This window comes from Cryptomeria japonica, chromosome 1 (assembly GCF_030272615.1).
Source record: "Cryptomeria japonica chromosome 1, Sugi_1.0, whole genome shotgun sequence".
Lineage (NCBI taxonomy): Eukaryota > Viridiplantae > Streptophyta > Pinopsida > Cupressales > Cupressaceae > Cryptomeria > Cryptomeria japonica.
Window position 1 is genome coordinate 415,936,387 of NC_081405.1, and position 144,179 is coordinate 416,080,565.

Consider the following 144,179-nt stretch of genomic DNA (forward strand, 5'->3'; position numbering starts at 1 on the left):
TTGTACCCTGAAAAGCCATCCATAAGAGAAAGAATTGCATGACCCATTGTTAGATTGATGATCATGTCAATTTTTGGTAAGGGGAAGTCATTTTTAGGGCATGCCTTGTTCAAATATCTGAAGTTGGTACAGATATGGATGCCCCCATTAGGTTTGCCAATAGGTACGATATTGGAGATCCAATCTGCATAATCGATTGGTCGGATGAAAGTAACATCCAAGAGATTTTTGAGTTTTGCCTTGACAAGGATGGAAATCTATGGGTCCATCTTTCTGAGCTTTTGTTTAACAGGTTTAGCTCCTTCTGCCATGGTTAGGTGATGCATGACCAAATCAGGATCTAAGCTAGGCATGTCTGCATAAGACCATGCGAAGTTGATTTGATGCTTCTGGAAGAATTCCACAAATTTTGGCTATTCCTCTAGAGTTAGTAGAGATGCCAAATGTATTTGGTGAGGAGTCTTAAGGGTCCCCCCATTGAATTCTTTTGTTTCTTTGATTAGGATCATCAATCTCTCTTGATTTGTACTAAACGGGAGGATGTCAAACCTTTCATCCACAGGTGCCTTAGAGAGGTTTTAACCTTTGGATACACTCTTTATTTTTACTTTTTTCAAATCAACAAGTGCCACTGTGTGGTTTTCACTAGAAGATCCATGTTTTATTGTGATATTTTTGCAGCTAAAAGGTTTGGCATATGCCCCAAAGTATGTTATACTATTAAGGTTGATGGAAAATCCAACTTTATGATCCTCGCTTGGTATGCTATGCCATATTTCTAAAAAAGTCGATGAGTGCCTCATCGTTTTGGAAGTGATCAAGACATGGGGGATTTGGTTGGTTCCAGTCGATGGGTTTAGGATGGATGATGGGCATGACCTCATCAATGAAGTTGAGTTTAGAGGAGGCATCAGTGAGGATAAATATAGAGGAGTGAAGTTCGTTGATAGTACTCTCCTTGTCAGATTTTGGTGTAGGATTTGACGTAGGACTTGTGGAAGTTGCTTCTTTCTCAGGAAAACAAAAGGATTTAATCCATGCCTCTCCATAAACTAGGATATCTTTGCAAGGCAGTGGAGGTGATGTGTCTTCCTCATCTAAAGTATTTAGATTCACTGAATCCCATTCCCACTCATGCAAGTCGTGTTAGGATAACTGATGAACAACTAAGAGTGGGGGGTTGAATCAGTTGTTAACAAATTATAACTTTCAATCCACAATACAACCTTAAACAAATCAAGTACCAATAAAGCACATACAAATGTCGGTAGGAACAGACACTGGTAAATGATACAATTTAACAATTAACCAGATAATCAATACAAATAAACCATACCACATAGCACCATCATTTGTACATGAAAAACCCAGAAAGGGAAAAACCACGGTGGGAAGCCTACCCACAACTAGATGATACTTCTGCAGAAAGTATGTGTTACAATGAGGGGCCTGCACTTGTAGGAAGGAACACTACCTAGAGCATACTTCTCATTACAAAAGATTCTCACTGACTACAGAGAGGCTACAACCATCTCAAGATAAATGGAGAACAATCCAATAGAGTGAACTTCCAAAAATAGCATCTACTATACCTGATTATAGTCCTGGTTAAGCTCAGTGTCAGAGGACTAAATCCTCTTCTAAATCCAATTCGATCACCAATGATCGACCAACTCCTTTGCCTAAATGATATTACAATATTCGCACATTACATTCCTTGACCATGACCTTTTCCAATAACCATGATACACTACAAAGAGTTTCTACCTCTTATTTATACAAACCCTAAGGCCTAAACCAATTAGGTCAGCCACCTAAAAGAGATCATTACATAATTATTTATTACAATGATATGCCATGTCGGCTTAAGACCAAAACAACAATAAAAAATCCATAAATCCTCTCGAAACATCCTGGTAACATGTAGAGTACACGTTAGCATGATACTGGTCCATAACCTAGATAGGTACTAGACCTATTTTGGGTCCACCATGCCAAAGCAATGTCTTCAAGTAGTTGAAGCACGATCAAAGAACATCTTCAACATCTTGAAATCCATGAAGAATCTGCACCAATACCAATTATGCATCCTATCACAATTCCTTAATGAAAGCTATGTCGGTAAAGCCTTAAACCAATGTTGGTAAGGGTTTACAAGAGTGTATGATATAATCTGATTACCAAGACAATACCAACTAACCAAAACATTCTCATGGAGCATATAAAACATACTTCACTGAACCAAACATGCCAGAAGTGTCCAACAGATAGTCTCATCTACTGGTAACACTAGATCTTCTACCGGTAACCAAAACTTGTCTGTCGGTAACCAATCTTAATAGCTAGTGTTGACATCAATGACAAAACATAAATGTAACACATAATCAATTCATCCATAATGCCAGCAATCTCCCCCTTTGGCATTGATGGCAACACTAGATGTGAAAAACATCTAAGTACCAAGAAGTGCCAAACTAGTCTTCCCCTGTGGAAGACAACTAACAATATCCTGAATATCAATAGCTCTCCCCCTGTGAATGATATCTTTGTAAGGTCCTTAATGATTTTTCACATTACTATCACTCCCCATTTGACATCAATGCCAAAAAATATCAAAGCAATGATATAAACCTCTGAATCTCAAAGTTGGCTACTCCTCTTGAGTAGTAGCACCACTCATCAGTGCCAGAATGAATAATGTCTCTAATAATGCATGTTGGACTGATGAAAAACTTCATCAATCAAGTCTTTATCAAAGGGGCCGAAACCCCTAGCCTGTCTCTCAAATACTCAAATGATTCCTTAGACTAGTTTAGTGAATATGTCTACAATCTGTTCTTTAGTGTTCACATAAACCAATTTGACTTCCTTTGCTTCTACCTTGTCCTTTAGAAAGTTATACTTTATTGAAATATGCTTAGTCTTAGTCTTAGAGTTATCACATTAGATAACTACTAGTTCACTACAATTTACCTTGATATCCTTCAACATTTGCTTCATCCACAAGACTTGAGTGCAATTAGTTGTTGTTGCAACATACTCAGCTTCTGTAGTAGATAAAGAAATGCATGATTGTTTTCTTGCTGATCCATGAAACCAGTTTCTTTTCAAGAAAGAAAGCTCCACCAAAAGTGCTCTTCATTTCATCAATATCTCTTGCCCAATTTGAGTCAGTATATGCACATAAAGTGAAATCATCATTTTTAGAATACCATAAACCATATTTTGTTGTTCCTTGCAAATATCAGAATATCCTCTTTACTGCACATTCATGATTTTCCTTAGGATTACTTTTATATCTTAAAATAATACTTACTGCATTCATAATATCAGGTCTAGTCTGAGTCAGATATAACAGACCACCAATCATAGACTTATACCTTGTCGGATTTACTGGTGTAGAAGTATCCTTGATAGATAATTTATCACTTGTCGCCAAAGGAGTACTTACCAGTTTGGACTTATCCATACCGAACTTCTTCAACAATTCTCTTAGATACTTAGTTTGATAGATAAAAATGCCTTTGTTAGTTTGAGTAATCTACAAACCTAAGAAAAATTTTATCTCACCAATCATGGACATTTCAAATTCATTCTTCATGTTGTTAGCAAATTCCATGCACAATTTATCTTCTCCTCCAAAAATGATATCATCAACAAATACTTCAATAATTAGAATATCATTATCAATGATCTTATAATATAGATTACTATCAACACTGCCTTTAGTAAAACCAAGCTTCAAGAGATATTTATCCAACCTTGCATACCAAGCTCTAGGAGCCTGTTTCAAACCATATAAAGCTTTCTTCAATCTGCAAACCATATCTTTATCATCTGTCAGTGAAAATCCATCAAGTTGCTCGATGTAAACTTCTTCCTCAAGCTCACCATTCAAAAATGTACATTTAACATCCATTTGATAAACCTTATAGTTCTTGTAAGCTGCATAGGCAAGAAATAGTCTAATAGCTTAAATTCTAGCTACAGGTGCAAATGTCTCACCATAATCAATTCCTTCCATTTGAGAATATCCTTTACAAAACAATCTAGCTTTGTTCCTTACAAATTGACCATCCTCATTTAGTTTATTCCTAAAACCCATTTAGCTCCAATAACATTCTTATTTTTAGGCCGGGGAACTAAAGACCAAGTCTCATTTTTCCCTATCTGATCTAATTCATCTTCCGTAGCCTTTAACCAATGTTTATCCTTACAAGCTTCAATAAAAGTTGTCGCTTCAACTTGAGAAATAAGACATACCTCTTCATTTGCCAGTTTTCTTCTTGTCATAACTCCCTTGTTCCTATCTCCAATAATTTGATCTTCAGAATGATTTAATCTTACATACCTTGGTGTCTTTTGAACTTTAGGTTCACTACTCTGATCATTAGTCACAATTGAATTTTCTGATTGTGCAGTGTAACTATCTCAGCTTCCTGTACTAGTTGAGGCATTGTCGGTTCAGTTATGATCATTTCCACTGTTGGTTCCCTGTCGTATGATATAGAATGATTTATGTATTGTTCATCCACTTGCACATTAGCACTCTCTACAATTTTCTATAATCTTTTTTTATAACATCTATATTTTTTTCTCTAAATTGAATAACCAAGAAATATCCCTTCATCACATCTAGGATAAAACTTTCCAATTAAATCATCTCTTTTGATATAGCATTTACTTCCAAAAATTCTGAAATATTTAACAGTAGGTGTATGTCCAAACCATAGTTCATAAGGGGTCTTATCAGTTTCACCTTTGATGTGAACTCTGTTGAATGTGTACACTATTGTACTCACTGCTTCTCTCTAGTAGATATGAGGAAATTTGGCTTCCATCATCATAGATCTAGATACATCCAAAATGGTTATATTCTTTCTTTCCACTACTCCATTTTGTTGAGGAGTCCTAGGTGCAGATAGTTGTCTCCTAATTCCATTTATCTCACAATAACTGTTAAATTCATGAGAAGTGAACTCACCGCCATGATCTGATCTTAGACATTTGATTTTTGATCTAGTTTCTGTTTCAACCTTCACTTTAAAGATTTTGAATTTATCAAAAGCTTCAAACTTCTCCCTTAGAAAAGTTACCCACATCATTCTAGAATAGTCATCAATAATCAACATGAAATGCCTATCACCTTGAAAGCTTCTAGTCCTTGTTGGACCACATAAGTCAGTGTGAATCAAACCAAGTACATCATTAGATTTATCATGTATTCTCTTAAAAGAACTTCTAACTTGCTTACCCAATTGACATTCCTTACATACTAGATTATGAGGCTTCATAATCTTAGGTATATCTCTGACTACCTTAGTTTAACTGATCTTAACATTACAACCAAAATTATCATGATACAACCTCTTATGCCATAGCCAACTATCATCAATATGAGCAATTAAACATGTCTTATTACTAGTGTTTAAGTGAAAGATATTACTTCCTATCTAAATACCGGTTGCAATCTCCAAACCAGTCTTGTTAATGATTTTGCATTTTCTATCTTTAAACTGAAGTTGAAAACCCTTATCAACCAATTGACCAACACTCAAAAGATTATGCTTTAAACCTTCTACATAATAGATATTATCAGTATTATGCTTTCCATCCAAAGAAATAATACCTCTACCTTTTACCATACATGCCTTGTCATCTCCAAATCTAACTTGACCGCCATTGTATTCTTGTAGGGACGGAAATTTCCTTTTATCTCCAGTCATATGGTGTGAGAATCCACTATCAATAACCAATCCATCCTTATCTTCAACTTTTTCTACCAGGGCCTTTTCTTCATTTTTGATAACCGATTCCAGTTCATCTTCCTTCAAACAATAGAACACCCATTCCTTTCCATTGTTGGATCCACTAGTAGAGTCTTCTATCGGTTCATTTCCAGAGTCATCAGTTACTCCCTCCTCATCTACTATGTAGCATTGTTTACTTTTCTTGAATATTTATCTATTTTGGTTAGGCTTAAAATATTTCTTAACTCTTTCCTCAAACCTTGCATTCCTTTCAAGACATCTAGATACAAAATGACCAATCTTATTACATGCAAAACATTTAAAGGTGCTTTTCCTTCATACTTACTTCTAGTTGGTCCTTTAGGTACTCTTCTAGCAAATAAGGATTCAAGTTGCTCAAGTTCTTCATCTTCTTTCCTCAAGTCTTCTATTTCTTTTGCATATAGGGCTTTCCAATCACTTTTGCCAGCAGATGTTGATGATGATGATGCATGAAAAGTAGGTTCAGACTTTACAGCTCTAGAAGATCCAAATTCTTCAAGCTTGAAAGCAGATAACTTCCCAATTAGAATGTCTCTGTTAACTGAAGTGTTTGCCATTTTTCTTACTCATTAATTACAGGGTCCTTCATCTTGTAAGTTGGTGGAAGGGCTCTCAAGACTTTGGAAACTATTTCATATTCACTTAGAAATCCTCCACAACATTGAATTACCATAACAATATCATTTACTCTTTCCATAAACATAAAAATTCTTTCATTATCTTACATTTACAAGTTTTCATATCTCACATAGTAACCATCAAGTTTAGCAATTTTGATAGTAGGATCACCTTCATTCAAAGTTTTCATTTTGTCCCACATAACCATAGCCAATTATTTATCAGTCAATCCCATGATCTGTTGATCAGTAAGTGCACACAAGAGGGCTTCTCTAGCTCTACAATCATTTTCAATATTATTATCCAAGTCTGTAGGAGTAGGATTGTCAGATGTTGGATCATAAGGTGTGTATCCTTTCTCAGTGATCTCCCAAATATCCTTGCCAAGACATCTAAGATGAGTCTCCATTCGAATTTTCCATATCCAATAATTTGTTCCATCAAGCTTAGGGATTTCTCTTCTGAAAATAGTTGCTGGTGGATCAGAGGTGTTAGTTGCCATAGGATCTACCTTAAGTGGTTAAGCTTCTACAAAAGAGGACCAAAGCTCTGATACCAATTATTAGGATAACCGGTGAACAACTGAGAGGGGAGGTGAATCAGTTGTTAACATATTATAACCTTCAATCCACTATACAACCTTAAACAAATCAAGTATCGGTAAAGCACATACAAATGTCGGTAGGAACAGATTCAGTTAACTAGATAATTAATGCAAAGTAACCATACCACATAACACCATGATTTGTATGTGGAAAACCCGAAAAGGGAAAAACCACAGTGGGAAGCCTATGCATAGTCAGATGATACATCTATAGAAAGTATGGATTACAATGAGGGGCATGCACTTACAGGAAGGCACACTGCCTAGAGCATATTGCTCATTACAAAAGAGTCTCACTGACTATAGAGAGGCTACAACTATCTCAAGATAAATGGACAACAGTCCAATAGAGTGAACTGCCAGAAATAGTATCTACCATGCCTAATTATAGTCGCGGTTAAGTTCAGTGTCAGAGGACTAAATCCTCTTCTGAATCCAATTTGATCACCAATGATCAACCAACTCCTCTACCTTAATGATATTACAATATTCACACATTACATTCCTTGACCATGACCTCTTCCAATAACCATGATACACTAAAAAGAGTTTCTACCTCTTATTTATATAAACCCTAAGGCCTAAACTAATTAGGTCAGCCACTTAGAAGAGATCATTACATAATTCCTTATTACGATGATATGCCATGTCGCCTTAAGACCAAAACAACAATAACAAATCCATAAATCCTCTTGAAATATCTTGGTAGCGTGTAGAGTACACGTTAGTATGATACCGGTCCATAACCTAGATGAGTACCAGACCTATTCTAGGTCCACCATGCCAAAACAATGTCTTCAAGCAGTTGAAGCATGATCAAAGAACATCTTCAGCATCCTAAAATCCATGAAGAAGCTACACCAACACCAATTATGTGTCCTGTCATGATTCCTTAATGAAAGCTCTATTGGTAAAGCCTTAAACCAATGACGATAAGGGTTTACCAGAGTGTATGATAGCATCCAATTACCAAGCCAATACCAACTGACCAAAACATTCTCATGGAGCATATAAAACATACTTCACTGATCCAAACATGCTGGAAGTCTCCAACATATAGTCTCATCTGTCAGTAACACTAGATCTTTTACCGGTAACCAATCATAACAGCTTGTGTTGACATCAATGACAAAACATCAATGAAACACATAATCAATTCATCCATAATGCCAACAAGTCAGTCTCTGAATCACTCTCTAACATTTGATTACTATACCATGTTGGGATGTCTTTTGTATTGAAGAGTGTATTGGTCACGGGTTTGTGCACTTTTGGAGGTAGGATTGTTGGGGCTATTGGCAGGATTATCAGTGTGGTTGATACTGTTACTGGGAGTATTGGTGTTGTTGGTACAGTTGGTGCTACTACTTTTACTGATGGGATTATTGGTGTTGTTGGTGTTGATGATGGCTTTGATGCTATTGATGGGATTATCAGCTTTGTGGGTGCAGTTGGTGTTATTGACACTACTGATGGGATTATTGGTGTTGTTGGTGCTAATGATGGCTTTGATGCTATTGATGGGATTATCAGTTTTGTGGGTGTGGTTGGTGTTATTGATGCTACTGATGGGATTATTGGTGTTGGTGGTGTTGTTAGTGTCGCAGATATAATCTAGGATTGCCTTTTTGGAGTAACTAGTTGATACACAAGTTTGTTGGGTTTGCCTTTAAATATGAGCTTAGGAAGAGATTCCTTTTGAAAACCTACTCTAGTTTTATCTTTGGGTTTCAACTTAGGTTGCAAGGGCTCATATCATTCGTGTTTGCAATGTCCCAACACACTGTGGCCATCATAGCCCATTCTTTGCATGATAGTGAGGCCTTTGACATATTTATCAGTGGGAAGCTTAGCCTTTGGGCTTTCTGTGTTGATAGGGTCTTTGTAGATCCATTCTTCTAGGTCCTCATCTCTGGTTTCCTTTTCCTAACTTTTACTAGGGATGAACTACGCTAAAGTGCATTCTTGCTTGGCCAGTGGTGGTTGAAGCAACTTTTGAGGCTTGCCATGATTTCTAGGGGAGGTGGATATTTTCCCAATGCAAAAGAGTTGGCTAAGATTATATTCCTCAAGACCTTCCTTAGTCATTTTCATTTTCAAATTCTCTTGCTTTGGTATAGGGGTGATCGAACTAGAAAGAGAGGCTAGATTAACATATGATGTGGATGGGATAGCCTCTTTGTTGTTAGGTATGGTAATCTCTATTTGATGGTTAATATTATTACAATATATAAATGGATTTGCATCACCAAGGATTGTGATTTCTACACTGTTATGGGGAAAGTTGATATACTGATGATAGGTAGATGGAACAACTTGCATGGCATGTATCCAAGGTTTTCCTAACAAAATATTATATGGCAAAGGAAGGTCCAGAACTTGGTAGACAATATACTTCACCACTAGCCCCACTTTGATAGGTAATACAACAACTCCTTTGGAAGAATGCTCTGCATCATCATATGCCTTAATGGTTATCCTTTTATTGGCATCCACTGATTCTACCACATACCCCAATACTGTGACCAGCTGCAAGGTGCATATATTCAAGACAACTCCATTGTCAATCAAGACTCGCTTGATTCTGTGTTGGTTTAAAAATCCTTCAATGTGAAGGGATACGTTATGTGGTTGTTGGAATGAAGCGTTGTCAGTTTCAAAAAAAGTGAGGCATGGTGATGACCTTAGGCTTCCAACCATGTCTTGAAATTGATGTGTTTTGAGGTTGGCGGGGAATGTCACTTCTTGGAGAGCTTGATCCAATATTTTTTTGTGTGAAGGGGATAAGCACAAAATATCTAATATGGATATGAGTGCAAGCATTTTATCCAATTGTTCCACAAGATTATATTGCTTGGGCAGGATTGTCACTCCTTGTGGTGTTGCTCAAATGGTAATATTTCTACGACGTGTAACAACGTTGCATGCAGGATTTGGATCTTTGATGGTGAGAGTTGCAACTTGTTCATTAGTGTCATAGAGGTGATTCACGATATAATTATAGGCAGCTTGTGTATAATTAGTTGTAGTATCTGTTTTTCACCCTGAGGTGGGAGGACCCCTTTGATCATGTGATGGAAGTGGATTCTTGAACATTATATGATCGTCATTGGATGTTTTAGGGTCATGTCCTTCTATTTCAATTTCTCCTCTGTCAATAAGATCTTGAACAAGATCTTTCAATCGATGACAATTGCTCATCTTATGCCCTTTTCCCTGGTGGAATTCATAATGTTTATTATCTCTCCACCATGGAGGTTTGACCTGAGGTTCATAGTTAGATGTTTTTAGTAGGGTCACAAGATTGGAAGAGAACAATTGATGCAATATTATTTCGATAGGTTCCCCTAAGGGTGTGTACATTATTTTTGGTTTGTAGTTTTGTTGCCTCTGTTTTGGTTCCTCTTGTGGCACATTGCGACCTTGATTTTGTGCATGAGTGATGGTGTTGTTTTTAGGAGGGGGATTTTCTCCTACAAACCTGACCATAGGTTGTGCAATTTTTACTGTTCGTGCATCCACCATTCCATCATTGACAACGTTCTTGTTCTTGTTCTAAAAATTTGGTTTATCACTATCATAACGTGGACGAGGGCCATCTTTGAGTTCATTGAAGATTTTGATAAGGGCTCTTTCACATTTTAATCCTTGAGTGATCATCTCCTCAAAGGACTCTGTACCCTTCATGTCTAAATGGAATTCCATCTCATCGTTCAAGTTGGAAATGAATATTTCTACTAGTTCTTATTCAGGCAAATGAAGAGAACGTCTACTAGACAATTGCCTCCACCATTGTGATAGTTCTGATACTGAATATAAGTATAGATCCAATAGCCAACAAGATGAGAGGGGGGGGTGAATCATACAAACTTAATCTTCCATAAAAACATCAAATTCAACCTTAGTAACATTTATTTCAGTAATATATTTCTGCAACTTCACATCTAAAATGCTAAAGCATATTCTTATTTGTTCAATACAATCTATACATAGAACTAATCTTGTCTATCTGTTGGCCTTCTATACTCTTTTATTCAAATAGGTCTTCAAGCTTCTGTGCTCGGTACTCACTATGAAGCATCCCTGTGCATACACTTGCCTGCATACATTGTTTATCATCAATCTCCTATTTATAAACAATTAGGTAACCGCTTAATCTCCTTGATCACATTTCCCATGATCAATCATAGCCATTAGATCTTCAATCTTGTCCAGGTCCAATGCATCTTTTGATCTGAAAATGTTTTACCCTGCCTTGGAACTTGCATATTAGTCTTGGAACTTGTCCCAGGGTATTGCAGTTCAATCTGAGTTGTAGATCTTCATGTTGACTTTTCATTGCCTTAGATTCATTAACAAACTTTATTCACAGCTCACCAATCATTGATCAGTTCCATTTTATCAGCTTCCTTCATTAAATAATGCATGTAAACATTTAATGCATTCTGTTATAGCTTGGTTACAACTTGGTAACAACTCGGTGAATACTAAACTTCACTCGATAGACATTCTGCCTTCATTAACCGATAGCGATAACCTTAGGGTTTACCGACTAGGTTCCTTAGGATTTACCGACTAGGTTCTTTACTTGATAACATAGTATAGTATTAACCTTTACATTTACAACATATGTATGATGTTAAAACAATCTAAACATCATGATCTCATCATTGTCTGACTCGGTACTAGTTGCCCATTGAATACCTTATTCATCCCCTTATTCATCATATTCTTTCCTGTGTCTTTTACCGACATCTTTATAATCTTCATATCATACTTCTCAAGCTATGGCAACATCATACTGAATTAGAAAATCAATTTATTGACATCAATGACAAAATAATAATATCAAGATAGTAAACATCTTTAATCAGTTATATCCATAATCATCAACAACCTTCTCAATATCCTTATGAAATGCCAACAATCTTTCATTGTCTATTATAATGCAATATTGCTAACAATCTCCCCCTTTGGCATTGATGGCAAAACCAATTGATTTGACCTTAAAAGATTTGGATTGTTGTGATTCTGAAATGCTGAAATGCTCTCCCCCATACATTAGACTTCTCCTATTTTCAGTTTTCTTTCCAGTCTGTAGTCTGCTCAATTTTCTTTTAGTCTTCTCCCCTGATAGGTCTTCTTCCTCTTTATAGTAGTCTTCTCCCCCTTTGACAACAATGCCAAAAAGTAAAGAACTAAAACATAATGACTTTCTGTAAGAAGTTATTTCCTGCAATTGTGTATCAACTGAGTCTCGGTCAGAGAATTTGTCTTCAATTCCTATTCCCTATAATATTACCTGTATTATTTCCTGTAGACCTGTAGAAAACATCCTAAAGTGTATAAATCAACATCAACTCCCAAAAGATATTCATTAGGGTCATCAGATTGATGCTTTCACCGAACTCAGTCAGTGAGTAGAAGATAGGGCTAGGACCCCTAACTTACTTTTGAGATATTCAAAAGTGTCCCTTGGTAGTGGTTTGGTGAAGATATCTACTATTTGTTCCTTTGTGCTAACATAATCCAATACCACTTTCTTCTCTTGAGCTTCTTCCCTAAGATAATGATATTCGATAGATATGTGCTTTGTCTTAGAGTGCATAACATGATTCTTTGAAATATTAATGGCACTAGTATTGTCACAGAATATAGTTATTGGCTCGGTAACTTTCTCATTTATACCTTCCAACAGTTGTTTGATCCATGCAATGTTGGTACAATTCAATGTTGTAGCAATGTATTCAGCTTCTGCTATTGACTGTGAAACACATCCTTGTTTCTTGCTAAGCCAACTCACTAGTCTTTCTCCTAAAAAGAAAGCTCCTCCACTTGTGCTTTTTTTGTCATCAATGTTGCCTACCCAATCAGCATCAGTATAAAATTTTAAATCAAAATCATTTCCTTTCTTATATACTAAGCCATAATCCTCTATGCCTTTAAAGTATCTGAAAATTCTTTTGATTGTTGTCATGTGTGTTTCCTTAGAATCTGTAGATAATCTTGCAACTATACCTACTGCATGTGCTATATCTGGTCTACTGTGAACAACATATTGTAGCTTTCCAATCATGGATCAGTAAAGTGTCTCATCAACAGATGCAGATTCATCATTCTTTGATAATTTGCAGTTGGTAGTCATAGGAGTACTTACTGGTTTTGAATCCTCCATTCCAAATTTCTTCAAGATTTCCTTTATGTACTTGGATTGAGTAATGAAAATCTTATTTTTCATTTGCAGTATCTGTAAACCTATAAAATACTTTATCTCACCAATTAATGACATCTCAAATTCTTTGCTCATTTCATTTCCAAAGTTCTTGCATAAAGTGTCATTTCCACAAAATATAATATCATCAACAAATATGGCTGAGATCAGTATTCCATTTTCATCATTCTTCATGTACATGTTGTTGTTCTCACTTGTCCTTATAAAACCAATCTTAATCAAATAAGAGTGTAATCTTTCATACCATGCTCTTGGTGCTTGTTTCAAACCATATAAAGCTTTGTTCAATTTACATACCTGATCTTTATTCTTGTCTTCAACAAATCCTTCAGGTTGTTCAATGAAAACTTCCTCTTCTAATATTCCATTCAGAAATGCAGATTTGACATCCATTTGATATATCTTGAAATTTTTGAAAGCAGCATAGGCCAACAATGTTCTTACTCCTTCAAGTCTAGCAATAGGTGCAAAAGTTTCACCATAATCAATTCTTTCTTCTTGAGCATAACCTTTCCAAACTAGTCTTGCTTTGTTTCGAATGACCTCTCCTTTTTCATTTAGCTTGTTTCTAAAAATCCACTTTGTACTGATTACATTTTTGTCCTTCGGTCATGGGATTAGTGTCCATGTGTCATTCTTCTTGATTTGATCAATCTCTTCTATCATAGCATTTATCCAATCTTCACTGTTAAATGCCTCTATCACTATTCTTGGTTCAAATTCAGATATCAAACATGTGTTCTGTCTCAGTTTGTTCCTTGTCATCACTGGATCATTCTTATCTCCTTTAATCTAACTTGGTGCATGATGTCTTCTGATATACTTGGCTAATATAGGCTCGGTAGGCTCTGTAAGATCTTCTTCATCACTTGGTAACTGGATATTCTCTTCATTTTCTTCAACAGTGTTCTCAATAGGACTTCTCAGTTGAACATAGAAAAATTCATCATAGTCTTCTGGTTCCTTGGAATTTCCTTCATCATTTCTTTTTGCAAATTCATCAATTTTCACATTTGCACTTTCTACTATTTTGTTAGATGATTTGATCAAACATTTAAATGCTTTGCTTCTAGAAGAATAACCTAGAAATGTTCCTTCTTCACTTTTCTGATCAAATTTGCCATTTCTATCATCTTTATGAACAGAGCATCTACTTCCAAAGATTTTAAAATAACTTACATTAGGTTTCTTATCATACCAGATTTCATATGGTGTCTTCAAAGTACCTTTCTTCAATTGAACTCAGTTCAAGGTGTAAACTACTATTCTTATTGCTTCCCTCCAAAATGTTTGTGGCACCTTCTTTTCAATCATCACTATTCTAGCACAATCCATAATAGATCTATTTCAACTCTCAGCTATTCCATTCTACTGTGGAGTTCTCGGTGCAGAGACTTGTCTTTTAATACCATGATCATTGCAAAATAAGTTGAACTCATCAGATGTGAACTCTCCTCCTCTATTTGATCTAAGACATTTTAGTTGTCTTCCTGTTTCATTTTCAACTCTTTCCTTGTACCATTTAAACATTTGAAAAGCCTCTGATTTTTCTTTTAAAAACATTACTAACATCATCCTTGAATAGTCATCCACAAATAATATGAAATATTTATCACCATAATAACTTTGAACTTTCATAGGACCACAAAGATCAGTGTGCACTAGATCTAAAATTCATTTAGAAGTGTAAGACTTACTTGTAAAGCTTGATCTTGTCATCTTACCCATCTGGCATCCTCAATAGATAGCATTCTTAGGTTTTTCAAGACTCGGTAGACCTCTTACTCTGTTCTTCTTGCTTATTTTGATCAGATTATCAAAATTGACATGACAAAACCTTTTGTGCCATAACCAGGTATCATCTAACTTTGCATGCAAACACTTATTCCAGGTTGAATCAAGGTGAAATGTGTTACCTTTTGTTTGTGTCCCGGTAGCAGCTAACTTTCCATTTTTGTCATGAACTTTGACAATTCCTTTCTGAAATTCTATTCGGTAACCTATGTTGTTTAGTTGTGCTACACTCAACAAATTGTATTTCAAACCTTCAACCCAATAAACATCATTGCATCTTGCATTATCAAGAAGTGTTATAGATCCTTTACCTCTCACCGGACATGGTGCATCATTACCAAATCTAACATAGCCTCCATCATAATCTTCTAATATAACAAACTTGTGTTTATCTCCTATCATATGATGTGAGCATCCACTATCTATAATCCAAGAATCATTAGTGTTTATGTGAGATATTAGGGCTTTTTCTTCATACCTTTCTTCATCTGATCCATCCTTGATAGCCACATAAACTACTTCCCCTGTATCAGTCCCTTCTGATTTATCATCGTTGGATTCCTCATCAGCTATTAGGCATGTCTTTCTATCTCTTCTTCTGAAGTCTCGATGTCCTCTGTAATGATTATCTTTCTGTCTATCATCTCGGTAATCTCTCTTTTTGGTAGAATCTTTGTCAAGATAATTAGAAGCCATATATCCTATTTTATCACAATTGAAACATTTCAAAGGTAGTTTTCGTTTATACTTACCTTTGCCTCTCGGTAACCTTTTGGCTAATAGTGCTTCAAACTCTTCTTGTTTTTTGATTTCCTCATATAATTTGTATACTGCCTCCATGTTCTTATGAAATATTTCACTTGCTCCACTGTGATCTCCTTCAGAGTACTTATACTTTCTTTCATTGAAATCATTAGATTCATCAAGATGAAAAGAACTAAATGCAGATTCAACTTTATTTACTGAAGATCCACTGTTATCAAAATTACTTAACTCAAATGCATGTAGCTTACCAATAGTAGCATCTAAAGAAACTAGCATATTAGGTACAGACCTCAATTCATTGATTGCAGAGACTTGGATTGCATAAGCTAGTAGAAGGGTTCTTAACAACTTACTTGTTATATCCTTTTCTTCAATAGTTCCACCTGCTCCTTTGATTTGATTGACAATCTCCTTTAGTCTTGTACTATACTGAGTTATGTTCTCACCATCATTCATCCTCATAGATTCAAGTTGTCCTCTTAGACTATCTAATTTTGCTCTTTGAACATGTTCATCTCCTCCATATACTGATATGAGCTTATCCCACATTGCCTTTGCATCATTGCAGCCTTCTAGATCATTAAACTTTGAATCGGTCAATGCAGATGTTATTTCAATCATTGCTTGAATATGTTCTTGATTTGCCTTTATCTCTTCTATAGTCAATGGATAGGTGCTTGGTGTGACAAAATCATTCTCCAGATACTATACAGCATATTCTCCAACTCCTGATAGATGTACCTTCATCCTTTTCTGCCATGTGGAGAAACTTGACTTGTTCAGCTTCAGTGCATCCCTCTTATACATCTTTGGATCTTTAACTCAAGTGCCTTTAAACTTTCCTTCCAGAGTCCAAAGCTCTGATACCAATTGATAGTTCTGATACTTAATATAAGTATAGATCCAATAGCCAAAAAGATGAGAAGGGGGGGGTGAATCATACAAACTTAATCTTCCATAAAAACATCAGATTCAACCTCGGTAACATATATTTCAGTAATATAACCAAAACTGTTAAACATGCAAACTCAAAAGCATATGAACATCATAAATCTCATGACACCAGATTTATCATGGAAACCCAAATAGGGAAAAACCACTGTGGGATTTCGGACCCACTAAGAAATACTCTTCTAGAGTATGCTTGGTCAAAAGCAAATCCTGTTAAAGATTACATACACATTGCTAGATGTGACCCAGTTAAGGGATTTCCCTCAGATCTATTACGATCTTCACCTTGTTAGAAGTGACCTTGTTAAAGGATTTCAAACACTCAATCAGAATGTCACCTTGCTAGAGGGTTTTACAAATAAGACTATTAAGTCCACTCGGTTAAGAGATTTTCTGTCACTTTCACAAAATAACAGTAATAAAATCTATCTGCAACTTCACATCTAAAATGCTAAAGCATATTCTTATTTGTTCAATACAATCTAGACATAGAACTAATCTTGTCTATCTGCTGGGCTTCTATACTCTATTATTCAAACAAGTCTTCAAGCTTCTGTGCTCGGTAATCACTATGTAGCATCCCTGTGCATACACTTGCCCGCATACATTGTTTATCATCAGTCTCCTATTTATAAACAATTAGGTAACTGCTTAATCTCCTTGATCACATTTCCCATGATCAATCATAGCCATCAGATCTTCAATCTTGTCCAGGTTCAATGCATCTTTCAATCTGAAAATGTTTTACCTTACCTTGGAACTTGCATATTAGTCTTGGAACTTGTGCCAGGGTATTGCGGTTCAATATGAGCTATAGATCTTCATGTTGACTTTTCATTGCCTTAGATTCGTTAACAAACTTTATTCACGACTCACCAATCATTGATCAGTTCCAGCTTATCAGCTTCCTTCATTAAATAATACATGTAAACATTTAATGCATTCTGTTATAGCTCAGTTACAACTTGGTAACAACTCGGTGAATACTAAACTTCACTCGATAGACATTCCGCCTTCATTAACCGATAGCGATAACCTTAGGGTTTACCAGCTAGGTTCCTTAGGGTTTACCGACTAGGTTCTTTGCTTGATAACATAGTATAGTATTAACCTTTACATTTACAACATATGTATGATGTTAAAACAATCTAAACATCATGATCTCATTATTTTCTGACTCAGTACTAGTTACCCATTGAATACCTTATTCATCATATTCTTTCCTGTGTCTTTTACCGACATCTTTATAATCTTCATATCATACTTCTCAAGATATGGCAACATCATACTGAATTAGAAAATCAATTTCTTGACATCAATGACAAAATAATAATATCAAGATAGTAAACATCTTTAATCAGTTATATCCATAATCATCAACAACCTTCTCAATATCCTGATGAAATGCCAACAATCTTTCATTGTCTGTTATAGTGCAATATTGCTAACACATTGCAGGAAAGTTGAGAACAACTCACTTGGTTTTTTTTTGGTGTTGCATAAATCTGCCATGGTAACATCTTGTTCTATGTTATGTACGTAATGAGCAATAAATTTTTGAACTAACTCCTCAAATTTTCTAATGCCACCTAATAATCGGGAAAACCATTGCATGGTTGTGCCTTCCAAACTCTAAGGAAAAGGGCGTATTAGATAGGTGTCCTCATAGGCCACCTCTAAACAAGCTGAGTGAAATTATTGTACATGATCTCTAGGGTCTCCTTTGCCTCTGTACTTTTCAAACTTGGGTGTTTCAAACCCTCGTGGAAAAGGTGGCATGTGCATGTTCCTATCAAGAGGATAGGGACAAATATCGTTAAGTGAAAACTGAGTAGTCTTCACACCACTATTGAGTTGTTGAGCGATATTTCCTACTTGTTGTCTCGACATGTCTAATTTTGAAGGAGGAGGAGGTGGATGATTTCCTTGATGATTAAGGTCATAGGAAAAGTAATCTCTACCTCTTCCACCATCGTTACGGCTTTGTTTTTTAGATGTCTATTGTATATGTGCAGTATCAAAGTCAAAGGGTAGTTTGGCACCCTCTTGAGCAAGTCTCAGAAAATGAGCATCTGCATTGTTTCTAAGGATTTCATCAAAGAGTCTATTGAACTTGGGATTGTGTTGTGCTCTTTCTATATCTTCGGGAGTTGGAGTGCTAGGATCTTCATCATTTATGCCTCCTCCAACAGCCTCATGGAAATCGTTGAGGTTTTCTTCCTTGTCTTCAATCTTTGATTGTCGGTTTCTCATTAATCTTGTTTGAGCCATGTTGTTGAAAGTTTGAGTTTGGTGAAATCGATTATGAGATGGTGATGAAATGTTTGATGGAAGATAAGTGTTTTTGAAATGTTTAGAGATGGATCTCTAATACTGAAGGTTGGATGTTACCAAAGTTCTTTGTGAATTATTCTTTGTGTGTTCAACAGTTTTGATGCGATAAGGTATAGCAAGGTTTGAGATGTGTTACAAACCAAGCTACCTATCAATGAGAGAATGCACTCATAAACTAGCTTTAACCTATGTAGAAATGCCTCTTAGGATGATTGATCTAGATGTAGAGACACTCTAAAAGTGTTTTGTTGGTTTGATTTAAGCAATATTTAAAAGAACTTAGGACAAGACCTTTTTGTGTTTTGAGAGTTGAATGGATTTGTGATGTGTGAAAGTGAAAGTGGATAGAATATCGACCTCAATAAAAACTTTCTATCACAAAGGGGGTTTCTACTTCTCCATCTCTCTCTCTCTCTCAGGGGTTGGTGGTTCCCCTCGATATACATTGTAGGTGATACAAATTTTTGGAAATAAAGTAGGGTTGATCTTGCGGCCTTTATTTTTGTGATAATTCAAGGCTCTATACTGAGTAAAAGCCCTATTTTTCAAAGGCTCTTTATTGAATTCGTTGGATTTGCCTTGAAGATACAAGTGCATATGGCATAAGAAGGCTCTTTGTGACATAAATTTTTTTCTATTGATATAGAAAAACTTTCTTCTTTTGATAAGATATTTTCAACTCAATTGTCTCTTTTTCAATGTGGTCTTTTGATGAAGACTTCTTTTTCTCAAAATGTGAGTGATGGTCATACAAATTGATACTTTGTTTCACTTGTTGATGTCATTTTTGTTTACCAATGTTGGATGTAAATTTTCTAGATGAATACTTGGTTTTAAAATTGTTTTGAATTTATTTGACAAGAAAACACAACAAGCACACAAGCACAATAACCTTGCCCCTTTTCAACAAAAGCCAAAAATAGGTGTGGGTCTAAATCAACCCAATCATGAACTTTCTTGACCCTTTTTACAAATGTATTTTATGTTTCCCAAAGCCTAAAGTCAGCTCAAATTATTACTAGTCTGACACAAGATGAATACAACTCAAACACACTTTATCCCTAAGGTCAAATGGCTAGTTGCGATAATTTCAGCCCACATCTTGATATTTCTTCAACTTTGGTACTACATACCTTATGAATCCCATCGTGGCAGGTAAGGATGTGATATACTAATTCTTGCATGAGCATAACAGATAGAAGATACCTATGATGGGGAGTGACCACTTTTATCAAGCTACAAGTAGCCTTTCAAAAATCCCTGTTTCTACTCAAGGAAATATGTATGGTGAGTATCTTGGGAGCAAAACCATCTATGCTCTTGCACTGAACTTTTCACAAATATCCTCAATCAGTAGAATGGGTGGGCTTCTAAAATAAAACATGTTTAGTAATGTTTGATGTCTTTGGATGTAAGTTCATTCTACAGTGACTCACTTAAGAGCCTTGTAACTTGTGGTGGGGCCCATATGTCCTTTCAACAAGTTACACTGTAGGAACAGCTACACCCAAGGCTACAGCTTTCGCTCTCACCTAATTTTTATAACAGCTTGAAGGATTTACCGTGCAAGGTCATTCCCAAGAGTGATGTGTCTCTTGGTAGGATTGTCTTAAAAATAAAAATTTCAAGCTTTATTAACACTTTTCTCTTGCACCTAGGACCATGAGAGCCAAGGGAAACGATAGTGTGTGCTAGAAATGAGACCACTCTATAGATTTCACTAAAAACACTTGTTCTTTTTAACTGGTTTATTGCAATGTGATCTAAATGCAATTTGAAGATTTTGCTCCAACAACCATGGTGTTGTTTTTAACTTCACAAGGCAATTTGTTTCTAACTAGGAAATTAAAAATCTTGGTCAAGAAAATTGAAAGCACGTTGCTCAAAGTAAAAGTGAGTTTGTAACAAAAAGGGACAAATTGTTTGTTATTTTTAACTGGAAAAATAAAAAGTTGATTGTGAAGTTTTAACCTTGCAAGAAATGAAATTTGTTTTGTTTGTTTTAAGCACCAAAATGAAAAATTTGTTCCTAACTTGTAAAAGAAAGAAAATTTTGTTTGTTTGTTTTGTAGTTCTTTTTAACTTTGCAAAATGAAATTTATTTTAAGCCCCAAATTGAAAATTTTGTCTATTTTAGTCCAAAAGGAAAGATGAAGTTGATTTTAGTCCAAAAAGGGAAAGTGAATTCTTTTTAATCCAACTTTAAAAAGTAAAGCTTAGAAAAAAAGGAAATAAACTTTCTAAGTCCCTAACTCCTCGAATCCTGCAAAACAAAAAGTTAACAAAAACCTGCACACAAAAAATAAAACAATTAGTGAAAAAGAAAGTTTTTGGTGGGCTTCTACAAGCCTAAGATTTTGAGTTTTTGGTTACATGATAATTTTTTTCAACTCTCTGTTACAAAAGCGCTACTCTGTGTAAACATAGAAGTGCTACTTTAATACAAACGCGTTGAAAGACTAACAAATGTGATAATAGAACACCAACATCGCTACTATATGAACAAACACGTTAATTAAAATTGTCAAACAAAATGAAATCTCTGTCAGACAAAGAGCACAATAGCGCTAAAAGTGTTACAGTAGCACTATTTAACCAAAAATAGCGCTATAACTCAGACAAAAGCGCTACTTCTCTGACAGAAGTGCCAGAACTCTAACAAAAGCACTAAATAGTCAGCTATCAAAGGCGCTAAAATGTGTTCAATAGTGCTAAAGTGCAACCTATGTGTGGCAATTTGGCAATTTTATAAAAAAGTTCATTTGTTTTAATCAGAAGGTTGCGTTTTCAATTCATGTCAGGTTCACCAAATGATGTGCTGCAAAAAGGAATGTTAGGAACACACAACACAAGTCAAACTAAAATGTTAGTGTTAGTATTATCAATCATAAACGAAATACAAAAGAAACTACAATCCTAAGCATGCATATCAAGAGAGATATCAAACATATTATAGAAAGCATACAAAAATAGAGGAAAGACACTAAACCCTCCCAAATGCATACCAAAATGCTCATATCTACTCCTCCCTTGTTCCTCTCCTCTCCAAGTTCCACATGAGTGTAGCCCTCATCTTTTTTCACTACTATGGATGTCCTATAGAGGTTCAAGATTTATGAATAATGAAGATAAAAGACTATGCAAATACAAACAAACTAAATATGAGAAAATACCTAATTAATCTATATTGATTTTAGCCAAAATAACAAACTAGATATGATTTTGCTCCTAAATTCTCTCTCAATTTTACTATAGGTTATATTCATACTATTATAATTCTCAAAGATACTGAGAGGGGGGGGTGAATTAGTATCTAACCGGTATATCAAATTACTTGATTTAAAACATGAAAAGCATATTAAAACTGAGTACCGGTAAACCAAAAATAATGCAGTAAATAAGAATAATAACAACAACATGAGAAGCACACCATAACATAGTATTTTAATGAGGAAAACCAATGTGGGAAAAACCTCGGTGGGATTTGTGACCCACAATAATTGCTTACTGGCCAATAAGGGAATATTACTTCTTACAATAGGGGCTTGCACATGCAAGAAGGCCAAGTGCCTAGAGCTCACTGCTCAATTACAAAAGAAGTCTCACTGACTTACAAAAATGGATTATACTAATCCAATGTCTTGTACTACTTTAGATCAAAATCTGCTATGCCTGATTCAGTGTCGGTTTAAACTTTGCTACAACATAAACCCTTAACCAGTAATTCGCATATTAGGTCTGTATATTTCGCATCCTATATCCTTATCACTTAAATGATCTAAAATGATCTCATACATATATGAGTCATATTACAATTTGCCATGTCAGCTTACAAAAGATTTTATAATTAATTACAAAATATAAATACATAAAATTCCTATTGGTTAGGGTGTCGGTATTCTTCCTTTTCGCTACCAGTGTTCTGTGTGCCAGTGTAGAGTCTGTCAGTGTGAGTGCCTATGTCTGCCTACCAATATCACATGATTGCAAGGTTGCCATCAATGACAATACCTTCAATCACCTACAATTTCTCATTGGAGTGTGCATTTGCTAACAATCTCCCCCTTTGGCATTGATGGCAACACTCATGAGAAAAATTCAAGAGTGTATCCAAAAATTGAAGTCCAAAAAAAACTTGCCAAAAATGTATGTCCAAAAATATATGCTCCCCCTGAGCATATAATCTCTACTTCCTTTTGACCATTTTTCTCATTATACTACTCCCCCTTTGACATCAATGACAAAGGTTTTCATTCACTATCAGTGGAGTCCTGCCTAGATTCTTGTAATTGGTGGGTTACAATTTGAAAGATATCTATCAAAACCAAATTTATACCATTACTGAATGTTTTGCTATCTTTTATTGCCTCTTGAGTTCTCTGCATAGTACCAGTGAGTATGTGCATTTTCTCTTCCGATGTCTTCAGTCCAGGAACCAGAGCTTCAGATATTTCTTTTCTCAAAGAAGTGAGGTATTCTAGTCTTGGTCCAAGTCTGCATTTCAAGTCCTTTGCTTTATCCTTTATTCTTTATTTGTCATTTTCTAACTTCTTGATTTTCTCTTCTTTCTTTGTTATCTTCTTTTCTATCTCCAAAAATGAATCTGATGATACTATCAGATTGTCAGTAATATTGTTTATCTTATCTTGTGCTTTGTTGATTTCCTTGTCAAGGTCTTCTATTAAGACATTTGTTTTAAAAGTGTCCCTGTATAGTTTCTTGGAGTCAAGAATTATTTCTCCAAGTTCTGATAATAGGGTATCCATTTTCTCCTTGTTCTTCTTCACAATTTCCTCAAAGAATTTTTCTTTTTCTTTAATCATTCTTTCCTTAAATGAATCCTCATTTAATTGATCAACAATCAATATGTTACCAGTGATGAACTTAGACAATGTGTCTAGTTGACCTATAGAATCCTTACTATCAACTGTGCACATTAGTGCAATCAATTTAAGAATTGGAATTGTATCATCAATAGCCTGATAGGCTTGTGCATTGCATTCTGTGATCTTCTTTATTGAATCTAACAGGACCTTTGTTACATTTGTAGGTTTGAATTCTGCCATAGATATACCAAATGTTTGTCCAGTAGTCTTTACAATAGCCATGCTACCGGTTGTGGTAATTACTTTACTTGATTCGACCTCTGGTAGGTCAGTCTATGTTTGCATTTTCATAAATAAAGGTTTTTGCTTTTCAGTTTGAGCTGGTGGCACTGTCTTTGTCTGAACTTGTGCTTCAACCTGTACCTGTTTTGGTTTCTCTATCTGTGTCTCAGAGGGTTTCTCTGAGCTTTTAACTGCTTATTTCTCAGATGTAATCTCGGTTTATACCTCTGAACTCTCTTTTGTCAGTTCTTAAGATGGTTTTTCTGTTGTATCTACCTGTTTCTCAGTGGTATCCTCAGTCGATTGCTCTGCCTGTGTAGGTTTTTCTATGTTCATCTCAACCTCTGCAGCCAGTGACTCAGTAGTCACATTTTTTTCCTTATCCTCAGTGGTTTCTTTGTCAACCACAACATTTACTTCCTGTGTGTCTACATTTACCGTATACAAAATTTCAAACTCAGGATTTGTATCCTGTAGTGGAGTCTTCATACTCTCTATGGCCGATTGATTATCAGTAGTATCTACTGGTGGAGTACCTAAAAGAGGTGGGGGCACATTGTCAGTTATCTTCAAGCTTGGTGGTCCACCTACCTTACCTTTCCCCTTATCTCTGTCCTTTTGGTATACTTTAATAGTTTTTGGCCTAAGTAACTCTTCCTCTTTTTCTTTTTCCACAAAGAATATATCTCATGCATCTGTTGTTTCCTCAGATACTTCATTTACTCTATGAGCCATTAGTGCTACATGTCGGTGAGTAGTGGAGAATATTGTCTAGTTTGCTTCACCAATTAATTTGTCTATTTCATCAGATGAGTTAACTGGATGCACTGCAAGTAATTTTTCAATCTTAATTTTCTTATCCAACTCAACAATGGCTAATCTTCTAGCTTCAAGTCTCCTATACAGATTATTTGGAATTTCATCACCAATTTGCATCAAAAATTTCTTGTATATATCTAAGTGTATAATTACACTATTCTCTATGCTTTCCTTATCATCAACTGATAGTGTATTGTATATTTTGTTTATGTTCTTTAGCTTACCATCCTCTATAATTTCACTAAGAAGTTTGTCTATTGGAGCAATATCTTGTTTTACCTTCTTCTTCTTAGGAGTCATGTTCTTTGTTGGAGGCCTTACTGCCTATTGTTTTTGTCTGGTTCTTTTTCGTGTAGGAGAGGGTACCAGTGTGGGTTTTCTTTTCCTTTCTACTTTTTTAAATACTGTCGGTATATCACTCTCAGAAGAAGTTCCAACTGGTGAAAGATGAGTTTCTAGTTGAGGTGCTTCCAACTCACTTTCACTTATTCTAGTTTGTCTCAAAACATCTTCCTTGATTACCTTTGCCTGTCGGGTTCCTTTTCTTATAGTTGCTTCAACTTTCTTAACCCTTTTCCTAGATTGAATAGTACTCTCTATTGTTTCAACACGACCAAACACTTTCTCTTCTGGTTCCTTTGGAGCTTCAAGGAGGGCTTTTGCATAAGTTTCTATGATGTTGTCATCTGTTTCATAACCCATTTCAGTTACCCAAATAGTTCTAGGGATAACTGCCTCCATCCATATTTCATCTTTCTTGATCACAAAATAGATTTCTTTCTGATACTTATCCACAATAGCTTGTGACAATCTTACTCTAGTTTTTATTCGAGCCTTTAATGCTTGAAAATACTCATTTAGGTTTTTCTCCTGGTTCTCTCCCATATTTTTTAGTAAATCTAATAGTTGTTTTCCTACCAGTATGTCAAAGCCAAACTCTCTAGTACCAATACCAGGTACTTGTTTGGTTATGTACAACATCAAGCAAACAAGTAAGTTTCCAAATTTGAATGTTCCTTTCTTATCTCTTTTAATCTTTCCCAAATTGTCTATCAACTCATCTTTAAGCCATTCACATATATCTATTCTTGCATTATCATTGATCATATCATAGGCACTTTTGATACATAGGCTAGAAACTGAATTTAACCTATTTGCATGTGTAGCCTTGTAACCTAAGATCATACTGATAAATTTGACATTTATGTCTTTTACATCATTTACCCGTAGAGATATTTTAACAAATGTTGCACCAGTTAGGTTTGTCATTGTGTCATTTGAGACCTTTGTTTTGTCAGGTCTGTTACCGGTGGAGGGTAACCCTGTTACAACTTTTACCACTTCTTTTGTGATTTTATGGATTGAATCCAACCAGAAAAATTCACCATGTACTCTTGTTAACACAATCCTTATGATATCTTTGGGAAAATCCGGGACACTAAGGATTTCAGTGAAACCTAGGGTTTCCACTATTTTGTGTTCAGGCTTGACATTTCCAAACTCATTACAAATCATAGACTTATACATATTCTTAATCTCATCATCACCTAATTCCTCAATATGACAATGTATATACATCCTAGGGTCTTCATCATATATACTCCCTTCAGAATTTGAGAAAATGTACCTATGCTATCATCTTTCTTTGCAATTTCGGGAACTAGTTTGAAAATGAGTCTCGGGCACTTAATAACCTCAACAACAGTAGGGTTTGCAATAAATTTAGGAGTGGATGAAGATGCCATAGCCATAAATACCTCAATCTGCCTTAGGGATGAATGCTTTGGTGGATTGCTTCACTTCTTCGCTTAGAATTCCTTCACTCGGGAATTTTTGGGCTCTCGAAGATTTGAATGCTCGGTGAATGAAAAAGGAGCCAAAACATTTTCTTTATAATGTTATTTTCTCCAACTACCATATTTAATGCTTGTCGGTTAAGTCACAACTTAACTCATCTACCGGTATAGAAGTAATTTCAACTTCTCACCATCAACCAAGGGAATAATAGCATTTTTTCATTTTGTTGCTAAACCCCCAAAAGATTTTTCTTTAGTTAGATGAAGAGCCTCCTGCCGGTGGTGTGTTACTTTGTTCTACCAGTGGAGGAGTATTCCATCAACATTCAAATCTATCTTTCTAATCCATTGTTTTGAGAATTCTTGCTTTACCTCTTCAACCTTTTCTTTACCTTTCAAACTAGGACCTTTTGTATTTTCCGGTGATGCCTTCTACAAAATTTTGCAATATGTCCAATTTTGTTACAGGCATAACAAGTCACATTGTTCTTTTGAATAGATTTCCCATATCCTATGCCGATATGTGTTCTGCATTGATTAGATAAGTGTCCAAATCTTCCACAAATATAACATCTTACATTCATTCTGCAATTCTTTGAATTATGACCAACTTTGTTGCATTCAGAACATTGACTGGTGGGTGTATTAGTATTTTGATGATTTCTAGATCTACACTGATTTTCTCTATGACCATACTTGTTATAGTTAAAGCATTTGCCATTAAATTTGTAAGTAGTAGTTTGTCTTACTGGTTTGTTGTGATCATGATGGTTTGTAGTACTGGAGCTTTCACCAACTTCAAAGCCAAGGCGATTTGTATCACCATTAGGTTTTTGATTCTTCAGCATGTCACCAAGTTCTTTTGAACTTTTCTTGAATTTCTCCTTGTGTTGATTTGCAGCAACCAGTTCATTTTCCAAGATTCCTTTCTATCTCATGAGTTTAGTTCTATCATTTTGTGTGTGCATAAGATCTGTCTTCAACATATCATTTTCATGACTAAGTCTTGTGTTTTCATTTCCAGCATCATTTAGTCTTCTAACCAAGTCTTCTTCATTCTTCTTTTTATCTTCAATTTCTTTACAGAATCTCATAGTCATATCTTGCATCTCATTCTTTGTTGTATTGATTTCTTGTCTTAGCTTGTTTACCAAATCATTAAGAGTTTCCTTTTCATTTTCCTCATTCTGCATCTTTTCACAAAGTTCTCTCCTCTTGTTTCTTGCAATAGTAAAATTCTCTTGAAGTTCTTGAATAATATCCTGAGCAGCTTTCAGATCATCCTCAAGTTTGATATTCTTCACTTTTTCTGCATCATAGTCTGTAAGAATTGTTTCCAATTGCTTTCTCAAGTTTTTCATCTCTACCAATGACAAGATCTTCCTCAAGTTGTTAGGCTTTTGAAGATACCAATTGTTAAGATTCCCAAAGATACTGAGAGGGGAGGGGGTGAATTAGTATCTAACCAATATATCAAATTACTTGATTTAAAACATGAAAAGCATATTAAATCTGAGTACCGGTAAACCAGAAATAATGCAGTAAATAAGAATAATAACAACAACATGAGAAGCACACCATAACATAGTATTTTAATGAGGAAACCCAGTGTGGGAAAAACCTCGGTGGGATTTGTGACCCACAATATTCACTTACTGGCCAATAAGGGAATATTACTTCTTACAATAGGGGCCTGCACATGCAGGAAGGCCAAGTACCTAGAGCTCACTGCTCAATTACAAAAGAAGTCTCACTGACTTACAAAAATGGATTATACTAATCCAATGTATTGTACTGCTTTAGATCGGCATCTGCTATGCCAGATTTAGTACCAGTTTAGGCTCTGCTACAACATAAACCCTTAACCAATATCTCGCATATTAGGTCTGTATATTTCGCATCCTATATCCTTATCACTTAAATGATCTACAATGATCTCATACATATATGAGTCATATTACAATCCGCATTATTGGCTTACAAAAGATTTTATAATTAATTACAAAATATAAATACATAAAATTCCTATCAGCCAGGGTGTCGGTATTCTTCCTTTTCACTACCGGTGTTTTGTGTGTCAGTGTAGAGTTTGTTAGTGTCAGTGTTGTGTCTTCCTACCGGTATCACATGATTGCAAGGTTTCCATCAATGACAATACCTTCAATCACCTACAATTTCTCATTGGAGTGTGCATTTGCCAACACATACAAGGTTTCTGGATTTGGATATGAAGGAAATGGGCTCTATTTATACGAAAAATAGGGCAATGGATGGTTGAGATTGAGTAATCTCAACAAGGGTCAGGATTGATGGGTTTATGATCCATGTGAGAGCTTTCAACCCAATCTCAAGATGACAAATGTCATCATGAGATGTCTTGAGAGGAGAGGGAAGAAGCATTAAATGCTTGAGATGACATGAAGGTTAGCTTGGGAGGTAAGTTTAGGCTTGAGTTGAATGAATAAAGACTTTATCCAATTAATAATGCTTTTATCCAATGGACAAACTCTTGTGCAAGAGTTAGTGGGGATAACCATGGTCAAAGCAATGAATGCTTGAAGAGACCCATGAGTTAAATGGAGGTTGAGTTAGAGGGAAAGTCTCTAACCATGTGTGTGAGTTGAGTTAACCATTAATGGTTATGTAAGGGCCATAAATGGTCATGTAAGAACCATTAATGGTTTGGAAGACTTTAGGGGTTAACTTGGTGGAGACATAAAGCATTTAATGCTTTTTAAAGACTTTGGAGGCTTTGAGAAGTGACTTCAAGTTGCTTAGGAATGTGACAATAATTAGGGGATGGGTTTAGGCTAACTAGGAATGGTTTAGAAGAATCTAGAATGGGTTAGAAAAGTCTAGAATGGGTTAGAAGAGTCTATTAGGTTTGGTGGGTGAGAGAAAATAAGATTTTAATTAAAATAAAATTCATTATTTCAACAAAATAGGTGCAACTTGCATTTGTAGGATAATGCAAGTGGGGGGTAGTTTAGGGATTTAAAGGAATGTTTTATTATTTATTTAAAAGAGGAAAGGGGGTTAAATTAACTAAATGTGTTTTATTCATTTAATTGATTTAGAGTGTGGCTTAATGATTTAATTTAAATAAACTGAATAATTTATTTAGTTAATAGAAGAAGAGGTTGAGGATGAAATTAATTAAATATTAATTTAATTAACTGATTATTGATGGTTAAATAATCAAATAAATATTAAATATTCATTTAATTAACTGGACAGATTTATGTGACTACATTGTCTTTACAATATGAGAATATTAATAAACATAGAAAAACATGACTTTGGGCTCCAACTTAGACATTGGGTCTAGTCTCCTAGCATCTTGCCGCACTTCTGGATATGCTCAAAGTACTTCTTTGACTTATATGTGTCTGCATCATGGATGATATCCCTGACAATGACTTCCAACATGATAAAGTTTTCCATATGTTTCACAATCTCTTTCAATTCAATTCCATCAATTTGGGCAATATCAAGGGCGGCATTGAGAAGACTATGACATTCTACGATCCATACATCTTTATCCTTTATCTCACCCTTCTAATCAATAAACTTTGGGAAACCATGTTGAATAGTATCTTTGCATTCATCATATTCTAATTGTAATTCTTCATCAAATTTATTGTGTTTAGCCAGCAACCTCTTTATTTTTTTAATTTCTTATGTTTCCGCTTTGGCCATTGTTTTACCATGCAACCTTGTTCCCAATCTATTTGAAATTTTGTTGTGTGAAACTGCATTGTCTATGTTCTTTTGAAACACTATCCATAATTCTTTTTAAAAGCCTTGTAAAACCTCAAATCTTTTAGTTAGTAATACACGAACAATATATGCTCTCATACTTTGCATCTGTTTTAATATCCTTTTATTTTCTTGCTACAACTCCTCACATTTTTTCTTCCATTGAGAGCTATCCGAAGTAAGAACCATTGGCACCTGTTGCCCACTTCTCCTTAGCATTTATTCATACAACGCCTTGTACTAGTTCCTCTCCCTCACTACTCTGACCATCTGTGCTTTATTGAATTTTGAAATATCCACTCCGATATCAATAGAAATAATTGGATCAGTTTCACCAACTTTTAGTTTCATCATGTGGCCAAAGGCCTTGTCAACATCAATGATCTTTAGTCTCTTGTGGTGAGAGTACAGAGCCCATAACCTCAAAGATTCCTAATCCTGATCAAATCTTGAACCAATAAATATATCATTTACACCTTATCCAATTTGAATTCCTTGTTTTCTGAATGTAATAAACTGTCAAAGATAAAAGAAGCACTGAGGTCCCATCCAGGAAACAAAATCACCCAAGCCTCTATAAGCAGTTTCCTCCCCTTTTGAGGGGTCATTATGGTTATCTCTGCATCAATTTCCTCTTTTGATTTCTTTAACAACTTGGCCACATTATCAGGCGTTATGTTGGGAATAGAGTCCCTCAATTTCTTCCCTTTAAAATTGTACAAGAATGTTTTAAATTCTTTGGAATGAATAAAAACATCATCAACAACAAAAGTAAAAAGCTCCTCTAACCGAGAGTCAATGTGGACTTCTAATATTGTCTCTATTTGGCCCTACATGTCTGGCTCTTCTTCCTTCTCTAGCACATGGCATCTAGAGACAACTGCATTCTTATCGGATTCACTTTCTACCTCCTCGATTTCAATTTCCTCGAGTCTTTGTCTCTTTTCTGCCATTTCATTATTCTATTGATCAATTACCTCTTTGGCCTCTGCATCCTCCATGTTCCTGAAGATATCTTTAGCCTGAATACTAACATATAGATAACCTCCCGATTTCTGGCTCTTCTTGCAAGACTGAATGTATCATTCAGGATCATAGTTTTTCCTAGCATAATGTCCATACAAATTGTATTCTTCTATCAACTTCTTATCAATTATTTCATAAGCTCTGGTTAACACTATGGTGAAATCACCAAAACTCAGTGTCCCAAGTAGGAAGGCTTGCTTACGCATATCTACAAAATGTTTAGCATTGGACACACTCAATTGCCTCACAATCTCTAGATACACTTGTTAGGATTCCCAAAGATAGTGAGAGGAGGGGTGAATCAGTATCTGACCGGTATGTTAATTTTCTTAACTTATAATATGAAAAACATATCAAAATTGTGTACTGATAAACCAAGAATAATGCAGTAAATAAGAATAGCAACCACAACATAAGAGACACACCATAACACAATATTTTAACAAGGAAACCCAGTGTGGGAAAAACCTCGGTGGGATTTGTGACCCACAATATTCACTTACTGGCCAATAAGAGAATATTACTACATACAATAGGGGCTTGCAAATGCAGGAAGGCCAAGTGCCTAGAGCTCACTGCTCAATTACAAAGAAGTCACATTGACTTACAAAATGGATTATACTAATCCAATGTCTTGTACTTTTTCAGATCAACATCTACTATGCTAGATTCAGTACTGGTTTAAGCTCCAATATATACATAAACCTTTATCCCAATAATTCGCACATTAGGTCTTCTATATTCTTTTCATACTTCACATTCTAAATGATCTACAATGATCTCATACATATATAAGTCATATTACAATTTGCCAAGTCGACTACAAAATATTTTATAATTAATTATAAAATACATTTAAACAACATTCCTATTGGCCATGGTGTCGGTGATCAATCTTTTTGGTGTTGGTGTAGAGTCTATCGATGTCGGTGCCTATGTCTACGTACTGATATCACATGATTGTAATGTTGCCATCAATGACAATACCTTCAATCACCTACAATTTCTCATTGGAGTGTGCATTTTCCAACAATCTTCCCCTTTGGCATTAATGGCAACACTCATGAGAAAAATAAAAATGTGTCCAAAAAAAATCTACCAAAAACATCTTACCAAAACTATGTTGTCAAAAATGCATGCTCCCCCTAAGCTGATGATGTCCTGTTCTAATCATTTTTCTCATCTCACTACTCCCCCTTTGACATCAATGACAAAGATTGTCATTTGTTGTCAGTGGAGTGTGTTTCCTACCTGGATCCTTGTATCCTGTGGGTTACAATCTGAAAGAGTTCTGCTAATACCAAATTTAGACTCTCGGTGAACTTTTCACTGTCTTTCAGTGTAGCCTCTATCCTTTGAATAGTATTGGTGAGGTGATACATTTGTTCCTTAGGTGTCTTCAGTCCTTGAACAAGTGCCTCAGAGATCTCTTTACTCAAAGAGATGAGGTACTCCAATTTTGGGCTAAGTTTTCATTTAAGGTCTTTTGCCTTCCCTTTTATTTTGTCTTTTTCATTTTCAAATTTCTTAAGTTTTTGTTCAAGGCTATGTATCTTCTTCTTTGTAACTGATAATGGTTTAGATGAACCGATGAGGTTATCAGCTATATTGTCAATCTCCTTTTATACCTTACTTATTTCCTTGTCTATATCTGTTGTCAAAACATTTGTCTTGCATGTATCTCTATAGAGTTCCTTAAACTCCATTATTGTTTTGTTTAGTGTCGGTAAAGGTGCCAATGTGTCCCATGCACTTCTTTATTGTTTCATCAAAGAATTTCTCTTTCTCTTTATTCATTTTCTCCTTAACTGTGTCCTCATTTATTTGATCAATTGTCAAAATGTTGCCTATGATGTATTTAGACAATGTGTCTAGTTGACCTAAAGAATCTTTCTTATCAACAATGCACTTGGGTGCTATCAATTTAAGAATGGGGATTGTATCATCAATAGGCTTATAGGCTTGTGCACTACACTCTGTGATTTTCTTTATTGAGTCTAATAAGAACTTTGTTACATTTGTAGGCCAGAATTCTGCTATAGAAGTACCAGATGTCTGTCCAACTATTTTTACAATTTCCATGCTGCCGGTTGTAGTAATAACCTTGCTTTCCTCTTTCTCAGGATGATCTATTTGAGTATGCATTTCTATCAGCAAAGGTTTTGGTTTTTCAGTTTTTACCAGTGGCATTGTCTCAGTTTGAACTTGTATATCAACATGTTTCTATTCCAGTGCCTCAGATAGTTTCTCTGAGCTCTCAACTACCGGTTTCTCAGATGTAGTCTCTTAATGTACTTCCAGTTTCTGTGTATTTGCCTCTACACTATTCATTTCTTGTTTCTCTAATTGTTTCTCAATAGAGTCCTCTATCAGTTTCTCTGTCTCTGTGCTAACATTGATTTCCACATCTGTAGCCAGTGACTCAGTAGCCACATCTTTCTTCTTATCTTAAGTGTTTTCTTTATCTACCACAATGTTCACCTCTTGCGTATCAATATTCATGGTATACAAAACTTTAGACTCAGGATTTGTATCCTCTAGAGGAGTCTCCATACTCTCAGTAGTGGGTTGAGTGTCAACTGTTTCTAACGGTGGAGTATAAAAAGAAGGCGGTGCTAAGTTGTTAGTTATCTTAAGGTTTAGAGGTCCACCTTCCTTGCCTTTCCCCTTATCCCTATCTTTTTGATATATCTGATAGTCTTAGGTCTTTTGAGTTCTTCCTATTTCTCCTTTTCAACAAAGAATATGTCCCATTGGTCCCCAGTCTCTTCTGAAATTTCATTCCTTCTCCCTACCATCAGTGCTACATGTTGGTGACTAGTTGAGAATACAGTCTGGTTGGCCTCACTGATTAATTGATCAATTTCTTCTGGTGAGTTCACTGGGTGAACTGCAAGTAATTTTTCAATTTTTTATTTTCTTGTCTAGCTCAACAATAGCTATCCTTCTAGCTTCAAGTCTTATGTAAAGATCAGTGGGTATTTCATCAACAATTTCCATCAAAATTTTCTTGTAAATATCCAAGTGTAAAATTACACTATTTTCTATGCTCTCTTTGTCATCAGCGGAAAGTATATTGTATAGTTTGCTAATGTTCTTCAACTTTCCATCCTCTATTATTTCACTAAGGAGCTTATCTAGTGGAGAAATGTCTTGTTTTACCTTTTTCTTCTTAGGTGTCAACTTCCTTGCTGGAGGCCTCACTGCCTGTTGCTTTAGTCTGGTTCTCCTGGGTGTGGGTGAGGGTACCGGTGAGGGTTTTCTTTTCCTTTCTACCCTTTTGAATACTGTTGGTATATCACTCTCAGAAGAAGTTCCAACCGGTGAAAAATGAGCTTCTAGTTGAAGTCCTTCTAGCTCACTTTCCTTGATACCAGTTTGTTTAAAACATCTTCCTTAATTGCCTTTGCCTGTCAGGTTCCTTTCTTCATATTTGTTCAACTTTTTTAACCCTTTTCCTTGATTGAATTCTACTTTCAATTGTTTCTGCATTTCCAAAGACTTTTTGAGTAGGTTCCTTTGGTGCTTCAAGGAGGGCTTTTGCATAAGTTTGTATAATGTTATCATTTGTTTCATAGCCCATTTCAGTTACCCAGATAGTCCTAGGGACAACTACCTCCATCCAGATTTCATCTTTCTTAATTACAAAACATATTTCCTTTTGATATTTATCCACAATTGCCTATGACAGTCTTGGTTCTAGTCTTCATTCGAGCTTTTAGTGCCTGAAAATGTTCATTTACGTTTTTCTCCCTATTACCTCCCATGTTGTTTAGTGTATCCAAAAGTTGCTTTCCTACCGGTATGTCAAAACCAAAATCTCTCCTACCAATACCAGGTACATGTTTAGTAATATACAGCATTAAACATACAAGTAAATTTCCAAATCTAAAGGTTCCTTTCTTATCTCCCTTTATCTTCTTCAGATTGTCTATTAATTCATCTTTGAGCCATTCACACACATCTGTTCTAGCATTATTGTTAACCATATCATATGCACTTTTGATTATAGGCTTGATATTGAGTTTAACCCATTTGCATGTGTAGCCTTGTAGCCTATAATCATATTGACAAATCTAACATTGATATCCTTCACATCATTTACCCTTAGAGACCTTTTGTCGAATGTTGCGCCGGTTAGGTCTATTACTGTGTCATTGGAGACCTTTTTAGTTCTGTCAAGCCAGCTACTGGTGGAAGGTAACCATGTTATTGCCTTTACTGCTTCTTTGGTGATCTTATGGATTGAATCCAACCAAAATAATTTGCCATGCACTCTTCTTAGCACAATCCTTATAATATCCTTGGGAAAATCTGGGACACTAAGGATTTCAGCAAAACCTAGGGTTTCCACTATCTTATGTTCCGGTTTGATATTTCTAGATTCATCACAAATCATAATCTGATACATGTTCTTGATTTCATCATCTCCTAATTCCTCTATATGACAATGTATGTATATCCTAGGGTCTTTAGCATATACTACTCTCTTAGGAATTTGAGAAAATGCACCTATGGTATCATCTTTCTTTGCAATTTCGGGAACAATCTTGAATACAAGTCTAGGGTGCTTGATTACTTCAATCATAGTAGGGTTTACAATAAATTCAGGAGTGGATGAAGAAGCCATAGTTATAAATACCTCACTTCACCTTTAGGATGAGTGCTTGGATGAACTGCTTAACTTCTTCACTAAGGATGCCTTCACTTGGGAATTTTTGCTCTCTCAAAGATTTGAATGTTCGGTGAATGAAAAAGGAGCCAAAAAACTTGCTTTATAATGTTATTTTCTCCAACTACCACATTTAATGCTTGCTGATTATGTCACAACTTAACTCATCTACTAGTAAAGAAGTAATTTCAACTTCTCACCATCAACCAAGGGTATGTTAGCATGTTTTTTCAGTTTGGTGCTAAACCCCCAAAGTATTTTCTTTCAGTTAGATGAAGAGTCTCCTATCGGTGGAGTGATACTCTATTCTACCAGTGGAGGAGTATTTCCATCAACATTCTAATTTGACTTTCTGATCCATTGTTTTGAGAATTCTTGCTTTACCTCTTCAACTTTTTCTTTACCTTTCAAACTAGGACCTTTGTTATTTGCCAGTGGAGTCTTGCTTCTACAAAATTTTGCAATATGTCCAATCTTGTTACAAGCATAACAAGTCACATTGTTTTTCTGAATATCTTTCCCATATCCTATGTCGGTATGTGTTCTGCATTGATTAGATAGATGTCCAAATCTTTCACAAACATAACATTTTACATTCATTTTGCAGTTTTTTGAATTATGACCAGTTTTGTTGCATTTAGAACATTGACTGGTGGGTGTATTAGTGTTTTGATAATTTCTAGATCTACACTGATTTTCTCTATGACCATACTTGTTATAGTTAAAACAGTTCCCATTGAATTTGTAAGCATTAGGTTGTCTTACCGGTTTACTATGATCATGATTGTTTGTAGTACCGGGGCTTTCACCAACTTCAAAGCCAAGGCCATTTGTATCACCATTATGTTTCTGATTCTTCAGCATGTCAACAAGTTCTTCTTAACTTTTCTTGAATTTCTCCTTGTGTTGATTTGCAGCAGTCAGTTCATTCTCCAACCTTTCTTTCTGTCTCATGAGTTCAGTTCTGTCATTTTGTGTATGCATCAAATCTGTCTTCAACATATCATTCTCATGACTGAGTCTTGTGTTTCCATTTCTAGCATCATTTAATCTTCGAGCCAAATCATCTTCATTCTTCTTTCTATCTTCAATTTCTTTACAAAATCTCATAGTCATATCTTACATCTCATTCTTTGTTGTACAATTATCTTGTCTTAGTTGGTTCACTAGATCATTAAGAGTTTCCTTTTCATCTTCATCATTCTGCATCTTTTCACAAAGTTATCTTCTTTTATTCCTTTCTATAGTGAAATTTTCTTGAAGTCCTCGAATGATATCCCATGTAGCCTTCAGATCATCCTCAAGTTTGATATTCTTTACTTTTTCTGCATCATAGTCTGAAAGAGTTGTTTCCAATTGCTTTCTCAAATTTTCCATCTCTACCGGTGTCAAGATATTCCTCAAGCTATTAGGCTTTTGAAATAGAGGACTAGGCTCTCATACCAATTGTTAGGATTCCCAAAGATACTGAGAGGGGGGGTGAATCAGTATATGACCGGTATGTTAGTTTTCATAACTTATAACATGAAAAGCATATCAAAACTTGTACCAGTAAACCAAGAATAATGCAGTAAATAAGAATAGAAACCACAACATAAGAGACATGCCATAACATAATATTTTAATGAGGAAACCCGGTGTGGGAAAAACCTCGGTGGGATTTGTGACCCACAATATTCGCTTACTGGCCAATAAGAGAATATTACTGCTTACAATAGGGGCCTGCACATGCAGGAAGGCCAAGTGCCTAGAGCTCACTACTCAATTACAAAGAAGTCACACTGATTTACAAAATGGATAATACTAATCCAATGTCTTGTACTACTTCAGATCAGCATCTACTATGCTAGATTCAGTACCGGTTTAAGCTCTAGTATATACATAAACCCTTATCCCAATAATTCACACATTAGGTCTGCTATATTCTTTTCATACTTTGCATTCTAAATGATCTACAATGATCTCATACATATATGAGTCATGTTATAATTCACCAAGTTAGCTTACAAAATACTTTACAATTAATTATAAAATACATTTAAACAAAATTCTTGTCGGCCATGGTGTCGGTGATCAATCTTGTTGGTGTTAGTGATCTGTATGTTGGTGTAGAGCCTGTCGGTGCTAGTGCCTGTGTCTGCCTGCTGGTATCACATGATTGTAAGGTTGCCATCAATGACAATACCTTCAATCACCTACAATTTCTCATTGGAGTGTGCATTTGCCAACAAAGCTATTTTGTCTGGTACTAGTTTTGGTAGCATGTAGAGGCTCCCCTCAAATCCATATACTCTAAAACATGTAAAATCCTTATTCACAAACCAATTCCCCCAGTTATTATCAACAATGTGTCTTTCATAATAATCCCTAAGTCTTAGGAACCCTTGATCTCATCAGAGATAGACCCTTCACATGAAATCCCATACATTCGGTACAATGGCATCACAATAAGTTCTTCAAACTCAATATAGTTGGACCTCATATATCGAGAATCCCAAAGATATGTCCACAATGGTATGGGCTTCTCCTCACCTTCCCTGTTCTTCGTATTTAATTTTAGGCCCTCAGGCCAAAAACTCTTTACATATCCATAAAATAACACTAGATGCATCAATAATGAATAAAATTTGAAATTGGGATGAGTATCATCTCTAAGATTTAAAAAACCTTTGTGCAACCTCTCCACCAGATATGTTGCATAGTCAAAAGGCCTAGGTTTATACATTTGTATATCAGAGGCTAACACCAGCAGCTCAGTGCTTGCTAGATTAGGAACCTCCACCCTTCCTACTTTCCCACACAACATATATGTGTACTACGAGTAGTGTCTGAACAAATCAATGATGAATGGTGGCCCGTTTTCCTCTGTTAATTTTCCTGCCTGCCTCTTGTGAATGGAAAATTTCCAGCTGGTATATGTAGTGTCCATTCTGAGGTATTCTTCCTCCAACCCCCCAGAGGACAAAGGCTTATTAGGATTGGGGTCTAAATTGAAAACCTCGTTTATGTTACCCGTAGAAAATCTAATAAATGCTTCCCCATTTGGGAGCTGAATTCACCTCTTCACTGAATTATAATTCCTCACTAGAACCTCTATCAATCTTATGTTTACAAAAACATTGGGGACTATTAGCTTACCTAAATTTGTCATCCAAGGATTGCAAAGTGGCATCTCCTTGCTCCTTCTCAAATAGTGGAACATAAACAGTTCATGTCCCCTTACCTTGGTCCATACATCTTCGACCTCTTTGTACTTGTCTTCTAATTGGTCTCTCCCCGATAGGTGCTGCTTCAACCTTCTGAATTTTGGGCCGGGTGCCTGTATTTGGTCTATCATGTCTTGGTTTAACTTCTTGACTAGAGGCACCTCTTCATTTTTTCCTTTCTTTTCCTTAGAGTCAGGGCTCTTGGTCGCCCTCTTCTTTCATGTTGAACTCGAAGCTTCCATTTTTGCAATTACAATCCTCAGCTCTATTTTTCAAAGGCGCAATGTGTTCTATCTATGTATTCTTTTTTCACCAACGCATTATTCAAACAAGGCAATTTCTAGTTCTACCGTATTTTTTTGCAATAATGAACTTCTCATTAAATTTACCTCATGCAAACCATAGATGCATCTACTGCAAGTATTAAATAGAAGACATAAATTTCAGTTTTGAATTATGATATGACAACGGCTCATCGGCATATGTCTCCCTATTGATTATTTCCCTTTTGGCACTCTCTAAGCAGCCCTAAGTTGATGACTCCTTTTCCTCCTCATCAGTATATCTCAAACCAATATTCTCATCGGGCATCAGGTGAGCTCATTTAGTGTTATCACGATAGGCATTGTTTCCTCAATGGGCTTCACCATCAGCATAGATCTTCCTGATGCAACCGGCTTCATCACCATGAGTCTTCCCGATAGTGTATTTGCTCTGCTCAATTAGTCCACTCCTTCATGGGGTATCGAGGTAATCCGAATTGAAACATACTGATAAGAAAAGTCTTCCTGATAGAGTATGTTCCATCAGTATATGTTTCACCGATGATTTCTTCGGGTGTCGAGGTGGCTCAAAGTAACACATACCAATTGCTTTGGTTATACTAATGCAACCAGCTTCATCACCATGAGTCTTCTCAATAGTGTCTTCAATCCACTCAATCAGTCTGCTCCTTCATCGGGTATCGAGGTAATCTGAAATGAAACATACTGATAAGCAAAGTCTTCTCGATAGAGTATGTTCCATTGTTATATATTTCATCGATGATTTTTTTGGGCGTCAAGGTGGCTCAAAGTAACACATACCGATCGCTTTGGCTATACCGATGGACTCTTCATTTCACCACTCTTATCGGTATAAGTCTTACCGATACCCCCATCGACTCTCAGCAAGACAATTCTCCACTTCTCCCGCTAGTGTTTACTATGTCGATGGGTCATATCAGTATAGTTTTTGTTGATGCATCGATTCTCCTTAACTTTTCTCATTGATCATTATAACTTCTATCAATGAGTACAACTCTGGCTTACTACGCTCTCTCATCGGTATATGGTATCTCAATGCCTCCTCACCTCAATTGGGCAATCATGAACTTGCAGAGGAATTGCTGGTGTATTTTGTGGAACATGTATACAATTGGTAAAACATATAGTTGGTTGTTCTCTCTCACAGGATAAAGTATATTTTGAATTTTCATTTTGGATTGAGGTATTGAAATGAGGCTTACTTTTGCAATTTGGAACTACAAGGCAAGAAAGAATGTTTTTCTTCAAGCTTGTTCATATGCTATGACTTGATCAGACCAGATGTGGCTTTGGAACTTGCCTGGATGAATAATATGATTGACTTTGTGTTTCCATACCTACTTCAGGTTCTTGATATACTCTGACGATTTTGTGAATATTTTAAGTTTCTCTTTAATAAACATTTTAAATCTTCTGCACAATTAAATAGCTAATATTCAAAAAAATTCTTTTTCAAAGTTCATTCAAGAATACACAACAAAAGTTGATGAGCTTGTTAAGGACAAGGTAGAGGCTGTCCAAGAAGAGAAATCCAAGGAAAAAGAAGAGAAAGATCTTGTTGCTCAATAGGTATGCATTTTTCTTAATTGAGCCTCAAGGAGCACTTGTTCTACTCTACTGACGGTTTTTAAAAATTCAAATAAATATGTGCCTATTTTGTTTATAGAATATAGAATTTTAAGAGCATAATTAAGGAAATTATAGAAAATAGCATTTTTAAGAGCATAATTAAGGAAATTATAGAAAAATAGCATGTTTTAGGAAATTATAGAAAAATTATGTGCTAACATATTGCACTGTCTAAAAAGGATAATCTTTACAAGGATGCAATGGAAACTAGTTCTCAATCAAGTGATCATTAACTTGCAGAGGAATTGCTAGTGTATTTTGTGGAACGGGTATTTTGTGGAACAAGTTAGAGGCTGTCCAAGAAGAGAAATCCAAGGATAAAGAAGAGAAAGATCATGTTGCTCAACAGGTATGCATTTTGCTTAATTGAGCCTATGAGATTTTGCCAAGATCAAGAGGCAATGGAAAGCACAAATAAGAGAGAACAAAATAGATGATAGGAATAAACTGTAGTCTATCAAGATAGAAATACTGATCAACTAGATCATCAATCGATGTTACATACAATGAATATGAGCCTGCTTATATAGGCAAGGCTATATGGATATGTGAGCACATAAACATGACATGTGGCTCAATAAGAAACAAGGGTAGGTAGGAAATAGGTGTGGGTAGGTAGGAGAAACAATATAATATTCCACATGAGGTGGATCACCCACTGAATGTGGAGTGTAACAACAAGATCAACACTATAAAAGGTGGAAATTCTCCTACACACACTATCCCAATGTGGCACAAACACCCAAATGTCTCATACCCAAACTACTATGAAATGCATTTCCTAAGTAAACTTAAGTAAGGGTAGTAATATCCAAGATGAATAATTATTTACACCAACACCCCCCCTTAAGTGCAACTTAGGGGAATGCACTAATGTCTACAATGCAACTAAGCAATGCAAGATGGGTCCCGGCTACGAGGCCATATTAGATACCCATGTAAAAATGCAAATGCATGTAAAACAATGCAAGGAAATCTCTCACAAAGCGGGGAAAGAGAGAAAAACCCAATGGGAAAAAACCCTCCCCCAAAAGAGAGATGAAAACTATACAAGAGAACTCTAAAAGAAGAATGTGAGGAACAAAACCCCATGTGAGGAAAAAGTCCCCCCATATGAGAGAAGAAGAAGAGAGACTAGGAAGCCCCCTCTCAATCTGGAACCTGCACCAATGATAGAAGCTCAAAGATGAATGAAGAAACTACTCCACGAACGGCGAACAACATTCCTCCCCTTAGGAAGAAACAAAACCAAAGGTGTATCCATGAAGTCTCCCCAACCATGAAGGGAAGATGAAGCAAAAATACTCATGATGAAAGGAATCTCTAAAAACTGCTCAAGTGTCCCCATGTCGATGTTGAGAGGTACCCCCTCCAAAGGTGGTAAACTATGCCACACTGCTGAAAAAGGCACTCCAAGATCTAGTGGAGATGAATGTAGAACAATATCCAAAGACTCACATGTCTCCTCAAAAGATAAAGAGACCTCCTCCAAGTGTTGTACAAAAGTATCCACAATCATGTCAACCTCTAAAGATTGATCATGTAGAGAATGCACAAGAGGGTCAAAGTGATCCCTCACAACAATCAAAGAAGGATCATCTTCATCAAAGAGAAGATGAATGTCATCAATGGTGTCTCCCAAATCTGCAATGTAGGAGTCCACAAACAAACCTCCAATGTCTGTCAAGTAGGCATCCCAATCAACTCAAGCTGGAAGACATGAAATATCCTGTTGCACTGAATCATAAGAAGGCAAAATTGTCGCACTAGTTGCATCATCAGGTGCAATAGTTGGTGTGATATCAATAGAAGGAGATGAAATGCAAGGCTCAAGAATGAGATCACATGTGAGAATCCCCAAGTTCAAATGCCCAAAGTTCTCCTCAAAATCTGAATCATCAACATAGAAAGAATCAACATCATCAATAGAACCAAAATCTGAAAAAGAGTACAACTGAGATGCATGATCAAACACCCTAGTCGCAATGATAGCTCCACTCTCCAAGTCTCTAATGATAACTGAATCAGGTGTGAACTCCACAGTTTTCCTAGTTGCCCCATATGTGATTTGATAGATGGAAAGAAGATTATTTGTCAAGTGGGGTACACACAACACATCATTGAAGGAGTTATCCCCAATGGCAATAGATCCTTTCCCAATCACATCCATGTATGTATGATTGCCCATCAAAATCTGTGGCATGTGGCAAGGCTCAAATGTAGAAAACATAGACTACGAAGATGCCATATGATGAGAAGCCCCTGAATCTAGAAGCCATCTCCCTGAATCACAACTTGTAGTAACACAAAGAGCTTGTCCCTTTCCTTTATCTATCCCAAAAGAGTGATCCTTTCCTTTATCCTTGGAAGAAGAAGCTGACGTAGACATTCTAGAAGGTAGGTTGATTCTATTCTTCTCAAGAGATTCTTCAACTCATCAATATCCTTCTTATAACAATGATGTTCATCATGTCCTGACTTCTTGCAATATCCACAAAACAAATTGTCCTTATATGATTTCCTCTTAGGTGAGAATGGTAAATCACCTTGTTGTGGAGAGGAAGATTGTGCTCCATCTTGTTGTAGTTTTGACTTAGGTTGCTTTTGATTCTTGCCTTTTCCTTGATTACTTTGATTCCCTTTGTTAGCCACCAAAGCTTGTGACTTTGAAGATTTGAGAATCCCCATCATGGTCAGCTTAGATTGCTCAAGTATCAACATCTCCGTGAATGAATCAAATGGGAGAGAAGTGTATGAGGAACCTTGAGCTAACTTATGGGTGTGAAAGCTAGATACAAAGGCTACATACTCTGAAGGAAGCTTGTCCAACAAGTTATAAACCAATTGAGCATCCTTTTTGTCAATTCCACAATCCTTTATCTTTTCTCTTAGCTCAGTTGCTTTTGTGACATAATCTTGGATTGTATCAAAATCCTTGGGATCCAAAGTTTTGAGTTCACTATCAAGCTTGTAGCCCTTAATCTCATCAACCTGACCATACAATTTCTTATAAATATCCCAAGCCTCTTTAATTATTGTACACTTATCAATGTGAAAAATGAGGTCATCTAATACATACTTTCTAAGAGTTCCAAGTGCCATAGCATTCTTAGTAAGCCATTCAATTTGAGCATTAGGATCAAGTGGTGTTGTAATAGTTTCATTTACATAATGAATGAGTCCTTTTTCCATTAGTTTACTCCATGCCTTAATTTTCCATGATGCATAATTATGAGGAGTTAAAAGTGGAAATTTAGGAGAACCCATAGCACCAAAATGAAAAAACACAAGATAGAAAGAGACACAATCACATAAGACACCCCCCCAAAATACCCAATCAAGAAATCCCCCCAAAATGGTGATTTTGGTACTTTATACTTAGTGTGTATACAATGGGCCACTTACAAAACAAGGCAAAGTGGACTTCTGATTTCAATTTACAACTTCTCAAAATGAGATATAAGAGACTTCAACAAATACTGCTAGTGATCTAAACTGAGATCCAAGCAAAATGCAAGTACCAAATATGCCAAAAATGGCCAAATATAGAAAGTACAATTTCTACTTAAAATCACTACAAATAGATGGAAGATTATGAAAGTAGATGAAAAAATATGCACTTTCAAAAAAAATGGCACCTGAAAAGGAGTCCATATGAGCCCAAACGAAGCCTCCAAAGTGTTAAAAATCAGGATTTTGTGATTTCTGAAAAACCTGTATCTGCAAATCAGAAAAATTCTGCACCACTGTATAGATCACGAAATTGTACCCCAAAACAAAAAAAAATTCTCGAAAAAACAAGTCCGGATGAGTGAGATATCGCTATTTGAAAAATGCCTGCAAAATTATAATTTCTGGAAAATTTCCGCCGCAGTGTCAAACTTCAAATTCCTCTAGATTTGGCCTCTGAAGTCTGATTTTGATGAAACAAAAGGCAAAACTGAATTTCTTGGACCTCCTCAATCCAATGGTAACCTCAGATTTGACCTATCAAGCTTCAATAATAACCTACAATAGAAAACTCCAAAATGCAAACCCCAAATAACATCAAATTTCTCTCAATTAGCAAACCAATGACACTCTAATGGCTCTGATACCATGTGAGACATGGACCAACTCTGATACCATGTGAGATTTTGCTAAGATCAAGAGGCAATGGAAAGCACAAATAAGAGAGAACAAAATAAATTATAGGAATAAATTGTATTCTATCAAGATGAAAATACTAATCAACTGGATCATCAATCGATGTTACATACAATGAATATGAGCCTGCTTATATAGGCAAGGCTATATAGATATGTGAGCACACAAACATGACATGTGGCTCAATAAGAAACAAGGGTAGGTAGGAAATAGGTGTGGGTAGGTAGGAGAAACAATATAATATTCCACATGAGGTGGATCACCCACTGAATGTGGAGTGTAACAACAAGATCAACACCATAAAGGGTGGAAATTCTCCTACACACACTATCCCAATGTGGCACAAACACCCAAGTGTCTTGTACCCAAACTACTATGAAATGGATTTCCTAAGTAAACTTAAGTAAGGTGTAATAATATCCAAGATGAATAATTATTTACACCAACAGAGCCTCAAGGAGAACTTGTTCTACTCTACTAATGATTTTGAAAAATTCAAATAAATGTGCCTATTTTGTTTACAAAATATGTATGTTCAGCTTCTTGCCCTTGCTTTTCCAGCACCTCCAATAGCATTTTAAGAGTATAATTAAGGAAATTATAGAAAATAGCATTTTTAAGAGCATAATTAAGGAAATTATGGAAAAATAGCATTTTTCAGGAAATTATAGAAAAATTATGTGCTAACATATTGCACTGTCTAAAAAGGATAATCTTTACAAGGATGCAATGGAAACAAGTTATCAATCGGGTGATCATGAACTTGAAGAGGAATTGTTGGTGTATTTTGTGGAATTGGTAAAACATATAGTTGTTTTTTCTCTCTCATTGGCTAAAGTATATTTTGAATTTTCATTTTGGATTGGGGCATTGAAATGGGGCTTACTTTTGCATTTGGAAGTGTAGGGAAAGAAAGAATACTTTGCTTCATTCTTGTTCATATGCTATGACTTGATCAGACCAGATGTGGCTTTGGAACTTGCCTGGATGAATAATATGATTGAGTTTTTGTTTCCATACCTACTTCAGGCTCTTGATATACTCTAATGAATCTATGAATATTTTAAGTTTCTCTTTAGTAAACATTTTAAATCTTCTGCAGAAATAAATATGTGCCTATTTTGTTTATAGAATATGTATGCTCAGCTTCTTCCCCTTTGCTTTGCCAACACCTCCAATGCTTGGCATGGGAGTGAGCATGGAAGGTTGCTTTCAGGTAGGTATGAGTGGAATGGGAATGCCTTCCATGCCAGCTTATGGTATGCCACCTATGGGTGGCTATTTATGGGATTGAAGAACTTAACGTGGGACACAATTATTCAATCATACATGGTTTTTTGGGGCTGGTCTTTGAGTGGAAAGATTAGATTGTCAAATTTTTTTTATTCCCGTTTGGTTGGTTGATACAAAATAATAAATCTTTAGTATTATCGTATTGGTCAATCAGTTCAAATCTTTCCATCCACCAAGCATCCGATGCCCAAACCGTTGCATGATTAGATTGTCAAATTATTTTTATTGTCGTTTGGTTGGCTGATACAGAATAATGAATCTTTAGTATTATCGTATTAGTCAATAAATACAAACCTTTCCATCTACCAAGCATTTGACAAGGATGATGTATGTCCGACAACATCCCTGTTAGATAAGCAGTGAGGGGGCATCGTAATTCTGACGCCCACCTAATTTATTCCGACGACTTATTGAGTTTTACCAATGGCTAAGTAGTGAGGGGGCATCGTAATTCTGACGCCCACTCAATTTATTTTGATGACTATCAATTATTGCCAATGGCTAAGCAGTGAGGGGGCGTTGAAATTTTGATGCCCACCTAATTTATTCTGATGCCTAAACTGTTGCACATACAACATCCTCATCGGTACGGATGCCCTCGTTGCCATTGGAATTCCAAAAGCTAAATAGTGATGGGGCCATTTGAATTTACACACCCGAGCCGTTGCACATATAGCATCCTCATTGGTGCGGATTACCTAGGTGTCATTGGAATTTTGATGACTTATTGAGTTTTATCGACAACTAGGCAATGAGGGGGCCATCAAAATTCCAATTTATTCGGATGCCTAAACCATCAAAACATTACTTGGAAGCCATTGGAATTTTGATGCCTTATCGAGTTTTACCGATGGCTAAGAGTAGTCATGTTTGTCATTAGAAGAGTCTTCAATATTGTCGAAAGTCCAACGGTCTTGAGCACCATCAAAATATCTAGCTACAAGTTTTTGATGGTGTTTCTCGTCGGCAGTCTGACGAATTGTAGTCGGAATCCTGACGAACTGCTGTCAGAATTTAGGCCCAAATGTACTATTGTGTAAAGGTGGATGAGAACCTTGGGAAAGAGATCAGAGCATGTGGATATGATTATGGTCAACATATTATTCTTAATCCTATTCAGACTAAGGAAACAAAGTAGAATGATCTGGTAGAAACTGTTAATTCGGATGTTGATGTTGTCGATGGAGAGGTGTAGGAACTTGAAAATCAGAACAATCAAAAGACTCTGAGGTATGTAAGACTGAATCATTTAGAAAATGAGATTATTGGAGATAAAAATAAATGTGTGATGACTAGAAGAAGGTAGCTGATGAAGAGGTATGTTTGATTTCTAAAGTTGAACCTAAAGATGTTGCTAAAGCTTGCAAAGATGAAAATTGGATGAGAGCTATGGAATAAGAATTAGATCAAATTGAGAAGAATAACGCATGGGGGCTTGTGCCTAGACCTAAAGATAAGAATGTGATTGGTATTAAATGGGTATTCAGGAATAAATTGAATGAAGCTGGTGAAGTTGTCAAAAATAAAGCAAATATTGGTATGCAAAGGATATTCATAGAAAGAAGGAATTGATTATGAGGAGAATTTTGCTCCAGTGGACAAACTTGAAGCCGTTAGACTGTTACTTGCATATTTTGCCTATAAATATTTCAAGGTATATCAGATGGATGTCAAATCTGGCTTTCTGAACGGTGATCTTGAGGAAGAAGTCTACATTGAGCAACCTGGTGAATTTTCATTATCAAATGATGGAGACATGGTATGTAAGCTCAAGAAAGCTCTTTATGGATTGAAACAAGCCCCTAGAGCCTAGTATGCTAGATTGGATAAGTACTTATTGAAATTAGGATTTAATAAAGGGATTGTTGATTGTAATTTATTCTTTAAAATTAAAAACGATAACATCTTAATTGTTGAAGTCTTTGTTGATGATATTATCTTTGGAGGTGATGAAGACTTGACCATGAATTTTTTCAGTGATATGTAGAAGGAATTTGAGATGTCTATGATAGGTGAGATGAAATTTTTCTTAGGATTGCAGATTTCACAGACTAGAAAAGGTATCTTTATATCTCAAACTAAATATGAGAAGGAATTGCTGAAGAAGTTTGGGTTAAATGACTCCAAACCGATTGGAACTCCTATGGTGACTGGCTGGAAATTATCTAAGAATGATGAATATCTAAAAGCTAATCGGAGTTTGTACAGGTCTATGGTTGGTGGACTTCTATATCTTACTCAGACTAGGTCGGAAACTATGCATGTTGCATGCGTGGTTGCTAGATATCAAGCTGATCTGAAAGAGAGTCATGTCACTATTGTTAAGAGAATATTCGGATACTTGAAGGGAACTATGGATTATGGTTTGTGGTATCCAAGGAATGATGATTTCATGTTATGTGCTTACACTAATGCTGATTGGGTTGGTGATGTTGATGACCGAAAGATTACATCTGGTGGTGCTTCCTTTTTGGGTAAGAAATTGGTTTCATGGGCTAGTAAGAAACAAGATTCTATATCTTTATCTATTGTTGAAGTTGAGTACATTGTTGTTGCTCGTAGTTGCAATTAGGTGGTTTGGATGAAGAAAATGTTGAAGGATATCAATTATGTATGATGAGCCTATCATCATATACTGTGATAATTCTAGTGCTATTGACATGTCAAATAATCTAGTACAACATTCAAACACTAAACATGTGTCAATCAAATATCATTACTTGAGGGAGAAAGTCATTGAAGAGGAAGTGAAGTTGGAGTGTGTATCTACAAAGGAATAAATTGTTGATATTTTCACCAAGCCTTTGCCTAAAAATACATTTGTCTATTTGAGAAACAAGTTAGGGGTATCCACCCCTCTTGATGAGAACTAGATGCATTGAGTTGCATCAATCTGGTGGACTTCACAGTCTTATCCTCTGGTGGAGTAGTCTGCTTATGTGTTTATGGGGGAGAGATTCATGATTTTTTTTTTGTTTTAAGATCTTTGGCATTGTTGTCGAAGGGGGAGAGATGCATCTGAAAAATTGTTTTATTTTCTTGATCTTAGGGGGAGTTTGTTGGAGATGTTTCCTTCTTTGCATTGATTGTTTTTCACATTCATATGTTGTCATCAATGCCAAACGGGGAGATTATTGGACATTGTAGATATTGTTGGACATTGTTGCTGCTATGATATGTTGTTGTCATTGATGTCAACATATTCTTGCTCTGGTTATTACAGATTGGTTCACTGTGATTATGGTTTGGTGTATGGAGTATCTTTAGTATCATTTTATTCTTTTGTACTAGTGTTGGTGATCTGGGAAGCTTAATTGATCAGATCTTATGATCTGGTTTGCAATTTTGATTTAATGTGTTGGTGTTTTTGGTGCCTAAAACCATAGATTGGAAAACCAAAGACTTGCATAGTCCTTAGTTGATCCAATCAGCATGGCCAACAAACAGGGATGGTCAAAGACCAAATCCCTCTACACTTTAGGCTCCACTAAACCTAGGTGGGTATACCTTACACTCTCAAGCACAAAAGAGGTTTATTTTAAGTGAATTTGAACTATGGGAATTAACAATTGCAGGGAAGGCAAAAGGTTTTCCTGAAACCAAGCTAACATAAGTTCTTTTATTGAATACCCTTAGAACTGATGAAATAAGTGTGAATATAGTTGTGTTATGTAAAAGATTACTATTAGGACTTTAAGCCATTATGAAAAAGAGCAGTACTGATAGAAATTAGAAGATTTGTTTCTTTGATAAGGACCTAATGCATACAAACTTATTCAGTAAAGATTAATTATAGACCAGTGCCTTTATCGAACCATTAATGAATAACTTTGTGGACAAGAATCACTATCAACTCAAGAGACAATTATAATACGATCACTGTGAAAGTTTCATTATGTGTTGCATGAACAATATAAACCCAATTTAACATTCAATACAACATCATGTGATAGCACATCACAACAAATCTAAAAGATTTATCAAGAGGACACATGGTTCCATCAAACACAAAACTACACATAACAGTCTAAAGATGAAAGCATGAAATCTTGTATATTAACTTATGGAATAAGAATGTACACAAAAATACACTTACACATACTTCAATACATTAAGTTTGCACAAAATAAACTCCTCATTTCTATTAGACTTTTCTAAGACATAACACTTGTAGCCCAGCCAGTGGTAGAATATTGTCTCTCTCTTTATGATACAAAAATGACTCACTACATATATGTGAGCCAAAGGATTCAAGTGAAAGGACATACCCTTTCATCTTGTTAAACTAAACTTGACTAAAACCTAACCCCTAATTTCTTAACTACTAGATACAAAATATTAAAATTAGTTCTGGTCGTCCAGTATTGTATCACATTTTTATATGTGCTCCAAGTATTTGTTGTCCTGGTGAGTACTACTGTTGAATACAATATCCCTGACAGCGATCTCCATGGTAACCATTCTCTCCATCTGCTCACCTGTCTCCTTCATATCCAAAACATCTACCTGGGCAACATTAAGGGATGTGTTGAGTACATTCTGGCATTCTGCAATCCAAATCCCTTTGTCCTTTAGCTTCTCTACCTCATCCACAATATTTGGTACACCATATCTAACAATATCCTTACAATCAGTAAATTCTTACTTGATGTCCACACCAAATGCCTTATGCTTGTTCAACCTTCTTTGGATCTTCTCAACAATCTTCTCATCGAAACTCTTCTCTTTCAACAATGCCTTCAGTCTCTTCAAAGTTATTTCATGAGAAGCCATATTGTCTTGAGTCTTCTGACAGTTGGTCCAGAATTATTTGAGAACTTCCAAAAAATGCTCAAACCTATTGGTCAACAAAACACAAGCAACATTCACCCTGGTAGTTCTGATTTGCCTTCTTAGATTTATATTTTCTTTCATTTGGTCCTCATATTTCTTTTTCCACTACACATCAATATCAGCTATCTGTGGTACTTCATGATCATGACTTCTTAATAGGTCTTCATATAGATTTTTGTATTTTTGACCCTCCTTTAACACCCACTGCATTTGGGCCTTATTCAGTTTTGCAATATCAATCCCCAAATCTACAGTGACAATTGGATTAACCTCTCCCACTTTCAGCCTCATCATATGCCCAAATTCCTTATCTAAATCTATAATCTTGGGTCTTTTATTTGGGGGGTAAAGGGCCCAAAGCAACATTTCCTCCTCATTTGGATAATATCTTGATCTAATAAAAATGTCATCAACTCCTTGTATGTCTAACTTTACATCCTTTCTATCAAAAATGAAAGAAGCACTTAAATCCCATCCTAGGAACAAAACGATACCTGCCTCACTGAGAATTTGTCTCCCTCTCTGTGGTGTCATTGTGGCAACTTTTGCATCAATGTCTCCTTTCAATTTCTTAAGCATTTCTACTTCATTTTCTGGGGTAATATTTGGGATGCTTTCCCTCAACTTCTTCCCTTTGTAATGGTACAAGAATAATTTAAACTCTTTGAATTGTACAAAAACTTCATCTACAACAAAATTTGCATGCTCTTCCATTCTCACATTTGTGTTGGCATTTATTCTCACCATGGCTTGCTCCTGGCTCTCTTCCACTTCTTCTAGTTCAGGTGCACGGAGGGTAGATACAGCTACATTCTCATCAGACTCACTCTCAGAGTCTCCTTCTTTTAGTTCTTGAAACCTCTACTTTCACTCTTCCAATTTTTGGTTCAACTCCTCTAAGACTGCATCAGCCTCATCTCATTCCTTGTTTCTAAATAAATCCTCAGCATCCATGGGTATATGCAAATATTCTCCCAGGTTCTAGCTCTTCCTACAGTGGTTGATGTATCCCTCTGGATCATAGTTTTTCCAAGCTTGGTGTCCATACAAATTGTACTCCTCTACCAGCTTCTTTTCTATCATCTCATAAGCCTTGGTAGACACAATGGTGAAGTCTCCAAAATGCAAAGTGCCAGGCATAAATACCTGCTTGTGTGCACCACCTAAATGTTTTGCATTTGACATACTAAGTTGCCTAACAATTTCTAGATAAGCAATCCTATCAAGAACTAATGTAGGAAATATATATGGAACACCCTCAAAGCCATAAACCCTAAAAAAAGTCAAATTCTAGCATACAAACCAGTCACCCCAATTGTGGTTGACCCTAGTGTCTCCAAAAGCATGGGGTCTCAAGAATCTCTTAATCTCCTATGAGATAGACCCCTCACATTCTACCCCAAACAATCTATACAAGGGTTTCACAAAATATTCTTCAAATAACACATAGTGTGATTTGCCAAACCTTGAGTCCCATAGGGATACCCATAATTGAATTGGTTGGTTCTGTCCTTCTTTGTTCGTGGAAGTCGCCTTTAATTCTCTTGGCCACAAACCTTACATCTTAACATAAAACAAAACCATATGCATTAGCAATGAGTAAAATTTGAAAGTAGGGTTAGGCTCTATTTGCAAACTCAAAAACCCTTCATGCAGCTTCTCTGCCAAGTAAGTTGCATAATCAAATGGCATCAGCTCATGCATTTGAATGTCCGTAGCTAACACCAATGGGCCTATTCTTGTAACATCAGGAACTTCTTCCCCATAGACCTGGCCACATGCCCAATATGTATACTACAAGTATTGTCTGAATAGGGTAATCTCAAAAGGAGGACCATCCTACTCCATGAGTCATCCCTTCTCCTTTTTGTGAATTGCCAACTTCCACACTGTGTGGGTGGTCTCCATTTGGGTATATTCTCCTTCTAAGTCTGTGAAAGATAGGGGCATGTAAGGTTTATATGTCATGTCGAAAACCTCCTGAATAGACCTGGCATATATCCAGATGAATGGATCCCCATTGGGCAATTGGATGTATCTTTTTTCCTTGCTATATTTCTTGGTGAGCAATTCCAATAATCTGATATTCATAAAAACATTTGGGACCACCAATCTGCCCAAATTTGTCGTCCAAGTGTTTGACAATGGCATCTCCTTGTTTCGCCTGAGCTAGTGATATAAAAACAATTTGTGGCCCCTTATGGTTGTCCAGATATCTCCAACCACTTTGTACTTATCTTCCAATTGATCCTTGGGTAGAAAATTGGTTTTAGATCTCCTCGACTTAGCACCAGATGACTCCATCTAGTCAATGATGTCCTGGTTCAACTTTCACTTTTGCACACCCTCCACAGACTTTGTCTTTTTTGATTTAGTTGACCGTGTGTCTAAAATCTCTATGATCTTTCTTTTTCCTTGTGAACCAGAAGCCTCCATAATTAAAATGCTTAAATTCTTAAATTACCTGCGCTTCTTGTCTGCAACATAAATGTCGATGGCTGAAGAAATTGTGAATAATTCTGGCATGGAAACTCCTTTATGCTGGATATCCAATGACTAGAGTCTCTAACAATCAAAACTTATCAGATTTGCTTTGTGCGGATCCAACCCACCTGATCGTGAGCATTAAATAATGACTATTGTATCAAACATTCTAACAACTAATTGGCATAACTCCACCCGATAATTCAATTACTTGGTGCCATCTGTATTTTGCGTTCCTTCAATTACTTTTTTCTCTTTCTAATCAGTATAGGTCATTCTGATCAATCCATCTAATCCCACTCTGGTCATTTCACTTTTTCCCTCAAGGCTTGACTTATCCTGATGGATCTACCTTTCCTTTCTACTAGTCAGCTTTTCTTTATGTCACATCAGGGTATGTCTCTCCAATGAAACCTTCCTTTGTTTATTCATCTAGTTGCTCCATCAGCCTTCAAGATAAAGTCACTTAATACTTCATCTAATGGTCCCATAACATCTAACTTTCTCTTTGATAGGCATAACTTTCACCGATTACTTCATCGAGTGTTGGAGTAGCATATTTCCCTTACTTCCAATAGTTATAGTCTCCCCGATAGATCCACCCTCTGTGGAATTCTTCCCATTGGGCATCGGCACAACTTTAAAGATGTTTCTCCAGTAGTGTAAGCTATCCCGATGAGTATTTTGCACCTTCCTCTCCTTATTGGGCTACTTCGGTCTATCGGTCTAGGCTTTCTCGATGTAGTTAACTTCATTTGTGCTAAGCTCATCTTTGTCATTGGGCATCAGGATAACCCAAAATGAATCTCCTCGACAATGTATGTTATTCTGATGAGTCTGAATCCATTTTTTGCTTGGTATCACTTTATCAAAGAGTCTCTCTGATAGAGTCTCCTTCTCCATTTAATACATCAGGTATCGGGGTAACATAAATTGGGACCTCCCGATAACCTGATGTCACTGCTATGAAGACATCACTCCATCGGTTGTCAGAAAGAGCTCCACCAATAACCCCATCGGGTATCGGGATGACATTTTTTCCTTGTTTCCAATAATGTATGTTATCCCGATGACTCTAACCTCCTATCATATCATTGCCATAATTTGCCCCGATGGATTCCACTTAGTCGTACCTTTTCCAACTGCTCACACTTTAGGAAACATCATCTGCATGAGTTACTCTGATCAACATACTCGTTCCTCCTTAGGCAATCTCATAGGGATGACTTATGCCGATAGGCAAAATTTTGCAAGTTTTGCAAAAGAAATCCCTCTTTATGGATGCAACTTTTAATAATCATACTAAATGGTTTCTTCCACACCATTTACCTCTCTGAACATGCTCACAACCCTACTCTATGCTGATTTTCCAAAAAGTGCTCTTGCAATGAGACCAACAGTGAAGATGAGGATTGCCAGAATGCCATCATACTCAACACTTCCCTTGAATATGCCCAAGTGATGCCTTTTTATGAAGACACTGCAACACATCACTTGCACATACAATCCAACAATAAGTGCTCCTATGATAAAACTATATGCAAAAGCCTCCATATATAGCACAAAAATATTTTGTAAAAATATGTGCTAATAGGTGCTTTGCAAAGTTCAGTATTCCTCTGGTATATTCTAGTGTGATCAGATCTTGATCTGAGATTTTGGGATATTATTTGGGATAGTCTTGTGTATCTTTATTTTAGATGGTTCGTGATTTGGTGCTCCACAAGTTATCTTTCTTTGTGACAGTTGCTACTATTTGAGTGTTCTTGAGTTTCAGACATTGACAAATGAAGATTTGAAGTGGTATTGGTGCAACTGTTAGTGATGATTCTAACATTCTTGTTGGTATTTCCTAATTGTCTCCTATTTGTTTTGGCGATCTATATTGATCGTTGTGCAATTTTTTGGTGATTTTGATGAACCGATGATGTTCTTTATGTTATGCGATTTTCCTATTAGTGTAGCGTGTTGCAGTTGATCTTGGCGTGATTTCCGGTGGTGTTGCGCATTTGGAGACTTGAATTAGGTCCATGTTATGTCATGTAAATCATTATATTGGTCTAGTGGTCATTCTTTGTATCATGTGATGTAATTTTATAATTGTGAGTTGAGGGTTTAGTCGACCTTGTTGTCAAGATTGATGAAGTGTATAAATAGGTGAAATTGTCATGTAATTTGGGTATCAAGGTTGTGTATGTGCAAACAAGGATTCATCTTTTGGTGTAGTGTATTGAGGAGAGATTGGTGTTGTAGAGAAGACAATTGTGCTTAACCAGAATTGTCATCAGGCATTTGGAGATACTATTATTGCAATTCGTTTCTTCTGGATTGTAGTTTGAATCTTGTTGTAAGTCAGTGAGACTTCCCTAAGGGTTGTAGTCTTTCGGGTCATTATCTTTTAAGCAGTGAGCTCTAGGCAGTGTGCCTAAATGTATGTGCATTCCCCATTGTAATATTTTCACATACTACTACAAAGTATCATCTTATTGTGGGTAGGTTCCCACCATGGTTTTTCCCTTAACCTGGTTTTCCACGTCAAAATCTCGGTGTTGTGTGTTGTGCAATCAATTTTATTATCTTTGTTATTGTTGTGGTTTATCAGATCTATTTTTGTGGTTGAGTTTGTAGATTCAGCGAACACTGATTCACCCCCCCCCCCCCCGTCTCAATTTTCCTCCATTGTTACTACTAACAGGAATAAGTGTTGTTTGGGTACCAACAACAATCTCCTATTGAGTCTTAAAATGTTTTGGCTTCCTACCCTTCCTTGAAGGGGAAGTAAATGGAGATCCTAGAGAGAGAGGAGTCTGAATCAGAGGCAACCTGCCTTCAGTATCCAAAGGAGGCACAAAGACATGAGGAATCAAATTCTCCTTATCAACCTCCTTATCCAGGTAGAGCACGTCAAAGGGATTAGAAGGAGGAGGAATAGACAAATCCTTGTTCAATTTAACCAGTTCATTATCAATAGAATTAGTCACTTTATCTATCATCTCAGAATATAGGATAATATTATTCTTGTTAACTAAATTCTGAACCTGAACAATGAGATGTTCATCTAGAGAAATCAAAGTATTTTGCAAAGAAGGCTTTTTGAAAATAGGAGTTGAAGCATAAATGTTTTCCATGCAATTAGTTTCACCAAAATTAAATTTTGAAAGAATACAAGCTTGTATGGGTGACACTTTATCACTTGGGACAAAACATGGATTTTTTGAATTAGAATTATTGCAAGTAGGAACTAAGAATAGATTGTTTTCCACAAAGTTTGGAAAGGTACCAATCCCAGATGGCAGATCTTTACCAATATCAAAACCTACCCAACCCAAAATATTCCCATCCCCAATCGAGATATCCACACACAGAGGAGGTGAAAGGGGCACAAAACCCAAATTATTAGGCTTGGGGATGTTATTTCCCTTTAAAATATTTTGCATATCATGCCAAGAGAGAGATTCCAAATTTACGAAACCCTTATCCATATTGCCACAAGAAGATTCCCTCTCTAGAAATGGACTTATCAAATGAGATTCCTTTTAGATTTAAAAACAATGAAGAATTCATAATAATAGAAGATTTACCAAACCAATTGGAATCCTTGATAATGTTTTGTCACCAAAGGCTAGTAGAAAACCTAATATTGTAGGTTCAAGGAAGATTAATCTTTAGATCAATCAAAACATAGATTTTAACAAGGAACATATCATCCTCAAACACTGAATGAGATAATAAAAACTTGCCAAAAGAGTCCCCTATTTTCTTTAAAATTTCCCTAGGGTCTCTAAATTTGAAAGGCGAATTGGGAAACTTAAACCAGGTCAGGACATTCTTGTGAGGAATCCAAGAGGGCACTAAAAAGGGTTTCCAAACCTCAACAAAGATTAAATTTTTACCCAGCCAAAAGAAAGGAACCTCCAGAGCCTTATTCTTAGCATCCTTTGAATCAAAGACAACAATAAAAGAACTAGATGACAAAACCTGAAAAATATAAAGTGCCATACCATTTCTCATGGATTTTTTGATGTGATTTTGAAAGATTAACATTTTCACCCCAAACCTGGATAATAACTACAAGAGATTGAAGATTGTGAGCTTTCTTCTCTAAAGGATTATCTATTGCATCAATCAAGGGAACCGAAAGCTATACCTTATGCATCTCGCCAACCTCCAAACTAGGGTTGGCAAGAAAAGGATTACTAATATCACCTGAATTACCTCCAAAGATCTTCATCAATGACAATCGGGACTGATGATTCAACGAATGCTTCTTCCCACTAGAAGTCCACACAAGAGAGGACACCCTAGTTCTAATTGTCATATGCGAATGCAAACCCCCATTATATTCATTCTTAAAATTAGGGTTTGAAGTAGGAGGCACCTTTACATTTGTTGAGATCCCAAAAAACAAATTTTATTTTGAGACTGACAAAAATTTCCCCTAAGCTTGAAAAAGGAATCCTGAACACAGTTCAGATTATGGGATATTTAGAGATAATTTTTAGGGTTTCATTTGTCGCAACATCATTGTGACCACTATGTTGAGCCAATTCCATATCCACCCATTTACCACCATGGAAAACCCACTACGGAATATGATCCGCTTGTTTTCCAAAGGATCCACAGGTGGAGGAGGATCGTCAAATTCCTCATCACCCCAACCTTTTTTCTCCCGCATAGAGAAAAATTGCAAGTAAAAATCAACATCATTAGATAATTAAATAACTAAATAACTTAAATAATTAGATAATTAAATAACTTAAATAAATTATTTAATTATGGGAATATAAAAATTGATTTTAATTAAACAATAAAGATCGCTTAATTAAAGTGGAAAATTAAGATTATTTAATTAATTTAGAGGGAAAATGCTTAATTGATTAAATGATTAAGAGAAAAATTGAATAATTAAGATGAAAGAGAAGAAGAATATTAATTTAGAAGAATAAAGTTAGAATAATTAAATAAGTAAAATTATTTAATTAAGAAAGAGGAATAATTAGCAAAATTGACATTGTTGGATTATTGGAGGAGATTGTTGGATTTAGTTGATCATTTTTGCTGCTAGGATATGTTGTTGTCATTGATGTCAACATATTCATGTGATCTATTCTAGTGAGTTTGGGGATATTTTCTGATCTCATTTTATAGTTTGGTTTTGTTGATCACTGTTTTACAAAATCCGATATTTCCTCTGGTATATTCTGGTATGATCAGATCTTGTGTTGAGACTTTGGGATATTGTCTTGGATGATCTTGTGAGTCTTTATTTCAAATGGTTTGTGATTAGGTGCTCCGCAAGTTATCTTTCCTTGTGAAAGTTGTTGATTGGTTGATGATCGATGAATATTTGAAAAGCGATGTTGGTGCAATTGTGCTAGATGATTCTAATGTGTTTGTGTTCGCAAATGCACACTCCAATGAGAAATTGTAGGTGATTGAAGGTATTGTCATTGATGGAAACCTTACAATCATGTGTTACTGGTAGGCAAAATCAGGCACCGGTATTGGCAGACTCTACACCGACATATAGAACATCGACATCGAAAAGGAAGAATACTGACACCTTGGCCATCAGCAATTTTGTATAAACATATTTTGTGATTAATTGTAAAATCTTTTGTAAGCCGACATGGTGGATTGTAATATGACTCATATATGTATGAGATCATTGTAGATCATTTAAGCAATGAATGGATGCAAAATATGAATAGAAGGTAGCAGACCTAATGTGAAAATTATTAGGTTAAGGGTTTATGTATGTAGCATAGCAGATGCTGACCTAAAGTAGTACAAGACATTGGATTAGTATAATCCATTTTTGTAAGTCAGTGTGACTTCTTTTGTAACTGAGCAGTGAGCTCTAGGCACTTGGCCTTCCTACATGTCCAGACCCCTATTGTAAGCAGTAATATTCTCTTATTGGCCAGTAAGTGAATATTGTGGGTCACAAATCCCACCGAGGTTTTTCCCACACCAGGTTTCCTCATTAAAATATTGTGTTATGGTGTGATTTTCATGTTGTGGTTGTTATTCTTATTTGCTGCATTATTTATGGTTTACCGGTACATAGTTTTAATATGCTTTTCATGTTATAAGTTATGAAAAATTTTCCACTGGTCAGATACTGATTCACCCCCCCCTCTCAGTATCTTTGGGAATCCTAACAATTGGTATCAGAGCTTGGTCCTCTATTTTCAAAAACCTAACAACTTAAGGAAGATCTTGTCACCGGTAGAGATGGAAAACTTGAGAAAGCAATTGGAAATAGCTCTTTCAGACTATGATGCAGAAAAAGTGAAGAATATCAAACTTGAGGATGATCTGAAGGCTACTCAGGATATTATTCGAGGACTTCAATAAAATTCCACCATAGCAAGAAATAAAAGAAGAGAACATTGTGAGAAGATAAAGAATGAGGAAGATAAAAAAGAAACTCTTAATGATCTGGTGAACCAATTGAGACAAGATAACTATACAATGAAGAATGAGATGCAAGATATGACTATGAGATTCTATAAAGAAATTGAAGACAGAAAGAAGAATGAAGATGACTTGACTAGAAGACTAAATGATGTTGGAAATGAAAACACAAGACTCAATCATGAGAATGATATGTTGAAGACAGATCTGATTCATACACAAAATGACAGAACTGAACTCATGAGACATAAATGAATCTTGGAGAATGAACTGATTACTACAAATCAACACAAAGAGAAATTCAAGAAAAGTTCAGAAGAACTTGTTGACATGATGAAGAATCAGAAACCTAATGGTGATACAAATGTCCTTGGCTTTGAAACTGGTGAAAGCTCTGGTACTGCAAACAATCATGATCATAGCAAACTGGTAAGACAACCTAATGCTTACAAATTCGATTGGAAATTATTTAATTGTAACAAGTATGGTCATAGAGCAAATCAGTGTAGATCTAGAAATTATCAGAACACTAATACACCCACCAGTCAATGCCAGTCAATGTTCCAAATGCAACAAAATTGGTGATAACTCAGAAAATTACAGAATGAATGTAAGATGTTATGTTTATGGAAGATTTGGACACTTATCTAATCAATGCAGAACACATACTGGCATAGGATATGGGAAAGCTATTCAGAAAAACAATGTGACTTGTTATGCTTGTAACAAAATTGGACATATTGTAAAATTTTGTAGAAGCAAGTCCCCACCGGCAAATAACAAAGGTCCTAGCTTGAAAGGTAAAGAAAACATTGAAGAGGTAAAGCAAGAATTCTCAAAACAATGGATCAGAAAGTCAGATCAAAATGTTGATGGGAATACCCCTCCACCGGTAGAATAGAGTAACACTTCATTGGTGGGAGACTCCTCATCTAACTGAAGGAAAATCCTTTAGGGGTTTAGCAACAAATTGAAAACATGCTATTATACCCTCGGTTGATGGTAAGAAGTTGAAATTACTTCTATACCGGCAGATGAGTTAAGTTATGACTTAACTAGCAAGCATTAAATGTGGTAGTTGGAGAAAATAACATTATAAAGCAAGTGTTTTGGCTCCTTTTTCATTCACCGAGCATTCAAATCTTTGAGAGTATGAAAATTTCTGAGTGAAGACATCCTTAGCGAAAAAGTGAAGCATCTCATCCAAGCATTCATCCTTAAGGAAGATTGAGGTATTTATAATTATGTCTTCTTCATCCACTCCTGAATTTATTGCAAATCCTACTGTGATTGAGGTTAGTAAGTTCCCTAGACCCGTATTTAAACTGGTTCTCAAAATTGCAAAGAAAGATGATAACACAGGTGCATTATCTCAAATTCCTAAGGGAGTAGTATATGTTGAAGACCCTAGGATATACATACATTGTCATATAGAGGAATTAGGTGATAATGAGATCAAAAACATGTATAAGACTATGGTCTGTGATGTAGACGGTAATGTCAAGCCAGAACATAAGGTAGTAGAAACCCTAGGCTTTGTGGATATTCTTAGCATTCTTGATTTTCCCGAAGATGTAATAAGAATAGTCCTAAGCAGAGTCCATGGCAAATTCTTTTGGTTGGATTCAATTCATAAAATCACCAAAGCATTAAAAGTAGTAACAGGGTTACCTTCTACCAGTAGCAGACCTGACAGAACAAAGAAAGTCCCAAATGACACAGTGATGAAACTAACCGGTGCAGCTTTTGACAAAAGGTCTCTAAGGGTAAATGATGTAAAGGACATCAATGTCAGATTTATCAGTATGATCTTAGGTTACAAAGCCACACATGCTAATAGGTTGAACTTAGTTTCTAGCCTATGTATCAAAAGTGCATATGACATGGTAAATGAAAATGCTAGAATAGATGTGTGTGAATGGCTCAAAGATGAATTGATAGACAATCTAAAGAAGATTAAAGGAGATAAGAAAGGAACCTTTAGATTTGGAAATTTGCTTGCTTGCCTAATGTTGTACATTACTAAGCAAGTTCCCGGTATTGGTAGAAGAGATTTTGGCTTTGATATACGGGTAGGAAATCAACTATTGGATCTATTGAACAACATGGGAGAAGATAGAGAGAAAAACATAAATGAACACTTTCAAGCATTGAAGGCTCGAATGAAAACAAGAATAAGACTGTCACAGGAAATTGTGGAAAAATATCAGAAGGAAATATGTTTTGTAATCAAGAAAGATGAAATCTAGATGGAGGCAGTTGTCCCTAGAATTATCTGGGTAACTGAAATGGGCTATGAAATAGATGATAATATCATAGAAACTTATGCAAAAGCCCTCCTTGAAGCACCAAAGGAACCTGCTGAGAAAGTCTTTGGAAATGCTGAAACTATTGAAAGTGGAATTCAATCTAGGAAAAGGGTTAAGAAGTTTGAAGAAACAGTAAGGAAAGGAACCCGATAGGCAAAGGCAATTAAGGAAGATATTTTGAAATAAACTAGTATAAAAGAGAGTGAGTTGGAAGGACTTCAACTGGAAGCTCATCTTTCACCGGTTAGAACCTCCTCTGAGAGTGATATGCTAGCAGTATTCAAAAGGGTAGAAAGGAAAAGAAAATCCTCACTGGTACCCTCACCCAGCCCTAGAAAAACAAGACAAAAGCAACAGGCAGTGAGGCCTCCAGTAAAGAAGTTAACTCCTAAGAAGAAGAAAGTAAATCAAGATATTTCTCCACTGGATAAGCTCTTAAGTGAAATAACTGAAGATGGAAAGTTGAAAAAAATTAGCAAACTGTACGACACACTATCTTCGGATGACAAAGAAATCATAGAGAACAGTGTAATTTTACACTTGGAAATTTACAAGAAATTTTTTATGGAAATTGTTGATGAAATACCAAATGATTTGTATAGAATACTAGAAGCTAGAAGGGTAGCTATTGTTGAGCTGGATAAGAAAATAAAAATTGAAAAACTACTTGTAGTGCATCCAGTTAACTCACCTGATGAGATAGACAGATTAATTAGTGAAGCTAATCAGATAGTATTTTCAACTGCTCACCGACATGTAGCACTGATGGCAGGTAGAGTGAATGAAGCCTCTGAGGAAACAACAGATGCATGGGATATATTCTTTGTAGAAAAAGAGAAATAGGAAGAGTTGCTAAGACCCAAGACTATCAGAGTATACCAAAAGGACAGGGATAAGGGAAAAGGTAAGGTAGGTGGATCTCCAAGCCTTAAAATAATTGATAATATGCTCCCACCTCCTTCAGATACTCCACTGATAGATACTACAGACAGTCAACTGGCCACTAAGAGTATGGAGACTCCACTTGAGGATACTAATCCTAAATATGAAATCTTGTACACTGTAAATATAGATACTCATGAAGTAAATGTTGTGGTTGACAGAGAAACCACTGAGGATAAGAAGGAAGAGGTGACTACTGAGTCACCAGCTGCAGATGTTGAGGTTGAGGTTAATAACACTATAAACATGAGCACAGAAAAACCTACTCTAATAGAGCAACCAGCAGAGGACAACACTGGTAAAATACTAGAAGAACTGGTAGATAAAACTGAAAAACAATAAGGAGAACCGGAAATGGATAGTGCAAAGGTACAAATTGAGAAACCGGAAGTACATACAGAGATTACATCAGAGAAACTGGCTATTGAGAGCTCAGAGAAACCCTCTGAGACACAGATGGAGAAACTGGAATAGGAACAAGTTGAGACACAAGTTTAGACAGAGACAGTACCACCGGCTAAAACTGAAAAGCCCAAACCTTTGCTCATAGAAATGCAAACACAAATTGACCTACCAAAGGTCAAATCAAGAAAGGTAATTACTACAATCGGTAGCATGGATATTGTGAAAGCAATTGGGCAGACATCTGGTACTTCAATATCAGAATTTCGGCCTACAAATGTAATAGAAGTCTTATTGGATTCAATAAAGAAGATCATAGAGTGCAATGCACAAGACTCAAACAATCCCTATTCTTAAACTAGTAGAACCTAAATGCATAGTGGATAATAAGGATTTTTTAGGTCAACTAGACACATTGTCTAAGTTCATCACCAACAATATTTTGACAGTTGATCAAATAAATGAGGACACATTTAAGGAGAGATTAATTAAGGAAAAAGAGAAATTCTTTGAGGAAATTGTGAAGAAGAACAAGGAGAAAATGGACACCTTATTACTGGAACTAGGAAAAACAATTTTGGATTTTAAGAAAATGTACAGGGATACTTGCAAAACAGACATCTTGACATAGGATATAGATTCAGAGATTAGTATAACTCAAACTGAAATAAACAATGTTGCTGACAATCCGATACGTAGATCTGATTTAATTTTGGAGATAGAAAAGAAGATTGCAAATCTAGAAGAGAAAATTGAGAAGTTAGAGAAGGACAAAGAGAGAGTTAAGCTTAAGGCAAAAAGCTTAAAATGTAGACTTGGTCCAAAACTAGACTACCTCATTTCTTTGAGAAAAGAAATTTCTGAGGCTCTGGTTCCCAGACTTAAGACACCGGAAGAGAAAATGTACATACTCACCAGTATAGTTTAGAGAACATAAGAGGCATTACAGGAAAGCACAAGATTCAGTGACAGCTTAAAACTAGTTTTGACAGATATTTTTCAAATTGTAACCCACTGATTACAAGAATCTAGGCAGGACTCCACTGACAGTGAATGACAACCTTTGTCATTGATGTCAAAGGGGGAGTAGTGAGATGAGAAAAATGATCAAAACAAGACATCATCAGCTCAGGGGGGAGCATACATTTTTTTGGGCACACAGTTTTGGTATGACAAATTTTGACAGATTCTTTTTGGATATCTTTTTGGACACTTTTTTTTTTTCTCATGAGTGTTGCCATCAATGCCAAAGGGGGAGATTGTTGGCAAATGCACACTCCAATGAGAAATTATAGGTGATTGAAGGTCTTGTCATTGATGGCAACCTTACAATCATGTGTTACCAGCAGGTAGACTCAGGCATCGACACTGATAGACTCTACACCATCATACAGAGCACCGGCATCGAAAAGGAAGAATACGGGCACCTTGGCCAACAACAATTTTGTATAAACATATTTTGTAATTAATTGTAAAATCTTTTGTAAGCTGAGATGGTGGATTATAATATGACTCATATATGTATGAGATCATTGTAGATCATTTAAGCAATGAATGGATGTGAAATATGAATAGAAGGTAGCAGACCTAATGTACGAATTATTAGGTTAAGGGTTTATGTATGTAGCAGAGCTTAAACCGGTACTGAATCTGCCATAGCCAATGCTGATTTGAAGCAGTACAAGACATTGGATTAGTATAATCCATTTTTCTAATTCAGTGTTACTTCTTTTGTAATTGAGCAGTGAGCTCTAGGCACTTGGCCTTCGTGCATGTGCAGGCCCCTATTGTAAGCAGTAATATTATCTTATTGGCTAGTAAGTGAATATTGTGGGTCACAAATCCCACCGAGGTTTTTCCCACACCGGGTTTCCTCATTAAAATATTGTGTTATGGTGTTCTTTTCATGTTGTGGTTGTTATTCTTATTTGCTGCATTATTTATGGTTTACCGGTACACAATTTTAATATGCTTTTCATGTTATAAGTTATGAAAATTTTTATACCAGTCAGATACTGATTCACCCCCCCTCCTCACAGTATCTTTGGGAATCCTAATAGTTTGTTGGTGTTTCCTAGTCGTGTCCTATTTGTTTTGGCAATCTGCATTGATCATTGTCGGGTTTTGGTGATTTTTTATGAACCGGTGATGATTTTCGTCTTATGCAATATTTATGGTGGTGAAGTGTTGTTGAGGTTGGTCTTAGCGGGATTTCCATTGGATGGGATCATTTGGGAATTTGAATTAGGTCCATGCTATGTAATGTAAATTATAATATTGGTTCGGTTGTTGATCTTTGGATCGTGCAATGTAATTTTTGTAATTGTAAGTTGAGGGTTGAGGGTTTAGCTGACCTTCTTATCAAGGTTGATGATTTGTATATATAGGTGAGATGCTTATGTAATTTGTGTGTTGGTATTGTGTTTGTATTATCAGAGAGAGATGAATGTGATAACAAGTATATATCATTCAACGAGGTGTTGAGGTGAGTTCAGTGTTGTAGAGAAGACAATTGTGCTTAACCAGAACTATCGTCAATCATTTGTAGATGCTATCATTGTAGTTCATTCCTTCTGAATTGTAGTCTGAATCATATTGTAAGTCAGTGAGACTTCCTTGAGGGTTGTAGCCTTCTAGGGAAATATATTTTGAGCACTGAGGTCTAGGGAGTGTGTCTAAATTCATGTATCATCTTACTGTGGGTAGGTTCCCATCGTGGTTTTTCCCTTAACCGAGTTTTCCATGTTAAAGTTTTTGGTGTTGTGTGTTGTGTTGTTAATTTGGTTATCTAATTATTATTGTAGTTTATCAGTTCTTGTTTTAAAGTTTAATTTTCTAGATCCGATGAAGACTCATTCACCCCCCCACCCCCCACCCCCCCCCCCCCCCCCCGCCCCGCCCTGCAGTCTTCCTCCTTCATTGCTACTAACAGACATTTGTAGGTGTAGGACAATTTTAAGTGTCTACATTTTTCTTGCCTTTAAAATAATTTATTTTCAGATATTGTTTCAAAAACTAATCAAGAAAAACTTGCCTCTATATGCCCCAATAACAATAGGGTGTTATGGTTCCCCCTTGAGAAATTGGTCAAAAAGTTCTAATTTAAAGGCCAATTTGATGATAATGCAACTAGGATTCTGAATATGTAGTTTGGAGAAGTTTCAGGTTCATATGAGCATCCTACAAGGCATGTGAAGGTGAAAAATATCACGACCAATAGGGTAGGAAACCCTAATTAGGGCTCCATTGTGGCTATAAATAGGAAATTAAGGCTTCATTTGGTCATTTGCAAAATTGGAGCTTGACGAATTTAAATCAAATTTGGAGCAAAGTTTGAGTGTTTGAGAGCTATCATTGATGTTGAATGGAGGCAACACCTATTAGAGTGAGTCAGGAATTCAGTGTACCAGAGGGCTTAGGCATTGAGGTAAGTTGGAAAACCTATCTTGTACTTTTTCCACATTAATTGCACTAAGGGTTTAGGATGTATTTTTTAAGAGTTTCACATTTGTACACGAAATTTTTTGTATTTGTTAAAAGATTTTTGCATTTGATAATTTTGTTTTGCCTTTGACTATGGCATTTCACATGTGCTTAGTATCATTTTCACCCTTGTGAAATTACTTTTGTAATAATTAATTGAATTTCACAATTGATGTTTACATTTCATAATTGCAGTGTGTGTTTCCTATTTGCCAATTAGGGTCTTGATATTGCTTTTTAGGGCTCTTTTTTGCATTTTGAATCTAAGATCGATATTTGTATAGGTTGATTAAGTTCTTTGATAGGTTTAGGATAACATTAGTATTGATTTTTAGGTCGTTCTAATAGTCCTTGGTGCACGGGAGAATAGGCCTAAGGGCCTTGCATGATGCTATCAACTAGATAAGGTCGAGCCAATTACCTTCATCAGATTGGTATATACCAGATTTGTTTCATGCTCAAGTTTATGACCATAAGAGGCTTGATTACTATACTTGTGGATCAATGGGACTCAAAGACTAGCTCCTTCCATTTATCTATTAGAGAGGCATTTGTGACTTTAGAAGACGTTTGGTGCATATTGCATATTTTGATCCATGGTGAGAGAGTGACCTATGATCCTCATTTTGAGATTGAAACACTATGTTTTTTTGTTTTTTTAGGCAAAAGGCATATATATATATGTAACAAAGATTACAAAATACAAAAAATGAACAATATTGGCCCTGATGAAATAGCTTTGATAACTGATAGACAACTGAGAGGGGGGTGAATCAGTTGTCTCAAAAACTTACACAAATTAAACTTTATATCAGATCTGATTATTAACCATGAAAGCATAAATCAACAACACATCATGAACTCACATAACACCAAGGTTTTTGATGTGGAAAACCCAATCAAGGGAAAAACCATGGTGGGAACCTACCCACAATATGATGATACTCTGCTACAAATATCTGAAATATTACAATGGGGAATGCACATGCATTCAAGTACACTTCCTATAGCTCACTACTCAAAAACAAGAAAGGGCTACAATACAGGGAAGACTAACTGCCTTACAAACAAATTCAGATTGTAACTAAAAGGTCATGAATTGAAGAAATAACATCTCCTAATGCCTAGTTACATTTCCAGTTAAGCACATAACAAATTACTCCTTCACACTTCTTCTTTGCCTCTGAAAGATGTATACATTCATGGAACATACATTCTATTTCTCATCCATTCACTTAGCAACACACTCGATTACAAAGATATTACATTTATTTATACATGACATCAACCTTAACAAGGTTAGCTCAACACACTTCACCTAATTACAAAATATAACCACACACGCTACAAAATCAAATGCGGACCAAGAAATGTCAGCCAATACATATCACAAACCCATATCACATGCCTCAAATATGAAACACCTCCAATAATTATGCCTTGAACATCCACAACACGCTACAACCATCTGGTCGGCCCCAAATACAAATAACACTATTACACCAAATAAAATCATCAATTACGCGCACAATGATCAATGCAGACCATCAACACAAAAGGCACATGATCCATAAACATCCACAAGCATCATGAATCACCACCGTAGCATCCATAACAACTCAAATTACTAGAATCATATCATCATCATACCGAACTTCAAGAACACTAATTGCAATGACTTTCAACCTAGAAAAATAACTTGTGAAGCTCCAAACTATGAACAACTTGAATTGAAGATACACATCAATGTCCCAAACACTCCTCCAAATCCACAAAATAATATATTATAATGTGAAGCAATACATATCAAAATATTGTACATTGCTATCACTAAAAAACATAAAAACCATCCACAACAAGAATATCCATAACTCATTCAAATATTCATGCGAACCTCTGAAAATCACACTGAATCATCCACACACAATCTTCTACAAACCCTTTAATCCACAAACTTTGATCATCACCATGTTGAACAAACCAACATACTAATCTTACTGCAACACTGTCATAGACAAAGAAATATGTTAACATCAATGACAACACATCTCTCAGATATCATCAAAGCATATATTTGCAAATTTCTCACCAAACATACAATAGGCCCTTGATACCTAGATAAATGCAAATGAGGGTTTGTGCATCCAAATATTAGCACCATTTAACTTCCAAAATCCAAGATATGGAACCCTATATAAACATCTAAAGAAGTTATACTACAAACTAACAAACACCCTTAATAACATCGTGAAAATGACAAAATTGCAACAAAAACCAACTCACTCCTCCATCTCATCAAATTGATAGTCATTTTCACCCTATTGCTCATCAAATTCACCAACTACAAATTGAGAATGCAGAGGGATATTCAGATTAGGAATTTGAGCAAGTAGGGTAGGAGGAGGAACTGGGAAATTATTTTGATCTTTGTCCTCAGGAGTAGAAGAAAGGATATTATGTTGACCATCACCCTTAAAGGCAACATGAGAGGAACTAACATTATCTTGAGCAAAGATCATCGTAGCAATTTGAGCCTAAATTGTAGAAACCTGAGGTGGAGGACCAGATACAACAACAAGAATTGGTTCTTCATGAACGTGTGCAAGGAAGACTAGTAATGCATTCACCTTCCTTCGAATCATTTTATCAAGGTCTTCTCCAATCACTGAACTCTATCTCTAAAGAGTGTGCTAAAAATTATTAGAATTCTTCACATCCAATTGGATTTTGAGGGCAACATAGATTTCAATATAAGGACTACCATTCGGCAAGAAATGGCAAGGGAATAGACCACCAATTTGACCTTGACCTTCCCACAAATCATAAGTTTGCATTTCTTAGATGAGAAGCTTATTGTCTGTAAAAATACCTCTTTTATAGCCTTCTCAATGATCATTTGGATTAATGGAAGTGATTGAAGCAAATAAAAGGCATTAAAGAGAAAAATAGAAATGATTTGGGAAGGAAAAATTACCCTTCTTTCTTAGGGTAGAGAATTTTGTCCCCAATTACTCTTTTCATGCTCTTTTTGAACTGGTATCACTATGTTTTGAACATTTGACTGAGATGTTCATCTCCAATGGACCCTGAAAATGGCAACTTCCATTTGCAAATAGACGCCCAAATTCTATAATTGTAGTGAAGATACTCCATTTGTGCTCTATGACAAGCCCTACAAGTCTAAATGCCACAATGGATTTCACCCTCATCCTCTGAAGATAGTTGTGGACCATAGGGGCTTCACTTAGTGAGCCTGGGTTATAGCACATGTGTTCATAGTATACTAAATAATCCCCCTATTTTCAAAAAATATTGCCCCAAACTCCTTTTTTGTCACCCCCTCCTAATATGCAACCTTAATTAAAAGCGCCCCTATTTTCACCTAATATTATATTTTTCATAGCCTGAATTAAAAAGCTCCCTATTTTCTCTAATGAGCAATATATTGTACCCTTAATTTTGGGATATTTAACCCCCTGATATGAATTCACGTGATATAATATTGCCTAGTCAGTGAAGCCCTTATGTTGTGGATGCATAGCCATAAAATTTGAACGCTTCTAAAAGTGTTGAGTGCTTTGCAATGGAGAACAAAGAATCTTGACAAGGGATATATTTACTCTTCACATGCTTAGTATTGATGGTTGAATAACATGAGATGGTATTTCCATATTTCACTACTATCAAATTTGCAAGCCACACATGTGAAAATCCTTCTACCTGTCACTGAAAGATGGATTTGGAATGGAGTAAGGAATATCTCATACCCTGAAGTACCTACATTAAATCCAAACAAATATTAGCATTAAAATTATTATCCTTTGCACACTTGATTAGAATGTTTTTGTTTTCATGATAGGATTGTCCATGTGCCACCCGCAATAAGCATACAAAGCCAACTTAAGACTCAAAAAATATTGATTACACTACGATTACAAAGCAGTGTACTTTGATCCCAAAATGTTGCCAAAATAATTATCCTTGCAGTTAACACTCAACTTTACCTCTGCAAGAATAAACACATCATTAGCATGCGCCATCTGAGATGAGGTTTCAATCACATTTTGAAAAAGCAAACTAAATGAAATTTTAATTTTCCCTACAGACTATTTTTCTTGTAATTATATTTGTTAACTCTGGGAAAGCATCAACTTTAGTTATATCCCCTGAAATGAAAATCTCCTTTTTTTGGCACCCCATGTTGGCCAAATGATCTACCAACATATTACCTTCTCTGTAAGTATGCAAAATCTGAAAAGAATCAAATGTATCTATTAACCCCCAAAAAATTTGTAGCACATTTTAATTTACAATTTAGGTGGGATCTTTCCTTCCATGCAATAATGATAATTAGTGAATCTTCTTCTATATGGATGTTGGGAATGCCTAGATTGTGAGGAATAATTAATCCATGAAAAGGGACAAAGATTCTACTAAATTATTTGTGATTGAATGAAGAACAATAGATTTATCTACATTCAATACCCCACAAGAGTCCCTAATGCAAACTTTTGTACTAGACACCCTCAGATTCCCTCTTGAAGTGCCATCAAAATTGAGTTTAACAAATCCTGAGGTGTGAGATTGCCACTTAATTTTGTTCCTGTCAATATTGGTCTTAGGAGGCTACTTCAAAGAACCTTTGAAATAGTAAGGTTATACTTTTCCAGTTTTTAAGAATGTCATCATCCTAAGTCGTGAAGAGAGAGCTACAATTTTTGAAATATCAGACAAATATACTGGTAGATTCTACAATTGGCCTTTCAATGATTCCTTGGACAATCTGAACAAAAGAAGATGTTTTCCTAAAAATACATTAATTTCATTCCCACAGATAGACCAAACTACTATGGCTAGAACTATGTGCCAAATGCATGAAAAAAAGAAGTTTTGTACAACACTAGCCAGGCTTCAAAGAGATCCCAGACTGTCTTTGGCATAGGACTAGAAAAGCCTAACATTTCCAAAATGAAGTTCCAACATTGTTGAGTGTATGGACAATGTAAAAATAAATGATCAACATCTTCAACCTCTTCATTACAAAGGACACAATTAAAGGAATCTCTAAATCCTAACCTTGTAAGTTTATCACTGGTTAGAACTCTTTTCCTCAAAACTAACCTTTATGACATCAGTTGGATGTATCTGATGGAATCATATGATAGGTATATTGTATTATTATATAACTTGATTGTCAAGACATTGGTTCTTGACAAAATAAAGCATGGTTTCCATATCTATTGGGGTCGAGTATTGGAGGACCCATTGGACAATTGCAAAGTGTATGTTTGGAGATCGTGCATACTGGTGATGTTGTACTATCAATTACATTTAGTAGCATATCTAGGAGCCCATTCTATCAGTTGTGGCATTACGTGATGAACTTATATGGCACTGAGAGGGGGGGGTGAATCAATGATAGTAAAAACAATAGAAATATTAATATTAATAGTTCTAATACTTAATGTTAAGTACAGATGCCAAGCTGATAAGATGAGGTGGGGGGGGTGAATCATACAAACTTAATCTTCCATAAAACATCATATTCAACCTCAGTAACATATATTTCAGTAATATAACCAAAACTATTAAACATGCAAACTCAAAAGCATATAAACATCATAAACCTCATAACACCAGATTTAACATGGAAACCCAAATAGGGAAAAACCACTGTGGGATTTCGGACCCACTAAGAAATATACTCTTCTAGAGTATGATCGGTTAAAAGAAAATCATGTTAAAGATTACAAACACATTGCTAGATGTGACCCAGTTAAGGGATTTCCCTCAGATCTATTAGGATCTTTACCTTGTTAGAAGTGACCTTGTTAAAGGATTTCAAACACTCAATCAGAATGTCACCTTGCTAGAGGGTTTTACAAATAAGACTGTTAAGTCCACTCGGTTAAGAGATTTTTTGTCACTTCACAAAATAACAGTAATAAAATCTATCTGCAAGTTCACATCTAAAATGCTAAAGCAGATTCTTATTTGCTCAATACAATTTAGACATAGAACTAATCTTGTCCATCTATTGGGCCCTATACTCTATTATTCAAAATAGGTCTTCAAGCTTCTATGCTCGGCAATCACTATGTAGCATCCCTATGCATACACTTGACCAAATACATTGTTTATCAATAGTTCCCTATTTATAAATAATTCACCAACTACTTAATCTCCTTGATCACATTTCCCATGATCAATCATAGCCATCAAATCTTCAAACTTTCACCAAGTTCAATGTATCCTTCGATTTGAAAATGTTTTACCCTGCCTTGGAACTTGTGCTAGATAATGTGGTTCAATCTATGTTGTAGATCTTCATGTCGATTTCCCTTTGCCATAGATTCTTTAACAAACTTCATTTATGGCATACCAATCATTTAATCATAGCCAACTCATCAGCTTCCTTCATTAAATAATGCATGTAATCATTTAATGCATTCTGTTACAGCTTGGTTACAACTTGGTAAATACTAAACTTCACTCGGTAGACATTTCGCCTTCATTAACTGACAACGATAACTTTAGGGTTTACCAACTAGGTTCTTTAGGGTTTACCGACTAGGTTCTTTGCTCGGTAACATAGTATAGTATTAACCTTTCAATCAATAACATATGTATGATATCAAAACAATCTAAACATCATGATCTCATCAATTTCTAACTCAGTAATAGTTTCCCGTTGAATAGCTTATTCATCCCCTTATTCATCATATTCTTTTTGTGTCTTTTACCGACATCTTTATACTCATCAAATCATACTTCTCAAGATATGGCAACATCATACTGATTTAGAAAATTAATATCTTGACATCAATGACAAAATAATAATATTAAGACAGTAAATCATCCTTAATCAATTATATCCATAATCATCAACAACCTTCTCAATATCCTTATTGAAATGCCGACAATCTCCCATTGTCTGTTATAATGCCAACAATCTCCCCCTTTGGCATTGATGGCAAAACCAATTGATTTGACCTAATTGATTCAAATTGTTGTGAGATTCTGAGATGCTGAAATGCTTTCCCCCTGTCATCAGAATTCTCCCCCATACATTATACTTCTCCTCTTTTCTCAGTCTTTCTTTTCTTCAGTCTTCTCCAGTCTTCTCCCCCTTTGACAACAATGCCAAAAAGTAAAGAACTAGAACATAATTCCTTCCTGTATGAAGTGATTTCCTATTGTGATGTATCAACTTAGTCTCGGTCAAAGCATTTTGTCTTCAATTCTTGTTTCTTGTATTGTTTCCTGTATTGTTTCTTGTATTGTTTCCTGCATTGTTTCTTGCACACCTTTAGAAAACATCCTAAAGTGTGTAAATCAGCATCGACTTTGAAAAGGTATTCTATAGAGTCATCAAATTGATGCTTTCACCAAACTTGGTCAGTGAGTAGAAGATAGGGGTAGGACCCCTAACTTACTTCTCAGATACTCAAAAGTGTCCCTTGGCAATGGCTTGGTGAAGATATCTGCTATTTGTTCCTTTGTGCTAACATACTCCAACACCACTTTCTTCTCTTGGGCTTCTTCTCTAAGATAATGATATCTGATAGAGAGGTGCTTTGTCTTAGAGTTCATAATAGGATTCTTCGAAATGTTAATGGCACTAGTATTGTCACAAAATATAGTTACTAGCTTGCTAACTTTCTCATTTATACCTTCCAACAGTTGTTTGATCCATGCTATGTTGGTACAATTCAATGTTACAGCAACGTATTCAGCTTCTACTGTTGACTATGAAACACATCCTTGTTTCTTGCTAAGCCAACTCATTAGTCTTTCTCCTAAAAAGAAAGGTCCTCCACTTGTGCTTTTTTTGTCATCAATGTTGCCTGCCCAATCAGCATCAGTATAAACTTTTAAATCAAAATCATTTCTTTTCTGATATACTAAGCCATAATCTTCAGTGCCTTTCAAGTATCTGAAAATTCTCTTGATTGTTGTCATGTGTGTTTCCTTGGGATCTACAGAGAATCTTGCAACTATACCTACTGCATGTGCTATGTCTAGTTTGTTGTGAACAACATATTGTAGCTTTCCAATCATGGATCGGTAAAGTGTCTCATCAACAAATGCAGATTCATCATTCTTTGATAGTTTACAGTTGGTAGTCATAGGAATACTTACTGGTTTTGAATCCTCCATTCCAAATTTCTTCAAGATTTCCTTTATGTACTTGGATTGAGTAATGAAAATCTCATTTTTCATTTGCAGTATCTGTAAACCTATAAAATACTTTATCTCACCGATTAATGACATCTCGAATTCTTTGCTCATTTCATTTTCAAAGTTCTTGCATAAAGAGTCATTTCCACAAAATATAATATTATCAACAAATATGGCGGAGATCAGTATTCCATTTTCATCATTCTTCATATACATATTGTTGTTTTCACTTATTCTTATAAAACCAATCTTAATCAAATAAGAGTGCAATCTTTCATACCATGCTCTAGGTGCTTGTTTCAAACCATATAAAGCTTTGTTCAATTTACATACCTGATCTTCATTCTTGTTTTCAACAAATCCTTCAGGTTGTTCAATAAAAAATTCTTCTTCTAATACTCCATTTAGACTTTGACATCCATTTGATATACCTTGAAATTCTTGTAAGAAGCATATGCCAACAATGTTCTTACTCCTTCAAGTCTAGCCACAGGTGCAAAAGTTTCACCATAATCAATTCCTTCTTCTTGGGCATAACCTTTGCAAACTAGTCCTGCTTTATTTCGAATGACCTCTCCTTTTTCATTTAGCTTGTTTCTGAAAATCCACTTTGTACCGATTACATTTTTTTCCTTCGATCTTGGGATTAGTGTCCATGTGTCATTCTTCTTGATTTGATCAATTTCTTCTGTCATAGCATTTATCCAATCTTCACTGTTAAATGCCTCTTTCACTATTCTCGGCTCAAATTCAGATATTAGACATGTGTTTTGTCTTAGTTTGTTCCTTGTCATCATTGGATCATCCTTATCTCCTATAATCTGACTTGGTGCATGATGTCTTCTGACATATTTGGCTAATACAAGCTCGGTAGGCTCTGTATGATCTTCTTCATCACTCAGTAACTAGACATTCTCTTCATTTTCTTCAACAGTTTTCTTGGTAAGACTTGTCGATTGAACATAGACAAATTCATCGTAGTCTTCTAGTTCCTTGGAATTTCCTTCATCATTTCTTTCTGCAAATTCATCAATTTTCACATTTTCACTTTCTACTATTTTGTTAGATGATTTGATCAGACATTTAAATTCTTTGCTTCTAGAAGAATAACCAAGAAATGTTCCTTCTTCACTTTTCTGATCAAACTTGCCATTTCTATCATCTTTGTGTACTTAGCATCTACTTCCAAAGATTTTGAAATAACTTACATTAGGTTTCTTGTCATACCAGATTTCATATGGTGTCTTCATAGTTCCTTTCTTCAGTTGTACTTGGTTCAGGGTGTAAACTGTTGTGCTTATTGCTTCTCTCCAAAATGTTTGTGGCACTTTCTTTTCAATCATCAGGGTTCTGGCACAATCCATGATAGATATATTTCTTCTCTCAGCTATTCCATTTTGCTGTGGAGTTCTTGGTGCAGAGACTTGTCTTTTAATACCATAATCATTGCAGAATAAGTTGAACTCATCAAATGTGAACTCTCCTCCTCTATCTAATCTAAGATATTTCAGTTGTCTTCTTGTTTCATTTTCAACTCTTGCCTTGTACCATTTAAACATTTGAAAAGCTTCTGATTTTTCTTTTAAAAACATTACTGACATCATCCTTGAGTAATCATCCACAAATAATATGAAATATTTATCACCATAATAACTTTGAACTTTCATAGGACCACAAAGATCCGTGTGCACAAGATCTAAAATTCCCTTAGAAGTGTAAGACTTACTTGTAAAGCTTGATCTTGCCATCTTACCCATCTGGCATCCTCGACACATAGCATTCTCAGGTTTTTCCAAACTCGGTAGACCTCTTACTCGATGCTTCTTACTTATTTTGATCAGATTATCAAAATTTACATGACAAAACCTTTTATGCCATAACCAGGTATCATCTATCTTTGCATACAGACACTTATTCCAAGTTGAGTCAAGGTGAAATGTGTTGCCTTTTTTTTGTGTCCCGGTAGCAGCTAACTTTCCATTCTTGTCATGAACTTTGACAATTCCTTTCTGAAATTCTATTCGATATCTTGTATTGTTTAGTTGTGCTACACTCAACAAATTGTATTTCAGACCTTCAACCCAATAAACATCATTGCATCTTGCATTATCAAGAAGTGTTATAGATCCTTTACCTTTTACTGGACATGGTGCATCATTACCAAATCTTACATAGCCTCCATCATAATATTCTAACATAACAAACTTGTGTTTATCACCAGTCATGTGATGTGAGCATCCACTATCTATGATCCAAGAATCATTAGTATTTATGTGAGATATTAGGGATTTTTCTTCATACCTTTCTTCATCTGATCCATCTTTGATAGCCACATAAACTACTTCCTTTGTATCAGTTTCATCTGATTTATCATCATTTGGATTCCTCGTCAACTCTTAAGCATGTCTTTCTATCTCTTCTTCTGAAGTCTCGGTGTCCTCTATAATGATTATCTTTCTGTCTATCATCTCGGTAATCTCTCTTTTCAGTAGAATCTTTGTCAGGACAGTTAGAAGCCACATGTCCTATCTTATCACAATTGAAACATTTCAAAGGTAGTTTTCCTTTATACTTACCTTTGCCTCTCGGTAACCTTCTGGCTAATAGTGCTTCAAACTCTTCTTGCTTTTTGATTTCCCCATATAGTTTGTGTACTTCCTCCATGTTCTTACAAAATCTTTCACTTGCTCCACTGTGATCTCCTTCAGAGTATGTATACTTTCTTTCATTGTAATCATTAGATTCATCAAGATCAAAAGAACTAAATGCAGATTCAACTTTATTTACCGATGACCCACTGTTATCAAAGTTACTTAACTAAAATGCATGTAGCTTACCAATAGTAGCATCTAAAGAAACTACCATATTAGGTACCAATCTCAATTCATTGATTGCAGAGACTTGAATTGCATAAGTTGGTAGAAGGGTTCTTAACAACTTACTTGTTATATCCTTTTCTTCAATAGTTACACCTACTCCTTTGATTTGATTTACAATCTCCTATAGTCTTGTACTATACTGGGTTATGTTCTCACCTTCATTCATTCTCATAGATTCAATTTTCCCTCTTAGACTATCCATTTTTTCTCTTTGAACATGTTCATCACCTCCATACATAGATATGAGCTTATCCCACATTGCCTTTGCATCATTGCAGCCTTCTAGATCATTAAACTCTAAGTCGGTCAATGCAGATGTTATTTCAATCATTGCTTGGATATGTTCTTGCTTTGTCTTTATCTCTTCCATTGTCAATGGATAGGTGCTCGGTGTGATGAAATCATTCTCCAGATAATATACAGTATATTCTCCAACTCCTGATAGGTGCAACTTCATCATTTTCTGCCATGTAGAGAAACTTGACTTTTTCAGCTTCGGTGCATCCCTCTTATACATCTTTGGATCTTTGCCTCAAGTACCTTTAAACTTTTTCTTCCAGAGTCCAAAGCTCAGATACCAATTGATAGTTTTGATACTTAATGTTAAGTACAAATGCCAAGCTGATAAGATGAGAGGGGGGGTGAATCATACAAACTTAATCTTCCATAAAAACATCAAATTCAACCTCGGTAACATATATTTCAGTAATATAACCAAAACTGTTAAACATGCAAACTCAAAAGCATATAAACATCATAAACCTCATAACACCAGATTTAACGTGGAAACCCAAATAGGGAAAAACCACTGTGGGATTTCAGACCCACTAAGAAATATACTCTTCTAGAGTATGCTCGGTTAAAAGAAAATCCTGTTAAAGATTACAAACACATTGCTAGATGTGACCCGGTTAAGGGATTTCCCTCAGATCTGTTAGGATCTTCACCTTGTTAGAAGTGACCTTGTTAAAGGATTTCAAACACTCAATCAGAATGTCACCTTGCTAGAGGGTTTTACAAATAAGACTGTTAAGTCCACTCGGTTAAGAAATTTTCTGTCACTTCACAAAATAACAGTAATAAAATCTATCTGCAACTTCACATCTAAAATGCTAAAACAGATTATTATTTTCTCAATACAATTTAGACATAGAACTAATGTTGTCCATCTGCTGGGCTCTATACTCTATTATTCAAAACAGGTCTTCAAGCTTTTGTGCTCGGTAATCACTATGTAGCATTCCTGTGCATACACTTGCCCACATACATTGTTTATCAATAGTTCCCTATTTATAAATAATTCACCAACCGCTTAATCTCCTTGATCACATTTCCCATGATCAATCATAGCCATCAGATCTTAAAACTTTGACCAGGTTCAATGTATTCTTTGATCTGAAAATGTTTTACCCTACCTTGGAACTTGCATACATTTCTTGGAACTTGTGCTAGGGTAATGCGGTTCAATCTGTGTTGTAGATCTTCATGCCGATTTTCGTTTGCCATAGATTCTTTAACAAACTTCATTTACGGCATACCAATCATTTAATCATAGCCAGCTCATTAGCTTCCTTCATTAATTAATGCATGTAATCATTTAATGCATTCTGTTACAACTCAGTTACAACTCGGTAAATACTAAACTTCACTCGGTAGACATTTCACCTTCATTAACCGACTGCGATAACCTTAGGGTTTACTGACTAGATTCTTTGCTCGGTAACATAGTATAGTATTAACCTTTCAATCAATAACATATGTATGATATCAAAACAATCTAAACATCATGATCTCATCATTGTCTAACTCAGTAATAGTTGCCCATTGAATAACTTATTCATCCCCTTATTCATCATATTCTTTCTGTGTCTTTTACCGACATCTTTATACTCATCAATTCATACTTCTCAAGATATGGCAACATCATACTAATTTAGAAAATCAATATATTGACATCAATGACAAAATAATAATATTAAGACAGTAAATCATCCTTAATCAGTTATATCCATAATCATCAACAACCTTCTCAATATCCTTATTGAAATGCCAACAATCTCCCATTGTCTGTTATAATGCCAACAAATATTAATATCAATTTCACCAATTTAAAACTCTATAGACATGTAAGAAAAAAATCAAATATGCAATCACCACACAAAGCATAAACCACATCACACAAGAGTTTATACGAGGAAAACCCAAATGGGAAAAACCACGGTGGGAGTTACTGTAGATGTCTAAAAATGGTCAATGCTTGTGGAGTCATACTTTAACATTTGCGCATTGCCTTATTTTAGGGTTCTTGCATCGCATTAACATTTCTTCTATGGTGTGCACTTCATCTTTATCATTTGCGAGCATCGAGTACTTCTTCTGCATTCCTCATTTTTATCGCTTTCGAATTATGTCTTGTCCATAGCAATCTTCAATCGTGATTTTGGTCGATCTTATCCTGCATCATGGTGCGTGCTCATTTATCATCATTTTGGACATCATCAATCCTAATCAATCATGGAATTAGGGTTTTGTCCTTTTGTCAATCTTTCAATAATATTTAGCTTGTTAGTAATCATTTGCGATTATCAACTTGTTAGCCTTGTCATTTTGCGATCGATTCATCATCGATCCTTGTCCTTGTCAGCCTTGTCATTTTGCAATCGATTCATCATCAATCCTTGTCCTTGTCAATCTCATCATTTTGTGATCAATTTGTCATCGATCCTTGTCCTTGTCAATCTTGTCATTTTGCGATCGATTCATCATCGATCCTTGTCCTTTTCAATCATGTCAATTTGGATCGATTAGTCATTGTTCCTCGTCAATTGGCACCTATCAATTTGATCTCCTTGTCAATCTTGGTCAATATGTCATTGATTTTTGTCAACCAATCTCAATCATTTATCAACATTGGTCCTTTGTCAATTAGAATCATGATTGAACCTACATTAATTTCTTGTTGTCTTGACCTAATTCCTTGTCCTCTTATTTCTAGAGTTTTATGATTTGTTCATTTAATTCTTTTCTTCTTCTTTGTGGGTTAAATAAATCTATTTATTTAGTCCCAGGTCTCTTTCATGAATTAATTAATGGATGAAAACCTATTAATTAATTCACCTAATTTCTATTTCTCCTATTTTCTTTAATTTTTCTAATATTTCTCCTAATTTCATTCCCTCATTTTCTCCTATGTTTATGCTTCCATTTGTTGCAATCATGGAGGCTATTTTCTATCTTCCCTTTTGTCATGGGAATGGCATTTCAATCTTGTCATAATTTGTCATAATTTGTCATTCTTGATTTGAATTTCCTTTCAAATCTCTTCATGCTAATCTTGTCCTCTCTCCAATGTGTCTATAAATTGGATGATTTTCTTCAATGAAAGGATCAATCAATCAATCAATCACATTTTCGAGTAACCTTATGCTATGAATTTCATCTCTCAACAACTTGCTTTCCACTTGCATTTTTCACTTGTAGGTGAGATCCACATCAAATTTGAAGGTGAAAGAAGAACAATGGAGCCACATGAAGGAGATATTTGCATTAGTTTGCTTTGATTTCATTTGATTTGAATATCTTGTCTTTATGTCTTCATTGATTGGATTGGGATTGCTTTCATAGTAGCTTTAGGTTTTGTGGTTGTCCTAATTGCTATTGCTTTGATGATTTGCAATTTCCTAATCTACATTTTCTAGTGAACCCGATGTGAACTAACCTCTTAACCATGTTTTGAGTGTTTTTGAGTTGTTTGCAAGTGAAAAACTCAAGAAACATGTTGACTCAGAGCTTTCTGGACACTTTTGTGCCTGTGTTGAGGCATTCTGCGCCTGTGTTGAGCCATTATGTGCCTATGTAGATGGGTTCTACACCTGTGTAGATGGGTTATGTGCCTGTGTTGAGGCATTCTGCACCTGTGTTGAGGCATTTTGTGCCTGTGCAAGGCCAGAAACAGAGGTGAAATCAGTTGTTTTTACTTGCAAATTTGTTTGTTTTCATTCTATTTCTTGCATTCTGGTTTTTCTTTGGTGCTAATTCTCTATGCAGCATCTTGGCATTACATGTGACGAAGACCTAAATGCAACTACTAATGAATCTTATGCAGGATGCGGTCAAAGACTCTCATTAAAACATCTTGCTTGCGATTTTTAAAAGTAGTTGCACATTTCATTTCTTAAAGGTTAATGAACACAATGCATGCTTTGTCTATTTTTAATTTGATTGCATGTTTTAACCCTTAGAACTGGGCCTACCTCCTGATTTGCCTGGCACTTTGCTAAGGCATTGGTGAGAGGGAACGACCCAAAGTGGTGACGAGCTAAAGCCAAGCTCTTCTGAACCACTCTAAATAATTGTGGATGCAACAAAAGTTGTAGACAACGGGTGCTAGAATGGTATTGTGATGATTTATTTGCTAGATCAATACCCACCTGAATGGATGCCCTTACTAGAATCTCTTGTTTTTAGATGCCAAAATCCTTCTATCTATTGGCTCAGGCATTGTGATACGCACAATGTAGTACCCCTGCCCTAATCAATTTCTAATCTCGGTTTAATCTTGTTCAATTTATCTTAATATAATGTTATAGTCAGATGTTTGAGTTAATGCATAGCTATTGATGTGGTTTTCACACTAGTTGTATGCAAGTTGTTCAGTATTCCTTTCTCGTGGTATTAATATCGGGCTAACGCTTTCATTAAGTTTATATATGTATGCATGTATGACTCTTGGTTGCAGGAGATTTTAGGTACAACGCCGCATGAGTGCGAGGTTCGTCTTCACTTGGATTTGCAGGTTTGAGTGTACCTCTTTAATCCTTAGAGTTCCGATTAGGTGGTCGTAAGACCCTAGTTGACCCTAGTCATGCTCAGGTGAGCATCGTCAGTCATCGTCGGTAATCCCTTTTTGTTCGGGTTTGCAAGTCGTCTGTTTGGTTGACCTTCTCGGTTTGCGTGCTTGGTGTGTATGGTTAAATTGATTAATTAGTCCTTAGTAATTATTTTGATTAAATATGTATTCGTGCATTAGAGATTAATGGACTAAATTAATCAGGATTTCTTTATGTGAATTATCGTTGATTTGAATTTCTCGATTTAAATTGGGAGCAAGTTCAATTAAATGGGTGATTTTGAATAATAAATGCAATTTGTATATGCTATTGAAAAAGAAAGTTTTGTATTTAATTGCAATAGATTTAATTGTATTCTGTTGGCCTTTTAAATTAGAAAGGTTAAATTGAATTAAATGAGAAAATCAATTTTGAATTGGAAAGCAATTTAATTGTTGATATAGTTAGAAAAGAATTAATTTTGAGAATTATTTTTAAATAAAAATTTTAATTCCAAAAATGGAATTTTGGTCAACTCTTCCTTATAACCTAAAATTTTGGGAAATTTGGAGGAGGGATATTTTTGGAAAAAAATTTTGGTTGGAGAAAGTTTTTGGATGAAATTTGGGGGTTTTGGGAAGAAGGAGATATTCTGGATCTGGTAGGTGGGCTCTCCTTCAGCTCTTCCAGGAATGCATATGAAGGTAGGAATTACCTTATCTATTCTTCCTTGTTGCCATGGAAATATATTCTATTGGTAGAAAACAAAATGCTGGTTGTTAAAGATCTAATCTGTTAAAATTGAATTTTAGTTTTAATTTTGGACTTATGGGTTTCGATCTATGCTTATTTGCTTATGATCTTCAAGAAAACAATTTGGTTGCATCATTGTGGTAAAAATAGTTCCTTTTTGGCCATTATGAGTTTGGCTGGAAATTTTATTTGAGGTTTTGTTATCCCTCATTTCTTTGCTTGGGTGGTTTGAAATCCCATCTGGGGCTGGATAGAATGAATCCCATCAAAAATAAGATGATACCAAAACATACTTCATTAAACCGAGTTTAAATCTAAATCAAAATTTATAAACAAATATGGTGTAGCATTTTTTTTTAAGTGGCGAACTGTGCATATTTAAATTATTTTTTTTATGGGTTTGGGGTTTGGAGGGCGGGGAGCGGAGCTCCACCTGCCTCCTCCTCCCCTCCCCCGCTCTTGGTTGCGCTTGCAGTGGCCGCGGGCTCACTGTGCTGGCCGCAGGGGCCGCGGTGGCCGTAGGGCGCCGCGGAACCTGCGGGCACCACAATGGCGCCGCCACGTTGGTTCCCTGCGGCTGGGGTTTGGCTCGCCCAACCCCCGCGTTGGGAGGTGGGCCCGGCCTTCGCCGCCCCCCCTTATAAAATATGTTTTTTTTTGGTTAGTATTTTTGAATGTGTTTTTTTTTTATGTATTTTTTTTGTTATTCAAAAAAAATGCATATAATATAATATTTTAATATTAATTAATAAGACAATTTAATTCAATTTAATGATAATTTTTTAATGTTAAATGTTATTCATTAAATTATTAATTAATGTATATAATTAAATTAATGAGTAATTAATATATATTTTTGTACGTTAGGAAATAGGAAATCATCACAAAAACATATAAACATAATAGCTCAATCACAAATGCATTCATTGCAATGAATCTATCCTAAGACACATTCAATAGAGACATGAAAACAAAGCATACAAAACTAGAAATTATGCAAACCGGATGACGATTTGAATGCTCCTTCCATGCGGCTCCATTGTTCTTCTTTCCTCTTCAAAGGGTTGTGGATCTCACCTACAAGTGCACATACATGATTGAAAGCAAGATTGACATTGATTATTGATCAAGAGTACTAGAAGCATAAATTCGATAGCCTGATTAAGGATTATTCTCATTATTAGCCAAGATTGAAGAAATTCATCCAATTTATAGAAGAATTGGAGAGATGACAAGATTAGCATGATAGTGATTCGAATGGAAATTCAAATCAAGAATAGCAAAATTATGACAAATTATGCACTTTCTATGCAAAATTTGTTGATTGATGATTTATGACAAATTATGACAACTTCTATGTCAAAATTGATTGATTGTCAATTATGACAAAATTATGACAAATTGACATGTCATTTCCATGAATTTAGGAGAGAAATAGGAGGAAATTGAAATTAGGAATTAGAAAAATTTAGAAAATTGGGAAAATAGGAAATTAGGAATTAAGAAATTAGGAATTAGTTTAATTAATTAATAATTTGTCATTTATTAATTAATTCACAAAGAGGAATAATTAGCCAATTAAATGAACATTTAATTGCAATGAGAAGACTTAGGATAAATAAACAATTTATTAATCCTAAAGGAAGAAATGACACACACAAGGTTAAACGATTAAATCACGAAACCCTAGAAGATGAATTAGGTCTTGATGAAAGATAATTGACTCGATCATGATTTGATTTTGGATTGATAAATGACCAATGTGATAAATGATTTGATTGGGAAAATGCGCCAATTGACGAGGAACAATGACAAATTGATCCAAATTGACATATTTGAGACAGACAACGATCGATGACAAATCGATTGCAAAATGACAAGATCAAACAAGATGACAAGAGTTGATGATAAATAGATTACAAAATGACAGGATTGAAAATGACCACGATCAATGACGAATTGATCGCAAAATGACAAGATCGAACATGACAACGACCGATGACAAATCGATCGTTAAACGACAAGATTGAAGGATTGATGATAAATCGATCGCCAGATGACAAGATTGATAAGAGGACAACGATCGATGACAAATTGATTGCAAGATTGACAGGAGGACAAAACCCTAATTAGGATTGATGATGTCCAAAATGATGACAAATAAGCATGCACATTGATGCAATAGGATAAGATCGATTAAAATCATGACTGGATAGTGTTGTCGACAAGACCAAATTCGAGAGCGAGATGATTGAAGAATGCAGAAGAATGACTCGATGTTTCCAAATGATAAAAACCAAGTACGAATCATAGGAGAAATGTTAATGCGATGCAAAAACCTAAAATGAGGCAATGCGCAAATGTTAAGGTATGACTCCGTAAGCGTTGACCATTTTTAGGTGTCTACATTTTGCCCCTCTTTGAGACAATGCGATTTTAAGCGTTGTTTCAAAGAACAGTAATGAAAATGCCCCAAACAATAATAATGACATATGCATGCCCCCTCGAGGAATTGGCTGGAAACATGCAGAAAAGAGGCCAATTGATCGATAAAAATGACAGAAGACGATAGGTTCGAACGGACTGCCAAGATTGACGGAAGAAATGTTAGTAAGAAGAAATCAGACAGAGGATAGTTAGAGATGAAGAAAAACTTGCTTTCAGTAATGCACTTTGTAGGTGAGAACCTTTATTTAATGTAGGAAAATGGATGCGTAGCATCATGGCATTGAAGGCCAGAGCTGAAATGCAACCCTTTTTGCAAAAGACGGACACATTATAGACAAACAACAATCACAACCAAAAAAGAAAGGGACCATGAACCATCCCGGTCACTCTAAATCACTTAGTGACATCATCGAGCAACATAGGAACATGATCGAAGACAAAGATAAATCAATAAAAAGATAAGATGCACAAATTCCAACAAATCAAACAAACACCTTGATCTTCGTTGTCAAAAGTTGAACGTGCTGATAGGACGATCATGCTGTCTGGTTTGAGGAAATGCGGTACCCCGTCTAAGATAGGACACAGTCTGGTTTTGAGTATACCACACCCTGTATAAGACCCATGATAGTAGAGCCAAGGACAAATGATTTTGATGGTAACGTTCGATTGATATGACAATTTTGATCAATTTGAATGTCTGGTTTTGATTGAAAAAGTTCATTTGTTCACGCATGATTTCATTAAAGCACAGCGTGTGATTGCGTGTCGTTGGAGGGATGCTCAGTGATTTGTCTTATGCACAAAAGGGATCATTTATTGCAAAATGCTTGTTTTTTGGATTTTAATGTTTTTGAAATGTTTTTGGGTTCATTTTTTTTCAGGACTTTTTATGATTTTTAGGGATTTTCATTTTTTCAGTTTTTAGATACTTTTTTCAAGACATTTTTAAATGTTTTTTGAAGATTTTTTTTTTTTTTTTCAAGACATTATTTGATTTTTAAGAGATTTTTTTTAGGACATTTTACAATTTTTATGAGATTTTTTTAGGACATTTTTCAATTTTTATGATCTTTTTTCAGGACATTTTTAAATGTTTTTGATCTTGCCCCCAGTGTCTAGCAAGGAAAGGAATATGACAGGTGAATAAATAGGCTTGCTGAAATGATGGTGGATAGAGAGAAGACAAAGGCCTTTTTATCATGGAGACAATACGGATGCAATTTTCAAGGGCTATTGTGTGATGGGACAAGAGACTGGATATGACAATGTAAAGCAATGACATGGCATGAGGGACATGTCAAGAGGTTTTTGAAACCATGTTTAAATTTTGCATCCTTATGTCAGATCAAGATCAAAGAATGAGAGTGTATGGATAGTGATAAGATATGGATAGGATAAGCAAGTCCAAGAATGGATACGGGACATGGACTGAAGGTCGGGGTAGGATATGGGATAGTGGCAGAAAGTTGTAATAAGACAGGGAATATGGATGAAAAGTTGTAATAAGCAAATGGATAAAGACCAAAAGCTATGATGGACTAAAAGCTGCAAACAAGATGCATGATGCTCATGAAGATCTTCAGCCTTGTAAAGATCAAAGGTGGAAAGAGGAAATGGACATGAGGGATAATAGGATATGAAGGGTAATGACAGGGGTTTGATAGGATAAAACCTACCCCCAAGTGTGGTGTGCAAGAATTTCATAGATTACGCATGACGCCTGTTTGCCAGGTTTTCATCACGGTACTTGCCCAAGGCGCCTGTTTGCCAGGTTTTCACCAATGGACGAATTATTTTTCTTTATTGTTTTCTTTTGTCTTTTCTTTTCACTTTTTTTTTTCTTTTGACTTTTTCAATAGAAGATGGACACATGATAGGGGATGGAAGAAGGACTCAAGCGTCTTTTCTTTTTTTTTTGGATAGTAGCCTTGAAAAAAATGGACCATGACCTTTAAAAGTATGCTCAAAGATGTTGGCAGTATAAGGACATGGAAAAAGAGATGAAACTATGGCGAGGATTTATGCAAAGGATTGGACCAAAGGGATCGAAGGATGGAAAATATGCATTGGATAATGGATAGGGTATTGGAAGAATTGGGCTTCAGTGGATGGAAATGAAGGCAAGATCGACATTGGCACACACCTTGAGGGGTGATGGACTGATGGAGGAAAAATGTATTTTGGATATTGAGATTTTGACGAAGGAGAGGCTATGGATTTTGGGACATAAGGGCCCAAAATGGATGAAGAAGGTGATGGAGGGACAAATTTGAGAGGTTTGGATGGAGGAATAGAAATTTTGGATGCCAAGTTGGATGTTTCTTTAGGCTTTTGTGCTTCAAGGAGCCATTTAGGGATCCACATGGTTTTTGATTTTTCATGCTTTTGTGGTTCCTTGGAGTGCATTGCTTGCACAAGGGATTTAGGAACCCATATATATTTTGACTTTGCTTTATTTTTCTCAGTGGGCCTTTGTGGCCTTTTGGATATTTCTTTTTCTTTATAGATCATATTGTTCTTTGTTTTGACATGTCGATTATATTGGACATGTTGATCCTTGAATACATGTGGATTTCTAGACTTATGACTTTTATACTTGGCATCAAAATTGCTTGGAGGGGGAAAGGAATGCATGGATGGATATGAATGAAATGGAGTTCTTTTGGATGGATGAAATTTACTCAAGGATGTGTGCCTTTGCTGACCTTGCATAGAGGACGAAGGGATATATGGACCTAAGATGGATGGAAGGGATGATGGGGAAGGTGTATGTTTTGATTTTGATGGAGGGATACCAATGTCTTGAGAGTGAGTTGTGTAGACATGACCCTTAAGGTCTTCTTTGACATCAAGGGATTCTTTCTTATGGAGATCTACTCCTTTGCCTTTATGAATATCTTGACTTGTAGGATACTCTTTTCTTTGGGAAGAAGACGCGAGTTCATTATGAGGTGGATATGATATGAGAGAAATAATGAGATCTTGAAGTGGATCGGATTGCACCAAAGTTGAAGAACCCATTGTGCATGTCAAGGGTTCATGAACATCTTGCACTGACACGTTAGAATCATGAGGGGGATTAGGATCATGAGGGCGATTAGGATCATGTAGTGGACATGGTTCAATGACAGGCTCTTCAAGAGACGGAATGGGAAAAATAATGGGATCATCACAAGAAATATGATCTTGGAGTGGATATGCTGGATTAAGACAAGGAGATGGAGGAACAAATGGATCTTGTGGAGGATTTGAAGGAATAATTTGATCTTGACAAGGAGGAATATCATTGGAATCCTCTTTAAAGGTGCTTTGCTCTTGACTTTCAATGGGATCATCGGAAAGGATGGAAAGGATATCTTGATCTTTCTTAGGAAGGGGAATGTCAATGGGATTTGAAAGGACATTTTTTTCATGAAATGGAAGGGGATCATTTGGGATTGGATGGACTAGGATATCTTGATCTTGCTCAAGGAAGGGAGTGTCAATAGGGCTTTGGATAGGATGGACAAGAATAGGAGAATCATCATGAGTGTCTGGGAAGATGGGATCTTGGTCAACAATTGGATGGGATGATAAGGTTTCAGGATCTTGATCTTGATCTGTTTCAAGACACGTTTCTTCATGCTCTAAATTATCCTCTTGACATGAGGTTGGACTTTGGATATGCATGGGGGATTCTGACAAGGAATCAATGTTTTGACATGAAGGAGATGCACTTTGAACATTTGTGATGGATTCTAGTAAGAAATCAATGCTTGAACATGAGGAAGAGGGACTTTGAATGGGGTCCTCTAAAACAAGTAATGGCAATAAAGTGCATGGTTGCATTGGGTCTTGTATTTCTGAAACATGACAAGGATGTGCATCATGAATTGGATTATCTTGGCAATCAATTATGGATAGCTCTTGGGTAATTGTATCCTTGGGTGTATTGTTTGGTGAGGACAATATGGAAGGTTCTTGTGAAACTTCTAAAGGTGTAGGGATAGATGCCACTAGAGAGTCAATTTGCTTGTGGGGAGATGAGGCATTGCTAGACATAATTGTATTATCTTGATCTTCCTCAAAGAACTCACTTGGTAGTTTCCTTAAGAGCATTGCAATAAAGCCACCTTTCTTTCGATGTTTTGACATAGTTGTATCTGGAATTTGAACTTGTTTGGAAAGGAGTTGGTTCTGGTCTGATGTCATGTTTTGATTTTGAACTAGATGTTGATCAAATTGGTTTGACATGTTCAAAATTTGGCTTGGTGTGTGTTGCAATCTTTGTTTTTGAATGTTTGGTTGGCGTTGTTGACATTGATATTCCACCATTGGTTGAACTATTTGTTGACATTGTATAGTTGGTTGGACATATTGTTGAAATTGGACCATTGGTTGTATTGGTTGAAAATCTGATTGATAGTAAACACCTTCTTGTTCTTGTTGTGGAGGCACATAATGTTGAAATTGATGTTGTCTCTTTTCTTGAAATTGTTTCATCATCTCTATTTGGGAGAGGAGAGCTGGTATGTATGATCGTTCAAGAAGAGATCTTACATCAATTGGCTCAATCTTTAGATTCCGACCTCAAAATTTTTGAAACATTTTGGACATTTGCGATCTATTCTTCTGAATGTTTTTCACTCTTTGTTCCAATATCTCCTCTTCTTGAGCTAGTTTCTCCTCTAGTTTTTGTATTTGGAGACTTGTTTCATCATAAAAAGTTTGATCAATGTTTCTTTGTTGTTGGGTTGGATAGAATTGTGATTGCATTATCGGTTGATATGTCAAACTTTGTTGCATCATTGGTGCTTGGAACCTTGTTTCAATAGACATGTCACTATGCAAATGCAATATTTTTGGAATTTTTCAAGGATGATATATGATATGCAACTAAATGCAAACTAAATAAATGAAAATGCAATCTATGGAAAGAATGCAACCTATGTTTTTGGTTGTTTTTTTCAAGATTTTGACAAACTTATGAATGCAAATCTAAAAAAAAGAGACCCTTAGAAAATTGAAATGATTTCTAGACCTCAAAGGACAAAAGGACCAAGTGACAAAAGGGCAAAATGACAATGTCTCCCCTATATGCTTGGATACTAAGCTAGGTTTGACGAAATGATATGGATGACAAAAGGACAAAAGATTTAATAAGGTCTAGACTTCCTAACAATGACTTAAGGTTTATCAAAGATTTGGATTACTCAAGTATGACAAAACCTAGTTTTGAGACTATATGCAAAAGGACAATTTCTATGCAAGTGACCTAATATGATATGATAATGACCTAAGATTAATGAAGAGACCTAGGGTAAGCAATGTAAATGTATGACAATGATATGACTTTAATGCAAGAGGACATATGCAAATGGATGACTCTTATTGATATGCAAAGGAGTATGACCTAGATGAAACCTACCTTGGTACTTGACAATGAATTTTGCAAAATGCAACCTAGGATGAACTTAAATGTAAGTGAAATGAATGTTGAGACAAGATTTTGAACAATGTTTGACAACCATGTTTGAAGGTGTTTTTGAATTTTGTTGAAACTTTGTTGGATGAATGTCTCTTGTGTTTTAACCTTGTTTTGAATCAATTTGCTTTGCTTTTGAAATGGGATGCAATTCAACTTTTGACAAGCAAAGAATACAAGATATTGCAACTTAGACTCAAGACAATCATGCTCATTTCCACATTTCTTATGGTAGGCAAAGACATTAGGTACTTGAGAGGTAGACTCATTATGAGATTCAAGGAGAATACATAGATGCTTGACCCCACGGGCTCCCCTCCACGACACTCACTTCTCAGGGCAGCCAAGCATCAGTCCCCATGGAAATCTCCCCATGGTGAACTTAGTATCTCTTCCAAGTATCTGAATTTGTCCTTCTCAAGCAACTAGAAGGGTTTTTGGCCTCTAAAAACAAGGTGTTTAGTAAGGATTTCTGTTAAGCGTTACTCATTGATGTCACGCAAGTGTGATTGAGACATTAAGCCCATCAAGATACCAAAAAAATGTAATCACGCAAGCATGATTTAGACCAAGAGGCCCTACTTAGATGTTGATATGAGAAAGAGTTCAAGGGTCATCACTTCCCAAGTAACTGCAATTCCCACGTAACACTTCCTTCAAAGCTTTCGCTCATCAGGTATTTTTTTATAGTGAGTTATAATGCCAATGAATTCTAGCCGTACTCACTTTGGGTCGTTCCCTTCTCACGATTATCACTTGCTTGCAAAAGCAAAGTGGTTGGGAAGGCAGGCCCTCTAAAGGAGACACACAATCAAAGACAAAAGCATGGTATCGAAGATCTGGATTTCTGATCACCCTGAAAGGATGAGAGCATACTCTCCTACTCCAATGTCACACTCAACAATCAAAGAAAAAACATGTTCATTCCAACCTATTAGAAATGACTAGGTGCCTAAAACATTAATAACAAACACCAAGTTTAGGTGTTTCTCCAAGGCAACCTGCAAAACCCAAGTTAGAAGTTTGATTTGTTGTCTTTAACTATCGATTCTGCATAACACATGTTAGTAGTTTGATTTGTTGTCTTTGTCATGCATATGCCAAGATTTTGCATAGATAATTAGTACCAAAAACCAAAACATAGAAAATAGAATGCAAAATCAAGACAATTTTCAAGTAAAACACTACATTTTTACCCCTGTTCTGGACTTTACACAGGCGCAGAACTCAGGACACAGGCGCAGAATGCAAGACACAAGCACAAAATGTCTTCAACACAGGTGCAGAATTCTCAACACAGGTGCAGGATGCAGGACACAGGCGCAGAAGTCTCCAGAAAACCCTACACGACCCTGTTTTTGGGTTTTTTGGCCTGCAAATCAACTTGAGAGCACTCAAAACACCATAAAGAGGTTAGAAGGTTAGTTTTCACATCGGGTTCACCAATTAATGTACGTTAGGAAATAGGAAATCATCACAAAAACATATAAACGTAATAGCTCAATCACAAATGCATTCATTGCAATGAATCTATCCTAAGACACATTCAATAGAGACATGAAAACAAAGCATACAAAACTAGAAATTATGCAAACCGGATGACGATTTGAATGCTCCTTCCATGCGGCTCCATTGTTCTTCTTTCCTCTTCAAAGGGTTGTGGATCTCACCTACAAGTGCACATACATGATTGAAAGCAAGATTGACATTGATTATTGATCAAGAGTACTAGAAGCATAAATTCGATAGCCTGATTAAGGATTATTCTCATTATTAGCCAAGATTGAAGAAATTCATCCAATTTATAGAAGAATTGGAGAGATGACAAGATTAGCATGATAGTGATTCGAATGGAAATTCAAATCAAGAATAGCAAAATTATGACAAATTATGCACTTTCTATGCAAAATTTGTTGATTGATGATTTATGACAAATTATGACAACTTCTATGTCAAAATTGATTGATTGTCAATTATGACAAAATTATGACAAATTGACATGTCATTTCCATGAATTTAGGAGAGAAATAGGAGGAAATTGAAATTAGGAATTAGAAAAATTTAGAAAATTGGGAAAATAGGAAATTAGGAATTAAGAAATTAGGAATTAGTTTAATTAATTAATAATTTGTCATTTATTAATTAATTCACAAAGAGGAATGATTAGCCAATTAAATGAACATTTAATTGCAATGAGAAGACTTAGGATAAATAAACAATTTATTAATCCTAAAGGAAGAAATGACACACACAAGGTTAAACGATTAAATCACGAAACCCTAGAAGATGAATTAGGTCTTGATGAAAGATAATTGACTCGATCATGATTTGATTTTGGATTGATAAATGACCAATGTGATAAATGATTTGATTGGGAAAATGCGCCAATTGACGAGGAACAATGACAAATTGATCCAAATTGACATATTTGAGACAGACAACGATCGATGACAAATCGATTGCAAAATGACAAGATCGAACAAGATGACAAGAGTTGATGATAAATAGACTGCAAAATGATAAGATTGAAAATGACCACGATCAATGACGAATTGATCGCAAAATGACAAGATCGAACATGACAATGACCGATGACAAATCGATCGTTAAATGACAAGATTGAAGGATTGATGATAAATCGATCGCCAGATGACAAGATTGATAAGAGGACAACGATCGATGACAAATTGATTGCAAGATTGACAGGTGGACAAAACCCTAATTAGGATTGACGATGTCCAAAATGATGACAAATAAGCACGCACATTGATGCAATAGGATAAGATCGATTAAAATCATGACTGGATAGTGTTGTCGACAAGACCAAATTCGAGAGCGAGATGATTGAAGAATGCAGAAGAATGACTCGATGTTCGCAAATGATAAAAACCAAGTACGAATCATAGGATAAATGTTAATGCGACGCAAAAACCTAAAATGAGGCAATGCGCAAATGTTAAAGTATGACTCCGCAAGCGTTGACCATTTTTAGGTGTCTACAATGTTAATTGGTTAAAGTGCATTTTGAGGTAATTGCAAGGATCCATATAGGCATTTGCAGATTGAAAGGAAGGATAAAACCAGATGTTTAATGGTTGTTAATTCTTTGAAATTAACCCCTATGTTAATAGGTTTTTGTGGAAGTAAAATATTAAGTTAATTCGGAAAATGTTTACTTATTTTGTATTAGTTCCCTTCTAAGGATATATTTCTTTTTTTTAAAAGCTATATACTTATTCGAAGGAGTGAGATTGAGTGACTTTATTTCAAGAGGGTATCAATGATGTTTTAATTGGAGATTAAATATCTTATTTAATTGATTAATGGTTGTCTGAGTTTTATTAATATGAACTTGGTTTAAGAACTCATTATGGCTTAATATTTCTATTCGATGCTTTGAACCTTAGAGAGTTAGAAAACCAAGAACAACCTATTCCTAGATGAGGTAGATAACTGTAATCTGATGTAGATCTTGTAGAAAACTTGATCGACTTTTAATGTTTAGATCAATTCGGAAAGATTGTATCTGTTGAATATTACCTATGCGAGTTTAATTTCTATATTCGCTTTTGCTTATGTAATGGCAAGTCATGCTTTGTTTGTTAGGACCCTGTCGTATGGAATGATTTGGGGTACCTATATCAGTCCTCGGTCCCGAGTTGACTGTTGTTTTGTGGTGGTGTTGTATTTGGTCATATCCTCTATGTGGGTGTCGAATGTTGATTCGTGGTTGACCTTAGTCGATCAGGTCTCTAGTTTGAGTATTGTCTATCAGTGCACCTTGTATGAAGTCATGTTTGACCAAATGGTGGATTTCTCCATCTTGAACTCCGCTCGTCTAACCATGTCTATTCCTTGGGTTTTTAGTTCGTCTGAGTTTAGTCTAGTGTCGTATGGGAAAGTGGCTTTCGATTGGGGGCCGCGCCCAAAGTGGCTGCTGGGTAACCTGTCGAAAGTGAGTCTAATAAGTGATAACCTATCAGTAGATTAGAATGTAATCTCTAAGTAAGATAATTGTGCCTCACACATGGGACGAGTGCTAACACAGCCTCGACATGTTGTGAGAAGGCCTGAAATGGCAAACCACCATCCTTGTCTTCACGAGAGGATGTGTGGGTCCACATGAGGCTTGGATGGGCCGGAGGCTCGGATTAGGTTGCCAGGGTAACCCAATGTATGGGTCCGGGACCTATGAAGACCTGCCATGGTAACCATACCAGGTTGTGTGATGACACTTGTCCCTACGTTCGCTAGTGTGTTGTCGTTTTGTCCTGTTAGGAGTACCTTTTTGGGTCGTCCTTTTGTCTTTGCCCTTGTGAGTGTCGGGTGTCATGTTAGACCTTGGGTGGTGATGGCTCAGTCTAGTGGATGCTCTTCTGGACCTTTGTATTAGCTTTGATTATTTTCAGCTGGATCCTTTTCTTTTCAGGGATCGATTATGTATTATTGACCGATGCGGTCACTTGTATATTGTTTATGTTTCGCCTTGATGGCAAGATTGTAATGGTGTAACCTCTTGTATTCTTAACTTTATTAATTATCAGAGGGGTCTTGCAGTTGAGCAGACCCAAAGATGTAGCCCTTTAGGGGTGAACTCTGAGATCATTATGGTGTTATGTGATGTTACTCTCTTATGTTTCCTTTAATCAGCTTTATCATGTATGATTAGCTTATGTTAGAATGGATAAGTGGATAATGGAATTAACTTTAAATGCTTATTTGCAGTCTTCTTGAATGCCATTTTGATCGAATGCATAAGTGGTTTAGATGAGATTTATCGTAGATGCATGTATGCAATCGTCTTTTAAAATGCAATAAATTGGAATATGAAATAATGTAACTTAGAGAAATGGAACATATTCAGTTGTTGTTAAGGAAATTAAGTATGCTTGAACAGATCTCATATGTTTTTGATGAAATTCTAGTGTGTTAGATTTTTAGATGTATGGCTTGTATTTTAAATGAAAAGCTTGAATGAAGATTATGAATAGATCTTAATGGATGAATCTTTGCTTGTGATTTATATTTCCATCTTCTGAAAGAAATTATCCTGATTAAGAATTATCTCGTTATTAAGATAATTAGCTTCTTGGAGTAATTGTGTGAGTTAAGTGAATTGCAAAATTTAAGTAATCTCGTTGGGAAACTCTTTAGGTGTTAGTTGATGTCTTTCACTATGTAATCTGAGTCTTTGATATCTTGTTGTATCTTAATGTTGTGTAACTTTAAAAAAAAAATTATTGCACTCTATCTTGTATTTTGGCTTATTCCTTCGGGGTTTCCTGGCGGGGCATTAGATTTGGTATCAAAGCCCATGTTGCAAACATTGGGATCTCTGGTGTCGCGTGTGCCCTCTATTGGTGTGAGGTGTATCGACCTTATATGTATGCTTGTCCTCCTTTTGCATGTGAGTGATGGAGCAGACCTGAACTTGTGTGTAACGTGTTTGTTCACACCTTGTTCTCACCTTCTTGATGTTGGTGTTTGAGTGTTTATATGTGCATTTTGTGCTTATTGATGTCTTGGTCTACGATTATTCATATTTTGATAGAGAGTTGTATGTACCTTCCTTTTTGGGTGTTGTACTCCTTAGAATAATCCATTCGGGTTGGTCAATGCCTATCTTGATTTTGAGAGTGCGAATTGTGTTTGTTTAAGATTATGATCTAGCTTAGTGTTGTCCACTTGAAGGACTAGTATGGCAATTATTGAATGCTTATTTTGTAGAAAATTAAATGATCATCACCATTCCTCTCTCTCTCTCTCTTTCTGGAAATTAAAATGATTAGGATATGTGTAATTATCTTTGAATTGAGTTTTCTTGTTTGCAAGAGAAAAGGGTGTGACTTCTTGAACCCTTGTGTGAGCCTTATGACGCTTATGGGTTTTTAGATTATTAAAGGGGCTATGGGTTTTAAAGTTCATATTGGTTATTGGGAGAAAACTGTATGTGTACGTTTAAAGAATTCTCCATGTGTATGTTGTAGGAGTAGCATGATTAAATTCTACCTTAGTAAGGTGCATTGCTATGTGAATAGTTGAATTATGTGAAACTGCTTGGTTTGTAGAGGAAGTATTGAAAGGAGCATGTTATTGTAGCTTCGAGAGAGTACTAATGTGTTCCCTGAAAGATTGTTTTATGTGTTTCATTAAACCAATTGATTGAAGATTTATTTTAGAAAATACTCCATTGAACTCGCTTTTGGGTATATGTAATTACCTTAATGTGTTTAGAAAGTGCGGATGAAAAGCTTGTTCGATGTGCATGCATTAATATGTTTTAATTGGGTGATAGCTCCTTGCTTAACTTTTGATCGTAATGTGATTTCTATAATAGGTTGCAAATTATAACATGTGTCTATATTGTATTATTATAAGAGAGTGTTCTCAAGAGGTCTGGTATTATCGAAAAGATTGCCTATCTTGATCTCTATTTTGTTTGGAAAACTAGAACCTCCTGTTGCAACCATAATTATTGGAAATGTTTTGTTAGGCTGATTGTCATCCTTCTAATGGTAGCGAAATGAAACCGTGTAATTGAAATGACAGGCTTTTAGTGAGAAATTTTATAATGTAGTGTGATCTGTTGATCTTGTGTCTTTGTAGGAAACAGTTTGATTATCAAAATCTCTTTCCCTTCTCTTTGCCTAATCATAAGATTTTTAGAAATGCTATTAAAGAATGCATTGATTTAAATAGAATGTTTATAAAACATGTGAAATTATACTATTGCATTTTGGCTTCATAGTGATAGATGAAAGTCCTCTTTGGGAAAGAATTTGCTTAGCTAGTAACTTAGTTACGGATGCTTAGTGAAATTGGAAGAAGCTATAAGAATGATGTTATTTCCTTATGTAATTGTGAATTGTTAATAATTTCAGTACTTGTATCTAGAGTAAACTTGATTCAGTTATTTATGTAGAAAGCATAATTAAAATATTCCTTGTATAGATGTTAGTGTACTGAAGAGTACTCCCCGTAAATGTGACTAAACCAATACTGGTGTATTTGTGTGTATTGTAAGAAACCAGTACTTATTATATGTACCCATGGTTTGGTGAGGTAATCCACCATGGAGGATATGTTGCTTATGAGTATGGGAGACCATACTGTTTATGTGATGTTGCTTATTTGTTTCCCTATTGACTACCAAACCTCGGGTTGTGGGCAACTCAGTATGTTAAGGGGTAGTATTCGAAGTAACCGTTCCTTGAATAGTATGGATTGGCGTACGAGTAATGTCAGCGCGAAGCGACTTTAGCTTCTCTACTTCGAGGAATGATATAGTTGTACTATTAAACTTTATCAAAGGTGTACTCAATACTTTCCCTTTTTGATGAATCTATTTATAGGTTTATATGTGATAGCTTATTCCTCTCCTTTATTTGAGCATTTCGATGGTGATGGTGTAATTTGGAGGATCCTTTGCCTTGTCTTCATGAAAGGTAGGTTTATTCACATGTGCTTCCAGTTAGTATGTGTTGGTGGGCATGTGGGTGGACCCTAGTCATGTATACCTCTGACTTACGGCGAGTATCCTTCTAGATACGTCGCTATGCGGGATGTGACCTGCACGTGCTTTTTCTGCGAGGTACACTACCATGCGGGATATGCCCATTGCTTGTTTTCTCCACTTGGGGTATTGCCATGCCGCATGACGACGTGATGCGGGGTGATGTCGAGGTGTGCACCACCATGCCATGTGGGTAGTGTGACGATGTCGCACCACATGATGAGCTAGTGCAATAGCTAGTCAATTGTTCCTTCCTTCCTCGTTGGTGGCTAGATGTTAGTCACATAGTGATGTTATGTGCAATTGTGATATTCTTATTATTTCTTTGGGGACCAGAAATTTATTTTACGTTGACTTTGAAGGTTTAGCCATGATCTTGTGATCTTTTGCACTTTTGATTTGGTGTTGCAATTCCAGATTATTTTCTTGCCTTACTGTTGGAATTGATGATTTATTACCTTTATTCATCTGTACCTTGGTGGCAAAACTGGTTTATCCTTATTGTTTTCGGATGCTGGTCTTGTGTTGAAATGTGAAATTCCTCTCCAAGGACGTATGATATGGAATTGGTAGAGTGTGTGCGAGGAAGTAGATGTAGGGAACCTTGAGGATGGGGGTATGTGAGGCTGTGTTGCAGCTAGGTCCCACTACCTACCTACGTGTGGTGACTATCTCTTGGAGGCTAACCACCTTGCTCAACAAGGGATATTCACAAAGGTCTTGTATGGAAGGCAGGACCGCTATGGTGTACCCTAGCACCATCGAGCCTTGAGTGAGATGTTGGATATTTATGATCTTATTGTTGTTCTGAGATCAGACATAGAGATGTTGATCATGCATGTTATCTTTGACCGAGCATTAGACATGCTCACATGTGGCCTTTTGTGTTATGCATTCCAGTTATGTGGATGGTTATTATTTGTATCATGGAGTAAATTGTGTTAACTTGTCACTATGTTATGGGACATAGTCTTTGGAAAGGTTTTCTTATGCCTGGCAAGTGTAAGCAATTGAGTTATTTATGTTGCTCTTATTTCGTGAAGTTAATTTGGTTGTAGAAATTGATATTTTAAGCTAGTTCTATTGAATAAAATGTTATGATAAAGATGTATTGGTAACAGAAATTGGTCATGATGCCATGTTTTCTTGTCATTTTTGGTAGATGATTATGGTAATTGTTGTTTACCTCCTTGTAATGCTTTATTTTGGTGTAATGAAAGGAAGAAAATTCTTGTTTCTCTGCTATGGTTGTGGATAATTCCTAGAATAATTTAAGGAATGTATGGATTTAGATGTATCTTGCCAATGGATAATGGCATTTGTAAAGGATTTTGCAATAATATTTCATTTATTTATGGAAAGATTTCTATGTGCAATTTGATCTTTATTGAATGAGTTTCAGGGCTGATGCATACGACATGTTTTCCATCTAGCCTTACGACTTCCAGGAGTAAGTCGGAACCTAGGGGGGGAGAATGTAGTACCCCTGCCCTAATCAATTTCTAATCTCGGTTTAATCTTGTTCAGTTTATCTTAATATAATGTTATAGTCAAATGTTTGAGTTAATGCATAGCTATTGATGTGGTTTTCACACTAGTTGTATGCAAGTTGTTCAGTGTTCCTTTCTCGTGGTATTAATATCGAGCTAACGCTTTCATTAAGTTTATATATGTATGCATGTATGACTCTTGGTTGCAGGAGATTTCAGGTACAACGCCGTATGAGTACGAGGTTCATCTTCACCTGGATTTGCAGGTTTGAGTGTACCTCTTTAATCCTTAGAGTTGGATTAGGTGGTCGTAAGACCCTAGTTGACCCTAGTCGTGCTCAGGTGAGCATCGTCAGTCGTCATCGGTAATCCCTTTTTGTTCGGGTTTGTGAGTCGTTTGTTTGGTTGACCTTCTTAGTTTTCATGCTTGGTGTGTATGGTTAAATTGATTAATTAGTCCTTAGTAATTATTTTGATTAAATATGTATTCGTGCATTAGAGATTAATGGACTAAATTAATTAGGATTTCTTTATGTGAATTATCGTTGATTTGAATTTCTCGATTTAAATTGGGAGCAAGTTCAATTAAATGGGTGATTTTGAATAATAAATGCATTTTGTATATGCTATTGAAAAAGAAAGTTTTGTATTTAATTGCAATAGATTTAATTGTATTCTGTTGGCCTTTTAAATTAGAAAGGTTAAATTGAATTAAATGAGAAAATCGATTTTGAATTGGAAAGCAATTTAATTGTTGATATAGTTAGAAAAGAATTAATTTTGAGAATTATTTTTAAATAAAAATTTTAATTCCAAAAATGGAATTTTGGTCAACTCTTCCTTATAACCTAAAACTTTGGGAAATTTGGAGGAGGGATATTTTTGGAAAAAAAATTTTGTTGGAGAAAGTTTTTGGATGAAATTTGGGGGTTTTGGGAAGAAGGAGATATTCTAGATCTGGCAGGTGGGCTCTCCTTCAGCTCTTCCAGGAATGCGTATGAAGGTAGGAATTACCTTATCTGTTCTTCCTTGTTGCCATGGAAATATATTCTGTTGGTAGAAAACAAAATGCTGGTTGTTAAAGATCTAATCTGTTAAAATTGAATTTTAGTTTTAATTTTGGACTTATGGGTTTAGATCTATGCTTATTTGCTTATGATCTTCAAGAAAACAATTTGGTTGCATCATTGTGGTAAAAATAGTTCCTTTTTGGCCATTATGAGTTTGGCTGGAAATTTTATTTGAGGTTTTGTTATCCCTCATTTCTTTGCTTGGGTGGTTTGAAATCCCATCTGGGGTTGGATAGAATGAATCCCATCAAAAATAAGATGATACCAAAACGTACTTCATTAAACCGAGTTTAAATCTAAATCAAAATTTATAAACAAATATGGTGTAGCATTTTTTTTTAAGTGGTGAACTGTGCGTATTTAAATAAGTTTTTTTATGGGTTTGGGGTTTGGAGGGCGGGGAGCGGACCTCAACCCGCCTCCTCCTCCCCTCCCCCGCTCTTGGTTGCGCTCGCAGTGGCCGCAGGCTCACTGTGCTGTCCGCAGGGGCCGCGGTGGCCGCAGGGCACCGCGGAACCTACAGGCACCACAGTGGCACCTCCGCGTTGGTTCCCTGCGGCTGGGGTTTGGCTCGCCCAACCCCCGCGTTGGGAGGTGGGCCCGGCCTTCGCCGCCCCCCCTTATAAAATATGTTTTTTTTTTGTTAGTATTTTTGAATGTGTTTTTTTTTATGTATTTTTTTTGTTATTCAAAAAAAATGCATATAATATAATATTTTAATATTAATTAATAAGACAATTTAATTCAATTTAATGATAATGTTTTAATGTTAAATGTTATTCATTAAATTATTAATTAATGTATATAATTAAATTAATGAGTAATTAATATATATGTTAATTGGTTAAATTGCATTTTGAGGTAATTGCAAGAATCCATATAGGCATTTGCAGATTGAAAGGAAGGATAAAACCAGATGTTTAATGGTTGTTAATTCTTTGAAATTAACCCCTATGTTAATAGGTTTTTGTGGAAGTAAAATATTAAGTTAATTCGGAAAATGTTTACTTATTTTGTATTAGTTCCCTTCTAAGGATATATTTCTTTTTTCTTTAAGCTATATACTTTTTCGAAGGAGTGAGATTGAGTGACTTTATTTCAAGAGGGTATCAATGATGTTTTAATTGGAGATTAAATATCTTATTTAATTGATTAATGGTTGTCTGAGTTTTATTAATATGAACTTGGTTTAAGAACTCATTATGGCTTAATATGTCTGTTCGATGCTTTGAACCTTAGAGAGTTAGAAAACCAAGAACAACCTATTCCTAGATGAGGTAGATAACTATAATCTGATGTAGATCTTGTAGAAAACTTGATCGACTTTTAATGTTTAGATCAATTCAGAAAGATTGTATCTATTGAATATTACCTATGCGAGTTTAATTTATGTATTCACTTTTGCTTATGTAATGGCAAGTCATGCTTTGTTTGTTAGGACCCTGTCGTATGGAATGATTTGGGGTACCTGTATCAGTCCTCGGTCTCGAGTTGACTGTTGTTTTGTGGTGGTGTCGTATTTGGTCATATCCTCTATGTGGGTGTCGAATGTTGATTCGTGGTTGACCTTAGTCGGTCAGGTCTCTAGTTTGAGTACCGTCTGTCAGTGCACCTCATATGAAGTCATGTTTGACCAAATGGTGGATTTCTCCATCTTGAACTCCGTTCGTCTGACCATGTCTATTCCTTGGTTTTTGAGTTCATCTGAGTTTAGTCTAGTGTCGTATGGGAAAGTGGCTTTCGATTGGGGGCCGTGCCCAAAGTGGCTGTTGGGTAACCTGTCAAAAGTGAGTCTAATAAGTGATAACCTATCAGTAGATTAGAATGTAATCTCTAAGTAAGATAATTGTGCCTCACACATGGGACGAGTGCTAACACAGCCTCGACATGCTGTGAGAAGGCCTGAAATGGCAAACCACCATCCTTGTCTTCACGAGAGGATGTGTGGGTCCACATGAGGCTTGGATGGGCCGGAGGCTCGGATTAGGTTCCCAGGGTAACCCAATGTATGGGGTCGGGACCTATGAAGACCTGCCATGGTAACCAAACCAGGTTGTGTGATGACACTTGTCCCTACGTTCGCTAGTGTGTTGTCGTTTTGTCCTATTAGGAGTACCTTTGTGGGTCGTCCTTTTGTCTTTGCCCTTGTGAGTGTCGGGTGTCATGTTAGACCTTGGGTGGTGATGGCTCAGTCTGGTGGATGCTCTTCTGGACCTTTGTATTAGCTTTGATTATGTTCAGTTGGATCCTTTTCTTTTCAGGGATCGATTATGTATTATTGACCGATGCGGTCGCTTGTATATTGTTTATGTTTCGCCTTGATGGCAAGATTGTAATGGTGTAACCTCTTGTATTCTTAACTTTATTAATTATCAGAGGGGTCTTGCAGTTGAGCAGACCCGGAGATGTAGCCCTTTAGGGGTGAACTCCGAGATCATTATGGTGTTATGTGATGTTATTCTCTTATGTTTCCTTTAATCAGCTTTATCATGTATGATTAGCTTATGTTAGAATGGATAAGTGGATAATGGAATTAACTTTAAATGCTTATTTGCAGTCTTCTTGAATGCCATTTTGATCGAATTCATAAGTGGTTTAGATGAGATTTATCGTAGATGCATGTATGCAATCGTCTTTTAAAATGCAATAAATTGGAATATGAAATAATGTAACTTAGAGCAATGGAACATATTCAGTTGTTGTTAAGGAAATTAAGTATGCTTGAACAAATCTCATATGTTTTTGATGAAATTCTAGTGTGTTAGATTTTTAGATGTATGGCTTGTATTTTAAATGAAAAGCTTGAATGAAGATTATGAATAGATCTTAATGGATGAATCTTTGCTTGTGATTTATATTTCCATCTTTTGAAAGAAATTATCCTGATTAAGAATTATCTCGTTATTAAGATAATTAGCTTCTTGGAGTAATTGTGTGAGTTAAGTGAATTGCGAAATTTAAGTAATCTCATTGGGAAACTCTTTAGGTGTTAGTTGATGTCTTCCGCTATGTAATCTGAATCTTTGATAGCTTGTTGTATCTTAATGTGGTGTAACTTTAAAAAAAAATTTATTGCACTCTATCTTGTATTTTGGCTTATCCCTTCGGGGTTTCCTGGTGGGGCATTACATGCATGCTGAAGACACCTCTCATGTACTCCTTAGTTAGAGATAGCAAGTTCTTTGGAAGTGATGCCGCTTGAACTCAAATTTTGGTATGCTTGAGAAGCGAGTGCACTGTAAGGGGTAGCCAGTGCTACCAAGTGTCTAGCTATCCAGCTGAGTGTTGTATTTTATGGTTAGAGGATTCAACAGATATTTCCCTTGCCAGCCATAAGATTTGTTGTGAATGTGCTTGATTGTCTTGAGTCAAAGTCAAACAAACATTTGGTCTTCCGTGATTGTCAAAAGTTAAATCAAAAACAAACTTTCAAAAGTGTTCATAATCAACTTGGGTTTTCAAAATCAACAACCTTCAATTAAAAACAAAATCCAAACAAAAGTCCAAATTTGTCCAAGTATTCATCCAACATTTGAACATGGCTTATCAAAACATTGAATGTCTTTGTTTCAAAATTCATGTCACTTTTCGCTAGGTTTTGCATAGTCCAACTTAGGTCCTAGGGCATATTGTCATCTCCATTCATTTTAGTCCTTTTCATTGCAAACGTCCTCATTTTACACTTAATTTCAAAATTATTTCCCTAAGTTTGCATTTCATTGTCATATCCAAGCTAGATTTCCATTTAGGTGACATTCGTGCATTATCCTTGTCATGCTAAAATTAGGTCTTGCCTAGGTTGCATTTTGCATATTCCAAGTCATTGGTCTTCGCATATCCTTATCATTGTATTGTCATCTTGTCTTGGCTTCATCTTGTCATATCATATCCTTAGATCATTTTCATGTCATATCCTAAGTCATTGTCATAATCATTTCCTTCTTGCATTTAGTCTCAAAAATTTGGTTTGTCAAACTTGAAAAATCAAAACTTTGGATGATACCCTAAGTTGTTTTTAAGGAGTCTTGACCTTGTCTAAAATTTGTCCTTTCATTAATATCATTTTTGTCAAACCTAGCTTAGTATCCAAGCATATAGGTGAGACATTGTCAATTTGTCCTATTGTCATTTGGTCCTTTGTCTTTTAAGGTCTTCGCTTCATTTCAACTTCCCAAGGTTGAGTCTTTAGGTTTGCATTCCAAAAAAAGTTTGTCCAAACCTCGAATAATAACAAAAAAATAGGTTGCACTTAGTTGCATAACATTATCAAACCATAGAAACTCAAAGGTCCAAAGAAAGGTCACATTTTCATTGCATTTAGTTGCATCTAGTTGTCATTCCAAAAATTTAGAAGGTACAAAAACATTAAGTTGCATTGTCATCCTTTTAGGTTGCATTTGTCAATCCCATTAGTTGCATTGCATAGTGACATGTTAGTTGAAATGAGGTTTCAACCTTCTTACAAATCCATGTCATCACAATTGAGAAATCAATCATGTCAATCCAATCTCTACATGTCTCAGAACTTGGATCAAACTTATCATGATGATGTAAATGTCCAAATACAAAAACTAGAGGAGAAACTAGCTAAAGAAAAGGAGATTTTGGAACAAAAAGTGAAAAACATTGAGAAGAGTAGATCACAAATGTCCAAAATGTTTCAAAATTACAGGTTGAAATCCAAATATTGAGCCAATTGATGTAAGATCTCTTATTGAACAATAAAACATACCAGATCTCCTCTCACAAATAGAGATGATGAAACAATTTCAAGAAAAGAGACAACAACATTATGTGCCTCCACAACAAGAACAAGAAGGTGTTTACTATCAATCACATTTTCAACCATCACAACCAATTGTTCAACAGTTCAAACATATACAACCAACACAACCAATGGTCCAATTTCAACAATATGTCCAACCAACTATATAATGTCCACAAATAGTTCAACCAATGGTGAAATATCAACAAGTTCGATCAACATATCAATGTCAACAACCACAACCAAACATTCAAAAACAAAACTTGCAGCACACACCAAGCCAAATTTTGAACATGCCAAACCAATTTGATCAACATCTAGTTCAAAATCAAAACATGGCATCAGACCAGAACCAACTCTTTTCCAAACAAGTTCAAATTCTAGATACAACTATGTCAAAACCTCGAAAGAAAGGTGGTCTTATTGCAAGGATCTTAAGGAAATTACCAAGTGAGTTCTTTGAGGAAGATCAAGATAATACACTTATGTCTAGCAATGCCTCATCCCCCCATAAACAAATTGACTCTGCAGTGGCATCTATCCTTGCACCTTTAGAAGTTTCACAAGAACCTTCCATATTGTCCTCATCAAACAATACACCCAAGGATGAAATTATCCAAGGGCTATCCATAATTGATTGCCAAGATAATCCAATTCATGATGCACATCCTTGTCATGTTTCAGAAATACAAGACCCAATGCCACCATGCACTTTATTGCCATTACCTGATTTAGAGGACCCCATTCGAAGTCCCTATTCCTCATGTTCAAGCATTGATTCCTTGCCAAAATCCATCACAAATGTTCAAAGTGCATTTCCTTCATGCCAAAACATTGATCACTTGTCAAAATCCCCCATGCATATCCAAAGTCCAACCCCATGTCAAGAGGATAATTTAGAGCATGAAGAAACGTGTCTTGAAATAGATCAAGATCAAGATCTTGAAACCTTATCATCCCATCCAATTGTTGACCAAGATCCCATTTCCCCAGACACTCGCAATGATTCACTTATTCCTGTCAATTCTATCCAAGAACACAATGTCCTTTCAAATCCCATTGACATTCCACTTCCTAAGAAAGATCAAGATATCCCTTCCATCCTTTCCGATGATCCCATTAAAAGTCAAGAGCAAAGCACCTTTAAAGAGGATTCCAATGATATTCCTCCTTGTCAAGATCAAATTATTCCTTTAAATCCTCCACAAGATCCTTTTGTTCCTCCATCTCCTTGTCTTAATCCTCCATATACACTCCCAGATCTCATTTCTTTTAATGATCCCATTATTTCTCCCATTCCATCTCTTGAAGAGCCTGTCATTGAACCATGTCCACTACACAATCCTAGTCCCCCTCATGATTATAACGTGTCAGTACAAGATGTTCATGAACCCTTGACATGCATAATGGGTTCTTCCACTTTGGTGCAATCCAATCCACTTCAAGATCTCATTATTTCTCTCTATCATATCCACCTCATAATGGACTCGCATCTTCTTCCCAAAGAAAAGAGTATCCTACAAGTCAAGATATTCATAAAGGCAAAGGAGTAGATCTCCATAAGCAAGAATCCCTTCATGTTAAATAAAATACTAAGGGTCATGGCCTCAGTGAAATTCCTCAAGACATGGGTACCCCTACTAAATCCAACATCGCTTCAAAATCCAAACATATCCCTTCCCCTTTATCCCTTCCATCCATCTTAGGTCCTTATAATATCCCTGCACCCTGTATGCAAGGTCAAAAAAGGAACACATATTTGAGTAACTTTCATCCATGCAAAAGACCTCCATTTCATTCATATCCATCCATGCATTCCTTTCCCCCTCCAAGCAATCTGGATGCCAAGTATAAATGTCATAAGTCTCGAAATCCACATGTATTCAAGGATCAACATGTCAAAACAAAGAAAATTTTGATCTATAAAGAAAAGAAAAAATCCAAAAGGTCACAAAGGCCCATTGCTCAAAAAAAAAAGTTAAAATCTATATGGGTTCCTAAATCCCTTGTCTTGGCAATGCACTCCAAGGATCCACAAAAGCATGAAAAATCAAAAACCATGTGGATCCCTAAGCGACTCCTTGAAGTACAAAAGCCTAAAGAAACATCCAACTTGGCATCCGAAGTTGCTATTCCTCCATCCAACCCTCTAAAAAATTTTCCTCCATCACCTTCTTCATCCATTTTGGGCCCTTATGTCCCAAAATCCCAAGCTATTCCTCCATCCAAATCTCACAATCTGAGATCCATTTTTCCTCCATCAATCCACCACCCGTCAAGGTGTGTTCCAATGTTGATCTTGCCTTCATTTCTATCCAGTGAAGCCCAATTCTTCCAATACCCTATCCATTATCCAATGCATATTTTCCATCCTTCGATCCCTTTGATCCCATCCTTTGCATAAATCCTTACCTTAGTTTTATCTTATTTTCCATGTCCTTATCCTACCAACGTCTTTGAGAATACTTTTAAACTTCATGGTCCATTTTTTTTTTAAGGCTACTATCCAAAAGAAAAAAAAATACACTTGAGTCCTTCTTCCATCCCCTATCATGTGTCCATTTTCAACTAAAATGTCAAAATCCAAAAAAAAAAAAAAGTGAGAAAAAAAGGAAAAGAATAAAAAAGTAAAGCAAAAATAATTCGTCCACTGGTGAAAACCTGGCAAACAGGTGCCTTGGGCAAGTACCGTGATGAAAACCTGGCAAACAGGCATCATGCGTAATCTATGAACTTCTTACATACCGTACTTGGGGATAGGTTTTATCCTATCATATCCTTTTGTCCTTCATTGTTCCATTATCCTATCGAACCCCTGTCATTACCCTTCATATCATATTGTCCCTCATGTCCAGTTTCCCTTTCCACCTTTGATCTTGACAAGGCTAAGGATCATCATGAGCATCATGCATCTTGTTTGCAGCTTTTAGTCCATCATAGCTTTTGGTCTTTATCCATTTTCTTATTATAACCTTTCATCCATATTCCCTGTCTTATTGCAACTTTCTGCCACTATCCCTTAGCGAATCCCGACCTTCAGTCCATGTCCCTTATCCATTCTTGGTCTTGCTTATCCTATCCATATCTTATCACTATCCATACACTTCTTTTTTTTTTTGGTTCCTTGATCTTGATCTAACATAAGGACGCAAAATTTAAACATAGTTTCAAAAACCTCTTGACATGTCCCTCATGCCATGTTCTTGCTTTACATTGTCATATCCAGTCTCTTGTCCCATCACGCAATAGCCCTTGAAAATTGCATCCGTATTGTCTCCATGATAAAAGTCCTTTGTCTTCCCTCTATCCACCATCATTTTAGCGAGCCTATTTATTCACTTGTCATATTCCTTGCCTTGCTAGACACTAGGGGCAAAATCATAAAAATTGAAAAATGTCCTGAAATAAAAAAAAAATTGAAAAAAATCCTAAAAACATTCAAAAACATCAAAAAAATCACGTGTTCATTTTTAGCTAAAATGTCAAAATCCTAAAAATCAAAAAAGTGAAAAAAAAAAAAAAAGTCCTATAAAAATCATATAATGTCCTGAAAAAATCCCTAAAAATCATATAATGTCCTGAAAAAAATCCCTAAAAATCAAATAATGTCCTGAAAAAATCCCTAAAAATCAAATAATGTCCTAAAAAAAAAATCCCTAAAAAGTCAAATAAAGTCCTAAAAAACGAACAAAAAATTGTAAAAAACTCAAAATTCCTACAAAGTGAAAAACATCAAAATCCAAAAACAATTTCTTTGGCATTTTGCATTTTGTCAATAAATGGTCCCCTTTCTGTGCATAGATAGATCGCTGAGCATACATCCAACGACAATCAATCAAACATTGTGCTTTAATGAAATCATGCATTAACAGATGAACTGTTCAACCAAGCAAGCATTCAACCTGATCACAGTTGTCACATCAATCCAAATAGCATCAACATTACCATTGGTCCTTGTCAACATTATCATGGGTCTTAAACAGGGTGTGGTATACTCAAAACCAGATTGTGTCCTGTCTTCGATGGGGTACCGCATTCCCTGAAACCAGATAGCATGATCATTCTTGTTTTCCACTTTTGACAATGACGACCAAACTGTTTGTTTGACTTGGTTGAATTTGTGCATCTTATCTTTGGCTTCGATCATGTTCCTATGTTGCTCGATGATGTCACTGAGTGATTTAGAGTGACCGGGATGGTTCATGGTCCCTTTCCTTTTTTTTGTGTTTGTTGTTTGTGGAATGTTTGTCACAAACTAGGGCAACTATATCATTGGGTATCTGTGATAAGTACGTTCACTTTGTGAATGCCACACAGACCTCGACCCTTGATGTATGCACCCTAGGATGCTTTGCTCATTCCTTGTGTGCGATGTGTCTATCCTTTGCAAAAGGGGTTGCATTCCAGCTCTGGCCTTCAATGCCATGATGCTCTACATCCACTTTGCTACAATAAATAAAGGTTCTCACCTACTTATGTTCATTTGTGAAAGCAATTTTTCCTTCATCTCTAACTGTCCTCTGTCTAATTTCTTCTTACTAACATTTCTTCCATCAGTCTGGTCGCGGTCTTTTGCGCCTTCCACTGCTTGTCCTTTGTGCATCCGACCTTCATTTTTTGATCCGTTCAAACCTATCGTCTTTTGTCATTCTTATCGATCACTTGGCCTCTTTTCTGGATTTTTTCGGCCAATTCCTCAAGGGGGCATGCATATGTCATTGTTATTGTCTGGGGCATTTTCATTATTGTTCTTTGAAACAATGCTTAGAATCACATTGTCTCAAAGAGGGGCAAAATGTAGATGTCTAAAAATGGTCAACTCTTATGCAGTCATACTTTAACATTTGCGCATTGCCTTATTTTTGGGTTCTTGTGTTGCATTAACATTTCTTCTATGTTGCGCACTTGGTCTTTATCATTTGCGAGCATCGAGTCCTTCTTCTGCATTCTTCATTTTCATCACTTTCGAATTAGGTCTTGTCAATAGCAATCTTTAGTCATGATTTTGGTTGATCTTATCCTGTCGCATCATGGTGCGTGCTCATTTATCATCATTTTGGACATTGTCAATCCTAATCAGTGATAGAATTAGGGTTTTGTCCTCTTGTCAATCTTTTAATCATCTTTAGCTTGTTAGTAATCATTTGCGATTATCAACTTGTCAATCTCGTCATTTTGTGATCGATTCGTCATCGATCCTTGTCCTTGTCAATATCGTCATTTTGCAATCGATTCGTCATCAATCCTTGTCCTTGTCAGCCTTGTCATTTTGTGATCGATTCATCATCAATCCATGTCCTTGTCAATCTCATCATTTTGTGATCGATTCATCATCGATCCTTGTCCTTGTCAATCTCATCATTTTGCGATCAATTCGTCATCGATCCTTGTCCTTGTCAGCCTTGTCATTTTGGGATCGATTCGTCATTGATCCTTGTCCTTGTAAATCTCATCATTTTGTGATCAATTCATCATCGGTCCTTGTCCTTGTCAATCTTGTCATTTTGTGATCAATTCATCATCGATCCTTGTCCTTTTCAATCATGTCAATTTGGATCAATTAGTCATTGTTCCTCGTCAATTGGCGCCTATCAATTTGATCTCCTTGTCAATCTTGGTCAATTTGTCATTGATTTTTGTCAACCAATCTCAATCATTTATCAACATTGGTCCTTTGTCAATCAGAATCATGATCAAACCTACATTAATTTCTTGCTGTCTTGACCTAATTCCTTGTCCTCTTATTTCTAGGGTTTTATGATTTGTTCATTTAATCCTTTTCTTCTTCTTTGTGGGTTAAATAAATCTATTTATTTAGTCCTAGGTCTCTTTCATGAATTAATTAATGGATGAAAACCTATTAATTAATTCACCTAATTTCTATTTCTCCTATTTTCTTTAATTTTTCTAATATTTCCCCTAATTTCATTCCCTCATTTTCTCCTATGTTTATGCTTCCATTTGTTGCAATCATGGAGGCTATTTTCTCTCTTCCCTTTTGTCATGGGAATGGCATTTCAATATTTTCATAATTTGTCATAATTTTTCATTCTTGATTTGAATTTCCTTTCAAATCTCTTCATGCTAATCTTGTCCTCTCTCCAATTTGTCTATAAATTGGATGATTTTCTTCAAAAGGGGATCAATCGATCACATTTTCAAGTAACCTTATGCTATGAATTTCATCTTTCAAGAACTTGCTTTCCACTTGCATTTTGCACTTGTAGGTGAGATCCACATCAAATTTGAAGGTTAAAGAAGAACAATGGAGCCACATGAAGGAGATATCTGCGTCGGTTTGCTTCGATTTCATTTGATTTGAATATCTTGTCTTTATGTCTTCATTGATTGGATTGGGATTACTTTCATAGCAGCTTTAGGTTTTGTGGTTGTCCTAATTGTTATTGCTTTGATGATTTTCAATTTTCTGATCTACAATAAAAGTCAAACTAGTTGATGTTGAGTATTGATCTTCACAGTGAAAGATTACTTTGTGAGTTTGAATTTGAGTTTGGGAGTTTGTATCATTTTTTAGTATGTTGATTCACCCACCCCCCCCTCTCAGTATTCCACCGAATACTTATTCTTTCATAATACCATCAATAATTTCAACATGTTTCTAGAGACTTGAGACAAGGCCCTGAATATATTTTCTTAGAATAAGGATGCAACAATCTTCGAGCCTTTTATAATATCAAAAAGACAGTGGGTGATCGCATGACAGAAAAAGACAAACAACTTTTTTATATTTTTTGATAGAGACAAACATTCTCCTTCTTCTCTCCATAGGTGGTAGTTATTGCAAATGATATGGAATCCTTCTTTTCTTGCATAATCTCTCTTATCAAGATGGAGAATCAGATAACCCTGTAAACCTATTGAATGCGCATAGACAAAGAGTAGCTTTCTGTATCTTTTTAAAAGATATACTTTAAAAAAAAAATCATAAGTCAAATTTCTTTGAGAATGTCATAAATTCGCCACCTAATCAAATAACATGTCCATTTTCATCTATGCATACCAAGGAAACAAGAAAAAATAAAAATTCAAAAAAGGTGGGAAATAATGGCTAGTTGCTTAATTCAAAAATTCAAAAAATGTCAAAACAAAGAGAGAAGAATTATGAGGCTCCCAATCCATTTTTCTTGTACTATTGAATTATCTTGATGTGTAGCTGGTAGTCCTCATCATAAATTGAATTCCTTGCTACCTTCATTCTTGTCATACCACTATCAAATTTTGACAGTGCATCAAAGTAGGTCCCCAACTTTTTCAATATATGTGTGTCATCAATAAAGATGTCGATCAACATTGGATTCAAGGTAGTCTTGATTTCTGCCTTTCGTTCTAATTTTGATCTCAAAACACTTCTCCCTTTAGGATCCCTCCTATCTCTATCAAATAGGACTAGCATATGGTAGGTTACTAGACATTGAAAACTTGATAGATCTGACTTGATCTTCTTAGTATACATCTTGTGAGTGATGAAAACTTGTTCCATCACATTATGTCCCAATTTTAAACTCATTTACATGATGAGGAAGTGTCTTAACCAAAGAAATCTCCAACACTGTAATCATCTTGCCCAAGAATGATAGACAAAAAGCAAGAAATATTTGCCACCTTAGATGTTCTTGATAAAACCCTAAAAGCTGCCTATGCTCATCACATAATGCATTCGCATTGTCAAGAATAGTATCAAATTTAGACTCTAGTAGAGCCTTTGTCATCTATGTGAATACTTTCTTCTCCATTCTTGAAGCATCCAACCTCAACTGGTCAATCTCATTACTCACCCTTGAAATTTCCAATCTAGCCTGAGCTAGATCATTCCTCAATACCATACCTTCCTCATAAGGATATTACTGCAAAGATGGAGGTTTATATGTAGGTCCTAAATATAATTGACCCTCAAGATGCTTCACTCTAGCTCAAGATATGAAGATCTTCATCAATTTTAAGTGTCACCTTATGGGAAAACTTAGCCATATGCATTGTCATATTGGTGGCTTTTGTGGTAAAATTATCTTCCACTCTTTTAACAATCAGACTACCAAAGATTTTGTCCATCTCTTGATTCAATGTAGGCCTTCATGTAACACTAGATATCAAGTTGATCCAAGTGATCATCAAATATTGTGCAAGAAATCAACTTGTGTGTTTTCCTCGGGTCTATGTTTTCTAAATCAACATAATGCCTTCTTCTCAAAGTGTCAAATGCAATAGCAAAGGAGATGTCCCATCCTTCTAGGAGAATTATACCACTTTTATTTACTACCTATCTCCCCATCTCATGGGTTATGATGGCTAGTTGTCCTTTTGCACTCTTCAAAATTTCTTCTTTTACTCCAAGTGGTCAAGTTGAATACCTTTCATTTACTCTTCCTCCAAGTAGTCAAGCTGAATATCTTTCTTTCTCTATACCTCTTCCACAATGTTCCTTATCATAAAGTGTTGAAACTCCTTTGTGTAGATGGAATCATCACTACTCATGAATTTTTCACAGGCATTGAGCCTTACATCATCAATTACGTCTCCTCCTAGCTTGAATGCATCAAGGGCCCATTCTTGAGAGGGGTCTTCAATCCTCACACCAAGTCTAGTGTCAAAACTACATGGAGGTACTTCTCATTGATAATCAAAACCTTCGTAAGACTAAAAAGGGTTGTCTCTACCAATAGATAAAGTATGCAAGGGTGTGATAGCTCTAGGGATTTATGGGACAAGCAAACATTGTCTACTTGATGAGGATGATGCAACTATAGGCCTCTTCATGGCAGATTTAACAAGCAATATAAGTGGTGGAAGAGGATCTTGAGATGGGGGTTGTGATGTCTCAGCAATAGAAGGAGTAGATGATGGCTCATCAAAGCTAGGTGGAGGTGATGGTGGAGGGTAAATCAAGCCAATAGGAGAACCAACAGATTAAGGTGAACTAGGACACTCCTCTTCAACTTGTTGCACTTGGGGCTCCACTACTCTAGGCTTTTGGTGGGGCAATGAAATCTAGTCCACATCAATATATGCAATGAAAATAGCCTTCATCTTTGCCTCTAGTATCAAGAGTTGGTTTCATGAGGGAGAATATTACTTATTAACTCTTCTCTTCCCATTCTCCTCATATTGTATTTTATACCATCTCTCCTTTTGCTTCAAGACCTCATTATAATCATAGGAATTTCTTATAAGGTCTTCCTCATCATCCCATTAATGTTTATGGATATTTACTTTTCCAAGAACTTTCACAAACCACTTTGAATCATATTACCTATACTTGGCCTAGGGGAGGTTGTATTTATTCAACATACTATCCAAAATATCATAAGCCTTTCTATTTGTGAATTGGTACATTCCTACCTTAACCTGAGATGGAAGAAATGAACCCTTCTTGTGAGCTCCCCCAATAAGAAACCTCTTTGCCTCAGCTACTTGATGCATAATTTATAAAAAGACAACCTTATCTGATATAATTATGGGAAGGAGCCTTGGGACCACATGGCTACCAAAAATCCTAATGATAGTATTGTATTTAAATAAATCCATGGCCCTAAATTATTGTCAATGCCTAACTTAGGAGAAAGATATCTAGGCCTCAACAATTCCTTTGCCTCCTTACTCAAATACCACTATACCTTCCCTTGGATAATACTCATCAATTTCCTAAAAAAATGGTTCTCAAATACAAGGTAACTGGACTCCCTTAAATGCATATCCCAAATATATGTCCATTCTTGGTCAAAGGAGTTCACATTTAAGAATTGGTACAAATTTAAAGTCAAGGTGCCAAACCTTAAGACCGTTATATAGCAAAATATGCATTATGATAGAGTAAAACTTGAAACTTGAAGAAGGTCCCTTATTCAAATAACAGAGGGCCTTACGGAGTCCCTTGACCAACAAACTTCCATAATCAAAAGGCCTATTTATGTCACCTCTCTGAATATCCATGAACAAAATAAGCATCCAATTAGGGATCATATTATGAGCATCAAATCCACAAACTATACATGGAGAATGGTATGTGTCTTTGAAGTATCTAGAAAACATGGTTATATTGTAGGGTGCTATGTCCTTTGAAGTGTTGGCAATTTGGATGTATTGATTATGTGTTGCATTGATGTTTTGTCATTGACGACAACACCGGTTGTTTTGGTTGTTTACCGGTTTCTGGTTGGTTTCGGTAGAGTGGTTGGATTATGATCCGGTATGATCCAGTATGCTTTAGTTTGTGGAATTGGTTTGGATCTATCATTCATGCTATTCAGATGTGTATCATGATCAGTATGTTTAGAATTTGATAACTCATGAGCTATCATTTGTTCTAGTAAGCCTTTTGGTCACCGGTAAGGGTTTTACTAGCAGAGCTTTGTTGAAGATCTTTTGATGCACATGATAAGTGGTGTTGGTGAAATTTATAGATGGCTTTTGAGATGTTGTTGGCTATCTTGTTTGTGTTCCTATTGATCAATGGTGTTGGATTTGGTTTATGGCGACCTATTTTGGGTCCCGTGTTATCTAGGTTATTGACTGGTTTATGTAACGTGTTGGAGGATGTTCCTGATGTGTTACTGATGGGATTTAATGATTTTTTTATATTGTTTTCAGCCTAAGGTGAATTGGTTGATTATTGGATTGCGGGTTTATGTTATGAACTTATTGTATTATCTTTTTGGTGGCCGACCAAATTGTTTAGGTCCCCGGTTGGTATAGATATGATGTAAGATCAATTTGTAGATCATAGGTCAAGGTTATGGGATTATCTATGTGCAAATAATTTTGTAATCATATGCAGAGGGTTTAGGTGATAGAACTACATTTGTTGAAGAGGTTTAGGCCTCCGATACTGAGCTTAGCTGGAATTGCTCTCAGGGATAGGAGATGTTATCTTTGCAGTTCAATCATCATTTCAGATTGTAGTCTGGATTTATTTTTTAGTCAGTGAGGCTCCTTTTGTAATGAGAGGTGTGCTCTAGGTTGTTGACCTTCCTGCATGTGAAGGCCCCTCATATTGTAATCACATAATTACTGCAGAAGTATTATCTGACTCTGCATAGGCTTCCCACCATGGTTTTTCCCTTTATCGGGTTTTCCACGTACAAATCTTGGTGTCATGTGTTATGGATGGATGGATGTTTATATTTAATTACTATAACATTTATTCTAGTATTTGGTTTATGCAGTTCAGTATTGAGTTTATGTGTTCTGGTAATAAGTTTTTGAATTCTTAAAGTTCTATAATCCTGTGACAACTAATTCACCCCCTCCCCTCTCATTTGTCCTCTAGTTATTTTAGTTGTCTAACAATTGGTATTAGAGCTTGGTCCTCTCTATAGAAGCTTAACCACTTGAGGAAGATCCTATGGCATCTAGTAGTTCAATTTCATCAAATACATTTGTAGTTGTTTTCCAGAGAGAAATTCCTAGGCTTGATGGAACAAATCACAGGGTATGGAAGATTCAGATGGAGACTCATCTAAGATGTCTTGGAAAGGAGATTTGGGAGATCACTGAGAATGGTGTTACATAATTTAATCTAGCATCTGGCAATACTCCTCTGGCAAGTTTGGATAAAGAGCTTGAGAATGATTGTAGAGCTAGAGAAGCCCTTTTGTGTGTACTTTCTAATCAGCAAATAATGGGACTAACTGATAAATCAACTACAAAGGTTATATGGGACAAATTGGAGACTCTGAATGAAGGTGACCCTACTATTAAAATTGATAAACTTGATGGTTACCAGGAAAGGTATGAGAACCTGAAGATGGAAGAAGATGAAATGATTACTGCTTTTATGGAGAGATATAATGAGATTATTTTAGGAATTGAATGTTGTGGTGGATCTCTAAGTGAAGATGAAATAGTTTCTAAAGTACTGAGAGCTTTGCCACCAACTTATAAGATGAAGGATATTGAAATTAATGAGTTGATAACTATGGCTATTTTCTTTTGAACTTGAGGAATTTGGACCTTCTGGAGTTGTTAAATTTGAACCTAGTTTTCATACATCTACATCATCTACCGGCAAGAGTGATTGTAACTCTTTATATGCGGAGGAACTAGAGGATATAAAGAAAGAAGATGAAGAGTTTGAGAAACTCAAAGCCTTATTTTCTAGAAGAGTACCTAAAGGACTGACATGAAGTAAGTATGAAGGAAAATCACCTTTTAAATGCTTTGCATGTAATAAGATAGGTCATTTTGCATCTAGATGTCCTTAAAGGAATTCAAGATTTGAAGAAAGAGATAGAAGATCCTTTAGGCCTAACCATGATTATTAGAGAAAGCATAAGTATAGGAGAAACAAAGACAAATAATGTTACTATGTGGATGAGGAAGGTGTGACTAATTCTATTGATGAACCGACACAAGATTCAGCTAGTGGATCTGGTAATGGAAAGGAATGGGTATTTTTGGCTATCAAGGAAGATGATCTAGTACCTGAAGAGAAGGCTCTTGCTACTAAAATTGAAGACAAAGATGAATGGGTAATTGACAGTGGATGTTCACATCATATGATTGGAGATAAAAGGAAGTTCTTATCTATGCAAGAATTTGATGGTGGCCTGGTTAGATTTGGAGATGACAAAGCATGCATGATTAAAGAAGAGGAACAATATCATTAGATGATAAGTATAAAATTGATAATGTTTATTATTTTTAAGGTTTAAGGCATAATAATTTGAGTTTACGATAGTTGGTGGATAAGGGATTTCAATTACAGTTCAAGGATGGAAAATGCAAGATTATCAAGAAATCTGGATTGGAAATTGCAACCGGTACACAGACTAAAGGTAATATATTTCATTTGAACTCCGATGAGAGGACATGTGTGATTGCACAAATTGATGAGAGTTGGCTATGGCATAAGAGGTTGTGTCATGTAAATTTTGATTGCATTGCGAAGATCAGTTCTACTAAGGAAGATAGAGATATACCTAAGATTCTAGAGCCCTATAATCCGGTATGTAAGGAATGTCAAATGGGAAATCAAGTCACAACTTCTTTTAAGAGTATACAAGATAAATCTAATGATGTTCTTGATCTTATTCATACTGATTTGTGTGGTCCTACTAGAATCAAAAGTTTTCATGGTGATAGATATTTCATGCTAATCATTGATGACTATTCAAGAATGATGTGGATTACTCTTCTAAGGGAGAAGTCTGAAGCATTTGAAAAGTTTAAAATCTTTAAAGCAAAAGTTGAGACAAAGACATGATTGAAGATTAAATGTTTTAGGTCAAATCAGGGTGGAAAATTTACATCCAGTGAATTTAACAGCTATAGTGAGAAGAATGGGATAAGGAGACAGTTGTCTGCACCCCGAATCCTCAACAAAATGGAGTTTTGGAAAGGAAGAACAAAACTATCTTGGATGCAACTAGAACTATGATGATGGAAGCTAATATGCCTCATATCTACTGGAGAGAAGTTGTAAGCACAACGGTATACACATTCAACAAAGTTCATATCAAAGGAGATACTGATAAGACACCTTATCAATTATGGTTTGGTCATACACTGACAATTAAGTATTTCAGAATCTTTGGTAGTAAATGCTATATCAAAAGAGATGATTTCATTTGAAAGTTTGATCATAGATGAGATGAAGGAATATTTCCTGGTTATTCTAATGAAAGGAAATCATATAGATGTTATAACAAAAGATTGCAGAGAATTGTGGAGAGCACAAATGTCAAGGTGGATGAACAGAACGAAAGTTAAATTAGATCTTATGAGAGAGAACCGGTAGTGGAAATGATCATAACTAAACTGGTAGCATCTATACTGGAATAGAATGTTGAACCAGTTACTCTAGTAGTATCAGAAACTTCAATAGTGACTAAAGATCGGGGCATAGGAATAGAAAATTAGAAGACTCCTAAGTATGTAAGGTTGAATCATTCAAAAGATCAGATCATTGGAGAGAAAAAACAAAGAAGTGATGACAAGAAGAAGGTTGGTAGTTGATGAGGTGTGTTTTATTTCTCAAGTTGAACCGACATCAATAATTGAAGCTTGTAAAGATGAATATTGGATGAAAGCTATGGAAGAAGAATTGGATCTATATAAAAGAATAACACATGGACTTTAGTTCCTCGGCCTAAAAATAAGAATGTTATTGGAACTAAATGGGTTTTTAGGAATAAATTGAATGAAGATGGACAAGTTATGAGGAATAAAGCTAGATTGGTTTGTAAAGGATATTCTCAGAAGGAAGGAATTGATTATGGTGACACCTTTGCACCAATAGCTAGGATTGAATCTGTGAGATTATTTCTTGCTTATGTTACCCATAAGAACTACAAGGTTTATCAAATGGATGTTAAGTGTGCATTTCTGAATGGAGATCTTGAAGAGGAAGTTTATATTGATCAATCTGATGGATTTTCACTTTCAGATAACAAAAACATGGTTTGTAGGTTAAAGAAAGCTTTATATGGATTGAAACAAGCCCCTAGAGCTTGGTATGAAAGACTGGATAAATATATTTTGAAGCTTGATTTCACTAAAGGTAATGCTGATAGTAATTTATATTATAAGATCATTGAGGATGACATATTGATTATTGAAGTCTTTGTTGATGATATCATTTTTGGAGGTGAAGATAAATTGTGTATGGAATTCTCTAACAATATGAAGAATGAATTTGAGATGTCTATGATTGGGGAGATGAACTTTTTCTTAGGTTTTCAAATTACTCAAACTGATAAAGTTATTTTCATCTGTCAAACTAAGTATGCTAGTGAGATGTTGAAGAAATTTTATATAGAAAATTTTAAACCGGTTAGTACTCTAATGGTTACAAGTGAGAAATTGACAAAGAATGATGCATCTACACTGGTAAATCCTACTAGGTACAATTCTATGATTAGAGTTTTGTTATATATAACTCAGAATAGACCGGATATAATGAATACAGTTTGTATTGTATCAAGATATCGGAGTGATCCTAGAGAAAATCATGAGAGTGCGGTGAAAAGTAAATTTAGGTATTTGCAGGCAACAACTGAGTATGGTTTGTGGTATCCTAAAAATAATGACTTTACATTATGTGCATATACATATGCAGATTGGGTTAGAGATGTTGATGATCAGAAGTGCACATCGGGTGGAGATTTCTTTCTTGGAAAAAAACTTGTTTCATGGATCAGCAAGAAACAGTCATGCACGTCTTTATCTACTAGTGAAGTTGAGTATATTGTTGCTGCTACTAATTATACACAAGTTATATGGATGAAGAAAATGTTGAAGGATATAAAGGTAGATTGTAATGAACAAATAGTTATTCACTATGATAACTCTGGTGCTATTGATATATCAAAGAATCCAATATTTCATTCTAAGACAAAGCACATATCTATCAAGTATAACTTTTTAAAGGAGAAGGTGGAAGCAAATGAAGTTAGACTGGTTTATGTGAACACTAAAGAGTAAATTGTAGACATCTTCACTAAACCTTTGCCTAAAGAATCATTTGAGTACTTCAGAGATAGATTGGGGGTTTATCCCCCTCCGGTAGAGACCCGAGTGATGCTGATTGGAATCAGTTTGGTATGCATTTATAGAGCTACTATTCATTCTGGATTGATGTGGTGGTGCTACTACTCAGGGGGGGTAGTTAGTTGTAAGATTCAGAGGATTTATGATTTTTATTTGATGTTTATGTCAGATTTTTGGCATTGATGTCAAAGGGAGAGAGATATATGTGAAAAATAGAGCTTAACAGAATATCAGTCAAAGGGGAAGAGACAAGAGATTGACTGAGACATATTCATTAGGGGAGTTTGGTTCAAAGATTCATTACTATATCATTTTGTGGGAGATTTTTGGCTATCTTCCATAGGGGGAGACTTGTTTGGCATTTCTTAGCACTTGGATGTTTTTCACATCTAGAGTTGCCATCAATGCCAAAGGGGGAGATTGTTGGAAATTTGGAGGAATTGATTATGTGTTGCATTGATGTTTTGTCATTGATGGAAACACCAACTATTTTGGTTTCTTATTGGTTTCCGGTTGGTTCCCATAGAGTGGCTAGATTATAATATGGTATGCTCTAGTTTGTGGAATTGGTTTGGATCTGTCATTCATGATATTCAGATGTGTATCACGACTAGTTGGTGTTAGCACATATTTTTACAAAATACTTTGTGCTATATATAGATGCACTTTTTCTTATCATTCGAGCATTTACTGCAGGTGTTTTATAAGTAGGAGCATACCACATAAAATGGAGTTGCCCAAAGATTAACTGACATCGCCAAGACCCCCAAACCTGCGCATATAGAACGGTGGAAAAGACTTTGGAAACTTTCAAGTGTGTTGCACTATCAAAGGGAAAGCCTTTATCCCACATTGTGTGTGGGATAAGCTCGTTTAATGTTTAAGTCCAAAATGGCCCATATGATAACTGTCGAAAGACAAAAAGATTTTGGCATGAATAAGGCTAAAGTCAGTGGACCCCATGCGTGTGTGTATCTCAAGGAACCCAAAGTTTTACAACAGACTGGTGAGGATGGAGGCTAAAGCTCGAGAAAGTTTGACTGATCGGATGGTGATCACGGAGGATCTGACGGTCGTCGCTATGTCGCAAGATAGAGATGCATGTTGGTTTAAACCCCCGACTTGGCAACTAAGCACATGCGAAAAAAGGGAGGTTAACAAGCATGCAAGTTTGAAGTGGATCAACAGTCATTGCTATACCCCAAGATGGAGTTGCATGACCTATATCCCCCACAAAATAACAACTACCAAGGTGGCAGATGAGGTGTCATCTCAGTAGCTCTACAAGTGAATCAGGATGTGCCACGTGGTGGAGCGCAGAAGAAGAACCCAAGTCTAGTGGTGGATGAAATGGCAAGATAGATGGTGTTCAGTGGCAATCGAGGTGGATCCACAGGCAAACCAAAAAGTGACACATGGCACGGACAAACAAATAAAAGAGAGAGCCCCTCAAGTAAGGTTAAAGGTTGAGTAGATGAGGAGGATAAGACGGTCAAATGAATCAATCCAATGGTGGTCACTACACTGTGATTAGAAGGTGCTCGATGTGTATTCATTGCGACTTGGTGACTAATAGTAGCGGCAGGTGGTAGAACGAGGCGGTTAAGGTACATAGTTGAAGTGAAATAGTCCAACGGTGTTGAGCTTATTGAACAAACTTAGGTTGTGATGGATCTCAAAACAGACTCACCAAAAGTTGCAGTTTCATCAACATGAGGTTCATCGAAGAAATCAGCAGTCCCATCGAAAAGAAAAGGTATCAATGAAATTATAGAATCGATAAAACATGCAAGCAGTTCACCAAAGGAGGAAGTTTGGCTGAAAGATAAAGGGTGATCCACCAGCAAACCAGAAGAGGATACATGGCATGAATGGATGCGTAGCAAAAGGGAAAATTCCTGAAAATAATAAAAGGGAAGTACATTCTCTGCTTTACGTTATTTGAAAGTGCATTAAAGATAAAATTTATTTATATTTGAATGAATGCCTTGAGTATATATTAGGGTAAGGTATTATTTTATATGAACGGATGCTATGTTTGAAAAATATTGAAGGGAAATACTTTGGTTTTATTGGACTATTTTAAACAAGTATTTATACAAAGATATTTGACTTTTCAAGATCTAAGGTGGAGTGTATTTAATTTTCAAATCAAGGAATTTGATTGGCTCATCATTGTGTGCAGAAAATAATGAGAAGATAATGAAAACTTGCCAAGGAATTTTATCAAGGTAGAGAATAGAAGACATATTGTTAAAGCATCATTTAGTATTTTAAGGGTTCTCATTTGTAATTTTTATTAAAACAAAGGGTGTGTCCTTTCATATATGTCTTTTGATTCACATACTTATAGGGAGTCATTTCTTATGTAAAAAAGAAGTCATAAAAACAACATAATATTGTAGGGATTGAATATCATTTTGTATCAGAGAAGTCTATAGAAAGAAGAAGTATCATTTTGTGCAAACAATCTGTAATGAAGTATTTACAAGTGCAGCTTATGTATGCAATTATTTCCTGAAGATTAATATACAAGATTCATTGTCTCTTTCTCCAAATATTGTGTACACTTTTGTGTTGATGAGTTATTTTTGTCCTCTTGATAAATTTGTTTATAGATTTGCTATGATGTGAATCACATGTCATTGCATTAAGTGAAAGATTGAGTTCTTATTATTTGTGTAACGCATACTGAACCTTCATAGTTGATGAGAAATCGTCTCTTGAGTTGATAAGATATTTTGTCCACAGAGTGTCATATATATCCCTAGATAGAGGCACTGGTTTATTATTGATATTTTAAGGTTTTGATCTATATGCATTCAAGGTCCTTGATAGAGGAACGTTCTTCCCAAATCGTATATGAACTGATCTATGCAGATTTTATTTAAGTCCTTAACACAATTTCATTTTCAGTATACATTCATAATCATTTCTTTTTAAAGCATTTAGTTAAAGCACATAATAAAGTATAGTTGCAGAACAATAAATTGATAGTTGTGTAAACTTGCTAAAAGGTTTAAATCCACTATAAATAACCTCTTTTGTGCTTGAGAGGAAAAGGAACACCCACCTAGGTTTAGTGGAGCCTAAAGTGCAGAGGGATTTGGTCTTCGACCATCCCTGTTCGTTGGCCAAGGCTGATTGGACTACTTGAGGATTTGGCAAGTCTTTTGGTTTTCCAATCTATGGTTTTGGGTACCAATAGATAAGTGACTCTGTTGGGGAGTTGTCACATGATGTTTTTCATAATCTTTGGTAGTTTGTTTTAGACTCTACTGGAGGATAGATCCCAGAAGATCAGTTAAGTTGGTAATATTTCCTCTTAGGAGGTAGCAACTCTACATTTTAATACATGAATAATAATTGGTATGTTGAGAAAATAAGAGAAACCCCTAGGAATTTTTCCATAAGATTTATGCAGGGGAGGAGGTCTGTGCACAAGGGACAAGAAGATTTTGTTCAGTTGAGTCCCAAGAAAAGGAATAAAGAGAAGAAATCAAACATGGTGTTTGAAGGATATAAGAGATTTCCTAGTAGGGAGGAAGATTCTTCATTTGCTGGCAAATCTGAAAATAGGGAGGAAATTCCTTTCTATAAAATAAGTACAAAAGATAATAGACATAGTCATGATGAGATCTTGACTAAGGAGGACAAGCAACTGGATGAAATCATACTTAAAATGGCTAATTTAAATGGAGATGAATCCAAGATGGTGAAAGCTCTTAAGAGACAACTGGATTGGGTGTTGCAAAAACTAGGAATAAACAGAGATACAATTCAAAGCCCTAGGCCAGAAGAAATTGAAGACAAAATTAAAGGTGAAGGAAATAGGCCAGCAATTCCTAAATATAATCCACCTCATATGAGAAGAATAGAACAACCTTTTGTAACTTATGATAACCCGTTATTAAATGGAACTAGCCGATGGAGGGATGTACATAGGGATCAAAGTGAAGAAAGGCATGAGGATGGAAGAAGGAACAAAAATGGGGGAAATGATGGGAATTGGAATAACACAAATAGGGGTAACCATATAGGAGGTAACAGGTATGGAAGCAGTCAAAATAATGGACATAATAGAGATAATAATGGCAACTATGGAAATGGAAATGGTGGAGATAGGAACAACAATAATGGCAATGGAGGTAATAATGGAAACAATGGCAATAATAATGATGGTGGAAATAGTGGGAACAATGGTAATTATGGAAATGATGTGGATTCAATAGAGGAAGTATGAACAATCAAGGCAACCATCATGTCAGCAGACGACCTATTATCATTAAAAAATTTAGACAGTTGGATGTCACTGGCATTGTTGGTTATCCAAATCAGATCACTAGTGATTTAAGATCAGCAATCCTCAATATCTTAGGGAATGGAACTAATTCAACAGAACAACATGTAGTAATGTAAAAAATATCATTGAAGAATTTGAGTTTCCTCATGAGGATATATTCATGAAGTTGTTTATTCAATCTTTGATAGAAGATGCAGGGGAATGGTATAGGAATCTTCCTGATGGATGTATCGGCAGTTGGGATGAGTTTGTAACATTGTTCTTGGAAGTATTTGGAGATCACAATGATCCTTCATTTGCATCCCATGAATTAACAAGTATAAAGAAAAATTAGAATGAATCAGTTGCTGAGTTTAATAAAAGATTTAACAAAGTATTAAATAGAATACCCAAAGATGTTAGACCTATTGATTATTTTCCTGATTAACTTTTATTTGAGTGCTTTTGAAAGAAAAACCCATTATGAGATTTTGTCTCATAGACTTGATACTCTACAACAAGCATTCAAGATTGTTGCCACTATTGAGAACAATAGGAAGGTTGTTGGGAAAATTGCTAAAAGAGATGATCCAAAGTTATACAATACTATGATTCCCAATAAAGATGACCTTACTTAGATCATGAACATTCTTAAGGAAATAAAAGGTAAACAAAATCTTAACGAAAATCCACCATACAGAAATAATAAACAAATGAATTTCAATAGGCCCAAACTCCATGATATGCCTTATAACACCAACTGGAAAGATGGGAAGCCAATTAAACCAAATCCAAGTAAAGAAACTCCAAATCCTCTGAAGAGAGCAAATAACTTTGTGGGAGATTTTCCATGGTGTGAGGTCTGCAATCTTCCCCATGATGAAAATCAATGCATGATTGCATAGGGTCTGACGGAGGATTGGCATCAAGAAGAGGAATGTGAGCCCACAATTAATGTTCTATCATCAGATCCTATGTGGGGTAGAGATGAGGATTCATCTAAGGAAGAGCAACATTTAGATATGCAAAGGATGAGAAACCATCAATAGTATAGCATACAACAGGTTTTTTTTCATGATGATGAAGATACCCCTGACTTGAGAAAATTGTTTCAAGAGGAAGAAGTGCCTTCTTTGAGAAACTTGACTAAGGAGGAGAAGAGAGCATTCACAGTGGTTGTTGTTTCCTAGGCCAAGAGTAATTACCAGCTGAGAAACAGAATAGTGAATCCTGAATAGGGGAGGCCTGCAGGAATATTCATAAAAGTCTCAAAACAAAGTGTGAACAAGGAGGAAAATGACAAGAAAGGAAAAGAGGATCCAAATGAACTAGCAAAGTAGATTGATGCTCTAAAGTTGGTCAAGCCTATGGAGAAAAAAAAATCAATAAGCCTCTTTCAAACTATGGAACTTTTATGTCTCAAGCATTGTCTCAGGTAAAAATTTCTATGCCTTTGCTTGAAGTGATGAAATTTCTAGATTACAAAGAATGAGACTTTGAAAATCATATCAAATGTGGGTGATGCCAATAAAGAAAATCCAAAATCAAAAGAAGATCCTTATGTGGTATATTTAGGCATGTCCATTACCAAAAACTTTGCACAAGTGGATTCTTTTTATTTAACACTGCTTATAAACAATAAGATGGTAAAAAACTGCATGATAGACTCAAGAGCAGCAGTGAATATTATGCCAGAGGATGTCATGAAAGAGCTAGGAATGAAGGTAGATACCCCTTATGGAAAATTTTATGCAATGGATAATAGGTCAGTCCCAGTGGTTGGGATCATGAAGGATATTGAGTTTAGGTTTCCAGCTTGTCCAGACACTACTTATAAAATGGATGTAATAGTTGTACAAGTGCCTACAAACTATGGAATGTTGCTATCCAGACAGTGGTCAAACTTAGTAGGTGGATATGTACAATTAGATCTATCATATGCTACCATCCCGGTCAAAGGAGAAGAGGTAAGAATCAACAAAGAACCAAGATCTCCCTACCTCATAGAAGAAGTTGATCTGGATCAAGTAAGTTGCTTTTACCATTTCGACATGGACAACTTTCAGGTAAGTATTTCTAAATCTTTAGAAGTTGAAAAAATTGCATAGGCTGTTAAACACAATGAAAGTTTAATTTGGAAATTGTATTTTGATGGTGCCTGTAGTAAGGATGGAAATGGAGCAGGAGTTGTGTTTATTTCACCTAATGGAAAATCTTTTAAATACTCTTTCTCATTGGCTTTTGAATGTACTTATAATATTGTTGAATATGAAGCTCTCTTATTAGGACTTAAATTAGAAAACAAGCATGGAATTAAGTTAATAATAGTTTATGGTGATTCAGAATTAGTTGTTTCGCAAGTTAGAGGCAAATTTGCTGCAAAAAATACAAAATTAAAAAGTTATAGGAATGAGGTTTGGGATTATATTGAACTTTTTGATGCTTTTTCTATTAATTGGACTTAAAGGTCCAATAATATTTTGGCGGACTTTATGGCTAACCTGGCAGTTAAACATAATGATATCCCTCTTGATGATATTACACAAGTTGAAATTAAAACAAGACCATATGTTCCTGATAATGTTAAGAGTTGGCAAGCATTTGATGATGATAGGGATCTACTAAGATTTCTCTTTTGTGAAGATCAGTATGCAGACTAGTAGATTGATTGGAATGGACTTGTCGAAGATAAGGATGGCACAAAAATAGTACTTGGGCATGAGGTATTGCAGCTGAAGACAAATAAAATCTCGAAGGGATTGGTAGAGCTGGAAAGAATGTTTTATGATAAAGACATGTCCATTTTAGACCTAGTTCAGGAGGGTGTGAAGGTGTTGAAAAATTAAACTTGGGAAGTGAGAGCAATCCAAGAGAAATTTATATTGGAAAAAATATCACACCAAATATTATAACAACATTGATAAATTTATTGAGGAAGTATAGGCATGTCTTTGCCTGGTCATATGATGACCTTGAAGCATATAGAGAAGACCTTTTTCAGCATGATGTACCATTAAAACCAGATGCTAAACCTTTCATGCAAAAGAAAAGGCCTATAAACCCGATCTTGGCTCCTAAGATGAAGGAGGAGTTAATGAAAATGAGAAATGCAGGGATTATTGAGCCTATAAGACACTCAACATGGGTGTCAAACTTAGTACCAATACGAAAGAAAAATGGTGATATTAGGTTATGTGTAGATTTCATAAATCTAAATGTTTCATCTTTGAAGGATAACTATGCTTTGCCTAACATGGAAGCTCTGTTGCAGAAGGTTACAGGAAATGAATTGATGTCTATGATGGATGGGTTTTTAGGCTATAACCAAGTTAAGGTCAAAGAGTCAGAGAAATACAAGACAACCTTTACTACACCATGGGAGACTTATGTATATGCAAGGATGCCTTTCAAGTTAAGAAATGTAGGAGCTACATTCCAAAGGGCCATGGATGTAGCCTTTGAAGGGTTAATTGATCATATTTTAGTAGTGTACCAAGATGATATGACTGCTTATTCTAAAAATGTAGAAAACCATTGTAATGACTTAGAATTTTTTTTATTAGAGCATTAGAATATGGCATATCTTTGGATCCTACAAAATGTCACTTTGGGGTTACTGAAGGAAATTTGTTAGGCCATATTGTTTCAAAAGATGGTGTAAGAATTGATCCTGAAAGGATTGTTTCTATTGATAAAATTCACATCCCAAAAATAGTTAAAGCAATTCAATCTTCTTTCGGTTAGATTAACTTTGTAAGAAGATTTGTTTCAAAATTCTCTGAAATCATAAAGCCTCTTGCTAAAATGTTGAAAAAGGGTGCTGAAATAAAATGGACTTATGAGGCTCTTGAAGCTTTTGTAAATATCAAAAGAGCCATCAAAGAAGCCCCCATATTAAAATCACTTGATTTCTCTAAACCTTTCCAAGTGTTTTCATTTTCTTCATTCCATACTATTGATATTGTCATGTTACAAAAGAATGATGAAGGTCATGAACAGCCAGTGGCATTTTTTAGCAAAACATTGCAAGCATCCAAGTTGAATTATGATTTAAATGAAAAACAAGATTATGCTCTTGTGAAAGCTGTGAAATCTTTTAGACCTTATCTAGTTGGTGCCACTTTCATTGCTTATGTACCAAATGTTGTTGTTAAAGACATCTTCAGACAATCAGAAACTACTGGGAGGAGATGCAGATGGATAAATCAGATCCAAGAATTCAATATTGATCTACAATTCACAAAGTTGGTAAGGGGTCAGGGTTTGGCAAAGTTCATGGAAGAATCCAATTTTGAAGCAGCACAGGTAAATCAGGTAGAGTTTGAAAATGTACAAATTAGCATTGAGAGATATCCTTGGTATACAAATATTGTATATTACTTAAGATACATGAAATGTCTAGATAGTTTAAATGATAGTTAGAAGAGGACTTTAAAGCTTCAAACGTCTAAGTATGTGTTACTTAATGGAGATCTATATTGGAAATATAAAGATGGTATTCTTTTAGTGTATCTAGATGAGTGTCAAGCATCTTTTGTTTTGAGAGACTTACATGAAGGCGTATGTGGAGGTCATTTCTCAGCTAAAACCACTTCTCATAAAATTCTAAATGCTGGTTATTATTGGCCCCAAATTTTTAGAGATAGTCATACTTATATCAAAAAATGTGAAGCATGTCAAAAGTTCTCAGGAAAACTTAAGTATAATGGATCTACTCCTCTCAGACCCATGCATACAGAGGAACCATTCTAGATGTGGGATATTGACTTCATAGGGGAAATAGAAAACAAATCTAGTGGTGGGCATAAATGGATTTTGGTGGCTACTAACTATTTTACTAAATGGGTTGAAGCCATTCCTACAAGACAGGCTACCAGCAAAGTTGTGATAAAGTTTCTTTTGGAAAACATTCTTACTAGATTTTGGGTACCTCAAAAAAATGTGGTAGATAATGGGATGTGTTTCAGATCCAATGAGTTCTCTAATTTTTGTGAAAACTATGGCATCACTTTGTCCTATTCATCACCTTACCATCCCCAAGGAAATGGGCAAGTAGAATCCAACAATAAAAACTTGTTGAAGATTATCAAAAGGATGTTGGGTGATAATAAAAGAGTTTGGGATTCAAAATTGATATCAGTAGTATGGGCTGATAGAGTGGCAATCAAGAAGTCCATGGGATTTCCTCCATATGAGCTTGTGTATTGTAAAGAAGCAAGATTACCTTTGAGTAATTTGCTTCTAGTTTATAAATTTGTTATAGAGGCACTTTCAGAAGAACTAAACTTTATGGGGGACAGATTGATGGCTTTGGCTAAGTTGGATGAATGTAGAAAAGAGGCTCAGGAAAGAAATATTCAAAGGCAATAGATGGTTAAGGCTTTACATGATAAAGGTCTTGTGACAGAACTTTTGAGGAGGGAGAATGGGTACTAAAATGGAATGCCAAAGACCAAGACAAAGGAAAAAATGGAAAATTTGATGCACTCTGGCTAGGATCTTATATCATCTTTGTAAAAGGTGGAGAAAGATCATATTACTTGCAGGATACTGATGGAGAAGTGCTCGAATTTCCAGTTCATGCTCAATATCTCAAACATTTCTTCTCTTGATGATCAGGGAGTATTTCTTGTATTATAGTAATATAGTTTTTTCTCTTGTTTTCTGTTATATGTTTTCAATTTTCATTTTGGTTTGCTTTCCAGACATAACTAGGATCTTTCTATGTCCTTAAAGAGAACATACATCCCCAGAAAGAGCCATTGTTAGCACATATTTTTACAAAATACTTTGTGCTATATATAGATGCCATTTTTCTTATCATTCGAGCATTTTCTGCAGGTGTTTTATATGTAGGAGCATACTAAATAAAATGGAGCTATCCAAATATTAATTGGCATCACCAAGACCCCCAAACTTGCGCATATAGAATGGTAGAAAAGGCTTTGGAAACTTTCAAGTGTGTTGCACTAGCAGAGGGAAATCCTTTATCCCACATTGTTTGTGGGATAAGCTCGTTTAACGTTTAAGTCCAAAATGACCTGTATGATAACTGTCAAAAGACAAAAGGCTTTTGCTGTGAAGAAGGCTAAAGCTGGTGGACCCCACGCATGCGTGTATCTTGAGGAAAACAAAGTTTTACAATAGACTGGAGAGGATGGAGGCTAAATCTCGAGCAAGTTTGACTGATCGGATGGTGATCATAGAGGATCTGATGATCGTCGCTATGTCGCAAGATAGAGATGCATGTTGGTTTAAACCCACGACTTGGCAACTAAGCACGTGCGGAAAAAGGGAGGTTAACGAGCATGCAAGTTCGAAGTGGATCAATGGTCGTCGCTATATCGCAAGATAGAGTTGCACTACTTATATCCCCCGTGACATAGAGACTACCAAGGTGGCAGATGAGGTGTTGTTCTGGTAGATCTGCAAGCGAATTAGGATGTGCCACGTGGTGGAGTGCAGAAGATGAACCCAGGTCCAGTGGTGGATGAAATGGCAAGATAGATGGTGTCCAGTGGCAGTCGAGGTGGATCTACAGGTGAACCAAAAAGTGACACGCAGCATGGACAGACAAAGAAAAGAGAGAGTCGCTCAAGCAAGGCTAAAGGTTGAGCAGATGAGGAGGATCAGACAGCCGGATGAATCAATCCAATGGTGGTCGCTATACCGCAATTAGAAGGTGCTTGATATGTATTCATCACGACTTGGCAACTAACTATAGTGACAGACAGTAGAATGAGGCGGTTAAGGCACACGGTTGAAGTGAAACAGTCTGGTGGTGTTGAGCTTATCGAACAAACTTAGGTTGCAATGGATCTCAAAACAAACTCACTGAAAGCTGCAGTTTCATCGACATGAGGTTCAGCAAAGAAATCAGCAGTAGTCACTATTACTACTTACTAAGTTGCCATTAGTTTTATGTCCAAAGTCATTCTATATACTCTAGTCGGTTACCTCTATCGAAATATTCAGTCGGTAAGCACAGAGCAGTTGATTATAGAAGAAAGTAGTCACAGAGCCTAGTATACACCGAGTTGTCTACCGAGTATCACTAATGTGTCTACCGAGAAGCAAAAATGATATATCGAGTGAACACACACCGAGTGAAATGTGTTGAGAGATTCATTGAACCTAGACACACATGGGAAATGTGTTACAAGATCGAGGAGCAGGAAATCATTATCACTTAGGAAATTGTACCTTAAAGATTTTGTATGATCTTGAGGTCATCTATCCAATGAAATATTTTGTATGGTTATTCATTCAATAAATCATGTTTGTAAGATCGAAGCAATGAACAGATCACCAACATAAGAGATCTATTTATACAGCATGAATTAAGGATCAAATATAGAGGTATATGAAGCAAGACATGTGTAATAGATAAGGAAGCATTGAGTATTGTGACTATTAGAGACACAGAGGTCACCGAGAAGTATTTCAGAGAATAGTCAAGGAACAGAGTAAACAGAAGGGTTTACCGAGTTACTTTATGGATTACTAAGGTATGCTTTAAGCAAGGTAATCTCATTTTGAGCACATAGAATCTGCTATAACATTTCAGATGTAAAGTTGCAGATATTTGTAAAGATTTTATTGTAATATTTTGAGTTGTAAGAGAAACCTTTAACAAGGTAAAAGACTCTAACAAAGTCTATAAATTGTAAAGCCTTTAACCAAGTGCAACATTTAGAATAAGTGTTGTAAAATCCTTTAGCAAGGTGGATCTAATGATCTTGATACTCCTAACAAGGTAAGCTATTAGAAATAGCTAAACATGCAGCTCTAACCGAGCAACCTTTATTATTGCAGTAGTGAAGTTGTGGGTGCCATCCCCACCGTAGTTTTTCTCTCTAGCCAAGAGTTTCTGCATAACCAAAATATATGTGTTATGGAGTGAATCATGTATGATTGTTATTTATTTGTTTTAGCTTTATGTTATGTTACAGCAATTTTTGGTTTATGCTTAATAGTAAAGTTATTGTTGAAGAAAAGATTTGAAGTACTGATTCACCCCTCCCCTCTCAGTACATTAACTTTCCATATTGGGCCTAACAATTGGTATCAGAGCTTCAATCTTGGAAAAGGGTTTAATAGCCTAAAGAGAAATATCTTATCAATGGAAGACTACAATCTCGAAGAATTGTGAATCTTCAAAATGAATTGGATCATGCTAATCAAGTGATTGCTGACATGCAGAAACAAATGCAAAAATCTCTGAAAGTTAGAAGAAGATTATCTGATAATTTACAAGACTCTTAAGAGTTAGTGGAACAAATTGAAACATCATCTGAGAACAGTATATCTAAAGAGACTAAAGAGATGATTGGAGAACTGAAAGAAAAGAACAAAGCACTGACTGATCAGCTAAAAGCAATGAAAAGAGAATATGAACATTTCAGCACACAAATGAGTGAAAATCTTGATGCATTGAGGACAATGAGGATAAATTAAGAGATCTAGAAAGAGAAAGACAACAGCTTGAAGCATTAGTATCTGAAAGGAATGATGAAATCACAAGGTTGACTAGGATTCAACAAAATATGTTAGATCAATTGGGTTATGCACATCATGAAGCAAATCTGAAAGATGATGAGAATCAAGCATTAAAACTTGAACTATCAAGATTGACCAATGAACTTGAAACAGAGAATAAATCCAAAGAAACACTGAAAAAGAGTTATGAAGCATCAAAGATGTTGGATGAGAAGCTTAATACAAAAAGACCCAACAAAGTTGTAGGACTCAATTACAAAGGAAAAGACTCTACCAAGAAGGGAATCCACACTACTGAGAGAGGAGAATCATCAAAGCAAGTTGGAAACAAGAAGAACATCAAAGGAAAGAAACTTATTTGCAACTACTATGGAAAACAAGGACATACTGCCAACATGTACCAAATTAAAAAAGGTAAGCAACCGAATGTCACAAGGTCTAATGGTTATTGTTACAATTGTAATAAATATGGTCACACATCTAACCAATGTAGGACAAAGTCTGCTAGCAATTATCAGAAGGCAAAATTCAAAGGTTTTTGTAAAAACTACAATAGATATGGACATAGTACTGAGAAGTGTTGGTTTAAGCAAAAGAACTATATGTGGTTTGCACACTGAGCAAATACTGGAAGCTACCGAACTCACACAGATCCTAACCGACAATATGTTGTAGTACCATGGGATTACAATACAAGGATATGGTGTGAATGTTGTGGAAGATATGGACATATAAGTGCCAACTTCTTTATAAGGTTTGGAATGAACAGTTGAAGATCATGGAGAAATCCTGGTATGGCATGTTTTCATTGTCACAAAGTTGGACACTTGGCTAGAGATTGCAGAGATCAACCTAGAGGAGACACTGAGGAAATAAAAGGCAAATTATAGATGATTTGGAAAAAGAAGGAAATTGTGTCAAATGAAGAAAGCACCTTATCTACTGAGTTAGGTGCACCTATTCCAAATTAATCGGTAAAGGTATGAAGGGACTGCATTCTCTCAAGGTTAAATCTTAACAGTTCCTATTTTATCATGTACTTAATTCAAAATCTGCATAACTAAAGATGCATTAGGAAATTTGAAATTTTATCAAGTCTTTTGGAAGCCTGTCTAGTCAGTAAACAGAGGAAGTCTGGCTACTCAGTAAAAGCATAAAAAGGAAGTGGTATCGAGTGCATTTAATGTTTTCTGACCTAACTGCACGAAGCTCGATAAGGTATGTTGTGTACTTAAAGCTTTTGCATGATAATTTTACACTTACCAAGTTTTCAAGAAAGTAGAGCAAAGCAATTCAAAGGCGATCAAACCTCCTCCAAAGTGAAATTCAAGGTATTTACATCAATCACAACGCATTGTCAAGCTAGTTTACCGATCATATCAGTTGTGAATATCTGTTTTACATTTGTTAAGTGGAAAGCGTCTGTCATTTAAAAGTATTTCAAACCCTAAGGATCTTTTGTTAAGTGATTATCCAAAATTTGAAATGGCACCTAAGATCCAGAAGCCCATTGATGTTGAGAACATTGAAAAGCCCTCACTGAAATACTCTCTAACTCCCAAAGTAGCATCTGAACCGGATGATAAAACTACATTTTCACTCATTCCAGATAGGGTTTTACTAGTTGAGGATGTCAGATTCTTCACTAAGTGTCGTGTTGAGGAACTAGGTCATGTTGAAATCAAGGACACATATGATGAATTGTGTACCGATGGAAAACTAGATAACAAGTTTGAACACATTAGAGTCAAAGGATTGACCGAAGCCCTAACCTACCCACGAGTCTTCAAACCCTAGTGGGTTAAAAAAAATTTGAGCAAAGTTCATGATGACTTCATGTGGTTAGAGGAGCAACCATTCAAGATCACCAAGGAAATCTTCCATTTGATCACCGGTTACCCTATTTTTTATCATGCCCGAGCTCAGAAAATGATATCACAAAAGGAATTGATCACTTTAACCAGAGTTGAATCTGATTGTAGAGGACTGAAATTGAACAATGTCACAGATACAGAGCTAAAGTTTACCATTAGAGTGATAGGTTATTGTTTCTTTCAATCGGCAAGGGAAAATAGTGTACCCTGTGCAGTAGTCGATTTAGCATGTAAAATTGTGAAGAAAGGAATGAAAATTGATCTATGCGAAGTATTGTTGAAAAACTTGTTTGAAAATCTAAACATCGTAAGGAAGCCGAAGAAGAACAACTCGGCTAACACACTGAAGTTTGGATCACTTTTGGTATACATGTTTTTCTATTTTGAGAAATTCTTTCCATTAGTCGGTAATGTAGTGTGGGAGCTACACTGACCAATCACCCATCAAATCAATGACTTCATCAAACGGCTAGGTGATAACTTCAATGATATTATGGATGATTACTTTAGCAAGTTTCAATAAAAGATGCATAACAGGTATAGAATTCCACCCAAGTTAGTAGAGAAATACAAGGATGAAATATGCTTTGAAGTGGACACCGACTACTGCTATGTCAATGCTGTGGAACCGAGAACTTAATCTTTGCCACCTATGGGTTATGAGATTGATTTTGACATCACACAATAGAAAATAGATGCTTTTCTTACTTTACCAAGGATGCTACCGAGCTGAGATACGGTACATATGAAGAAGTTAAAGAGAAAGTTAAGATGAGCATTGTAGTACCAAAGGCTACAAGGAAAGCAACAAAAATGATCAAGGCATTAGCGGAGAAATTTGGAGAAGGTTCTTCCTCCACACCTATCAAGGGCACTCTAGTCATCACCGAGGAGGAATCTGAAGCCCAAGAGGTAGCTATTACATTGAGCATCAAGTTGCCTAAAGGGAAAATTTTGAAAAGGAAGAAACAGGATACATCAAAGGTATCACCGACTCCTTCAATAAAGCGCCCAAACACAAGATCATCTATAGCATCACCGAGTAAGAAACCAAAGAATGTTGTCGCACCAAAGGTAAGAAAAACTTATAAGAAATCTACTCAGAGACTCATTTTGACTAAAGAGTCCAGTGACACTGAATCTGAAGACAAAAGTAAATTTCAGATTGTCAAGAGTAAAAAGGAAGATGTACATAGTGTTGATAATTTTTGTGCTAATCTGAAGCAATATGGTGGATTTGGAGCATTCAGATATGTAAAATATGACTCCAGATCTGATGCAGAAAAGAGACAAATTGAAGAAGCCGTAATCTGCACTCTTCTAAAATTCTGATTGGTCCCATTGGAAGTATCTAATTCTCTTCCAAAAGAATTATATTTGCATATTGATAACAAGTGGAAATATGCCATGGACTCAAAAAAGAAGATGAGAGAAAGAAGTTTGGTACATCTCTTTCCAGACATGTCGATAGATGAGATCAATGAACATTTGAAAAACCACCAGACAAACTTCCTAGTCAAGCAAAGAGACTTGAAATTGATGAATGGCCTTTATCTAGATGTAGAGAATGAGACCAAGGAAAAATGGCAGGAAATCTTTCAAATCAAGAATGATGGTGAGCAAGTTGAAGTTAAAATAGTTGATGTCACTGAGCAAGATCCTGATATCACCGAGCAAGACCTTGCTGACACTATACAAATTGATGAGGATATCATGGACGCTGAGGCACAAGAACAGGAAATGATAGAACGGAATGCATATGCCAAACTGGTATCCAACGAGTCAGTTTTGGAACAATTTTAGCCCTATCCTCCGGTCACTCAGCCTGTTTCAACCAAGGCCCCTCAGGATACTGAACAAGGAACAGAGGGTCACAAGTCTACAGAAGGAGAAGCTACTTCTCAGGCCACTGAGGAACAGACTTCTCAAGCTCCTTCTAGCACTAAAAATGTTACAACTAAGACCCCGAGCAAGGATTCATCGAAGGCTACATCAGAGGTTCAAGAAATTGACAAAAGTGTTGCCTCTACCGAGCAACCTACCGAGGGTCAACAAGCTTCCCAAGCCATTGTATTAGTTCAACCGGTGAAAGATAAAGAAAAAAAATGAAAAAGCATAGTTTCAAATTAGATTTTTTCAAAACCAATAGTGTTGCCAAATGTAGACATATCCAAATAAAAGGGCAAGCACTCATTGAATTCGATGAACTATGCAAAGCCAAAGTTGAACAAGAAAAACAAATGGCTATTCAAAAGAAAAAAAAAGTACTTCAGAAGGTGAAAGCACTATTAACATATATGCTACCTGAAGCTACAGTGTCAAAAGATGCAGCCATCCATATTCAACTAGATGAACTCCTCAATCAGATAGAGACATTTGGAGTAGACGCATCTGAATATTTGAGCAAAATGAAGGACAAAGAGCTCATTGCTAAAATGATTGAAGAGGTACAGAAATCCATTGCTATTGGCAAAGTAAAACTTGTCAAATTTATTGCTGAGTTGTCCCCTCAACTCAAGCACATTCTTTATTTATTTCAGAAACTCTATACATTCTCTTTATTCATTAAAGATATAAAAAATAAAATAGAAGTGATTGAGAAAGAGATCACCGATCTCTCAAATAAGTTGACCACTAAGTCAAATTCTATTCAGCATTTCTATACAAAGTTACAAAAGCTCATGGCTCAACAATTGGAACTTAGGAATGAAGAGCACCAAATCAGGATGGACATTATGACTCTTCAAACCTTATTCATTCCACACTTGTCCTCCGTCCAAGAGTAGATCAACAAGGCCACCTCCCTATCCACTCAACTAGAAGGAAGCACCTTAGATGGACTAATTTCACTGTTAGCTGACATTACAACTCAAAATTCACTCATGGATAGTGTCAAGGATGCCCTCTCTGCCGCTCTCACTGATGCAAGGACAAAGTATAAATCCATTTTTGACTAGTTGCCTCCACCGAATGGTAACTAAGTTTTGATGTTTGTCAAAAAGGGGGAGTATAGTATCAAAGTATCAAAGGGGGAGTGTTGTATACAGAGGGAGTATATCGAGCACAATAGAGTATCCAAATGCACAGTTAATTTTGATAGGGGAAGCAGTGAACCGAGCAGTGAACCGAATAGTGACAACCGAATAGTTAATATAGAATATTGATCACAGCACATGCATAATCAGAGTTTTGTACACTATATTGATAAGGGGAGTATATCTGAATATACTATTTTATTGACAAATGTATATACTGTCTGATTAGTCAAATTTTGTAAGTATATAGATTTTTGAGTTATGACTTTGAAAGGAGTTTTGTCAAACATTTCAAAACTAATGTCAAAAGGGGAGATTGTTACTACTTGCTAAGTTGCCATTAGTTTTATGTCCAAAGTCATTCTATATACTCTAGTTGGTTACCTCTACCGAAATATTCAGTCAGTAAGCACAGAGTAGTCAGTTATAAAAGAAAGTAGTCACATAGCCTAGTATACACTGAGTTGTCTACCGAATATCACTAATCTGTCTACCGAGTAGCAAAAATAATATACCGAGTGAACACACACCGAGTGAAACGTGTTACCAGATTCATTGAACCTAGACACACATGGGAAACGCGTTACAAGATCGAGGAGCAAGAAATCATTATCACTTAGGAAATTGCACCTTAAAGATTTTGTATGATCTTGAGGTCATCTATCCAATGAAATATTTGTATGGTTATTCATTCGATAAATCATGTTTGTAAGATTGAAGCAATGAATAGATCACCGACATAAGAGATCTATTTATACAGCATGAATTAAGGATCAAATATAGAGGTATATGAAGCAAGACATGTGTAATAGATAAGGAAGCACTGAGTATTGTGACTGTTAGAGACACAGAGGTCACCGAGAAGGATTTCAGAGAACAGTCAAGGAATAGAGTAAACAGAAGGGTTTACCGAGTTACTTTATGGATTACCGAGGTATGTTATAAGAAAGGTAATCTCATTTTGAGCACATAGAATCTACTATAACATTTCAGATGTAAAGTTGCAGATATTTGTAAAGATTTTATTGTAATATTTTGAGTTGTAAGAGAAACCCTTAACAGGGTAAAAGACTCTAACAAAGTCTATAAATTGTAAAGCCTTTAACCATGTGCAACATTTAGAATAAGTATTGTAAAATCCTTTAGCAAGGTGGATCTAACGATCTTAATACTCCTAACAGGGTAAGCTATCAAAAATAGCTAAACATGTAGCTCTAACTGAGCAACCTTTATTATTGCAGTAGTGAAGTTGTGGGTGCCATCCCCACCGTAGTTTTTCTCTGTAACCAAGAGTTTCTTCGTAACCAAAATATATGTGTTATGAAGTGAATCATGTATGATTGTTATTTATTTGTTTTAGCTTTATGTTATGTTACAACAGTTTTTGGTTTATGCTTAACAGTAAAGTTATTATTGAAGAAAAGATTTGAAGTACTGATTCACCCCTCCCCTCTTAGTACACTAGCTTTCCATATTGGGCCTAACAATCCCATCAAAAACAAAAGGTATCGATGAAATTACAGAATCGATAAAACACGCAAGCAGTTCACCGAAGGAGGAAGTTTGGCTGAAAGATAAAGGTTGATCCACCAGCGAACCAGAAGAGGATGTGTGGCATGAATGGATGCACAACAAAAGGGAAAATTCCTAAAAATAATAAAAGGGAAGTACATTCTCTGCTTTATGTTATTTGAAAGTGCATTAAAGAAAATTTATTTATATTTGAATGAATGCCTTGAGTATATATTTTAGGGTAAGATATTATTTTATATGAACGGATGCTATGTTTGCAAAATATTGAAGGGAAATACTTTGGTGTTATTGGACTATTTTAAACAAGTATTTATACAAAGATATTTGACTTTTCAAGATCTAAGGTGGAGTATATTTAATTTTCAAATCAAGGAATTTGATTGGCTAATTTTTGTGTGCAGAAAATAATGAGAAGATAATGACTACTTGCTGAGGAATTTTATTAAGGCGGAGAATAGAAGACATATTGTTAAAGCATCATTTAGTATTTTAAGGGTTCTCATTTGTAATTTTTATTAAACCAAAGAGTGTGTCCTTTGGAGGGAAATTGTCTGTAACTCCCGTTTGTATGAGAGGGTGTGTCCTTTCATATATGTCTTTTGATTCACATACTTATAGGGAGTCAATTTTTATGTAAGAAAAATAAAAAATCATAAGAACAACATAATGCTATAGGAATTGAATATCATTTTGTATCGGAGAAGTCTATAGGAAGAAGAAGTATCATTTTGTGCAAACAATCTGTAATGAAGTATTTACAAGTGTAGCTTATGTATGCAATTATTTCCTGAAGATTAATATACAAGATTCATAGTCTCTTTCTCCAAATATTGTGTACACTTTTGTGATGATGAGTTGTTTTTGTCCTCTTGATAAATCTATTTATAGATTTTCTATTATGTGAATCACATGTTGTTGCATTAAGTGAAAGATTGAGTTCTTATTGTTTGTGTAATGCATACTGAACCTTCATAGTTGATGAGAAATTGTCTCTTGAGTTGATAAGATATTTTGTCCACAGAGTATCATATATATCCCCGGATAGAGGCACTGGTCTGTTATTGATCTTTTAAGGTTTTGATCTATATGCATTCAAGGTCCTTGATAGAGAAACATTCTTCCCAAATCCTATATGAACTGATCTATGTAGATTTTATTTAAGTCCTGAAAGCAATTTGATTTTCAATATACATTCACAATCATTTCTTTCCAAAGCATTCAGTTAAAGCACATAATAAAGCATAGTTGCAGAATAATAAATTTACAGTTGTGTAAACTTGCTAAAAGGTTTAAATCCACTATAAATAACCTCTTTTGTGCTCGAGAGGAAAAGGCACACCCACCTAGGTTCAGTGGAGCCTAAAGTGCAGAGGAATTTGGTCTTAGACCATCCCTGTTCTTTGGCCAAGGCTGATTGGACTACTTGAGGATTTGGCAAGTCTTTTTGTTTTCCAATCTATGGTTTTGGGCACCAATAGTTGGTTTGGGATTTGATGACTCAAGATCTATCATTTGTTCTGGTAAGCCTTTTGGTCACTAGTAAGGGTTTTACCGAAAGAGATTTGTTGAAGATCTTTTGATGCATGTGATAAGTGGTGTTGGTGTGGCCTCTAGATGGCTTTTGGAATGTTGTTGGTTATCTTGTTTATGTTCTTGTTGATTGGTGGTGTTGGATTTGGTTTATGGCAGCCTATTTTGGGTCCCGTGTTATCTAGGTTATGGATCAGTTTATGTAACGTATTGTAGGATGTTCTTGATGTGCTATCTATGGGATTTAATGATTGGTTTATATTGTTTTTGGTCTAAGGCAACTTTGTTGATCATTGGATTATGGGTTTATGTTATGAACTTATCATATTATCTTTTTGGTGGCCGATCTTATTGTTTAGGTCCTGGGTTGGTATGAATATAATGTAGGATCTCTTTGTAGATCATAGGTCAAGGTTATGGGATTATCTATGTGCGAATAATGTTGTAATCATATGCAGAAGGTTTGGTCAATCATAGGTGATCAAATTGGGTTTGTGGAAGAGGTTTAAGGCCTTCGGTACTGAGCTTAACTAGAACTGTTCTCAGGCATAAGAGATGCTATCTTTGCAATTCAATCTTCATTCCGGATTGTAGTCTAGATTTATTTTGTAGTCAATGAGGCTCCTTTTTTAATGAGCAGTGCGCTCTAGGTTTTTGTCCTTCTTGCATGGGTAGACCCCTCATATTGTAATCACATACTTACTAAAGAAATATTATCTAACTATGGGTAGGCTTTCCACCATGGTTTTTCCCTTTACCGGGGTTTCCATGTACAAATCTCGGTGTCATGTGTTACAGATGGATG